The 118239-nt window shown below is 43.6% G+C and overlaps 1 protein-coding gene across 3 annotated transcripts; it reads left to right on the top strand.

The window, feature by feature from the left end:
- Positions 1–8820: 8820 nt before the first annotated feature.
- Positions 8821–114681, top strand: LOC135244693 (cGMP-dependent protein kinase 1-like). 3 transcript variants are annotated; one of them, XM_064317182.1, is made up of 18 exons: positions 8821–13710; positions 30028–30194; positions 49920–50033; positions 74760–74865; positions 79360–79423; positions 84247–84324; positions 85323–85417; positions 93203–93268; positions 96952–97026; positions 107582–107678; positions 110166–110305; positions 111153–111242; positions 111649–111790; positions 112244–112407; positions 112605–112727; positions 112821–112883; positions 113698–113764; positions 114455–114681. In XM_064317182.1, the coding sequence occupies exons 1-18, from the start codon at positions 13268–13270 to the stop codon at positions 114551–114553; spliced, it is 2193 nt and encodes a 730-aa protein (XP_064173252.1). In that variant the 5' UTR covers positions 8821–13267; the 3' UTR covers positions 114554–114681. The 3 variants fall into 3 exon arrangements, with proteins under 3 accessions (XP_064173252.1, XP_064173253.1, XP_064173254.1); XM_064317183.1 differs by lacking the exon at positions 8821–13710 and adding an exon at positions 22028–23141 and having other exon boundaries at positions 114455–114680; XM_064317184.1 differs by lacking the exons at positions 8821–13710; positions 30028–30194; positions 49920–50033; ... (2 more) ...; positions 84247–84324; positions 85323–85417 and adding an exon at positions 91397–92671 and having other exon boundaries at positions 114455–114680.
- The last annotated feature ends 3558 nt before the right edge of the window (positions 114682–118239 follow it).

Raw genomic sequence — 118239 nt, 5'->3', positions numbered from 1 at the left:
AAGACGGCAAAGTCAAAAACCTAGTCTGTGTCCAAGGTGACGGGTTTAAAATGCTACTCTTTAGCTTGGGTTACACGTAACGTTACGTGTAGCAAAGTTACACCGAACTTTGTAGTGGCCAGGAGAGAGACGATTTTGTGTGCGGTTGACCCACACTGGAGATGATTGGCACGCTTGTGTGCGGTGGACACCCACAGGTCCCTGTTCACACGCCGTCTGATCTGCCGCGGTCCGCGCTCCCACGAATCCCCACATCGCTAAACCAGCCGCGTCTGATCTGCAGCCTGCTCTGCGCTCCCGCGAATCCCCGTGTCACGACTCGAGCCGCGTTTGTTTGTACTTTCTAGCGCTTTGAACATTCCTCTGCGGGTACAATGCTCTGTTCCCTTTTGCCATTGGGGACAAAGATGTTTGTGCAGAGCGTAACCTGAAACCATGGCGAATGCAATGGATGCTTTTATCTGTGCACCACGTTTCCAGCTTTGGAAGAGTTCAGCAATAGATCCATGTTCATGCACACGCACACGCGCACGCACACACATGTTCATACTCTCTCTCAGTGTGGAGACGCTTTGTTCCGAGTGAGACCCTGACACACTGTGTTCTATGCATGCTTACAGCCCGGGGGGTGCAAAGCGTCCATCCAACTCAGTATAGTCAGTATAGTAAGGTGTTCCCTGTCTCACTGTGGAAGAACAGTTCTCTGGTTGATCTGATCCCCTCCGGACTAGCATTAGCCCACACCAGAACTGCCAAACTCGGATCCTGGCGATCTCCCATCCCGTACGTTTCCGTTTCAACCCTAATTTGGCACAACGGATTCTACTAGTCAGCAGCTGGATGAGATCCTCTAGATGCTGAATGAAGTGCTCTTTGTAAGGACTGGAACTGAAACATGCAGATAGGTAGATCTCTAGGAACAGGGCTAGGCAGCCCTGGCCCATACTATTTTTAACTGACACAGATGCTGCCACAGCAATGGGATAGGCCTGCAAATGCCAACTACACATCACAAAATGGGATACGAAAAATAAGGAACTAAAAAAAAAGTTTATAAGTGTGGGATTTTTTAAAGCATTTCAGTTTTAATCATAGCACGTATGAGAGGGAGGAGAGGATAGAAGAGATGTGAATGTTGAGTTTTGACTGCAGTGCCAACAAACAGCGGTATCGCTAGTATCTGCCTTCAGGCTTTGAAATGAAGCTTTATCCCACTGCGGCACAGGACACAAGGGGGCGCAGTGTCACGCTATTTGGCCGTATCTCGCTTTGATGTTTAACAGCATCCGGATGAAAGAGGCAGAGCTGTCAGTCACCTCGTTCTCAAGGCCCCTGGAGTTCCACCACAGCCATTAGCCACCAGCGTGCATAAAGCGCCGCCGGTGTTCCGGAACAAACCGCCCCGGATCATTACCGCCACTTCAATTAGCGCTGAAAACGCCGCTCAGAACGGTTCCTACCGGGGACCGCTACGGCTGTGCTATTTGCGGTCAGCGCTGGGCTCTGCTCCGGCTTCGTAAGTGGTTTCCATTACTGTACACAGGCCTCCGGATGAAGAATGGAAAAGCGATTCAGGCGCGCCAGAGAGGGAAAAAAATACTCGCGTTTTTGTGTAGTCACTGCCACTTAAGTCCCTCGCGAGCGCTCTGCTCCAGTTAAAACTGAGAGCCGCGCGAAGACCGGATAGAAATCGCGCAGCCTGAAAATGAGATGATGTCATAATTAAGACTGATAGAGAAGAGGCCTTTCATGTGATTGGTTTTTAATATATTGTTTGTATCAACTTGAGCGGGACCTCTGCACTCTTAACACTGCCCCTGTACTGTTCATTGAGCATAATTAATTTTTAATTGAGGATAATGCATTATACAACTATTTTGCATGATAATATATGATTAGTTCTGCTCTTAAGATGGACTATTGTGGATTGTATGCACAGCCTCTCCATAATAACTCATCAGATTTTGTATGACAGAAGAGTGTTAACAGAACTGAAAAGCATTGAAGTGTTCCTTCAGCGCAATTATCCCCCTTCGGTTCCTCTTGTCTTTACGTAATAAGCCTGAAGATGGCAGTAGATTGTTTTTGGAGCGGACTTGAAAACAGCATCGAATCATCAATAAAATAATGTTAGGTTTTTCGCCTGTTCACACTCATAATATTGATATTGACTCTTCTCATGCACGTGAAACATATAGAAAGCTGAATAAAATTCAACCTTAAAGGGACTTTAGTCGTCACTGAACACATTTTTAGAAGTAGGAGAGACAGACATTGGTTGGCACAGGTTTCACTCTTTCTCTGGCATAATTCATATTAGAATATTCTAACCAGTAGCAAATGAAAAGTTAAGGTCTCAGCTATCGATAAATTCATTTTAATGTCCACTGGTGAATTCTAAAATTTGGTGACTAATGACAAAAGTAATGTTGTGCACTTGTGCCAACCAGCCCCAACACGGGGTTGGTTGGCACACATTATGTAAATAAAGCGCTACGCCCTAATAGGGAATTTAACTGTACTGATAATCACTGGTATCCCCTCAGTTTGCTTTTGCCTTTTTCGGGTGATTTGTTAAAAGAGAGAGGATTCCAAGTGATTCTCCATCCTTGATTTCGGTATTCCTAAAGGAAACTTGACACAGGACAAGGAACGGTCACTTTTAAAACTTTATTATGAAACTGCTTTTATGAAATCTGCAAGCATATATTTAATAACGTCAGCTAATTCAAGTATTTCTGGTATTGGTAATTTTTATTTTTTATTTTGATGTGTTGGCTAATATAGTGACCCTAGTAGAAGCTGCTCAACTGGCTCTTTCGTTCAGGGATATGAAGGATAAGTTTCCCAAATGGATTTAAAATGGCCCTTTATTAGTTTTAAATTCCCCTGGGCCATGAAAAAACTGGGAGCATATGGCCAAGAATTGCACTGCTAAACCAGTTTATTTATTTATTTTATAAAATAAGCCAGTTGCCATTTCCATCGGTTATGTGTACAGCATATAACAGATGGTTGTTGGGTATACATGGACCTTTGGGCAAAACTTTCTAAAAACGCAGTTTTGAAACCTGCTCAAAAACAGCTAAAGCAGTAATACTAAAATAAATCTGCCATCATACTCCAGATGTGCAGCAGTGCCTCAGTCACAGCTGAAGAAAACAAGCTGGTCGCGACTGCCCTCAGGATTACATTCATTCCCAGAGGACGGGCTATATTCAGTTCCAATACCATACTTAGTCTGGGATGCATTTCTTGGAGCGAAAATGTCCAAGATATTCTATTTTGAGTAGGGGGGGGGGGGGGGGGTTGTGTGTGGTGTCTGAAATGGAGGGAGTCACCAATGAGACCTGGGCCTGTTTCATAAAGTGTCTTCTTGTAAGAAGTGATGATCCAGGAACAGGTTTCCCAGCCTTTTCCATTAAGAACTGAGAGGCTAAACTGATCCGAGGTCAGCACTGCTACCCTGGTGGGAGATGGGAGATTTCTACCTTGTCCCTCTCGTTATGCATTCACTCAGTAGCAGTTGGATGGGGTTGAGGGCAGGGCTCTGTGCAGACCAGTCAAGCCAGTCAAGTTCTTCCACACCGTTCTTGACAAAACCATTTCCATATGGACCTTGCAATGTGCCCAGGGGCATTGTCATGCTGAAACAGGAAGGGGCCTAGTATGTGATTGTATGGTGTAGCATTAAAATTTGCCTTCACTGGAACTAAGGGGGCCTAGTCCAAACCATGAAAAACAGCCCCAGACCAAGGGGTGTCCAGATACTTTTGGTCATATAGTGTAACAGGCATCCTTAGACTCAATCGTGGGGATTCACTGTGTATGTTGGTTTCAATTCCAACCTAGTGCAAACTCAAAATGTGAGTTTTTTTATGTTACTTGTTTATCATTAACCAATTGGTCTTTTGATGGATGATTTCCCTTTTAAAGCCACATTGTGTCACAAATAGCTGTGCATGAATACATGTCCCATATTCATATCCCATGTAATCAGTAAGATCAGTCAGGGCCGGTTCTAGGCATAGACGGTATAGCAGGTTGCCTAGGGCACTATCTGTATGGGGGGCTAATTATCTGGAAGGTGGCAGATGACAGGAGAAAAATGGGAATATGGAACGCATTGTTGATAATCATAATCACCCCCCCTCCCCTTGCCCCGACTTTGAGGTGGTTACCCAAGACTGGACCCCCAATTTTGCAGTTCACTACTGACCCCCCCCCCCCTCTTCCCCCCAAATTTGAGATGGCTACCTAAACCCCCCCCCCATCCCTTACTCTGTGACCTGGTCTATGGCGGCACAGGGGCTAGAAAGAGAGAGCCCTGCCTGATATCAGCTAATGCTTTCCTTTCTGCAATGCACTGCATGACAAATGGTTTCTTTATGGGTCACATATTCTAACTGATTACATTAGTGTTATCTGAATCGCTCACAGTATGGACCCCTGGTCACGAAATCTAAACCATCTGTGGAAAAGGTTCAGAAAAGAAATGGCAGCAAGTTATAGCTGCATTCCCTTAAAACTATTTTAAGGCAACAACAATTAAAAAATTTATATAAGAACTTAAACACATTTGATCAAGAGGGGGGATCATTTCAGGGGTCCCCAGGACTGAGCCAACAACCCCACACATTGGGAGTTCCCAGAACTGAGTTTGAGAGCCTCACTCACAAGGAGTCCCCAGAACTGAGTTTGAAAGCCCCACACATAGGGGGTCCCCAGAACTGAGTTTGAGAGCACCACACATAGGGGGTCCCCAGAACTGAGTTTGAGAGCCCCTCACATTGGGGGTCCCCAGAACTGAGTTTGAGAGCCCCTCACATAGGGGGTCCCCAGAACTGAGTTTGAGGGCCACACATAGGGGGGTCCCCAGAACTTAGTTTGAGGGCCACACACACAAGGAGTCCCCAGGACGAAGAATAAAAACCCCTCATCTGTAATACGTACGTGCCTCAGCTCATTCAGTCCTCTTGCCCTGAATGGCATCAGCGATGAACCGTTTCCAGCTAGACCTGAGGGACAGGCCTGTAATTGCGGCTGATTGGCTCTCATGCCCCGTGATGTCAGCCGGAGTGGAGGAGAGCAGCGATGGCTTCCAGGCACGCACGGATAGGGCTGTCCGTCCGAAGAGGAGATGCGTAAGCGTTAGCGTCAACTCCGCTCATATCAATCACCCGCGTCCGTCACCCGCTCGCTCGCGGAAATGTCATTTTTTTTCGCAATTGCAGGGAAGTGCCCTGTTCTGTCTCACTGGATACTGTTACTGGAATCAGCATGAAAGCTTGCGGAGAAAGGGAAATGAGTAATTGAGGGAGTCTGAATACAAGTCTGAATACTAGTATTTTTAGTCTCATTTCCATCAGAGAACTTCTGTGTGATTCTTGTTGTCAGTGGATGACACAAAAGGCAAAGTGTGATTGGCAGAGCGAGAATGTCAGCTGTGGCGGGCTCAGTCACCTCACTTCCTGTCACATGACCTCTACCGTGTAGGTTAATGGTGCTTCCTGTCACATGACCTCTACAGTGTAGCTCAATGGTGCTTTCTGTCACCTGACCTTTACAGTATAGCTTAATGGTGCTTTGTGTCACATGACCTCTACAGTGTAACTTAATGGTGCTTCCTGTAACCTGACGTCTACTGTGTAAATTAATGGTGCTTCCCGTCACATGACCTTTACAGTGTAGGTTAAGGCCTCAAATATATTTTTTAGCATTAGTACTATGGAATTCACAGTCTTGACTTAGTTTTTCCACAATTTTAAATGAGTAATCGCATGTTTTCAAAAGTTCCTATGGCTTCAATTACGTTTTAGGGCTCAACTTAGGGTTAGGGTTATGAAAACGATAAGTCTGAGGGTCGAGGCAAGTTTACGGCTGTGTTCAGCAGGTTAAAGAAAGGTTAGGACATTGGTTCTTTTTTGATTTTGGACGAGCCAAAAATTTTGTATATACTAGTATAGGTACCTATGACCATAACAAGATATGGAATATATACATATTTTTTCAGGGAAAACATTTTTTTTTTTTAAGGCCTCAAATATATTTTTTAGCATTTGTACTATGGAATTCACAGTCTTGACTTAGTTTTTCCACAATTTTAAATGAGTAATCACATGTTTTCAAAAGTTCCTATGGCTTCAATTACGTTTTAGGGCTCAACTTAGGGTTAGGGTTATGAAAACGATAAGTCTGAGGGTCGAGGCAAGTTTACGGCTGTGTTCAGCAGGTTAAAGAAAGGTTAGGACATTGGTCCTTTTTTGATTTTGGACGAGCCAAAAATTTTGTATATACTAGTATAGGTACCTATGACCATAACAAGATATGGAATATATACATATTTTTTCAGGGAAAACATTTTTTTTTTAAGGCCTCAAATATATTTTTTAGCATTTGTACTATGGAATTCACAGTCTTGACTTAGTTTTTCCACAATTTTAAATGAGTAATCACATGTTTTCAAAAGTTCCTATGGCTTCAATTACTTTTTAGGGCTCAACTTAGGGTTAGGGTTATGAAAACGATAAGTCTGAGGGTCGAGGCAAGTTTACGGCTGTGTTCAGCAGGTTAAAGAAAGGTTAGGACATTGGTTCTTTTTTGATTTTGGACGAGCCAAAAATTTTGTATATACTAGTATAGGTACCTATGACCATAACAAGATATGGAATATATACATATTCTTTCAGGGAAAATTTTTTTTTTTTAAGGCCTCAAATATATTTTTTAGCATTTGTACTATGGAATTCACAGTCTTGACTTAGTTGTTCCACAATTTTAAATGAGTAATCACATGTTTTCAAAAGTTCCTATTGCTTCAATTACGTTTTAGGGCTCAACTTAGGGTTAGGGTTATGAAAACGATAAGTCTGAGGGTCGAGGCAAGTTTACGGCTGTGTTCAGCAGGTTAAAGAAAGGTTAGGACATGGGTTCTTTTTTGATTTTGGACGAGCCAAAAATTTTGTATATACTAGTATAGGTCCCTATGACCATAACAAGATATGGAATATATACATATTTTTTCAGGGAAAATTTTTTTTTTTTAAGGCCTCAAATATATATTTTTTGCATTTGTACTATGGAATTCACAGTCTTGACTTAGTTTTTCCACAATTTTAAATGAGTAATCACATGATTTCAAAAGTTCCTATGGCTTCAATTAGGTTTTAGGGCTCAACTTAGGGTTAGGGTTATGAAAACGATAAGTCTGAGGGTCGAGGCAAGTTTACGGCTGTGTTCAGCAGGTTAAAGAAAGGTTAGGACATTTGTCCTTTTTTGATTTTGGACGAGCCAAAAATTTTGTATATACTAGTATAGGTACCTATGACCATAACAAGATATGGAATATATACATATTTTTTCAGGGAAAACATTTTTTTTTTTAAGGCCTCAAATATATTTTTTAGCATTTGTACTATGGAATTCACAGTCTTGACTTAGTTTTTCCACAATTTTAAATGAGTAATCACATGTTTTCAAAAGTTCCTATGGCTTCAATTACCTTTTAGGGCTCAACTTAATGTTAGGGTTATGAAAACGATAAGTCTGAGGGTCGAGGCAAGTTTACGGCTGTGTTCAGCAGGTTAAAGAAAGGTTAGGACATTGGTTCTTTTTTGATTTTGGACGAGCCAAAAATTTTGTATATACTAGTATAGGTACCTATGACCATAACAAGATATGGAATATATACATATTCTTTCAGGGAAAAATTTTTTTTTTAAGGCCTCAAATATATTTTTTAGCATTAGTACTATGGAATTCACAGTCTTGACTTAGTTTTTCCACAATTTTAAATGAGTAATCACATGTTTTCAAAAGTTCCTATGGCTTCAATTACGTTTTAGGGCTCAACTTAGGGTTAGGGTTATGAAAACGATAAGTCTGAGGGTCGAGGCAAGTTTACGGCTGTGTTCAGCAGGTTAAAGAAAGGTTAGGACATTGGTTCTTTTTTTATTTTGGACGAGCCAAAAATTTTGTATATACTAGTATAGGTACCTATGACCATAACAAGATATGGAATATATACATATTGGTGCTTCCTGTCACATGACCTCAACAGTGTAGCTTAATGGTTAAAGGAATGCACGTGTTGATCAAGTAGATCTGCAGGAGGGGCACTGTTATTGCTCCTTTGAACAGGGTACTTCAGTAAAGGCCCTGCTTTATAAGGGGAGTGTAGGCAGAGATGTAAGCTGTCTGTAAGCTGATGTAAGTTTCTGTGGAAGACAGAGTCTGATAGTCGAGTAAATAATGAAAAGCTCTCCCGGACATCCATTCTGCCTCTCTGGGACAGTGGGGGCCCATTTACCAGGAGCGGCTGGGTGATGTCATTGTTTCTGAGTAACACACACACACACACACTCAGACACACACAAACGCGTACACACACACACACACACACACACACTCAGACACACACAAACGCGTACACACACACACACACACACATGCACACACACGCCTCGTCGCTTTTGTAGATGAGTCCGATGAGAGGGGTGCTGCGGGGACGTGGCTCCCCTGTATTTGCTAATAGACGAGCGGCTCAGCTGCGGTGTGGAGCAGCCTCTGAGATTCACGCCTGCCTCTCAGCCGCAACCCAAAGTCGACACTTTCCACCGCGTGCAAGATTGGACTGGAGTGCCCCCCCGAAGGGTGTCACCGTGCTGACGCTCGCTGCCACTGCAGCCTGCTCTGTGGGCTCCCATAGCAACCCGCCACCCCCCCCCCCAATCCGCAGAGGCTGCCATACTCAAACACCCCCCATCCCAATCCACAGAGGCTGCCATACTCCCCCCCAAAAAAAAAACCCACCACAGACCCTGCAGCTCCAGGCTTGGCCACGCCTAAATTAGGCCGTTAAATTATCTTTTACTGTCTGTGGAAACCTTGGGACGTTTTGCACACGGCCAAATTGTCAAAGTGAGCCTGCCACTACTGATTCAACAACCTCTATAAGAAACCTAATAGTTTAATACCTGACTGCATCCTTCCTGGTTACAATAAGCAGATGTTGTCGTGAGCAGATACTGCAAAGCTCTGTGCATTTAAATGGTTTCCTGTCTTCCACTAAATAGCAGCTTACAGCAACCATTTTTCAAGAGATATCATGCAGCAGCCATTTTTCAAGAGATATCTAACCTCAGCAGCACTGACAGTATGAATTTCATTTCAGTAAATTGCATGTGAAAGCAGTATTCTAGTTTCTGAACTCATTTCAGGTATACAGTGAAGTATTGCTAGCTTAGGTAAGGGTATATTTTAGAAAGCACAGGCTGGAATTATTTAATGTCCACATTCCCCCCTTCTTTACAAGTATTAATTTCCAGTAAAGATGAATCCTTTAGTCTGTATGTTGCTGTGGCAATTGGTGCCTGTCGCTGACAAGTTGAATTTGAATATAAAGCTTCATTGACCAGTCAAAAGGAATTACTGAAAGTCAACTCCCCTGCATTCAAGGGTTGCTCTTGATTTTAATACGAAAAGCAGGAGCCCTTGTGGCTCTGCAGGAGTGGAGCTGGCAACCCCCTGCTTTGCCGCATCCGCAGCTGGTGTTCCTCAGCTCTGCCTGTGGAGAGGGTTTTCAGCACTGCGGACAGCAGCCCAGCCCACCTGTAGCACGCGTTCCTGTGAGACAGCTGCAGCCACTTACGCAATCAAAATCGGCTTCAGTACGAGCCAGAGGCCCCCTCCTCGGAAGGCTCCAGAGAGAGCGGAGGAGGCCTTTCGGCCCGGTGATGTGAACGCGCTACTTCACTTCCTCGTTTCCTACAGAGGTTTGCTTTACTGATGAACCCTTTCTTGCTGTGCCACGTTCCAAGGAGCAGCCAAAAGCCAGATTCCGGCTGGCCTGCGTGTTTAAGGATCTGCTGGTCCATTAATTGCCCCCCTTTTTAAAAATCTTCCTGTCTAATTTTATGTGAGTCCATAATTTTGGGAACATTTGCAGTGCGGGATTATTGAATGCAAAAACATTTCTGTGCGTGATGAAGTGCCTTTCTATGTTTTCCGAAGCTATATTTTTAGTGAAGTAAAATGTGAGAATATCAGGGAACATTGATTTTTCTGCAAGGTAACCCCTCTTGAATATTAAAAAGCAGTTCTAATGTGAGGGCAGTTCTGGGAGGAGAGCATGGATATGAATGTGAGTGAATCATGTTGTGATTTCTCAAGGCAAACAGTTATGTTAAGAAATGTGACTGCACATATTCTTTATTGCATGGGGACACCATGCGCTGTCTTATATGAGAGCAGTACAGAGAATACTAGCTCTCGGTATGGAGGCTATAGATTTATCTATCTCATAAAATAATGTTAAAAAATACATTTAACAGGAAAGGGAAGAAACCTACTCGGGGATGAGAAGCCACACCTCGTAACAAAAGGATTGTTTACAGTGGATAGGAAACGTGAGTAATCAAATTAGTGCGAAAAAGAAAGAAAAACTGATTTTAAAATATTAGCATACAAGGTCAGTGTGTTCCTCAGTAAGCTGTAAGCCACGTGCGCCACGGTGAGGTTTTGAGGTCTGATGAACGCGCGAAAGCGAGTTGCTATAATTATCCCTTCTCTGTGCAGCGCCGAGCCAAGCTGAGATCGCCAGACAAAGATATCATGTTTGCGGTCAGGATGCACTTAGACAGCGTCAGCTGCTGACTGACACAGGCCAGGGCCCACCACACCCACAACCCCTGCTGTGAGAAACTGCAAAGCCGTTTTGACGCCTCCAGGATTAATTTCTCACGGATTCCCTAAAGTCCCGCAGAGAGACCCAAAAGCAGCTCAACTCTTTTCCCTGGTAAGACAGGCCCAGGGTGGAGGAATCAAAGGCCACACTGAGAAACGTTTGTCTTTGAATTTGATCGATTTGTCCTCAGACAGACAGACAGGAAGAGCGACAGGAAACCTAGTACATTTCAGGGGTGGGAAAACATCTGTTAAATTTACAGGCAACATAAAGGCTTAGACACATTATTCTTTTATCAAGGCATCGATGTTTAATTTAGGCGTTTTGCATTTACGATGGCAACGAATTGCGTTGTCTTCTGGTGTGCTAAATCTACAGCCTAATGGTATGAAAAAAAATGGAATATGAAATATTTACATTTTTTAAATTCCGTCCTCAAAGTTTTGAAAAATTACACAATATTTGACCCCCACTTTTGTTCAGTGTTGCTGATTTTGTTAAGGAAATTGGAGCAGGATTGCATTCAGAAATGTCTGATTGACTAATTCCGTTAAATCCAACACTGTTGCTGTTGGAAAGCATTCCAACCGTGTCGAGCTGTGTGAGTGGAACATTTACCCTTAAATGTTCTCATAGTGTTTGACTATGCAATCTAAAACATCCACAATAATCCAGCCTGCGTTTAAATGAAATGGAAATAAAACCAGTCATAGTGCTTGTCCATATATCTGAGGTTAAACCCATCCTCTGATTGATTATTTTATGAATATACATTCATTTTGTTGGATAAATATCTCTCCAAACAGAAACTTTGAGAGGAAAGCACTAGTAACACAGAGATAGCTGCCACTAAAGTGCCATTTAAACAAAAATCACAGTCGTTAGATAAAATTAGAATGGGACTGGGTAACAGGAATGATGTGACTGGTCAGTTCTTAGCCTTTTGCCCCCTGATCACCTTGTTGCACTAATTCCTCAGCCTAAAATAGCATCCTTATCATTGTACCCAAGTCCTCACAACTTAAATGTTTAGACTGAGAAAACTGTGTTCTTAAAAGGATGCCTGTAATGTGAAACTAACTACAGATAACATATATTATTAACGTAACAACAAACAGTCTAAGTAATATAATATATATTTTTTTTCCAGAATTATTATTTTATTGTGCAAAAATGTGCCATAGGACAGAGATCCATTCTACCCTTATTCATGGCTGCTCTCACAGGAATAAACAAACACAGCAGCACCTTATCGTCTGTGACAGATTTACCTTCCTGCGTCAGAAATAGTGCGATATGTCCTGACCTTTCCAGATGCGCGTTACTCAACATAACACATGCAGGCGTGCGCACGCGCAAAAACACAAACGAAAACACGCACGCACTAACTTCGGTCAGTAAACTCTCTGTGGGAATAGGGTGCATACTCAATGGCATCCCATTGCATGGCCTCTATTCCTCTGCAGTTGCATTTTGTACAATAAGGGAAAGAGATACCCTTACATATTTCCTAAACAGGGGAATACCACCAGATCGCAGCGTGGACGGTGATATAGTGTAGGTTCAATTCTACAATTCTACGTCGGCCGTTGTCGACAACAACGTTCACCCTTCTGCACATTTTCTTCTGATGGACGATTCTCCTATAAAGCAATAAATAAATGAAACAAAATGTAAAAAATAAATAAAAATAAAACGGAAAAACAAAAAAATTACAGTATAGCATAGTGGGCGTGGCCAATGGACAACCGTGGATCTGCGTAATCATACCAGGTCTCTTCAGAAAATGTCACAGTGGTTTACACGAGTGAAGAATAACAGCAGCAGATTACAGAAATAATTCTGTATCTGTATCCCCAGCCCCCCGGGCCAGAAAACGTAATCAAGCATTTAACTTTCATTACTTTTTGTTTTAAGTACTCAACAGAGATATCTCTTATCCACTGTAGACTGTGGAATAAATGTCATTCTTTTAAGCGCACAAATTGCAAGGAAATGTAATGTCAATAGTAGTTTTACTCTTCGACCATCAATGTCAAAATGCTTTTTCGGAAGGTGAAACCTCTGTCCCAAATGAGATTTCCATGCATCAGGAGAGAGAGAGAACAAATAAATGAATGAATGAAAGTTAGATCGGATATTATCGTTTTAGGGGAGGCACTGCTGACATTGCATCCCATCAGCGCATCCAATAACAACACTTGTGGATAACAGTGTCATGGAAAAAAAAAAACAGTACAGTACAGTGTCATGAAGAACTTGATTGTACAAAGCAGTGCATCAGTCCACTATTCACAAGCGGTCGCTGCTACAGATCCGGTCTTGCCCTGAATTATTATGACAGGAGTCACGTCCTTATTTTTTTTTTTTGGCTATGCATTTGTGCTGATGCACTGCACGCGCTGCAGCGGCTCACGCGATGCCGCCCAGCTGTGAGAGCGCTCACTCTCGTATCAGCCCAAAGTGGCAGTGTTTCGGTCGAAGGCGGGCAGTTCTAATCGGTTTCTCAATGAACGATAATCACCAGCTGCACGTTGGATCCAAGGATTAGCGCTCATCGAAGCAAGTCGTTTACTGTTTTACATGCCCTTTCGGCGTTGCCCGTCCAGCGAATTCGCCAATAAGTCGGTGGGTCCAACAATTCCCACGCCGCCCACAGGAGACAGGTATTCCCTCGGAAACAAGGGGGCTTGTCCGCGAGTCGTTGGATTTTCCGCGGTAGTTCTCTTAGCAAGCTGGGGTAAAGTTTGCACAGTGTTTTTTAAAAAAATGAGCGACCTTGATGAAGACTTCGCCAAGCTTCTCACGATAAAGGAAGACAGGATAAAAGACCTGGAGAGACGTTTGGCCGAAAAGGAGGACGAGGTTCACGAACTGAAGAGAAAACTGCACAAATGTCAGTCTGTTTTGCCCAGCGCGCAGCTTATTGGACCGAGGACCAGGCGAGCCCAAGGCATTTCGGCCGAGCCCCAAACGTGCCAAGACCTGATTAGACAAGCCTTTCGGAAATACGCGAAATCTGACCGGTAGGGTCTTTGCTTTCATCTTATCATAGTATTTGCTCTTTATAACGTCTTGTGCAACGTGACCGTCATTATGCGTTTTGATGTGTGTCGCCAACTGTAAATATTTGAGTCGGGTGACCTGCTTTATTTCCTGCAAACAAGTTTGAACTTACTTCATCACAGACCGGGATAACTCGTGCAGCGCACGAGAGACTCCTGTGTAGGTAGCCTACTCCCCGGGCTGGGTTAAAAAAAACCCTCATAGACGCGCGCATCAGTCGGCTGGCAATTTCATTCTAAATCGACGTTGAAGCGGAGGCGAAAATAACGAAACATCAGTGAGTTTCATTGATCCGGTCCATTATACCAATCCCAGAGGAAATGGGGAGGAGGAAGTACAAGGCATTTATGGGTTTTAAGTAGCTGGACGCTCAGAGCAGAATGCATGCCTGATGATATTTAATACTCCATTAAGAAAGGCTTTGTACGCCCGTTGCATACGCCTTTGTTCCAGCGCAACCGGCTTCCCACCCATCCCCGATGTTCCGAGATTTTATTTGGCTCATCTGGTTAGTTTCATTGCTAAATAGAATAAGCCCAACGATTCCGGGACGATTCTTCCGAGGGCTGTTGTGAAAACAGCGGTTTTTAAATAATCTGGAACATACACAGTTACCATAGCGATAGGCAATTAGAAACTGAATATTGGTGAATGACACTTCTGAGATGAGTACCCCGTTTATTGGACACGTCACCTGCACTGAAGAACGATTGCTCGTGCATGCAAATCATCACATTAAGCAAAGCCTCCGTTGAACTAAACCAGAGCCCCGTAGATAAAGGTGCTTCTCGTTATACTGATATTGTTGTCCGGGTCGGTACATAGCAAGTATATTTTTTAAGATTTGTGCCATATTAGATTACTTTATATTCTAAACAGTGAATCAAATGTATAGGCCTATCACTTACGAAATTCTTCAATGAAAATTAGAAGTATTTTAGCTTGTCCCTCTCGGCAAATCTTTTATTTTGTTCAGTATAATTCTGGTGGGAAGGTATTTAGACAAATGGGATTGGAAGGGTGAAATTACGCCGAATGTCGTACAATGCAACACGTACGATATTCTGCTTTGCTACAGATAGATTCAGACTCTTCATTCACGGGATAGACAACCTTGAGGCCTTGAGTCCACGTCATGGGAGCGGAGTGACACATTGGCCTCCGTCGCACGGTCCTGAATAGACAGGTATCCAACAGTGTTTGGAAAATTAAAGTCTATTACCGACCAGATTTAATATTTGAATTAATATTCCGGGACATGGCGTCAGAATTATATTACGAACAGTTTTAATTATTCAAGATAGATTGCAACACATAAATTGTGCTTGGGCAGATTAAGAAATGATCAAAGGAGAAAGGTTGGATATTTTAAATTTATTTATTTATTTATTATATTTAGGGACGGAGTGTGGCACAGTGGGTAAGGAACTGCGCTCGTAACCGAAAGGTTGTAGGTTCGAATCCCGGGTAAGGACACTGCCGTTGTACCCTTGAGCAAGGTACTTAACCTGCGTTGCTTCAGTATATATCCAGCTGTATAAATGGATACAATGTAAAGTGCTATGTAAAAAGTTGTGTAAGTCGCTCTGGATAAGAGCGTCTGCTAAATGCCTATAATGTAATGTAATGTAAATACTTTTTTTTTTTTTTAAATGGAGAAATATTTTTACTTCAGTAAAATCTTCCTGTAGTATATGCATTTTATTTTTCACGTACAAATGTGTGACCTTTTGTGACAAAGTGCGTAATGTTGGAGTTCTTACAGCAAGGTGTCTAATGTCAATGGTAAAAACCAGTTTCAGCTTGAAACAGACTGTCATACAGACCCCGGTGTGTAAAGGTCTCACAAAACACATCACAACAGTTTATTCAAAGTGTCTGTTTCAGCAGTGCTTTCTTTCAGTTTTTTGTAGTGTGCCAATACATTAAAGGACAACCTTTCAGAGCCTGTTTATAATGGATGATTAACGTCCTTATGAATGAGACGATATTGCTGAGTAAGGACCCTCACTCACCTACACAAGTGGTGAATAGTTCCAGTATTCAGTTAGAGCTACTGCCATTAAGCCCCCTCCTCCTAGAATCTGGTGTGCTAAATCTTGGCTGAAAAAAAAAATTAAACTTAATTAAAAAAAAAAAATTACTAACTAGCTATCTAAATGGGTTTTCTTTCACCAAATTGTCAGTAAAGTATTTAGTAAACTATTTGCCAGGTAACTATCACAATTGCCTAAATCCTGTAGTTATGTCTTACCACTTATAAACTCAGATGAGCAGTGGCCTCCATGTTCATTGTGTCTTGCGAACATGACAGTTTGTCTGAAAAAGCAACATTTTAGTGCTACTTTAGGTGTTGCTACTTGCAATTGCATTAAAGCGGAGGCGACAGGTTCCTGATGTTCACACCTGTCTTTTCCTATAAAGAATCCATGATCCAGTCGCACATTCACTGCTAAGTGAACAACAAAGAATAGACTACAAATGAAACACTAGTTATTCGTGGCAAGAAAATGACAGGAGTGCGTAGTGCAAAGGGCGGGTTGTCTCCCTCGAGAATAATCCAGAGAGGACGCCACGCCACGAAAATCTTAGCCGTCCGTCAGCTGAATGCGATTAAGGAGATTGATCTCTCTCCTTCCCGCTACCAATAGGACTTGTCGTCTCTCGGTTCTGGGGCCGACTCCTGAATAATTGACGGCGAACAACTAGATGAGCTCTTGAGGAAACAGACGGAATTATTTTGACATTTTACAGTGACCTCTGACATCACAAAATCCAATTATTACCTTTATCCTAAGTGGATATCAATACATAAATCATCAGACTTTTACTGTCCTGTAAACAACCCCCCCCCACAATGTGAAGCAATGCCCTTTGAGGAGGCTTTTGTCAAAGGCATAAAAATTTTCACTCGAAACTGAAATTATTATGGTTTGTCAAACCGGAAATTCAATTTATAATTCCATTATAATTACAGCTACATAAAAAAAACAATTTAGCACAGTAGATATGTTGCTGCAGACCCTGAAATGCTCAAATCTATAACTCTAATGGCAAAGCAACTCTGAGCTGCCACTGCCTGTGTGTGTATATGGGAGACAGCAGGAGTCTCTCACCTGTATAACACAGTGTGTGTTAATTATTTTGTTATAATGTTGTTAAAATGTAATTACAAGCCAGCGCCGTCTACCAGTGGTTTAATCTGCGATCGACACAGAGGCATAAATCAAACTGAAAGCCGATTGTAGCCTTCACCCCTTTTTCAATTCTCCTCCTTAACAATCCTGTCAATTATGCAAATAATCCCCATCCACTGCCAGGTAATTTCCTCTTATCTGAACGCCCGGCACGCCACGTCAAAGAATCGACATGACGACAGCCAGGTCTCCATTTGCAGCATATGGCAATATCGATGTGCAACACTGACTCGTGTGCAAACTCCATGCAGGAGGAGGATGGGTGGTCTGTCAGCTGTCGCTGGGAAAGTGAACAGAAGTGCCCATCCGCACGGATTTGAATTATTTTTGAGGCAAACATTGCACAACCGGGCAATGTATTACTGCAGAATAACAAGGGATTTGCAATTGAGTGTTGCACATTAGGAGACGACTCCTTTATTGTTAATCAAGCAAAACAAATTAGAACAGAGTGAGAGATTAGGTAAACAGGGGTCGTGTGAAGCCTAGAAAAAAAGCGTGACAGCTTTGAAAATGATCTTTGGGTAAGTCCTTAATATATAAAAGAAGCTAAAAAGAAGCTTTTAATTGACTGTGGCTTGTCTGCTTCTCCATAAATTGCACCAAAGTGCCAGGGATCAGTGGCTCTGTTACAGTGCAATAAATTGCATTTGTTATAATGCAATAAAATGTACAGTAGTAGGCTACCCCTGAATGTAACAGAGCCACTGATGCCTGGTATTCAGCACAATAAAATGTAAAATGTACCAAATGTAGCATCTAACTACATAGCCCTTCAATCAGGAACTTGACTTATACTATTGCACACTTTAGGGCCGTTAAACTGGTACACAGTGAAGGCGTCATACTGTTTGTATGTACAAAGGCACGTTTTATTAAGAATAAACCAATTTTTCAACAAAATTATCCAGCACATAACCACAGGGTGGCAGCAGATCTCTGTACAATCGTTATTCCGTATGCGTAGTCATGCAGAAATAATGCTTAAAAAGGAAAGGTTCAAGGGCAATTATTTAAAAAAAAAAAAAAGAGGGTAGAGATTTGGCTTGCAGAACTACCCAGAATTCACTCAGAAACAGACATGCCGTAGGCCTGGAATTATGATGCATTTTCGAGACGGGGAATAAAAAAACAAGACTGCATTCTATTGCATTCCAGGAAAAGCTCGTGCATCTGGTGTGGTAACAGCCCAAAAACCGGTGCTGACCGACGCGCTGGATGTGGCTTTCCTCGAGGAAATTGAGGATATATGAGGAATATTTCAGAGTCTCTGTGTCCTGCCGGTCTCCCATCTCTCGCCGTGGGTTAGGCGAGGAGAAACGGCTCCATTAGCGCTGGCGCTAGGCACCCGAGCACAGAGCCGCATTCATCGGATTACCGCGCTAGTGAGCAACGGATCAGGTTTCTATCGATCCGGATAGGAAAGGGCAGGGCAGGAAGTTTATCAAAGTGAAATTTAAACCCTGCTTATGTAGGAAGGATCTTTGAAGGGCACTTTGAATAGGGGGGAAACACAGATCAAGAGAAACAGACTTTTGCTTAATGTGGAAAGCAAAGGTTGACAGTTATTACCCCCCCCCCCCCCCCCAAATAAACCTAAAGATTGTAATAGCAAGAATCACAATTATAAATGAGTTCTCAGGGGGGACATACTTTAAGTGGACAAATTGTGAGGAAGTTCTTATTTACCCTGGCTTGTCCAATGACTTTGAACTGAAATAAAAAAAATGTAAATAGAGTAGAAATGTAGGCAACTGTAGAGAAGGGAACTACAGTAGATACAAACTCCTGAGTTTGTCCATACAAATATCTTAAAAAAAAAAAAAAAAAAAAGGCTTATCAAGGTGGCAGAGATTTGAATGGATTATTCCTGACCATATGCTAATAGGCCAACATTAATTTCATTAGATGAACTGGCAATGAGCTCCGTAGGATAATTACAAGGTGATATGGCGGTGAAGCTCGACAGAACTGGTGTCTTCCAAGTGTCATCTCGAGAACTGCATCAAGATGAATTTCAGATATCATAGTTTTCTGTAACATCACAAACAGCCTGCTCTGGTTTCGGACACATTTAACAAGTGCAAATAACGTCCAGAATAGCGCGTGCCAGTTGTGGACCAGCTGCACATTGCAGAGGCGACCATCACGACACAAAACGCCCACTCGGAACCACACACATCGCACGCCTCAAGGTGCGATTTAGATTCAGCGTTGAGAAATCCTTGTTATACAGATTGAACCGCCACAGAATCGACAACAAAAGCAAACTGAGGAAGACGGAAGTTGGCTACAAAGTAGCAAAATGAAAAAACAAAAAACAAATCTAGTATACGTTCACGGAGTAACTTTCTTATATAACCCAGCTAATTGCCGGGGAGAAAAACGCAAAGACAGTAAATCAAAGTCTTCCGCGTCCCGTTTTACCTACACTTGCCATTATCAAAAGAAAACTAAAACACAGAAAACCTCGGTAATTGGGCTAAACTCCTGGCGCGCATGGGTTTCCCGTTGCCGCTCGCACTAGTGCTCTGATCAAAAAACATCTCCTGCAAGCAAGGTGCGCGTATTTATTGTTCCTGAGTCTACCGTTACAGGTGTTGGTCATTCCCCAATTAGTCTCGTAATTAGTTTCAGAGACGAAAGCAAACAAGGGCTGAAAAACGAACAAATTCGTTGAAAAAGAACGTAACGCGTGGTTAACAACATCTCAGAGGTCACTCAAAGGTTAGGAAGTTTTCTTTCTCCCAAACTGTGGAGTTATGTATACACAGACTACTTGGAGGTGGGTCCTCAAATGCATGCAATCGCTCCACAAATCCAACAGCTGCGCTTCCGCAATTACTACGGAGGACAGAGCTCGTGCAGGGAGATTATAGCTGCTAAATTTGACCACACGAGGCTGCTATTGGACACAGGCCTATAGCAAAACGGTCAGCGCAAAATGAAACTCTGGATACAGTACTTTTAATTCGATTCGAGTAAATTGACTTCCTGTTTCGTTCATACAACTGTCAGTTAATGAATTAGAAATTTGCCATTCAGGACAGAGTGTGTTCTCCAGCACCGTCTCCACAAGGCTCTGAGTCAGCGTCCTTCCCCTTAAGACACAATTCATAACAGAGGATGAGATCCCGATCGGGCGGACACTCACAAGGAGCTCGTGTGTTGTGGCAATCTCCCCTCCCTTACTGTCAAAAACGGAGACAAGGCTCATTACCGTACCTCTTTAAACAGCCACTCCTTTGCTTCCTTTGATCTAGTGTCAGCTAGAACTTATTATAGGGCCGCATTAGCACCATATCAGCGGTGCTAAAATAAAACCCGGATCTCAAGAAGTAGGCCTGCTTCTTAAATGGAATATTAATCGAGAGGTAGTTTATTTTAATAATCTCGCGCTTTGAATTATAATATTGCCGGAAATTGTATGACCCAATTCCGTTTTCTTCTGTATTTACTTTTTTTATTGGAGTATTCTTTTCTTCTGTGAAGATCCGTTTGATTTATTAGACGGTGTAGTGGGGATAAAATTGGAAACCGGCCTGCTTTTCAACCGCCACACGGTGTTTGATTATAATGGAGTTACTTTAATCACAACCACAAGGGGGCGCCTTTGACCCTTTTTAGGTCACTTAATCATCTCCTCGGGAATTTTTTTTTTTTTTGCTGTGACCACAGCAATTTTATTGTTTACATTCGTTTTCACTAGTTATTGCAACTGCTACAACATGTTTAGAATGGTCTTAAATAACAACAGTGTATATATTTTTTTACCGCTAGGTGTGATGCATTGGAAAATGTCTTGGCTCCAATCATCCAAGTCATGCATATTAGTCGATAATAAATCTCTCAGAATCTGTGGAATTTGAGTGAGTTTATCCATAAATTATACAAGTTTCACAGATGTGGACAGCAGTCTGAATATAATCCCACAATTCTCTGTGGTGTATTTTAAAATTTATATCACAAAAACTTGCCACCATAATCATCCCCAGATTTAATTGACTAAAAAATGTTTTCTCCCTCTCCACCTTCGCTAATGTGTGGTGAGCTTTCTGGTGCAAAATGGCTGCCGTGCGTCACCCAGGTGGGTGCTACACATTGGTGGTGGGTGAGGTGAGATCCCCTTCACTGTAAAGCACTCTGAGCATTTGGAAAAGTGCTATATAAATGCAAGGATGTATATATAGGGGAAGATGGCTGAACTTAAATTCGTTACACCAACTCATTGTCCAGCAACTCATTGGCAGTTCATTGTCTAATATTTGACTGCATGAAGACATCCTTGTCAGGTATTCTTTTCACTCTATCCACGCATACAGCTGGATGTACTAAGTCAGCACCTGATCCAAGGAATCAAACCTGAAACCTTCAGTTGCCCAGTTTCTTAAGTTCCACAAGATACAAAGTGCTGCTGACAGGGGTTGGGGGTGGGGGTAGAAGTGTATCACAGGAGTCACACTTTTTACCTTACAGTGGTAGGATTCCTGATTATTAACCCTCCTGTTATGTTGCGGGTCAAATTGACCCTTTTTAAAGTTTGAAAATCTAGGAAAAATACTTAAAATTATTTTTTCAGTATGAAACTTCTTCTACTGGCCTTAATTAGTGTAATCAACATTTTAAATGAAAATGGTTCATTTCATGTATTTGCAAACCCCCCCTGTATGGGGATTGACCCGGGAACATTTTTGCTGTACCTAAAAAATGAACAGAACAGGAGGGTTAAACATGCGGCAAAAAAGCAGTTTAACTGCAGTTTCTGAGCTGCAGAGATCAAGAAAAGTGTAGAATGTCCACATCAAGATTAACTTTTAAGTACAACAGCAAAAAAGTGGATTATGGAATATTAATAAAATCGAATAAACGTATTATATCAAACAAGAACTTAACAAAAACTCCAGTGTATGGTCTAGACAAAAATGTAGAATTCTAGACCATTCTGATATTTATTTATTTATTTATACTCAGTGAATCACTGTGCTGGTGATACATCGCGAACAGTTGCTACAAGTTTTCATTGGAGGAGCCGATATTTTACCACAACAGCATACGACATCACTGGAGTTTCCGCAGTCTCACGAAGCTCTGAGAAACATTTTGAGAATAACAGGGGGAAGTATAAATGGAAACACCCTGCGCGTCCCGGCACGTGTTGGGTAGCGTTTGGGGACGGTGGTAATGGTATACCACGATATTTTTACTATAATATTTAAGTTCACTGAGGTAACCGGTATGCCAATTCAAGGAAACCTAATGTAAAAGTACTGCTGGCGATTTGAGATGCCTGAGTTTTTAGACTGTGTAGGCCTGCTTGGGTTCTCTAAAATACCCGATTAAATAAACATTTTATATAATGTAATATTTCATTTTATTGGCAAAACACTTGCCAATGAAACAGAATAATCATTTCACTCGCCGCTTTGTACAGTATTGCTGGCTGGCAGCGAGGTGACTACTGCGCAAGCAGGTGCAGTTATACGGACTCGCGCTCCCGGGAAGGAACGCCCGCGTGCGCCACGGCACCCGCTGACTGGTTAGTCGCGGCGTCGAGGAGATGCTCGCTGTGCAGCCAATGCATTGTGTTTCGGCATGCTGCGGGCGACTCGCGAGCTCCCTGGACTGGAGCCGTTGACGCTTTCGACGAAGATGAATGTTGGTGTGTGACATTTAACATGTTCGCGCGGGAGTGCTGGAAGCCTTCACATTTATTCATTGGCAATTTATCTGTTATACCTGCCGCCAGGCAGCCCTAGAATATTTTCGATAATAAACAGCACCAGAGAAGGCTTATTTCAGCAGCAACTGTACTGACCGTTTTGGGAGAAGGAATCGACTACTGGGGATAAGTTTCCATTAAGTTTCCAGGCGTTTTTTTTTTTTACAACTATGGGCACGTTGCGCGACCTTCAGTACGCGCTGCAAGAGAAGATTGAGGAATTGAGACAGAGGGACGCACTTATTGACGAGCTCGAGCTGGAACTCGATCAGAAGGACGAGTTGATCCAGAGGCTGCAGAATGAATTGGATAAATATCGCTCCATCATCAAACCGGCCACCCAACACGTCCACAAGCGGAGCGTCTTGCAGGAGCACCAAAGAAGCAAAAGACAGGCTATTTCAGCCGAGCCCGCTGCTTTTGACATCCAGGAGCTCAGCCACGTTACCTTGCCTTTCTATTCCAAGAGCGCACAGTAGGTCTACAGATTTCAAAACATTTTAGCTAAAGTACGATTTATAAGCGATGATTGATTTGGTAGGTTGACTTGTTTTAATCCTTCCTCGCGCACTTACGGAACTTAATATCTTAGAAGTCCTTGAATTTTGTTGTTGCAGTTTTGTGACTAACTACCTGTAGAGTTCTCGAGTGTCATATTCGGGGATTGTGGGTTCTGGTCAAAACATTAGCACTGCTCCTTGCCTTATTGCAGATGAAAAACAGCATGGCAGGTTGTTGACAAAATGTCATTCTAACACTGCGTGAAACGGTCCAGACTTGAGCGCTATACTGTAAGGTCCTCGTGGGAACTGAACTAGTAAATGTTCGGCTAGAAATATTTGTTGAGTGGATGTACTCACTAGTAAGACGTGGTGGCAAAGCAGCCACGGGGGTGAATTTGTAGGCACGTGTTTACATACATGTAAATAATAATTTGTTTGGTGATGCGGTGCAGCGCTGTGAAGTACAATGAAATGGCATTATTATTATTATTATTATTATGCGTTGGCCAGGGGTATGTGTATTGGCAGATATGGTGATGTTTTGTTGATTCTCTGGTTGGTCATAGGCTTATTGAAAAAATTATGAATTATTACATGTATTATTTTTGCTGTCATGTTACCTGTCTGTACAGTAAATCCGTCCAAGGTTAAAATCACAGTCTGTGCTGACTTTCTGACCTCACTTTTTGTTTCAGTGACAGAATTAATATCACTGGCTGAGCAATGTCTGCACTAAAATTAATTAAGCAGGAGGACAGCAGCAGGTGGAGGACACCTGTCCTTCTCTGCACTTTATACTGTCGTTAGTTGGGCTCGGTCACGTCGCGTGCGCTACAGAGTAGTTTAATTTCCGATGTAGGAACTCTTTCAAAACTTTTCCATTAAAACGAAAAAGCTGAGCTACCAGATCTGCAGATTCAGGTGAGATCGTTATCAGCCTTTTCACACTGAGCCGAATGCTTTAACGGTTTTTATGAAATTCAACATGTGTGCTGTGCTGAGCGAAAGCGAAAAGCCGGTCACCGCTGCTCTACCTGCCGGCACGCTTTGGCCCCTTCACAGCACGCTGTTCCAGTCTGCTGGCTGGGGTCCTCTTTTCTGTCTGTACAAAGCCGTAAATGGTTTGTGTGTCTGAGTCTGCGCCTTTTAAACCGAGGATTCCAGGCCCGGGTGGGGGGGAGGGGGGTGTCTGTCTGCCAAGGCCGTTCTTCCACGCCGTTTTCATTCTAAGTCTCACATAATTGTGAGCTACCGTCGGAAAAAGGAACAAACGACTGTTGTGCTGCTGCTTTTGCTGCTGCAAACAAGAATCTCTTTCATACCATTTGATAGGGTTTATGTTGCCCTGTAATGGTGTGGTGCATTCATTTATTACAAGGAAGAATGCACAGTTCAGTAAAACAATTTACACCAAAGTACTTTTGTATTCAGTAAAAACTTATCTAAAGACATAACCGATAATGGAAATCGTGAAGCATTTAACTTTTTGTTCTCAAATCAAAAAATATGTGAATTCAGTTTCATTGTGACACAATCTATAATACAGTTAGACCCATTAACATTTCTCACCTCAATTGTATTCTATTCCAGCAATAGAATTACTTTAAATGCTTTATTTTCATTTAAAATTCAAAAGTGGATGCGTCGGTCAAGTCACTTTTATCAGCCAGAGCAGTCTGGGTTCATAGCTCAAATGCATCTGGAAAGCATCAACAAATCATCTTCCTTTCTTCTCCAGATACTGTAGATTCTGTAGATTACAGTATTATTTATCTGCTCAGTAAAGGAAATTCTTGACAGAAATCCTAATATGCTGGTCCTCCCCATAACTATCTATCTTATTGTTAATGTTCATGCGTCAGAAATAACACTTTAGCTGACAAAAAAAAAAAAAACAAGTAGAGTCCCACTCTGAACATTGACGTCACACAGTTGTGAGGAATCTCATTTCCCCTCACCGTAGAGAACTGATTCAGAACATTTAGGGGAGGCTGTAGGTCAGAAGAACCTGAAATAAGACAAAAAAAAAAAAAAAACTCAATTATGTCTTAAATATACTAATTATGACCAGAAATATGGAAAAATAGAGAACAGTAAGAGAAGAGAAAAGTTTTTTTTTTTTTTCAAATTCACTTTCGTTTTGGAAAATTTCTGAAAATTTGAGCCAGCTATACAACTTTTGCAGCATGCGAGACCAATAATTGTCTCGGCTGCCGTTTTCTTTTTCCAGCAGCTAGCCAGAATATTTGCAAATAACCTCCCTCTCACAACGAAGACGTTGAAGAAAAAAAAAAAAAAAAAAAATAAATAAACATTTAACCGGTCGGTGTGTGTCCACTTCAGCCCTCAGAAAACCATCTCACTGACCTGTTGAATGGTACAAGCGTTTTTGTCAAAGCCCCTTACAGTATAGCACTGTTTCGAAAAAGAATGCTTGTTGGAAAGCGCTGCCAGAACATGGGCCAAGGAAAAGTGTCCCTATAGCTTTGTAAACCCTTTCAAGTGCTTGTAACATAACTTTTTTTTTGTCTGGAAGATAGTATCATCATGTAAGAGGAGCTTTTTGTACTTTTTTCAATAAGAAAGAGAGTCCTGGTGGAGTAGTCTTTTACCGAGGAAGCTCTCCTTTCCCTTTCATTAAATTCTTTTAGCCTGAGGTCATGTTCCCATTTCATATTGTGATTTCCCGCCCCCCCCTTAGTTTAGATCCTCAGGCAGTATGAAGTATGACATGTGCCGGTCACGCGCCCGGTTAAAAGGTTCAAAAAAAAAGAAAAACATATTGGATCAGAGGAGGGGATAGAACCACGGCCGTTTTTAACGGTCTGTCGCGCTGCGGAACTTGTGCGTCTCGTTGGTGTCGTGCTTCGGTTGGCGGCCATATTGCCCTGCTCATTTCCTCAGAGCCTTTGGTGTTCTTTCGTCCTTCCTGCGCGGGGCCTGGTGAAGTCCTGTGGAATGTGTCCGTTAGGGTCCGTCTCTCTCTCTCCTAAAGGAGCGCGCGCTCTCCTTTTTTTTGGGGAGACGGTGCGGGTTCAGCTCCCTGGCTCGCACCGCGGCCCTGTGACGCCCTCGGGGAGGGGGCGAAGGACGGAACGTCATTGGTCTAGGGCAGCATTCCCAAAAAGCATCCGAAGCAAGGGGGTGTGCTCAACAAGGTCCGAACCTTTTCTGGATTTCGTGCCGAATTCTGCTCTTAATTTTTTTAATTAGCTCGATCGTATCTTGGTCTGACATGTGCAGCCACAGCCACAGACTGCGAAGTGCATCCTAAAAGGTAAGACTAAGGTAACTGGTTGGAGCAAAAACCAGGATGCAGAACCCTCCAACCATCCTGGACTGGAGCTGTGCACCCCTGTACTAAAGAGTAGGAGCACTGATCCAGGTTCAGTTCTGCATTTTAGCTCACAACAGATGATGTTAGGACATAGGCAGGAGAAACCTGACCCTGGAACAGTGCTTGTTCACACAGCAGCGGCCTACTTTATGAATACAGGCTCTCAGGTCCACTAATCATGAGCAGTGAACACAGCAGCTTGCCCCCAATGCTGCGTTAAGTCTACAAACACTCACTGGATTTATTTATTTAAAATTCTTTAAGTAACTTTTTATTTTATCACCTTTTGAGCTTTATTGGACAGGACAGAAAGAACAGGGAGCAAGGGAGCAGGAGAGAGAGGTAGAGGGAGGGAGGGAGAAAGAGAGAGAGAGGGAGAGGGAGAAAGATGTGACGAAGGTCGCGCGGTTGGATAAGAAACCGCCAGCATCACTGCTCGTAACGAGCATGTGGTCAGTGCTCTACAGGCTGCGCCACAAGACACCTCCACTGTATTTATTATTAACCAACCATGTATGCCATACTGCCATGCTGATGAATATAGTACTTGGGTGAGCGACTAGAAGATTGCAAGTTCAAATCCCAATCAACAAGTCACAGGGCAATGCTTTGAGCAAGGTGCTTCATTTAAGACACTCTACTCTAATTTTTAAGTTTTTGCAAATCAAATCAGTGCTCCTTAAATTAACTCCTTGAGGACCTCAAGGGCTGTTAAATCTGCTGGCTTTTCTTTTAACCTTAAAATCAGCTGCTAATTTATACCCAGGGAACCAGGTGAGGTTAGTTTTGATTGACAGTTTGAGTGATAAAGACATCCAGCATACCTGACAGCCCTCTGTGACCCAGGTTGAGGATCCCTGTTAAATCAACTAGCGCATTTCACTGCAATGAGTGCTCTACTCAGTGCGGTCTGTTGAAAAACCAAGCCACTAGCTTGACTCTGAGTAGAACCTATTGTGTAAAAAAAATAAATGGATACAACCCACAGCGAACACTTTACTATGTATCTGTTATAGTCTGCTGTAGCCCCATCCCGTTGATATTCCATCACCATAATGGGATTCCAACAGTGGGAGGTTTGTAGCTGTGAATTATAGCACTTTTTGCCTAAGAGAAAGACATGTTTTTTCTGGGCCTGAATCAGACGGGAGGATTAGGAGCTTCATTTTAAACAACAGGGCACCTTGATATTGGATTGACCTTTTGGTATTTTGGATCAGCAGAATGAGTTGTTCAAGCTGCTTTGGATTTACTTGAAGTGTATTTTCTTGCTTGAGACCACAAACCCCTGACATTCCCTATTATCTGTTCTTGTAAAAGCAGCAAGGCATCAGAAACATCTGTAAATATTTAAAATATACTTTGATGTACACAAAAACTGTCTGGGCCAATCTAAAACATACACCACAGCTGAAATAATACCAAAATCCCCAGAAAGAAACTTATTTTCCACAGATAATTTTAAATGGAGTTTGAATATTTTGGTGTGAGGAAGTGTTTTTAACAGGGTGAAATGGCAGTTTCCATATGTGATCACAGTTATGGGTGTCATTCATGTCAAAGGATGCCACATTTGCAGTTACCTTAACATTGAAGAAGTTTACCTTTGCATGGCGTGCGACTGTGTCTGTCAGAATAGATGTAAATGAAATGCAAAACAGAGAAATATAACTGTCAGATTGTATCCAGTGAAGTAGGAAAAATTCAAATAAGACTTTCCCAGCAAGCTTCCTTTACTTTTTTTTTTTTTTTACTGCAGGTACAAACAAATTATGTGGCTCTCCGTATATGGACAGAAATGTTGAGGAAGGTCTAACTCAACAGTGGTCAAGCATTCTCATTTCTTAAATGGCTTTCCGCTGACTGATCTCATTTTGATTATTTGTGTTATTGATATTTGGGGGGAACAGAAAACTACATATAGCATCCATTGTTTTCATAGTAATGATTTGTTTTCCGATTTTGTGTATTTAAAATGGCGCAGTCGGGGCATTTAGCCGGCGGATAGCATCAGCGTTCAGTTTTGGGCATGTCATTCTCCGTCGATCTCACGGGTTTGTCTTTTGTCAGTTGTTCTCCTCGACAGTTCCTCGATCGAACAACTGCCGAGTCATCACTTGCGTTATCGTAAGAATGGGGAGTACCTTCGTCTGACAAAAACAGGGCCAGGCTGTGAAGGATTTAAAAAGAAGTTCTGGCCTCCACTAAAAGATGTGGAACAATACAAGATGGTGGGTTTTCTATTCAAACTATATTTTCCAGCTAAATACGCAGACAAACACGGGAAAAAAATAAATAAAATTAATCAGACAGACTCGTCTGGGTTATAGTGTAATGACGAATGCCATTTTACACAGGCTGCAGCGTTACTTGGAGCAGAGCAATCATTTAAAATGGGGTTTTCTACTATAAAAAGGGAAGTAATAATCATTAGGGTGCTGGGTTGTCTCAGCCAGTTGCTTTTTATTACTTTCTAAGAGCTGCGGTGCACGTTGGCAGTGGACGTGCACACCTGGCTGTCACATGACCCGATGACCTTTAACGCCATTGGTTCGCTGCCACTTCTGCCCTTCGGTGACGCGCCCTCTTCAGACTGTGGACTGAAGAGATCGGCTACTACTGCTGTATGCTGCCGTCAAGCTGGCAATTAATCATTGAAATAACGCTCCTCGACGATTCCCCTTCAAACGCAGGATGCACGGTTGCCCAAATATAAACGCATTCATGCCACGCGTTTAAGTTTTTCCAAAAACAGATGTCCCTTGTTCCTATGAATAGAACACTAACGTGCATTCGTACTGAAGTGTTGCTGGGAGAGCAGCTTTGTAATTGTGTAGCCATTATAATAATTTTGAATGACATAAGTGCTGTTCGGCATCACAATTAGCGTACCGACAATACACAGCAAGAGCCCGCGGCCCTTCTGGGGATGGGTAGAATACTTCTCAGTAGTCTCTGTTAAGAAGAGATATCTCAGACTTTGGCGAGAAAATGGCTCCCTCTCTCTCTCTCTCTCAGAACTTTCACTCCAGAGAATACTAGCCTGGAAATAATGAAGATGAACTATTTGGGGTTTCTGGGTGCTCATTAGATTGTATCGAATTCATTTAATGAATGCTCTTATCCTGGCAGCCTACAAAGGCAAGGCCGTATAATTGGATTGAAAACAGGAAAAATAAGAGCACTAGTACACCAGAAAGAGGATAAAGAAACCTTTAAGTTAAAATGGCCATAGCCAAGAAGTTCTGGATTCAGGTGTACAGTTCAACAGTCAGCTAATTTGAGGGACATATTCCACTCACCTGATGAATACATTAAACTAAAACCGTTGACATTGCATGTTGTGCATTGGAACTGTGGCATGTTTTACAACCTCAGGCTGGTCTTTGAACATCAGACTAGAGAAATATATAAAAAATAAAAAAAAAACGCAATCTGACTAAGGACATGGCTGAATAGATTTCGAGATAAGTGTTTTTGTGAAATCATTATAGTTTCTTTGTATTCATCTCCATTCACAGATCCAAGGACTTAATCAAGGGGGCCATTTTGGATAACGACTTCATGAAGAATCTGGAGTTGTCTCAGATCCAGGAGATTGTGGACTGCATGTATCCGGTCGAATATGGCAAAGACAGCTGCATTATAAAAGAGGGTGACGTGGGGTCACTGGTTTACGTCATGGAAGGTATGTTGCAGTTCACTTTTTTATTTTTTTTTAAGTGAAAGAATTTACACGAAATTTCAAAATATTTTAATCTTGGAATTGTGTGCAGAAAACATGAAAATAAAACATAGTAGTAACATAATAGTAACACTACCAAAATGGAATGCGGAACAGGATTTGGAAGGAGAGGCAATATTCGCCTATCCTAAGTTGCAGTGAACAAAGAAGACTTGAGAGAAAGCAGGAGATATTCAACATTTTACAAGTTTGTTATACTGGTGGATGTTCTACCAATCTAATGCAGTGATGTTGTGAGTCAACCACAGTGTAAGACACATCACATCAAACGGTGGTGTGGTGAGCCTATCACAGTGTAAGACACATCACATCAAACGCTGGTGTGGTGAACCTATCACAGTGTAAGGCACATCACATGAAACGCTGGTGTGGTGAACCTATCACATTGTAAGGCACATCACATCAAACACTGCTGTTCAGCGTTTCTGACTGCCAGTGCTGGCTGTGGCTGGTAATTCTGTAACTGACTGCTGCGGGAAGGACACATTTCATTCACCGTGGTGTTCTGCACCTTTGGCCAATCGGACGCCTGCGATCTGCCTGTGCCATAATGGTGGACCGCAGGGCTCCTGAATAGGGGGCTGGTGCCGTACTCTTAAGGGGGTACCTGTGCCAGCCAGTCTGATTTACACAGATCGGACTGGCCCACAACTGAGGTTTAGCATTGGGGAATAATTGTAATTTGGGTACAAATCATTTAACCATTGCAGTTACTTTTATGTTTACACTTGCTGTACACCACTCTGCTATACAGATACACCAATATGCTGTAAATATATACAGTCTGCTGTACAGATACACCACACACACACCACTCTGCTATGCAGATACACCAATACGTTGTAAATATATACCGTCTGCTGTACAGATACACCAATATACAGTTAATAAATATCTTACATTTTTCTGTACATACACCACTTCTCTGTACATACACCTCTCACACACCACTATGCTGTACACACACCTCACACACACCACGCTGCTCTACACACACACACCGCTCTCATGTCCACACACACACCACACACTGGGCGCTGTGCTATTCGGCACAGCAAAATGAAGAAAGCACCAAATCAAAAAGAACAACAAATTCCAAGGTGCACACACAAGAAAAACAAACAGAAAAAAGGAGAAAAATTCGAACAAAGCAGAGGCAGAGAGAGAGAGGAAGAGAGAGAGAGAGAGAGAGAGAGCTTTCTGTTCCCGGCAATGTGAAGGGTAGAGCACGACTGTCGCGTCTGTATTTCAATGTAATAGCCTCATTATTTTCTGTTATATTAATCCTCCCGTGGATTATCACTGGAGCCCAACGAAGCTCATCATCCTCATGAAAATGGCTCTCTGATCAGCATGGATGGCGCCTATTGATCCTGTGGCGTGCGTGTCCCTGTTTGATGGGAGCTGAAGAACCTTGAGCCAGTAATGGCATATCCTTGCCCTGAAAAAAGGGGCAAGTTCGAACAGCTATCTGCACTGCAGTTCTGCCGTAGAATTCATCCGACTCCATTTGCTTCTGTGAATTAGTGTTCTTTGCTTCATGCAGGCACACCAGTATAATTATAAATTAGTACAACGAAAACTTATTTGGGGGCAAGATAAGACTTGTGCCAGCTACAGGCCATCATTTGAAAAAGGTACTCTGAAAACTCAGAAGACATCTTTAAAAACTGAGGTATTGCAGAGTTACCTTGGATTCTGTGAACATCAGATTTGACACAGAGAGGACTGACAGCTCCAAGGCTGACAACAGCACACACTGATGTGGAGGAATCCAGCTGGCACAGGAAAGATCAGCCATTTCAAATCCGGTGTGCTGGAGTGCCTGTCCAGTATTAAAGTTGTGTGTCCCTCTCATTAATAAAATTAATTTTAAAAAATAATCTTCCAGGTGAAGATTTAAAAAAAAAAGAAAAAAAAAGAAAAGAATTTCTGATAAAGGGGACTTTCAGCCACTCTCCTTGTTTGTGCTTTCTACCTGATTATCCAGATCCACCGTTCTGCACATGCTCAGATATAATACAATGCCTTTATTGTCTGTTTCCATGGAAATTCATTTTTCAACAGCAGGTCAGCGGAACATAAGCCAGCGCCACAAGGGCACGCTCAGCAGTCATTAAAAGGACATTGGAAGACATGCATCATTCATAAACAGTAAATAGGTTTATGCATGGACTTCACAGTACACGTACATAATGCTGTATATACACAGTATGCATTGCGCATTCAATTGGCATCAAACACACTGCCCTTTGTGCCTTACGCCTAGGGGAGATTAGCTTCCCCCTGATCAGGATACGTTTCCTTTTTAATCGAAAAGTTTTGTAACTAAATTTATAAAAGCATTAGATGGCTTTGGAAAACCACCCTTGGGTGATTTTTCTCCATATCATCCTAATATTACATTCAGAATAAATTCATTTAGCAGACGCCATTATCCAGACCGACACCAGTGAGCAATATGAGGAAGGTAGCCAGACTTGGCGGACGATATTTCCAGACCATCAAGTGCATTCCGCATCCATTCCGCAGTTCCTGCAAGAAGCCCAAAAAAAAAAATATAATAATGAAAACTCTTGCTTTTTAGCATGAAGACTCAGGGACCCATCAAGGCGTCAAAGATTGCCTTTTTTTAGCCTCTTGCTCAACACCGGTGTCCTGTATCCCACATCCGTAGCCTACCTGAGTTGCGTTATTCCTAAACTGCAGCTTTGAAAACCGCTGTCGTCACCAGAATTGTCGCGTGACAAATTGTTCGCGAGTGGCGCAATACAGAAACAGCGGTTTTTCGATGGCTGATTGTGATAGCTTCATAAAGCCAGTTGACTCTGCCTGAGCAGTGCCCCTCTGGTACAGTGTAAACTCATCTCTCATCCTGTAACTGGGCATTTAGCTCTGAAAGGAAAGGAATTCATCACGTATTGTTCAATCAGTACATTGCTACCTATGGTTATTATGGTAGTAATCTAACTAGTATATAGCGGGATTAATTTTCCTAAATCGTTAAATTTACATTCTTAGGCTTCTGTTGTACTCGGCAAAACTGGCCTTCGGATTTTGGCATTGTACTACAACTTCCATTAACCCTCTTGTAAATGTCCCATAGATATCAGAGACAAACACTTTGCGATGAACTATGAGAGCTATTGTCAAGGGAAGCAAAAAAAAAAAGGCTGTGTATACTCATAAGGATGACGTTTAAAAGATCGGACCATCATAATGGCATACAGATTGCTTGGCTGACAGGATAAGTACCTGGAGTTCTTCCCACTTTTGTCAGGACCAGTTTGTTTTTAGAAACGTTTTGAAAACAAGTGTTTTTTTTCCGAGCAGGTACCCCGCACATCATATTCTGGCCGTTTGTATTATATTCTGCAGGTAGTGAAATACATTTAGAAAATTATTTTGGCGAGAACAGCCACCAGAACAGGCCATTCAGCCCAACTAGGTTTGTCATTTACCTGGAGTGTAATGAGTATTCTAACTTGCACCGGAAAACCCTAAGGGGGTCATTACCATGCACTACATGACCTGATGTGTCACCCTGCATGTTAACAGCTTTCAGTGTGAAAAAACCAAGACCTCAAATGGTAAATGGAATGCATTTATATAGCGCTTTTATCCAAAGCGCTTTACAATTGATGCCTCTCATTCACCAGAGCAGTTAGGGTTTAGGTGTCTTGCTCAGGGACACTTCGACACGCCCAGAGCGGGGATCGAACCAGCAACCCTCCGACTGCCAGACAACCGCTCTTACCTCCTGAGCTATGTCGCCCCCACATCACTGAGGAATTTACCCGTAATCGACTTCCTACGCCCTGTCGTTATGCAAGTATGTGTTTACAGTTTAGACTAGTAATTGGGGGCAAGTGCCATAATATTACATGGAGCATTATGTGGAGCATAATATTACTGTGAAGCATATATTTGCAGGCAGTCGCTGCTTGAGTTCTGTAGCGGGATTACCCAGAATGCACGGCAGCCTCCCTCTGTGCGCAGTGCCTCACAGAGCACAGAGGGAGGCCCTGTCTCACCAGGTGACTGCACTCTGAGAGGCCACCGCTTTCCCTCGGGGTGTGTGTGTGTGACTGTGTGTGTGTGTGTGTGTGTGTGTGAGAGCGAGACAGACAATGTTGTTCAGCTGGCACTGCCTCCTGTATATGGATAAGGAAGACCAAATTGTACCACCCTGCCAGGCTTTTTATTATCCCATACCGTCTACCATCTCCACCCCAGCGTCCTCTACCTTCTCCACCCCAGCGTCCTCTACCATCTCCACCCCAGCGTCCTCTACCATCTCCACCACAGTGTCCTCTACCATCTCCACCCCAGCGTCCTCTACCATCTCCACCCCAGAGTCATCTACCATCTCCACCCCAGCATCCTCTACCATCTCTCTTTAATTTGCCCATAATTTTGAACCAGTGTGCTGTAGTACTCAGAGTCAACAAACACTCCGAAGACCTTGAGCCATAATAGGATTCTCCGTTTTATACCACCCATTTTTGCACAAACACACGGGGATACACACACACACACACACAAACGTGTGCTGCACAATACCAAGAAAATGCATGAGAGCTGATCATTTGGTACCTGTGTCCTCTCCCCCCTCGTCATATTTATAGTGCACAGTAAAGACACTGCGACCAGCGTTGTGTCACCAAGAAGCACTTACTCTCCGATTTCAGCTAAACAAGACAGAAATCTCAGCTCAGGGGTGTTCCGCAGAGTCCCCGGGTGGCTCGGTGGAATCTTCTCTTACACAGAGAGCCGGGGTAATTGGATCTGCTGAAGGCAGGGAAATGGATTGGCGGTGGACGTCTTTCTCCGTCCCCCATTGGCGATCACCTTGACCTCCGGATCGCTGCTTTTAGAAACTGTGCAATTCTAATGAGAAAGACGGGAACCAAGCGTGCAACCAAGCGTCTCCGTTTTACAAGACCGATGACCAGCCTTAAAAAAAAAAAAAAGTACGGTTTAGCAGGAAGAGCTTTTTTCATGCTCTTTTAACAGGAAGAGCATGAAGGCAAATTGCATTATGCACCTTTCCTTGATTTAATTTTATTTGTGGTTTTTCCAATTTTTGATTCTGAATCTGATGAACACTGCATAAATAATGCATCTGTGGTTGATATATATCTGTTGCATGAGTCAGAGATGTTCAGAGAGTGCGCATTTTCTTTTGGTTGGCTCTTCAGCATGCTCACAATTTATGGGTTGTTTTTCCAACCATCCTTAATTGTGAGAAATTATGCGGAAGCAGCATTTTTGATGTAATCGTGTAATGTATTAATTTATTCACTTTTTTTTAATAAACAGAGATATTGGAGTTATTTTACAGTTCTGAGGAAAAACAACTAAATGTGGAGTGGCTAAGCTTCAAGAAAATGCCAGGGAAGAGTTTAACATGAAAACGGTTGGCATTCCTCAGCAATGCAATTAATGTTCACATGATCTGTGGGTATATGGCTACTCAAATTGCAAGGGTTTTGGGGGGATTCATGAACACACAATTGATCGTTTCCCATTTATTGCGGCGTTAACGGCGCCTCTTTCGCCGCAGCGAATCGAGATGAAGCGAAACGGCGCGAAGCTCGGAGAGCGGCAGCAGACCGGAGAGCGGCAGCAGACCGGAGCGAGAGGCTGGTTTAATTCAGTCCTATCGCCGCGGAGCGGACCCAGTGATCCATAACGTTAGCGCCGAAAGGGAGCGCCTCGATTAAACGCAGCTTGAATTAAACTCTCCGGGGCTAAAGCGAGAACGTGATCTGGAGTGAGCGTGTGTGTGGGGGTGGGGGACCGTGAGTGACGGGGGGGGCGTTTAAGCAGTCCCAGAGCTCGCTTTGACCCCCTGTCATGCAGACGAGGCCAACGCAAGCTTCCCATTGTGGGATGTGAACTGATGTAACTGCTACACGGCGTGTCACCGATTCTCCTCTGAAGCCACGCTCTGGCAGAGCCTGAAAGCATGTCAGGGCGAAAGGTGTCTTTATGGGCGGTGCTCAGTTTTGGATAAGCCATATCAGATTTCCCATAACGCACTGCAGTGGTCACAGATAGGGGCTCCCGCCGAACAGAGAGTATGGCGGTAACGACCAGTAGAACAGCGGCTGATTGTGATTGGTGAATACTTTCTGGCTATCTTCTCACGCTCCACATGTCTATGTTAGCTAGGAAGAAGCCAGAAAGTTTCCACCAATCACCACTGACATTGGTGGGACACTAGACTCCTCCCTGCATTTCTCCAAATGGGTGTGTTTTATGGGGCCAGACTGTGTCCATGGTCGTCTTATTGCTGCATTATGCCTATGAAGTGAGGACATACAGTGTTCAGTTATTTGCACATGCTTTTAAAAGTTCCTAATTGAACCCTATTGGACATTTGCTAGTACATTTTTGAGAGAGAGAAAAAAATCCTCAGCACATACCATGCTTATGCTGTCCTTACACAAGCGTAAGCATTGCCTGATTGAAAGTGTAGCTGACAGTCAGTAGCTGCCTGTACTGAAAATAAAAAGCCACTAGAGTCACAGCTTGCTAATTTTCTCATCAGCCAGAAATACATTTTTTTAATGCATTCAAATGCGAATTGGCAAAAAACCAATACCCCCCAAAAAAATAAATTAAAATAAATAAATAAATGAGCACACAACCTTCAGAATTCAGATACTGGGGCAGTTCGCTGTCCTCAATTTGCACTCCATTAAAAAGAAATAACAGCTGAGAGAATGAGAGGAGATGGAGGAGGTTGTGGGGACTAAGGTAGCTGCTAACGCCTCATCTCCCAACCAGGGCATTCGAGGGCCACTTTCTCCACAACCCTTCCCACCAGTCTCCGTACGATGCTGGCTTTTCGATGTTGAGTTTACACGGCGGACAAAAAGCGAAGGAAATCTTGCACTAAATCGTTTGAATTGAAGAGCTACTGAACCTGTTGTTAATGTGAAGTTTCTCGCGACACTCCAGCGGGTGATAAAGCTGTGGAAACCCCTCGCACGTTGCAGGTAGCCTCACCTCACGATGAGACCACGCGATTAATCAGCAAATGCCTCCCAGGTGTGCAAAGAAAACAAATCATTTTCTCTCTTTTGTTTTTCTCTCTCTCTAGAAGAATCACACAGAGAACATCTCACCTTCATTATTATGCAAGTTCCAGGTTTGCTTAGACACTTAAGTAAATATTGATTTGTATACTGCGTTTAGGTTAAACTCGCGTAGACCTCATGATTCATTTTGTGAGATATCAGGGGAAGCGTTTTACTCTGGAAACTGTGTGGGGAAGGGAGACCCCGCGATTGTGGCGGGTTGGGGTGGGGGGGGGGGGGTGTGGGGTCTCTGAGGGACTTTGGGGTGCAGGAAGAGCCTTCTCTCCAGCTGGATAAGCTCCCTTCCCTAGCAACCGTGAGCAGCGACTGTGCGTGGGTGTCTCAGACAGAGCTGAGGTTAATCCCCCCTGATGCAGTGAGCTGAAAATCCTGAAATGAGTGTGTGTGTGTGTGTGTGTGTGTACTCACCTGAGAGGCAGTGTGGGTGGAGCTAAGGTCAGTGTCTGTGGAATTTAGCCCCGCCTCCTTTCAGGTCACTCTTTGGTTTTGTGTGTCCATTTGCATGTCACCCCACCGTACCCATTTCTGTGTACAGACCGGAGTTCTGTCCTCAGTCTGTGTGTACCTGCACACCTTAGTACTGCCCTGGCATCTGTGTTCTGTGCGATGACCTTCACTGAGGAAAGAGAGTTCAGTCAATGCACGTAAAACATTTCGAGTTTTTCTAACGACGTCCTTCAAATCTTGGCTGCCCTGCTTAGTGAAGGGATTGAATTTCCCCGAGTGAAGACACAGAGACGTGATCGAGCAGATCTCCCCGTTTGCTCGTGAATCTGCAGATCAGACTCGCAGGTTCTCCTACTGGTGCAGAGAAAATGGTGGCCACTACCGTAGGCAAGCATGGACCTCAGGATTCAAATGGACACATGCAGTCCCCTCCATAGGTGACACCAGCGTGATGTCATACAGTATAACTGTCATTTAGCCTAGCAGAGGGTGAAAGCCACTGATTGGTGGGTGGGGGGGTTTAAGTCCTTACATAAAACCTCAGATGTAATTTGAAGGAATTTGAAGGTTTACCAGGGATTACGTGGCACTTGTGCCACACATCAATTAGTAGCTCTTTTAGTGAAGGCATTGATTTTCCAGCTTGGCTTTTCTTTATTTACTACAAAGACATGCTCAAATCATGCTTAATAGAAGACTGAAAGCTAATCCCATTCAAAAGCTGGAAAAAGAAACAATTTCTGAAGACTGAAGTCTCAATTAAACTGACTAACAAATGCATACAGAAACCGCCATTTATATTAACTTCAGTTCGTATTAACATGCCTGTTCAAGTTAGTTTGAAACTGGTGTGTTATCTATGGAAATGCTGATTGTTTCGCTCTTTGTAATGATGGCTATTCCTTTCATTCAATAATGTTTTGTTTATGAATTGATTGCTGCAGTCCAATCTACTTACCGGTCATTCATTTTCTTAAGGAGATTATATAGGACTATTAATATTCCTTGTTGTGAAGGCGGCACCGATGATCGCTTGACGGGGAAACGTTCACTTCCGTCCTTCTCTTTCAATTTCACTTATCCACTTGAGCGCTGACCTGCACATGCGATGATAAACAAATTATTTTTGCTAGATAGACCCCAGTGCCTTAATTTCCTCGTGTGCAGACAGCATCTTTCTTTTTTAATGTGCAATTACCTGGCTTCACGCACCTGCTATAAAGAACTTTTTTTAATTTTTTATTTAGTGCAAAATGACTTTCTGCAGTTCTGCAGAGCCCCGTTAGATAATTAGATCTCTGAAGTATTTGCGCACACAGGGTTGGGCTGTAATGAGCTTTCACCCCTTAAACATGAGTCTTAGGCCATTTTCGGAAGTGTGTAGTCATCCTGAAACTGTATTATTGCTTTGTTCTTATTTTAGCAAATCCTAGGATGAGAATCCATATCAGTATCATATTCAGACTCTGACTCTGACGACTTTTTTTCCTTTCCTTCTCATGAGTATTTAAGAATGCATTCGTTGTGCGTTTGGTCTTGCCTAGTCCGTGTGCACGGGCATTTGTGAGAGAGATGGCGTAAAATGTTTGCTCAAATCAACCTTTGTAATGAGAATTCGCCCCGGTGCAAATGTTCCTTCACGGTGATTTTGACAAAAGATTAAAAGCAGAACATTATACCCTGCATTTGCATTTTCATTGCTATGCTGAGATGTTCCAAGAGCAGGCTAAAAGCCAAAGCAAGCACTTGTGCACTTAGTGGCTGCAGCATAGTGTAATGGGTAAGCGGCTGGTCTCGATTCCCTGGTTCGCCATTTGAGCAAGGTACTTAAGCCTGCATTGCTTCAGTACATATCCAGCTGCATAGATGGATGTAATGTAAATGCTGTGTAGAATGTTTTGGGAGTCGTTCTGGATAAGAGCGTCTGCTAAATGCCTGTAAGGTAATGCAATGCACTTTGTGGCACTTGCATCTCTTCTGTGACTATGCAACTTTGCAATTATACGTAAATAGGGATCCGATTTTGTATCATGCTAAATTCTGTGTTCATTTAAGCTTCCTGATCTTTAAATGCATTGCAACTTTCCCTTTTACTCCTTCTCCAGTTTAATCATAAATGCAATCAATCGGGAAAAATGCTTGATAACACTCACATGATCACATGAGACAGAAATGCACTGGAACCTTAAATTCATGGACAACACCCCAAATTTGACTGCAAACTAAGTATGTCAGTCATTTTCAGGTATGAGAAATTATGTTCAAATTATTAAGCTTTTGGGCTGAGTTTACTGTAAAGTTGATATAGCTGTTTTCAGGGGTCATCATCTTGGCTTGTGACGACTTTTTGGTAAAAAAGCGATTTTTAACACGGACATACAAAACTTGAAGTTTTAATTAATTAATTTATTAGTCTCAGAAAACATTAGATTGTCAATATTTTGACGAGAAAATGATTGCAATGTATATTATCATGGGAAAAAAATAAACATTTTTTCCCAATCAATTTTTTTTTTTTCCTTGGACACAGAAGTCTTGCCACGGACACGTTTGTCCGACACGTTGATTACCGCTGGCTGTTTTGGTTTTTAATTTTCTTTTTCCAGGGCCTTCCTTAAGGGGATTTCAGGCTTAATGAGGAGTAATGAAACTCTGCTTTAGTGTAGCTTTAGCTTTAGTATGGCTAATAATTCAAAATGATTGCAATGAGGAGAGATAAAGACTTTGCAGATTACAACCAAGAGGAATGTTCAAATAATGATCATAATGATCATCCTGAATTGACAACCAGTCCTGAACTGATTAGATAAGGGCTGCCCAACCCTGTTGCTGGAGCTCTACCATCCACTAGGTTTTCATTTCAATCCTAATTTAGTAGGACCAAGATCCCCAATGAGATCTTTGGCTGTTGAATACGCTGTGCTTTTTGTTAGGGCCTTCTTAAACTTACAGGATGGTATGAACTCCTTAAGTGTGATTAGCTTAGTATGCTCTATCATGATTGAATGAGAGAATAAAGACTTTAGATTACCAAGGGTAGTAAATAAGGACATAGATCTTCGAACATTGGACAGCCATGCTCTAACTGTTGATGAGGGTCTTGCAACGGTTGTGGAGCTCTACATCACAGGTTTCTTCAAACCATGTAGGACAGATCCCTGCTTTGGCTGTTGAATGAGGTGTGCTTTTGTTAGGGCTTGAGTTAAAACCTACAGGATGGTAGATCTCCTTGAACGGGATTGGGCGGCCATGCTCTAGCTGTTGAATGAAGTGAGCTTTATTAAGGGTGGAGTGAAAGCCTACAGGACAGTAGATCTTCAGGAACAGGGTTGGGCAGCCCTGGATTAGATGGTCTGTTAAATTAACTCTACCTCGTTTGTCCCCCTGAACCCGCACCCTGAGCCGCCCAGAGGAGGATCATGGGAGTCTAGTCCCTCCCAAGGTTTCTTTCTACATGTCATCCAGGGACTTTTTCCACTGGGCACTGTCACCTTTGGGTTTGCTCTGTGGGGCTTAAGTCAGGTTAGACTGTGAAGCACACGGTGACAAGTTCTTTTGTAAAATTAGTTATGCATAAAAGAAATGACTGATAAAGGGAGTGGCGATAATTAACTGGTGACTAAAGATCCATCTTTGCTATCATTCATGAGCTGTAATGGGACTATGAATATAAATCCATTTTACATAACAGCTTACACAGGACTCCAGCCCTTGTTGCAGTGTAATTAGCCAGTCATTAGAAATCTAAGGACCGTGCATTAAGGTCACAAAAAGCACTGAACAGATTTTTTTTTTTAATTAAAAAAAAAATGGTGCCTGAAGTAACAGGTCTTCAGCCAGAGAATAATCACATCATTCGCCTACGTTAGAATAACTTCCTGTTCTTTCTTTTTTCTTGTTAATTTCTTTTCATTACCGCCCCAGTGTGTGTGTGTGTGTCTTTGAATGCCGAGCATATGAATCTTTTTCATTTCAGTTGTACAGGCTGAGATGAAAAGGTGGACCTGATGCTTGAAAAGGGGCCTAAAACCCAGAAAAAAAGGCTTAATTTAAAAGGGAAGAAAAGCCATTTTTACCTTTGAAAAGATATATAAGGATATAAAGAAGCACTTGATGGACATACAGGGATGACATTAACATTTCCACCCTGTTATATGTCTCTCAATGGATTAGATCCCTGTGTGTTAGACAGGATTCTAGTGGAGTTTCTGATGAGGGAGCTGCTCATTTTGGGGGAGTTTTGCCCTGCTCTGATGTTGCATCCGATGGCTCACAAAGGCAGTTAATGGCCTGATAACTTACTTTTAATTGCTAGACTGGGAGTTAAAGGAGTTCTCTTAGTGTGAATTCATAGCTGGCTCAAACATTTAATGCAAAGAGCCACAGTAAGCAGGGCTGATGGCTGGTCTGGGCAGGGTGTTGTGGGAAGTGTAGTCCTCCAAATGATCTATTTATTAGGAAGCAAAAAGGTTACGTTTACCAGGGGGGTGAACAAGAGGAAAAGGAGTTGAAAGTCACCAGTAAGAAAACTGGAATGCTGGGGAAAAAAGCCATCATGGAAACAGCAGGCCCTTCCCTCAAATGGCCTCCATTTGCCCATGCTGTTGGTCAGTGACTCTTCCAAACAGGTGGACTGCATGTTAGCTGTAGCTGTAAACCAATGGAAACAAGCTATCCTGGGCCCTCTTTCACAAAGCAGGATTACAAAGTCAGCAGGATAACTGCACTGAGTAAAACCTGGATACCTCCCAAATCTGGAATGCGGACTAAAATGAAGAGCTGTTCTGGGTTTTACTGAGTGCAGTTATCCTGCTAACTCAATATTCCTGCTCAATAATCAGTAATCCCCCCCCCCACCCCCCCGCCCCCACAGGTCTCTGTTTCCTGAAAACCGGTTCCAGGTCCCTGTAATAGCCACGCTTAAAACGATTTTCAAAATTATATTTCTCCGCCCCGTCTGATCTTCTGCACCTGGCAGTAAAGTAAAACAGCAACGAGGGCGAGGTCTGGGCGAAGCACACGCGAAGGCCTCCGTCATTTTCATAATCGCATATCGCTACGGCGAGTCTCAGAAATGGGGTCCTGTGGCGTTGTGGCGCGAGCTGCAGATCTGCGATCGGAAGGCTGTCAGACGGTGAGCTCCTGGGTGGGAGGGGGCGTGGGGGGTGGGGGGGGGGGTGCTGCTAATACATCCCTGGAGCAGGGTATTTAACCTGATCCGCTTCAGCACATACCCCAGCCGCATGACTGGGCGATACGGCTGATGCAGGCTGAGCTAGTCACCTGGGATAAGCAGATAGAGAATAATAACCCCATTATTGCAATTAGACTCTGAACAAAATGGCTGCTATTGCTTTCAAGGTCAGTTGGGTCTAATTCACTGATAGATTGTCCAGCCATTGTCATTTACCTCTGAGGATAGCCACTACTTTTATGAGAAGTCGGGAAGGTTCTCTGCCTCAGAGAGCTCACACATTCACCCTTCACATCTTCATGCCAGGAAATGGGTGAGAAGGTAAACAGTAGCCGTGTAGTATCGTATGCAGTTTGCTCTCAAAATTAAAATGGGAGTTGTGTTTGCTGCTTGTTAGCTTTGTAAAAAAATAAATAATAACATAATAAAATTTAATAAAATCCCTCTAACTCTGTGGCAACATTTCAGGTAAAATTGAAAACCTGATGTTCTCATTAAATTACATTAGGTCACACGGTGTTTTGAATAAACTTTATTAGTCACAGAGCGCTGAACCACATACAGTGAAGCACTCGTGGCAGGTGCAGAGTGCTTCACTAGCTGGCTCAACAGGTGCGGAGACGCAGCATAACAAGCACAGGGACAGGTAACTGTTGGTGTGCTAACTCCAGTGTTTATTGTTGTAGCCTGGGCTAAGGTGCTAGCGTACATAACTGGAGATATAACCGCATACACAGCCTGAGGAGCGCTGAGATTATGGGGGCTGCTTGTGCTTGTGACCAGCTGCAGTGCTGTCCATTAAATAGAGGACTTACCCTTCACGGAAGTGCACAGACATGCCATCTCCATAATGAAAGACGCCCATCTCAAAAATATAAGCAAGCAAAGGATGATGCAAGCTTTTTATACGTCAAGCTCAAAAATGTAGATTTTATTTTAAATTTCTGTTTTATTTTTTATGATTCTGATGGATAGATGCTCGAGTGAAAACTAGGAACCCTTTTTCCCTTTAAACGGACAGACCCTCGACAGGGGAGGGAAGCGTGCTCTGATAAAGCACAAGGCTCACAGGCAGTCTGGGGCAGGAGGAGCCTCTGTGCTGTATTCCTGTCTGGGGCAGGAGGAGCCTCTGTGCTGTACTCCTGTCTGGGGCAGGAGGAGCCTCTGTGCTGTACTCCTGTCTGGGGCAGGAGGAGCCTCTGTGCTGTACTCCTGTCTGGGGCAGGAGGAGCCTCTGTGCTGTACTCCAGTCTGGGGCAGGAGGAGCCTCTGTGCTGTACTCCAGTCTGGGGCAGCAGGAGCCTCTGTGCTGTACTCCAGTCTGGGGCAGGAGGAGCCTGTGCTCTGTTGCATGTACTCCAGTCTGGGGCAGCAGGAGCCTCTGTGCTGTACTCCAGTCTGGGGCAGCAGGAGCCTCTGTGCTGTACTCCAGTCTGGGGCAGGAGGAGCCTCTGTGCTGTACTCCAGTCTGGGGCAGGAGGAGCCTCTGTGCTGTACTCCTGTCTGGGGCAGGAGGAGCCTCTGTGCTGTACTCCTGTCTGGGGCAGGAGGAGCCTCTGTGCTGTACTCCTGTCTGGGGCAGGAGGAGCCTCTGTGCTGTACTCCTGTCTGGGGCAGGAGGAGCCTCTGTGCTGTACTCCTTCTGGGGCAGGAGGAGCCCCTGTGCTGTACTCCTGTCTGGGGCAGGAGGAGCCTCTGTGCTGTACTCCAGTCTGGGGCAGGAGGAGCCTCTGTGCTGTATTCCTGTCTGGGGCACAGGGTGCCTCTGTGCTGTACTCCTGTCTGGGGCAGGAGGAGCCTCTGTGCTGTACTCCTGTCTGGGGCACAGGGTGCCTCTGTGCTGTACTCCTGTCTGGGGCAGAAGGAGCCCCTGTGCTGTACTCCTGTCTGGGGCAGGAGGAGCCTCTGTGCTGTACTCCTGTCTGGGGCAGGAGGAGCCTCTGTGCTGTACTCCTGTCTGGGGCAGGAGGAGCCTCTGTGCTGTACTCCTGTCTGGGGCAGGAGGAGCCCTGTGCTGTACTCCTGTCTGGGGCAGGAGGGCCTCTGTGCTGTACTCCTGTCTGGGGCAAGGAGCCTCTGTGCTGTATTCCTGTCTGGGGCAGGAGGTGCCCCTGTGCTGTACTCCAGTCTGGGGCAGGAGGAGCCTCTGTGCTGTACTCCTGTCTGGGGCAGGAGGAGCCCCTGTGCTGTACTCCTGTCTGGGGCAGGAGGAGCCCCTGTGCTGTACTCCTGTCTGGGGCAGGAGGGGCCTCTGTGCTGTACTCCTGTCTGGGGCACAGGGTGCCTCTGTGCTGTATTCCTGTCTGGGGCAGGAGGAGCCCCTGTGCTGTACTCCTGTCTGGGGCAGGAGGAGCCCCTGTGCTGTACTCCTGTCTGGGGCAGGAGGAGCCTCTGTGCTGTACTCCTGTCTGGGGCAGGAGGAGCCCCTGTGCTGTACTCCTGTCTGGGGCAGGAGGAGCCTCTGTGCTGTACTCCTGTCTGGGGCAGGAGGAGCCTCTGTGCTGTACTCCTGTCTGGGGCACAGGGTGCCTCTGTGCTGTATTCCAGACAGGCGCACAGTGCACCCCTAGGCCAGCTGGAGTGGAGGCGTCCAGCTGGAACAGGTGTTCTGTTTGGAGCGGCTCGTAAGCGGCCCAGCTACGCGGCACCCTGAGGTTACTTACCGCACGCAGTGCACAAAATAAACAAGGACAGGCTAGTGAGTGACCCCCAGGCCCCTGGGTCTGTGCTACTGTTGGTCACCAAATGTCAGGATCACATTCAGAAACTAAACACGCACAGGAAAAAAGAAAAAACCTCAAATTCAAGGTTACAGCAAATCAAGCGAGCGAGATGGCACAGGTCCGCATCGCAGGGGGAATAAACACAGTTGCACCCTTGCAGGGATGAGAAATTTTAAATACAGAGTTCTACATCCCACCCAGGACAGAAGTCACTCGAGGAGAAGCATAATTATATGTTTCTTTCAAGAGAAATGTTTCTGTCTGGTTGTTGGATTTTACATTTCTGGCGTTCAGCTTTCAAAACGGTTTTCCCTTTCCGAGTCTTATTCATAGACCTGTCTCATCTCTGCATAGCAGCATTCAAATTGTTGCTTTGCAATGTTCCCAGGGTTTGTACAGACGTATTTAAAGTGGCCCTTTTCTCCGTAGTGCACCACACGACTGGAGTAATAATACAGAGAGAGTTTTAACAGGTACCGTTGTATCCACAGGTGTTTTAAAGCCATTGCACAAACTACACTAGCATGCAATTGTTTTATATGTTAAGACACCATTGTTCTTATGAGTCTCTAAAACATTTTTTCCCCTCTTTTTTGTATCTGTACGTTTTATGCTGCTATAGTGGGTTTAACTGAATCTTTATGCATGTATGATTGCAATATTGGTCAGGTCTCTGACTCTTACCTCTTCTTGATGAATGAATGAATAAAATGAGCAGGCTCTGTCAGAACTTGAAATGTGACAAAAGCCATCACTGTTTCCACTTTGGAGTGTGTCAGGTAAAATGCAGGCCTGGCATGAGCAGAGGTGCTTCACACACACCTGGCACAGGTAGCCTGCCAGTCAGCCGGGGGGTCTCTCTGGCACGAAACGACAACAACATCCTTGAATTACTTGGCAACTGGCCAACTCGCACAACTTAACAGAAAAACGCATGCTTTTAAAAGCAAACCAATGTTAAGGATGATTTCTGAATGAATCTGGGTTTGGTATCATTTTAAGCACATTAACACCCCTTAAAATCCACTGAGACTTCAGGGCTTTTGGTAAGAATCCATCCTGTCTTAAATAAACCCCATTTTCTTAAACTATGCAGTAAAGACATGATTCAAAGCTTGAAATTAAGAGCACATTGGTACCAAAATGACTAAATCCCTTGACCCTACAGGAGGGTTATAGCATTATATAGAGTTATAGCACTGCATCCTGAATCAATGACAGATAAAAGCAATAATTTAAGAGTTATTCTTCGACGGCGTGTCTAATTTAATGGCCGTTGGGCTTTAAGGACTTAGTGTGTGCACACACTCACACTTCTGTGTGAGTGCGTGTCACTCATTTGTGAAGTCAGATTACACCGTTTGATTTGGAAATATGTGATCATTTGAAATAATAATCTAGGGTGCCGTTGTATCATTATGAATTATAGTCATGGACCCGTGCTGCTGTACATACCACTGTTTAATGAGAAATGCTAACAGTTCCCATGGAAGTAATTACTTACAGTATATCAGATGAATAGATCTCAACTGCAAACCACACACATGCTGTTTTTTTTTTTTTTTGCTGGTGACAGATTGATTCTTCCATTTTTACCGGCAGATGGCTCTCGCCTTGCCTACTAGTCATAGCCCCCCCCCCCCCTCACCTCCCCTCCCTCGGGGGGCGAGGGTTGGTGCCCAGCAGCTGGAGGGGCGCACTGGAGGAGGGAGTGTGTGAATGAAGTCACCCCTCCTGTGTGGCCCTAGTCATTGCCTCTGTCTCTAGTGCTCCTGGATTCCTGTGATAAACCCATCAAATATAAAAGGCGTGCGCCTTGGTGAACAAGTCCAGGCCACCCTGCCCTCTCTTTATTCAGGAGGGAAAGAGGCTGTTGCTTGGCTTTTTCTTTTTGGAACACGCGTTCTCAGACTCAGACCATGGAGAAGCCCTGTGTACGCTGACTGTAATTTTAGAGCCACAGCTTTAACCCTTTGAAGAGGAGGTTCTTTTTTCAAAGTTCTAAATCAGCGTTCTAGAACTCCGTCGCTTTCAAATCAGCAGCAGTGATTGTGACATCAGCATTAGAATGTTCTTAGCGGAACACTCTAATCACGTGTTTGTGACCTCACTCCTTAGAGGGCTGAGCCCCGCACTGTAAGAAGTTCTCAATTCTTAGACACCTTTGGTGTCTGATGAGAACACTGGGCGCTGCTTCATAATGTCTATTGATTCACCCTCTTCAGGCTAATGTGATGTCGGAAGACGCTATGCCCGGCGTGGATAAAAGTTCCTTATTCTCATCTCAGGGCTTTCAAACAGTCAGATAAACTAAATGCCCTTCATTTAATATCATGCAGGGTACATGATTCCAGAAAAAAAAGAAAACAAGTGACTGTTTTTAATTGATTAAATTACAGACTTGCAGGTTGAGGCAGTGGGGGTTCTGCTAAACTGCTAAAAGTGTTGTCACTTTGTATTTTTCTTGAATCTTAAAAACTGAGTTAAAAGCCAAAGCGGAGGAAAATGGTAATGAGCCAAACCTTGTTGTTTGTGAGTTGTATTAATTATTAAATGGTAAATGGACTGCATTTATATAGCGCTTTTATCCAAAGCGCTTTACAATTGATGCCTCTCATTCACCAGAGCAGTTAGGGGTTAGGTGTCTTGCTCAAGGACACTTCGACAGGCCCAGAGCGGGGTTTGAACCGGCAACCCTCCGACTGCCAGACAATCGGTCTTACCTCCTGAGCTATGTCGCCCCAGATTCCTTATTAAAGGAATGAATTATGCAAGAGTTTAAGCGCATGTTTTCAACCACTCCAATTTATCAGGAGACTGGCCGTCACAAAAGCCAACCTCCATAGCGGGGCCCCTGGACCGAGTGAACACGTTTTAGCCTAGCCCTGCCCAACTCTGCCCAATCCAACTAATGAGCTGTTCAGTGAGATCTCCGTTGGACAGCCCTGCTCTAGCTGTTGAATGAGGTGTGCTACGTTAGGGTTGGAGTGAAACCCTACAGGACGGTAGATCTCCAGGAACAGGGTTGGGCAGCCCCGCTTTAGGCAAAGCATGTCCCACATATTTCTCAGTCTTGGAAAAAATACCAAGCCTGAGTAATGCAACAGGTAAAGCGCTCTCCATTTAAATGAGAAAAGTAAAAAACTAACAATCCATGAAACACGACCATGTTCCACGGCAATGCACCTTGGACATAAGCATATTTTTGAGGCATGGGTTTCTGCTGACAATTACATATTTTTCTCCCATACACCAAAACCAAAGATTCATATTGGCAGTGAACGGTTTTAACGCCATTTCGAGTACGAACACCAAAATGGAACACCTTCCTTACACCATTTCTGGCTCACCAGTCTCCAAAAAAGTGGGGTAAACCAAAACATGAAAACAAAAAAGATAAACGCTTTAGAAGGATACTAATGTCCATAGGTGATTTCAGAAGGAACAGGTAAAAAAAAATAAAAAAATCACAACTGAGCAATGTGAAAAACATACAAAAAAAATGACTAAATAGAATATTATTGCAATGTTTTTAAGCAAAATGCCTGCATTTAAAAATACTTTACTTCCAGCAGTGAAGCGGCACCGTATTCTGAGTTTAGAGGGAGAAATTACTCATTGGAAGAATAATTTATCTGGTGCTCAGTGTGAGCTGTCATTTCTCACGGCAGGCAGGGAAGGGCCTTAACTTGTTTGTAAATGGTTGTCTACGGGGGCGTGAGTGTCTGTCGGGCACAGCACACCCGTCACTGGCAGCAAAGCTTGCTTTAAAAAAAAAAAATAATAATAATAATTTAACAATTTATTTATTTTTTGGATCCCCTTTCGAATTTTTTGAAAACCTGAATTTATTTATTTTTGTTGTGTCGTGACTCAGTCCCACCCGCCAGACCTCGTCTTTCTCTGTGGGTGGGGCGCATGGGGTCGGGACGCGTGCGTCTGTGGCCAGTCCTGTCCGGGCTCCTCGCTTGTGCAAATCGTCCCAAACGGGCGTCTGCTGGAGAACCGGTACACTTTACCTGGCGAGCTCGGGGCGTCTAAGTGCGCTGTGGCGTAATGACGCTGGACTTCACATCAAAGCACGTATGCGCCCGTGCTGCCTGCAGTAGCACTCCCGGACTGTGGGGGCAGAGCTCTGGGGTCAGGGCTGGCTATTAAGGAGCGGAAATGAGTTTTTGTTGTGTGTCGTTTTCAGACGGGAAAGTGGAGGTGACGAAGGAGGGCATGAAGCTGTGCACCATGGGTCCAGGGAAGGTGTTTGGGGAGCTGGCCATCCTCTACAACTGCACCAGGACCGCCACGGTCAAGAGTGAGTCTCCCAAAAAACAAGCTTCCCCCCCCCCCCAAAATCACTCAGTGTTTATTATTTTATATAATGCAGTTTGCAGACATTACGTTTAGGTGTTACATCAGAAGCTCTGATCTGATTTACACATTTTACAGTTTAGACACTGTAATCCATGTATGATGCTAGATAATTGCTCAAGCGATTCTGTTTAAATGCCTTGGCTCCCATTCCATGGAACCTGCAAGCAACCTGTAAGTTACAAGATTGTAAGTTACAAACTGCCTGCCAGATTTGAGAAATTGTATTTCACTTCAGCCAAATTAATTGGTATTCAGTTGGTGAACTGAAAAGCATTCAAAATGTTCCATTAGGATTTCTCACCTAACGAGTTGAACCATTTTTGGAAAAATATTTCCCAAACTGTGTGCATTTTCCACTTCACACATGGACATTTTACAGAGGGTGCTTTACACTACAAGGGGGTGGGGGGTGGTGTGGCCTCTTAATGGTGTGCTGTTAATGTGCCTTGCGATCGCTTCCATTTTATTTCATTCTCTTGTCTCAAAGCCAATCATTTAAAAATACTTTATAAAAAAAGAAAAGAAAATAAGTGACTTTATGACTTATTACTGAGTCACAGGAGAGGTACACAGTGATAAATTATTCATTTGGTATTACCTCGAGCTTCAGTGTCTAGGGCTCGTTATTCCTTTGCCAAGGTCATACTGTAATGCTCCAGTGCACATGTACTTCTTTACGGAGGACATTTTCCTCAGTACCACCTGTTTCATATTACATAAGACGCATTCCTACATTTGTGCTTTCATGATCTTCAGTCCAGAGGAAACAGATGCTGGCAGTGGAAATGGTGTAAAAAAATAAATAAATAAATAAAAAACCTAACAAAAACAAATCAAATTTGTGTTCAGTCCAAGCAGCCATTTTGTCTGAGAACGTCAGCAGCTGTTTCAGTGCGGGGGATGAAATTGATGAGAACAGTGCCTGTGTCCTGGGTGTTTTTATAAACCGTAATCATTCATCACTTAACCCATCATTTGATTTATTAATCAAATATTTGTAACCAAATTATCGTCCATGCTTGAGAGGATTTTTAAAATTTTATTTATTTCAAAATGCATGGGGTATACGCTTGCATGCTGTATCTTCTGTATCGGCTGACATGTTAGCACTTTTAAAATGTGTCAGTAATTAAGCGAAACTGGTAAAGTACACAATGTGCCAAAGTTTTTAAAAACGTTTTTTTTTTTTTTTTTTAAATTAAGAAATCATCCCAAACCACCTGTGGGTGAATTTGGCAGGCGTGAAAACATCCGCAAACCCGAACACTGAAAGTTACTGAACAGTATAATGTAAAAGTAATGGCTGAAAAGCTAATGCCTCCAAGATATGTTGCTTTTTTAAAAACAGTTCTTGCAGAGAAACAAATAATACAGTAATAACACCATAATGTTGTTTCACATGGCCAAGATAGCAGTCACACATCGCCTACGGACAGAAATCTGTGCGTAGGTTTCCCCAACCTTGAGTTTTTACGGATTGCTGAGACCGTGATCTAAATTCAAAATCAACATTCACTCTTAATTTGGACTTACTGTACAGATAAATGCTGTTTTCAACGTCGGTTTCTTTCTCTTCAAACACAAATCGGCGAGTTAATTTTTTTGCCGATCGCTCAAACTTGCCCAAACTAAGTTTGTGACAACCGGGGGAAGTCATGTGGGCGCAAGGTGATTCCGCAGGACGGGGCACAGGCTGCGATTGTGGGAAGGGGTTCGCAGAGGTGCGGCTTGCTGTCAGGTGGAGGGAACTTAGCATTTTATTTTACGTTGACCTGATTAGTCGCGTCTGACGTCGCCCACGAGCCGCCTTCATGATTTTTGCATTAGACGCCCTGCTGACTCCGCGCTGTGAGGGTCTCGGCAGAGAGGCGGGCCTCGGTTGCTGCGAGCCGGGCGGGCCTGCCGCCTTATCTATTCGCTGGCGCGCTCTTTTCCGAGTATCACGGTTGCCATGGAGACGGGTCCATTCCGACTGTTCGCACTGAACCTCGGGGGGGGGAAACGCGGCTTCTCCCGCCGTACGTCTCCCCCACACGCACGCAGTCGAGCACCTCGGTGAGAACAGGACACGGTTACCGGCGCGGTTACACCGGTAACACTCCGGTAAACGTGGGCTGCCAGTGACTGGGGTCAGTGTGTGTTCGCCCGGGCAGCGCGACCCGCCTTTGCTGGGGAGGAGCGCACCACCTCTGCCCTGGGAACGGGGAACGGGGACGGCGCGGACCGCCTTCGCACGCCTCGGAAAAAACGTAATGAGAAAAGCAGCGGGTTCTGGGAGAACCGTGGAGCAGGCAGCGAGCCGGCTGGCTGTCGAGTTCCCCCCGCGTGGGTGAGGGTTCGATCCCCCGCCATGGCACACACGCAGCTGGGCTCCCTCCAGAAAAAACAAAAACAAAAAACAAAAACCAAAACTGATATCTCTTGCAAAATAAATCAAAACTGCTTGTATATCAGAGTAAAATTAACTACACATTTTTTTATGTTTAATAAATTTTTATATTTTTACTTTTCTCCAACATTCCTCTCACTCTCCTCTTGTCTGAACGTTCTCAGTTTTTGTACAGTATGTCAAACTTGAGAGATGAGAATGACTGAAAATGATCAACAGGATAAGGATGAATTTAGGAACGTGTTGCTTTCACAGCTGGGGGTACGGGGGTATGGGGGCGGGTAGCACAGTCATGGCCATCGCCCGGTGCGAAGCGTGAGATTACAGAATAACAAAGACACCTGAAGTGTGTCTGTTAATCGGGTGATTACAGCAACGTTTCAGGAGCTGAGTGTCTATGAAGCCTGCAGGCAAATTGAAGCAAATTGCCGCGCTCTTAGACATCCCTGAATGCATTTATTTTTTTCCTTAGTTTGAGAAGAGTTCTCTGAGGAAACCAAGCATCTTCGCTGTCCTGAACATCGGTTCTCTGTCATGCGTACTCCTTATTGCAGTATCTGAAATGGCATTAATTAGCTTCTTTAGGCTGGGTGTGCTTAATGGGTAATTCCACCCACAAAAACCAGGTGATCAGCTGGGTAAGGAAGTGGTTCAGTCAGTTAAGGCTCCACGATAGTGACCCCTGCTGGTCGGTCGGTCAAGCGCCCGTGGACTGCAGGCGAAAGCCGCATATGACAGGTCTTACTCTGACTCCACTCTGCATGAGCCTGTCCAACAAGATTTCACTGTATCGGAGGCTTTTGGAGACTGTCTTTGGAGATTATTTAAAATCTCCCTTTCAGGGGAGTGCTGTAGGCCCTGTGTGTATACTGTACATTGTTCTGCACCAGCTGGAAATCAAGAGCTGGAACCCAGACTGCTTGTCCAGAGAACTTTTGGAACTTTTGTTATTAACTTCACAAAGAGAAGCATTGGCCTCCACTAATAGAATTGCAGCAGGTGTTCTGGCTCAAAATGGCTGCTGGCCAATGCAGAATAGGGGGATGGGGTGTGTCACCAGTAAAGAACAGCACAGTCAGTAGTTATACCAGGTAAAACAGTACAAATGATCCAATACGACTCAGTGTACAATTCAGATTATGCATATTGTTTTAAATGGAAACAGAGGATCAGTGGCCATTTAAAATGAATAGTATGTTGGAGGTTTTTTTTTCTTTTTAATGGAAATTATATGGAGAGTGCAGTGGGTTTCTAAAAATGCATGTAGTGTGTCTGATGGCTCTTCCGAAAATGGCATCCTGTCATGTCATTTGCTTTCATAATGATGATATAGGTGGAGGCCTCTAGATATGAATTATGATTTTGTTGTGCTACTGTAGAACTACTCTAGCAGAAAACAGGCTGTTGTGTAGAGAGCGAAAGAGAGACAGAAAGCAAGAGAGAGAAATACAGGGAGCGAAAGAGATTTTGTTGATCCGCTGTTCTCCAAATTCTTAGAATTCTCCAAGTTCTTTTTGTTTTGTCAGATTCTGAATTCTGATTCAGGTTTTCAGTTGTGTCTGTGTTGATTAGAGGGAGTGAGAGAGAGAGAGAGAGAGAGAGAGAGAGAGAGAAGGACAGAGTAGCCTTAAAGTGAATGCAGGTTTCATCATTACATGGCATTTCTAAAACCGTGCGATATCACTGTATCAACTAATTATACTGAGCTGACAAATGACATTTCCAGTGGGAATTTGCTTAATGTTAAAAGCTCCTTTGCACAGTCGTTTCAGAATTCTACAGTTCCGCTTTTCTGTTGGAAAGCGCTCCGTCGGAATTGACATGTAAAGGCTTTTAAAAGTGTTACAAAATGACCTCATTAGTGCAAGGCCTAGTTATGACAATAGAAGCTCCCCTATGGGTTCCACAGAAGTGGGGAGGGGGGGGGGGGCGCGGAAGAAGACAGAGGAAGAGAGAGAGAGAGGGAGAAAACTAGAGGAGAAATTTGTTGTGCTGCTCTCTCTCGTCATGCCCTCAGATTTGACTAATCGAAATGTGCTGATCGCTACTTCATCGTACTCAAATGGATGCCTTAGCCATGATAGCATGGGGGAGGAATTCATTCTTCAGTTTATGGAAAACGTGACCAAGAATTCGCTTCATTCTCTTTGCTCCCCTCCATCAGAGTTGGGCATGCGAGATGGAGTGGGGAAGGTAATTCCATCATTAAAGGCTGCCGCGGTCATCCTCTCGTACAATTAAAGTGGATTGGAAGGACAGATTCATCCTGAGAGCTACTCCCCTCTATCTATGATAAGAGGATATGTGTGTGTCCGTTTTCACAAATGAGGCGTCAAATGAAGTAATGGGGACTGCATGGGGGTTTTTCTTTAGCATGTTCTCTTACGCAGTCGCTGTGCTCATCCTTCGTCTCTGATGCACTTGCACGTTGTCTTCCTCAGACGTGCGTGTTTTCAGTTATGAATGTGCTCATCTGCGAGCAGATTATAAAAATGAGGTCCATCATTAGCCTCATACCCAATTTGCAAAAGTCTATATCACAGTGAGCGCTTAAAGATGTCTGATCTTAAGGCACGGGAGTAAAATCATGGCTGTTTTTAGGAGAAATCCGCCACTATTTAAAAACTCTGAACCCTTGATAAGTGCAGTGAAACGCTGTACTTTGAAAGGGTTTTTCCCTGCTGTACTTTCATTGCAAATTAAAATATGTATCTAAAGCTTTTTTTCTCCCATCTTCATTTCAAGGCTTTTCCCATTTTTGTAGATGCACCACATCAAGGCGAGAGGAGAGAGGATTTGAGAGCGCGTGCGTTCATATTCCAGTTAACTGCTGTTCAGCTGCTTTGCAGTTTTCTTTCAGTTATCCAACAGCAGTGCAACAGCTACTGTGAGTGTTATGGGCTATGCATTGTATCATGCATTGTGCATCTTGTGACCCATGTCATATGACCTAATGTCCAGTGCAAGTTCAGCATGAAAATAGTTCCTTGTGTAAATTTAGTTTACAGGCATTTAGCAGACGCTCTTATCCAGAGCGACTTACATTGTATCCAATTATACAGCTGGATATATACTGGAGCAATGCAGGTTAAGTACCTTGCTCAAGGGTGCAATGGCAGTGTCCTACCAGGGAATCGAACCTGCGACCTTTAGGCTACAAGACCAACTCCTTAGCCATTATACTACACTGCTGCCAGGAGCAGGAGGCGGTACAGTAAGCCAACAAGGTCTTGTTTTTAAGCCTTTGAGAAGACCTCAGTTAAGAATCCATGCATGATTATGGCCACTAGATCTGTACAGATCTAAATGTACATATTAGCTTTGGCTACTTCAAATGTGTGGCAGTGTGTGTGTGTGCGCGCGCGTGCACGTGTGCTGCTCATATACAGTATATTTTATTTATTACATTAATTTTCCAGTAATGCAGTGAGCTGTTCAAAGTTCAAACCCTAACAGAATTCAGAGAACAAATGCACAGTGTGTTTTACAGAGGAGTATAGATAAACTGCTCCCTAGCAATCAGTTTATGACCTCTCTCTGACCACTTGTTTGTTTGACTGACAGAAAGAGGGAAGCACAGAAACTGCCATACAGCAACCTTTTTTTCCAAGGGGGGGGGGGGGGGGGTAATCTAGAATGGAAATGAGAAAAATGTAATTTTAAAGAGCAATGCCATAAGCATGCTCTTTATTAGATTTCACTTGGTTAATGATATTAACCGTAACTCATAAAAATGGACTTTTGTCTGGAAAAGCCTTTACTCAAGGCCAGCTATGGCCTGTGCAAAATAAGGTGGACTACGAATGGTGTATGGATAAGACCATTTGCCAGAACCCAAAAGCATATAAATGAAAAATTGCTGCTCTTTGTTGAAATGAGCTAATACATGTTTATAAAGGCTGTATAATATGATTATTACAACTGCAGAGAAGGAAGAAATCTTTATAACCAAATGGGATTTGCTCATGAAGATAATCTTTTTAAATACATATGATGCCTGCCTCTTTGTCCAAAATGATGCAAATGCTAATTTGCATGCTTTTTCTTCCAAATTATTTATTTCAATTAATTTATTTCCATTATTGAGTTCAATGAAACCTCTGCAGAGTAGGGGTGCCAATTTGCAAATTATTTTAAAACCTGACATACATCTTAAAAAAAACGATATAAAATTCTCCAGGCCAAATAGCTAGATAAATACCTAGAATGTATTAAAGTTGTTTTTTTAAAAAGGATTTCCATTTAAAGGGTGACTGAGTGGTGTCTGGCTTTGGAGCGGCATGTGATGCAGTGGGCCGTGTTAAATACACACTGCAGATGTTTCCAGTGATAAGCAAGTCCTAAAATTTGGCAGCTTTTCACAGTTTGAGGTTTTTTGAAACTGCTTTTGCTTGCATTTTAAAATGAAATGCTGGAACCTTGTCTTCCCTTGGATGAAAATTCTGATAGGAAATAATACATCATATTGGCATATTCTTATTCATGTGGGCTATCAGCAATACGATCATGACCCATCGCTAGCAAACTGTCAGAAACTTATAGATTGCGATATGAAAACAAGCAGTTAAAACTTCTCTAACCACAGCCGAGGAAATGCTCTCTGTTCAGTGGTGATATTATCTTGATCTGCAATGCCCTTTTCCTGAATGAGATTTTATGACCCAGTAGCGAGTAAAAACAAGCCATCATAAAATGTACTCTGTGTGCAAAGGCTGGAATGACAACATTTGTTTACTTTTAATATTCCCAACTTCTTTTCAGAACAACAAATACACATCCGATGCATGTTTTAAGGCTTTTCCAATTTTGCTCCGAGGCGGAATTCTCCCAGCAGCCGACAGCCGTTTATCAATAGCTACTTAGCCACGTGTTGATGGACTTGTGGATCACCTCCCTTCCTGTCCGGAGCATGTGGGACTACACGTCCGTTGCATTTGAGCGACTCCGCTTTGCTCGCTTGTGACGTCGGCGGACGTAGTTTGAAGCGGCTGGCGCTCAGAGAGAAGCTGCGATGAGAGAACGGCGACAAAAAAACAAGACCAGGACCAGGTCACAACCTAGTATATGGCTGGACCGATCCGGCCGACCAATGGCGTAACTTCATCACTCACTCAGTCACACTGAGAATCAGGGCCTGGTTTCACAAAGCAGGATTACAGAGTTAGCTGGATAACTGCACCGATTAAAACCCGAGACACTCTCAGATCTGGAACACTCAAGAGGTGTCAAATGAAATAAGGTGGTACAGTGGGCAGAAGCGGTGCCTGAGAAGGGCCCACAGCCTAATTAAAGACTATACACACCCCTGTTGGTACCATGGACTACAAAAGACACTCCACAAAACTACAAAACCCACATGTCCACCTCAAAGAATGACACATTTTTACCACACCTCCGACCACAACTTCTGAAATTTACAGTAAGCCAGTAAGCCGTCACTGTTTCGCTCTCTCATGCTCTTCTCCCTTTCTCAAGTTGCTTGGCCCTTCCTCTTCAGTCTTCCTCGTGTGCAGCTTGCATGCCAGGAAGAGTTCGCAAGGCCTGCAACCGAGCAGGGCTCTCCTGCGGATGCCCTCGGCTGAATCAGCAGCAACTACGAGATTAGAGGCGGTTCACGAAGAGCCACGCCCAGTGGACGGGTCCTGCAGAACAGCTCCTGTCAGTCACACGAGGCAAGCGGCCCACGACAAGGACCAAGCTGCGGGTCTTAGACCTGAAGAAAAGGGCGAACGGCTTCTTCTCCACACACCAAACTCCCACAGATTTCACACTGGAAACCAGAAAACATTCGGACAACGGAACCGATTCGAAGGACTCAAATAAGGCTGTAACTCTGGGCATGTAGCATAATTTGGCAACAGACTGAATGTACGTAACATGACAATGACAAGAACAGGCCATTCAGCCCAACAATGCTCGCCATTTTCCTGACTAAATTAGTGCCCTGATTACCTACAGACTAGATAGTATCTAACACTGTATCAAGCCTAGTCTTGAAAATCCCCGGAGTTTCTGCCTCTACTACATGACCTGGCAAGCTATTCCACACATTGACTACTCTCTGCATGAAATGGTTATTAGCCATAAATGTTCCGTTTGGTTTGCTTTAAGCCATTCACCGTGCTGCGTTAGTTTAACATGCATCACGCACAGAAAGGATCTAGCATGCTAACCGGTCATAACAGGACTTCCTGATCTTGGCGTACACAGATAACCGCAGTTATCCTGTATCAGTTTTGCATGCTTCATGCGCCATTGTTTTAGCACTAGCTCCACTAGTTTCAAACCTCCCTCCATTTTGTTTCTTTGTTCTCCTTGAACACGTGCTCACGACGTGCACTCACCATGTCGCGCAACCCCACACGCAGGAGAACATACAACACTCCTCACACGTGTGTTGTATGTGGCAGTGTGTGTGTGTGTGTGTGTGTGTGCCAACACGCCAACACACGCAAATTACGCCACTGCTTGTCCTCTACATTAAATGGTGGCATGCGTGAGTTGTGGAGGTATGTTCCCGTCCCACGCCCTGACCACCCTGGTAGGAACAGAAGAGCTGGACACAGGGACATGTGGGAATTCCGGATTGTTCTGGGTTTTATTTTATAAGATGAGAGAGAGAGCATATTCTGCCCCATGAAAATAAACACAAAAACCTTTGCCTGTCAACCTCACAGGATCTGGCAAAAAACTACAACAATAAAGAAAATAAATTAAATCAGAAACTGCTTTTTCAGCCGACCTGTGCCACGACATGCTCTCTCTCTTCCTGTGGAAAGAAGCACACTTTTAAATCCTGAACTGGTTGGTATCATAATCCAGGTGTGTGCCTACTTAACCAGTAGGCGTGGTCCTCTTATTGCCCTGTATCCCTCCCGCAAACCGAGCCCTGCCACAGTCCCCTACACCCCTGTGATGGACTGCCTTCTGCACTACCATCGCTGAAACAGTACTGAAGCATTAGAACAAGAGCCTGCAGGTTCAAGAGCACTTTCCACCCACATACCATTAGACTCCTGAATTCACAAGCAGCCAGTCACACGATCGCCATCACAAGCATATTAACAACGATACTTTTTACACAAGGCCTTTTCTGCACTTTACATCAAGCTACTGCATCATGTCATTTCATCAGTTTATGACCATGTCAGTTGTTCCTGTTTTTTTCTTTCTTCTTTTATGTCCATTCTTGTTTTCACTCTCGTTTTTATTCATTGTGTGAAATGCCTTCTATTCCTGGACGACCCAGCAAACCACCCCATCTACCTTTCGTATTCTGAGTATATGACAAATAAAGTACCTGCCTAACCACCCACCCACCCACCTGAGGTCATACACACCCCTCCTCTTCTCCCCGGGCCCTGTGGCAGTCTGTGTGTTTGAGCTCGCACGCTCAGGCCTTTCAAACGTGCAGAAACCCGGGGGTGTATCAGCTCAGGAGGAATCGGGCGTTTAAAGTGCTAAAAGCCCGGTTTGTGAACCCGGAAGGTTCTGTGACCTCCCTGCAGGACGTGAGCCGTCTGTGCGCTTGTTTGGGCCCAGCAGACTCCGCCCCCTCTTTCAGTCTGCCGCGGGGTGGACCGCCGTCTTCAGAGGCGACGCCGCTGAGGTGACGCGGTTTTCGGAGTGGGCTTCGGGCGGTCCGCGGGAGCGCAGGCGACCTGTCGCTCCTCTCCTCAGCAGCAGGGGAAGAGAGGAGAAGAAAAGGCTGACGGCGTGGTGGGGGAGGAGGAGGAGGAGGGGGGAAAAGAGCGGGAAAGAATGCAAATGCGGGCTGCTTGCCACATGCGACCCACGCTCGAGGGGGATTCTGGGATTTTTTCCAACTGTCGAGGGGGGGGTGCCCAGGGAGGATCAAGAACCAGCCAGAGGTGGCCCATGAGAAATCAGAGAATTCTATCAGAAATAAATAAACCGGTGAAGATTGGCTTACCAGGCATTGTGCTGAATAACTGTTTTGCATGGATAGGCCAACACATTAATTAGATTTGCTAAGCAAAGCTTTACAATTATAATTCATAATTTCTGTGAGAGCTTTTTGTAAATATGCTACAGCCCTCTGACAGCGATCTGATCCAATGGAGTTGAACATTGTCAGATTGGCAGTGTTGTGGCCCAATAGTGTTGGGGGGGGGCACCAGGTGTGGCCAATCGTATTGCATAGGGGGGCGGGGAGACTGTGCAGGGGGAAATGGACACAGCATTTCATGAGCGTGTGTGCCAACAGGGAGCGGGGACAAGCTCCCTTTTTATGCAAATGTTTTATGGAAATATTTGAGGTGTGAAGCAGCAAGCAAAAAAAAAAAAAAAAAACGCTCATGAGCTTCTTTTCCAGAATCCACGTTCCAGTGTCATGTGGAAACCAATCAAATGCGCTGAACGCACGACAGTTCTGAAAGCTTTCTGTGACTAACTTATTTGGGTAGAATGAGTTGTGTTTATGCTACGGGCACAAACAGGTTTGAGTTTTATTAGAACAGATTACTTTTCCACGGAACAGAAGCCTAAAGGATTAGGTTGCGATTCTGTGAAAGGGAGATAATTGTAAAGTGCTGTGGCTTGTTCTTACAAATTGTTCTTTTTTCCCCCCTCCCTGTGTCAATTCATTGTGTGTGCCGTGATATTGGACCTGAGGACTTTACTCTGTACCAGAATACTGTAGAGGAATAGCAGGAAGAGCATTTGAGCTCAGGCCTGCTCAGATCTCAATCAATATTCCACATGGAAGCCAGCGTATTATTGGTTTAATATTCATGTTTTTCAGATCAAGACAGTGATGTCTACAGAAATTCCAGGGCCCAGCCTGGAATAAATTGTCAAATTGTTTGCAAATGCCTTTTGGATTTCAGATTTCTGACCAAACAACATTTTGACAATGACAAGTTAGCTAGCTAGGTGCTGGCCTAAACAAATGCATTTTGAACTTGGTGGTATGTTTAGAATATATTTTGAATAATGGCAATTGAGGAAATTTTTATTTTTTTATTTTTTATTTTTATTTTTTAATCAAAAGATGGGGACTGTACAGTTTGGCTAATAGAATAGAACTTAAAAAGGAAGAATGAGTGGGGAAAAAAATTTATCACAAACTTATTACAAAAATATGGGAAGAAATGATTGGGAATTAATTAAGCCTACCCCATATTCAGTCTTAATTTAGCCTACCATAATGCCCCGCCCCCCTTGGCCTAGCTCAGGCCTGGAACAACATTCCTGGTTGTGCCCAGCCCCCCCACCCCCCGACACCCCCACCCAACCCCCACCCACAAGGTTGGTTTGGAGGAGCAAGCAGATAACAGATGGCAAAAAAACTAAAAATAAAAACAAAAAAACTGCCATTGAGAGATCATTAGGTACACGTTATCGTTCCACAGTTCTGTGCCTTTTCAGTCTTCTCTTCAGAGCCTTATGGGTAATTTCAGCCTTCCTGCGGTGAAGCAAAGCTCCTTAGTCAGAGTAATGGCTTCTGTACAGAAAGAGAAGACATTTGCCCACCTAGACAGATCATTGTCTCCCACGTATAAGTAATCTGTCACGCTGCCATGTGGGGCTTGTGGGCGTTGTGTATGTGTTTTTGAGGCTTTGATTTTCTTCCTTGCGATAAGGCTGCATCGTGATAGAACTGTCGACACCCAAGACAAAAGAAACTCATCTGTGCATGCTACCTTAAAATAGCAAGACAGACTGAAGACTGCCTTTCCTTCTCAACAAAAATTTCTCAGGTGCTACAAAAAACCCCCCTCGCAAAAAAACAAAAAATAATACGTTGAACCTCAGTTGAAATTTATGGATAGAGAGGAAACGTATTAAAAGATGTCAGACTCCCGTTATCTCTAGCAGCAGTATGAACCAGGAATAATAAAGTAATGAATGACAGTCATCACCTCAGTTGAAAATGGAAGAGAGCTCCTCCAATCAGAGTACAGCCACAACAACCAATAGAACAGAGTCGATGGTGATTGGTGGATGCTTTCTGGCAATACTGCCCAGCTCCCTGTGGGCATTGGCAGGTACCCAAGAATGAGTGCTGGCATTGTGCTCTTGGTTTTTTACCAATGTACTCCACCACTGGTGGAGGCCTCAGGTGTCTACCTGTTAGGTGACATCACGTCACATGTACCTGTAGAGCTCAGACGAGTGCCAATGAGCTGTGAGCACCTGTGGAGTCTCGGAGGCGGGGGATTGGTCCGGAGAACAGCTGTGGCTCAGTGCGCAGGGTGAACGGCTCATCCTCCGGGTCTCTGAGCATTCTGGGAGGGGGTACGTGAGCCTCTCTGGGGTCCGAACAAACAGGAACTCACACCGTATTAAGTATTACCCAAAGGACCACAGAGCTTTCAGTGAACTGTAAATGATGGCCATTGTTGTGCCAACAAAATAACTTTGGCACATGCATGTCTCACAATTTTGGAAAAGCCATTTTATTCCCCCTCCCCCCCCCATACTGCCTTAGCAGTGCCAGTCACAGAGAGAGATTGCAGCAGGAGCACAGCTCTATATGACTGGACATTCCAAATTGGAGAGAAAACGGTGGGGGGGGGCATTTGAAAATAGAAAATTGGTCCACCCTTCTTTCTTGTGTTTTGTGAAGTTATTTTATTTTTTTTACTAATAAATAAAGCCCATCTTCCTTACCATTAAATAACCGTTACCATTTCCATCCTTACGAGTAATTACTTACCCTAATTAAATAAACTTTTTTTCTGGAGAATCGCATGAGCTACGCACTAACCCATTGATGAATTATACACGTTCCGCTCTCCCTGGACTGGGGTCACGTCATTTCACCGCTGGCATCGTTTGTAGGCAAATGAGTTACGGCTGAATCGGTGTAGGGACACCAAGAAAATGGCTTACAAGGAGAACAAGTGGCACAGTGGTAATGAATTCTGTTCCAGATCAATGAATTTTCAGATCATTAACGTGGAAAACACTTTCGGAGAAGATGAGGGAAATGCTTTTTTTCTTCCCTTCTTCGTGTCTCCCCTCACCTACAGTCATTAACTCCTCGTTCTCCACTTTTTTCTCCATCTGAGTTGTGTTGTATGACCAGTACATTTCTGTGCCCCCCCCGCCCACCGGCCCCTGGCCCCCGAACCATCCGCTGTTCGCACGTTCAGCCATGCTCACAGATGAACCCATTTGGGTTCAGTACAAGCCGACGAGGAAGCCGGCGAGAAACAGTTTCGTCACTGAATGGTGTGAACGGAGTATTGTGCTCATGATGTGTTTGTGCAAGCGCCATGGTAACAGATTGGATGAGAAAGGAGAGCTCAGGTCTTCAAGGACAGCCTCACCGATTGTGTGGGTTTCTGAATCATAGAATTATGGTTCAAGGTACCCCCCCCCACCTTAGTTTTATAACCTTGGCTCACAGGAAGCAGCAAAGGAAGGGAAAGCAGGATGTTAAAATGAAGGTTTATTTACAGAAAGAATAAATCATCAAAAAGAGTCCAGGTGTGAAACATCCGTAGAGTAAGTAGTAAGTGGATGAGTTGTAAACTGTGCTGTGGGGGGTTTTGTACAACTCGAACCCGAACTTAACAGCGAAGGCCCGTGCCAGTGTTGCACACACATTGGGCTGCAGGCGTAAACACTGGCACAAAGCAGTCATTTAGGGCCAGAGCTATCCCTGGGCAACACGATTCAGGTTATAATTTTAATGTTTTTTTTTTTTGTGGAAGGTGGGGGGGGGGCATTTTGGATGCTGTTCTTGTGCAGTTTGTTATTTATAGTGCCTGCAGCATCCGGTTGCCAGGTCTGCGATTGCTTCTGCCACAAACACCTCCCCCCCATCCTGCCCCCCAACCACCAGTCCGTGACTCGTTCCGACAACCCCACCCTCGTTCTCCTCAGGATATTTGTCCCCAAGCAATCTCATTTCACGCCACCGAAATCCTAGAGCCAGTTCCGGGCGCACAACTCTGGTCCTGGAGGGCCCGTGTTCGTGCTGGTTTTTCTTCCAACCAATTACCTTAGTCTTAGCTTTCAGACTGCCCTATAAACTACGCTGTTCGCTTCTGTACTTTAGCACAATAAAATCTTCCAGATACACTGGCAGTCTGCGGCTGTAGCTGGTGCCTATACAAATGTCAGCTCAAGATAGCGATTGAGCCAATTAAACAATAACCATTCTACTGGAGACCTACTGTACAGTCCTTTAGGTTCACTCCAGCCCTAACAAAGTACACCTCATTCGACAGCTAGAGCTGGGCTACCCAACCCTGTTCCTGTACCCAAATGTGATGACAACAATGGTGAACTGTACTGGAGATCTTATCCTGCTGCACACATAATTGGCGGTGCATGGGATTTTTCATTTTTCACAATCTACCAGCCAGATCTTACCCATCCAAATGTCCCAGGCCTTGGCTGGTCATGTTGCACTTAGTCAGTCCAACATTAGTGAATTTTTATTTTATTTATTTGATGTCCACTGGCCTCTCCATTTAAACTGAGAAGATATGACATTGAGGAAGTATGCAGTTGATGGCGTTAATAAAAGTGTGTTTGTGAGAAATGTTGTGTGGAACCTAAAGCGGTGTGGTTTGGGGCTTGCGGAGAAGCCACCCCTGGAAGGCCACGCTTACATTCATGTGGAAATGTCACACAGCACCGCTCTATTGGTGGACACATCCTGTGATGTCACCAAGGAAACAGAGTGCTCCGTTGGCTGTCACAGGGAGGACTTGCAGACAAGACACAAAGAAAAGAAAAAAATTGAATTCTGAGATATACAATTGTCAGTGTTGTGATTAAGTGACCACATTTCCACCCCCACCTCACTTGAACAAAAAAGATGAATTCATGTGCAATTTCCCAGGCCTGCAGATAGGCAATGATGTCGAATGGAACATGTTTGTTGAAGGTACAGTCCTGTTTCACTGGCATTTTTCAAAAAGTAGTTTCTGAGATGAGATGCTCTGTTGAATAGATGCAGTTTCTGACTCTGTCTCCTCTGATCCAGGGAAGTTCATTTTGCATGTGAAACAGACAAGATTATTTAAAAAAAAAATCACTGTAAGACAGCCATAAAGAAAATAAAAATGAATTCAGTAAATATAAAAACAGTCAGCCAGATGATCGAGACACAGACTGACCAGTGTAAGTTGAACGTCCACAAGTTTGAGAATTGCAGGTAGAACTCATACCGGTCCAGCAAGGGTCGCTAGTGAGCACTGAAATTCAGTCATCCTTGCTGACTGAATCCCTCTCTCCCTGGGCTAATCTGTGGACTGTTATTAACTGCCCTGTAGAACTGGCGGCCCCTGTCAGCACTGGCACCAGGGGCAACCCATCGTGGACTGGGGAGGGGCCGGGTGACTGAAGCAATGATGATCATGGACTGGGGGGGGAATCCACCACTGGAACAATACCATTGAAAAAGCTATTCATGCGTCCTTACTGCAATTCAAATGTCTTTTAGAAAAATAAGAAACATTTAAAACCTAAATTGGATAGCCCCTGTCCATGGTTGTGCCCATTAGTGGGTGTGTAGACCGTTTAGGCTGCCATCCGGCTCAGTCTGGCTTCAGTATCAGGCATCGAATGCAGACAGGAAATAAAAGGTGATGAAAGCATGGAATAATATTTCAGCCTCTGCAAAGGAGAGGTAGGACTGGTCTGGTGTGGTGTGGTGTGTGAAATTGGGTACTGTAAAGTGGAAAAAATAAATTGTGAATCATCATTTATGTGGGCTTGTAAAAAGATGAGCTTTGAAAGTCTGATAAAGTAAAAATAGAAAGGCTCTGACTAAGTGGTGACTTTTTGGTTAAAAGGGACAGCACCTACACTTAAAACAGCGACAGTAGTGTCACAATTTAGTTTCAGGAGTCATTTTTGCATCCAGAGTCCAATATTCAATATTCAGGATGCAGTTTTGTGATAAGGTAGTCATGTCAACTTTACTTACAGAACCATGCTGAGTGTCAGACTCAGTATTTAAAGTCTGACTATACATTTTGCAGAGGGGAAGTGTACCTAAAGAAAACAGTTGAGGACCCAGAACTGACCCTTGGGGGACAACGTCTTATGGCAATAATGAAGCCCTCCTTGAGCCCCGGGAAGATGTAGATCCCAGAAGTGAAAATTTATGTAGGGTTAATTACACAATCCTTGGCTTGATTGTATGACAGTGTCTACGAGGCTGCAGGAAGGTCCAGTAAACTCCAGATGACTAGCGTCTGCTAATTATTCAGAACTTAATTCCTGTTGGCCAGTTGTGTTCCAAACACATCAGATCATTAATTTGCCCATGACAGTGGTGGTGGGGTGGGGATACCATGACAAGGACACCTTGACAACACTATGACAACCAAAACAAACAAGTCAGAGAAAGCATGTATACATAGTAGCCAATAAAAAGCCAAAAGCTCTAGAAAGCTACAAAACCAAACAAACAAAAAACATTCAAAGCACTAAATGAAACCATTCCAATGGCTAATCTTATATTAGGCCTTCCTAGAAGCCTCATTCCTGCTCTGCGATAAGATGTTTCAGTTGATTGCTTTTTTTCAGCATTCCGTTTTGTTTTTCATATATACATGAACAATGGCCAAAGGGTCTGTACAAGCCTTTAATTATCATGAAGCATGTTTTGTGGCCAAACTTACCACTCATGTACATCCACACCACCAATTAACAACACCCTAAAAGGAGAATAAGGTTGGGGAATGCTAATTCTCCAACACACTTTTAAAGTTGTAATGCCGGAAAGTTTATATTATTTTTTATTTCAAATAAATATAAAATGTGTTTTTTTTATTCTATGAAGCTTGTCGTTCTCTCCTGAGGCAGTACGGTGGGCACTAGGGGTCAGAGAACCGAACACAGAACTTGAGGAAGTTTGCTCATTTTTATAATGGAAATTCAAGCCTGAAGAAAGATATTGATGTGAATCTACCATTCCAAACACGCTTCTGTGCTTTTACAGATTGTTATTGTTCCGGTGATAGGACATAAACAAGTGGAACAGCCTTATTGCAAGTTTCTAGGAAGCAGAAATGAAGATATGCCATTTCATGTCAACCTTTGAACAGGTACAGATTGCAAGTTTCCAGGAAACAAATGAAGATGTATGCCATTTCGTGTCATAACCTTTGAACGGGTACCGTTATATTCCACTATTTCCAAATGAATAAATGGCTCACCCAATAATGCGTACCATTTATTGAAGTAACTGCCATCCATCCATTATTACCCCACTTATTCCTGGTTGGGGTTGGGGCGGAGGGGGCGGAGGGGGCTAGAGCCTATCCCAGCATGCATTGGGCAGCTAGCAGGAATACATCCTGGACAGATCACCAATCCATTGCAAGGCACACGCACACATGCACACCGTGTACCTGTGGCCGATTTAGAGCCTCAGTTAGCTTAACCTGCATGTCTTTGGACTGTGGGCGGAAGCCCATCTGCTAATAAATGTCTTCAGCAAGGCGAGGAGTGAATAAAGCATTATCAGAAGCCAAATGGCCCTCAGCAAAGATGGCTTCTAAAAATCTGAGCAAACAGCCCGTTTGCGCCCAAAATAAAATGGGTTCAAAATGGACAGGAGTGCAGTCCTGACATGGTGATAGGTCTCTTCTCTCCAATAACAAGTCCTTTAATTCAGAGCGACTGCCATTCCCAGTTCAATGGATGCAACCACAAACAGTGGTTCTTGTTAATGCTGATTTATGAATAAGATCAAGTACCCATCCCCCCCCCGCCCCCCGTAACACGGGCTCAACATTAGCTCAATATATTCACAGGATCTGTCATTTTTGCTAAATTTACTGATAAACCCATGATCCCTGATCACTCTTCTTGCATCCGGACACAAATTGTTTACCGCACGTGTACTCTGAGTTCAGTTCAGTTCACTGTATTTGTCCCAAGCAGGAAAATTAGGTTTGCAGACAGGACTTAAAGAATAGAGGGAAACCAGCGTTGGCATACAGGGCTAATTAACCGAGCCAGGGTAATTTCTGGAAGCAAAAACCTGTATACATATTGACTCGCCAGTAATGGAATTGTCCACCGCTATGCTAAGCGCTAGTCTGTCTGCCTGAACCTGTGGTAAAGTACATTTTTTTCAGTCAATATGTTCATTTTAGAGAGCACTCGTTTTCCTTCTGTTTTGTTTTTATGAAGTGCAGCTGTGCATCATATAAATGGGATATTGTCAACAGACCCTGGAGCAAAAGAAAGTTAATTTCTGTGATACAAATTAACTGGTCGCAAAATCTCCTTTGGAAGCAAACTAATATTCAGGAGTCATCTTGATGCCCTTTATTTAATTAGTGCATCTATGTTTCTGCAGGATCAGATTAAGACACAAACAATATCAGCATTATGAAAAAAACAAAGCTAAGATTGAGAAAGTTTGATGCATTTCAGAAAAGATTAATGGAAGCAAACTCTTCGGAAGCTGATTTGACAGATCCTTAGAATGTGTTATTTGAAGGCAATTTATTCTTGAGATTGAGTTTGATCTTAAAACGCTGAAGCAAGGGAAACTGCATTCATACTGGTGATCTGTGCCAGTCCGTCAGCTTTGACTTGTGATCACTGTTCATCTTCCCAGTTTGCAGTTTGTTTGTCTTTGGTATGTATAAATGTGGCAGTGGGTACAGGGTTAGGGTTAGCGGTTTTTGTAACTGATGCACTTTTTTTATGCACCAACCATTCGGCCTTTTTGGAACCCTAATACTAGTCTCCTGTTGTTTTGGAAATACATACAAAACTACTGATTGTCGGACCTCGTTTATGGCCTGCACACACTGCTAATTGGCATTCTGCTTAATGTGACTCACCATTTTAGCTAGCTTTCAAAGTAAAAGCAATTTTTTTGTATGCTGCTTCTTGTTATTTGTCCAAACGCTGTAGTTGTACATATTAAAAATTAAGATATCCATTGCTGACTAAATGAAGGCGGCAGATAATTTATTTTAAAAGTTATTTAAAAGGAACTTTCTGAACCGAAGAAGTTTGTAAGAAATGAGGCTGGAATCGAAGCAGTGATGCCATGCAGTGATATTGGGTGTGTTGAGCTAAGCATCATTTGCTATAAGTGAAATGATGGATTTATAGAGTGAAATGATGCGTTTTTTTAAACCCTACAAAAATCCCCCCCTGAAGTGGATTCATTTTCATCTTGGCAATGAGTTTCCGTATAACTGCCCCCACATTGATCCCTGGTCTAGGTATCATGAATCTCATTTCAGAGAATATTGGTACTTTATTATAATATATAACTTATTTTAACCGTGGCGTTGTCCTCAGGGTCAAAATTGACCCGAGTTTAACAGCAGAAAAAAAAATCGCCTAAATTAATTTTTTTCTCCAGCATAAGTTTTGATTACTTTTCCTGGATTAACCCTACAATTAGGAAAAGTTTTATAAAGTATTTTTATAAAAGCAGTGCACCATCAAGGTACAAAGATTTTATTATTATTAATATTATTTTAACCCTGCATTTATGAAATCAGGAGTTATACTCAAAGTTAAGCACCACACCTATTACAGAAAAAAAAGATTTTTAGTAAAAATGAGTGGTGTAGACTGAAGAATCAGTCTCTGGACTAAGTAGGAAAACAGTTCACCGATTTATTGATGAATGACAGATTGTTTATGCATGTAATATTCAGTGAGGTGGGAGGTCATGTTTCACCCTGTCGGCACATGGTGCAGGGATAATATGAAGACAACTCAGGGGTTAAACTAGTAATTTTCCATTTGCTGTTTTCGGTTTGGGCTCAGAAGTTAGATGTAGCAACAGCGGGAGAGTAATGAAGTGTGGCAGTTGGTAAGGTAATGACTTCTGCCAAAAAAAAACTTCATTTAAAAAAAAAAAAAAAGAAAGAAAAAGAAAGTGTATAAATGAAATTACTTTGGTGTTGGTGTCAGTATTGCATAGCCCAAAAAGCAACTGTGTCCACAAGTTATGAATAATCCATTTTCCTCTGTCGTGAATAAAAGGAACAAACACAGACAAGATGAGACCTGACTGAGGACAATTAATGGACTTGTGTTAATGGAAAATAAAGACAAATTTCACCATAGTACTTATAAAAAAAATAATCATTTAAAAAAATATGGATTTTTTTAAATGTATGAAATTAGTTTACTGTTATTAAAAGTATAGATCTCAAAAGGATAAGTCTGAACTTGTAGCAAAATGGCGTTGTTACAGTTTGAATGGGTCCTGTTCTGCATGTGTGAGGGTGAAGGCCAATTAAAATCAGCACATAGCAACTGGCTTCCAGTGTGCGCTGGGTATGAGTACATATTCCAGCTTGATCGCTAAAGCCAAAAGCAAATAACAAAATAAAAATACAATCAGAGGCCAAAGCCAAGTTCAGTAAGTGGGTGGAATGGAGAATATGTATTGTGCAAGATGCACCTCAACAGCTGTGGTGTCAGTGCCTGCTGGTGAATATTGATTATTATTCCATGCCCTATATATTCAGATGGCTCCATGAACCTGCTGAAATGAGCCTGTTTCATAGTCTAGGGTCCATCCGTGTCTGTGGGGGGGGCACAACCTGAACCCATGACGATTGAATAGAATGACTTTTAGATTTCTTTTAATGAGATTTGGTGATCCAAGTGCAATAGAATACATCCTATATCCCTGAACACATGCTATGACTGCATTTGAATTTGGATCAAGGATAGCATGCATCCATTAGACTTAGTTTCACTGTAGTCAGCTATAAATGGTAGGTATGCCTGAGACCATAATGCATACATGGAAACAGATAAAATTGTTAAAACAATACAGTTCAAATTAAGGGCCTGTAAAACTCATCCTTCTGCACTTTGCTCAGTAACCAGTGTTTAACTAATTTTATACTAAAGTAATGAGAAAAGTATTTGCCCAAGGCTACAGTCTTGTGAAAGTAAACAAACTTGCTGAACTGTTCACACCTGTATTATAGATATTGGACACTTTTGGCAGCAAATCATATTCAGTATGACATACAATTGGAGAAATGTCTGGATATGAGAGACTTTTAAAAATGTTACTTAAAAGAAGATTGCTTCCACTGATGGGAGAGCTGTATTGGGACTCTATAACAGTGCCAGAGTGAATTCTGTAAATATATAGAGGTGTGATGATCAAGTATGTAGTTATTTGAATATTTCACCGTGAGTTTGCGGGTTAGGGGTCAGGATTTGACTGCTTGTCAAATTGCTTTTCATCCGTGAAAAAAAAAATCCAGTAATGAACAGGAGTTTCAGGAGTGCAGAGAGTGGTGGAGCATATTTTGGGAGACTTGGTTTGGTTAAGCCCCATGGTCTCTGTGGACCACAGGCTTTGGTAGTACATCTTTAAATGACAATGTTTACTCTTTGCTTTTAGGTTAAACATTATAACAATTTGTATATTATAATAATAGCGAAAGGATATTCAAATATAAAATTCAAAAACACTAAAAGGTACACATTCTTTATTAGAAAGATATTTTTGTGGTTCAGGCACTAGTGGCTTATGCGTTCTGGCATGAAGAAATCTCTTCACACAAAGTTGGAAGCCTTTCAGCCTGCTACCCAGCTGGGTTTGTTTGCATTCCGGTTCTAGAGTACTCATGCTAATTCTGAGGGTTTTATCAGTGTGGCACATCATTCCTCTGTATACCTTTTTCAGGAAAAATCCATTAAAGCAGCAGATATTAACTGCTGGGGACGTGGGATTAAGCCTGCCGTCTTCCACTTGATATTTCCAAAGAATCGCCAAAATCCTCTCAGGTGTGTAAAAAAGTGGAGCCTATTGTGGGCCAGCCAATTTGGGACCTGGGCCAAAAAAAAAAAAAAAAGAAAAATGAAATACACTTCTGCCTGCCTCCACTTGTGAAAAAACAAATCTCAATTAATATTTTGCTGCATTTTGAATAATGTTTGTCTATAAAGTGAATTGAAAATAATGGTGGGGGGTGGCATAAAAAGATAGTGATCACTAAAGTTTACCATATGAAAGTGGATGAATTTGAACCTGAAGTTTTATAAAAAGGTGAAATACTGTTCAGCCCATCTAGCCTGATCATTCACCTGGACCCTTATCACTTTTTATTTTTCCAAGACTCTGTAATATGCTTTGGATTGGCCTGGCCAGGCACGGGCAGTTCAGAAGAGTGACTGCTCTGTAATTATCCTCTGCATCAGGTTAAAAATATGGATAGAAGAGGTCAAAGTGTCAAAAGAAACTTTTTTAAAAGTGAGAGTTAACAAGGTTCAAAAACATCAAAAAACAATAACAAAACATAATTGAAATGCTCAGAGCATACGATTCAAATCACAGCATTTCTGCATTGGCACTTTCTGATTGCCAAGCTTTGTGGCTAATTTTGTATTTTGAGAGTTCAATGTACTGTACATAATATATTTTACCCATGTTGAGCAGGATAAGATGAAGTATATTATGGTATTTTTCTTGCGATCCACCCGGAGAGTGCAGGTGCAAAATGGGTATGAAGCCAGCTTTGGCACTGCCAAGAATATATGCACCCTCTGCCTGCCAAATAAATAAACAAAGGGACATAAATAAAAGCTCTTTCGTCTATTCACAGTAATAGGCTGGGTATGCAGAAGCACTAGAGTGTGTCGTCTATGAGGCTGTGTGTTTTGTGTGCTCTTTATTTATTTATTTTCTTTTTTAGAAAGGGGAGCTGTGATAATTTTTGGCCACTTAGCCCTAAACTGGTTGATGCGTTTAAATCAGCAGTGAAAGCAGGCATTCTAATTTTGAAAGGGCTGAGTATTGCCGAGTAAAATGTGGCTTGTTTGTTTTTGTTTTTGTCTGCTTCACATTGTTAAAGTGGTTTAACTTGGGTAATCCCACCGATATGTAAAAGGCATTTTCCGAAGCCAAAGTTTATCTGGTAAATGTCTCTTCAGCGGGAAAATAAATGGCAGTGCGTTATTTTTAGAGTCGCTTTGTCCTCAGGCAGAAGGGTTCTCTTCTGCTGAAGGGCAGGTCTTCACTGGCACCATCGCTTGAGTCAGAAGTCATTTACTCGTATTCATGTTTTGTGTTCATGTCACATGTTTTGTTTTATTTTATTTGTGTGTGTGCGCGCGCGCCATTTTTGTAAGGCACAGTGTGTTAGTCATGTATGAACGGTGTTAGGTAAATGCACAAATTCTTCTTGTAGCTTTTTGGGGTTTCTGTATGGTCTCAATAGATTTTCTGTATTTGTGCTCTTATATATTTGTGCTCTTGTGCAGGCACTATAGCATACTTACTGCCCAAGAGACACAAGACAAATGGGCCTCATTCACAAAACTTTAACTAAACTTATTCTAACCTACAAAAAACCAATATGGGATTCTAGAGGTTATGGGAATGACGTATGGGTGGGTTGGTAAATGAGAGCCTCTATGTATGTTGTATGTGATTGCGTCTGTTGTATTGATTTGATGTTTTGTGTTGGACCCCCTCGAAAACGAGATTAACCATCTCAAGGGGCTATCCGTTAATAAACTTTATTGAAGAGGTTGAATGGAATAAGCAAGCAACATGTGCTGTCTGTTTTGAGTTGACAAAATGGTGGCAGAAAATTTCTCAGGCCGATGCAATTCACAATGTTGGATGGGCAGCCAAATGCCAGTTTTTATTTTGCGCCCTTCACCAATCACAGTCCATTAAACCACCTTTTTATCTTTACCTTCTGCGGGCAATATTTTAACTTATGAATCATGAAAAGGATGCAAATGTGATGACTTTACTCCTCGGTCAAATCAATTTTAAATCTAATTACGGAAGTACGAGAGATTTGGGGAAGTGCCAAGAAATGGTCAAGACAGTGTCAGAAGTAACTTTGAAAGGCCATCATACGGCCAAATAATATTGGCGAGTGAATTTGATCATTTCTGGCTGAAAACTGCTATATAAATACAGCATAGGCCTTCTAACTTAATTTGAATTTTTTTGGAAACATTTATTTGTATGCTGAAAATAATCATTAAAAAAACAAATTCCATGTTTTTCCTTCATAATGTAACAGACCACAGATCAGGCATTATCCAGTACATCCTGAAAATTCAAAATTTCTCTTCCTAATCTCTTAAGATAGTATTTACAATTTCATTTCACTGTCTGCAGTACTCATTAAGAGAAGTGCTTAATTCTGGGAGCTTTTGTCTATTTTTGAGAGAACATTATATCAAAAACCTAATAGCAAATACTATTATGGTAGTGATGAGACCCCCTTTGTGCGCGACTCCCAGCTGAATCTGGTCTTTGTTTTTCTGTGGATCGTGGTTTAACCGCTGATTCTGACCGTGTTCCTTTCCCAGCCCTGACCAACGTGAAGCTGTGGGCCATCGACCGGCAGTGCTTCCAGACCATCATGATGCGGACAGGACTGATCAAGCACTCCGAGTACATGGAGTTTCTAAAGAGGTGGGGACTGCTCTCCCGCACATCTGGCCTACTGTTACTGTGTGTGTGTGTGTGTGTGTGTGCTTATGCAAATCTGGCCTACTGTTAGTGTGTGCGTGTGTGCGTGTGTGTGTGTTTATGCAAATCTGACCTACTGTTACTGTGTGCGTGTGTGCACACGTGCGTGTTTCTGCACATCTGGCCTACTGTTAGTGTGTGTGTGTTTATGCAAATCTGGCCTACTGTTACTGTGTGCGTGCTTATGCAAATCTGGCCTACTGTGTGTACGTGTGTGCACGCGTGCGTGTTTCTGCACATCTGGCCTACTGTTAGTGTGTGTGTGTGTGTGCGTGCGCGCGCATGTGTGCATGTTTTTCTGGACATCTGGCACTGGTCTACTGTCACTGTGTGTATGTGTTGGCATATGAGCATGTGTGTAGGTGTGCGAGTGTGTGTGTAGGTGTGCGAGCGTGTGTGTAGGTGTGCGAGCGTGTGTGTAGGTGTGTGCGCGCGCGCGTTTGTGTTCGTTGCCATGCGAGTGCACACGTGTCTGTGTGTATTCCCTCAGCATCATCTTCATCATCTTCATCATTGATATGCATAATGCATGGTGAGATGCACTCCTACAGTCCCCATAATCCATTTTAAATATTGAAGGTTAGATGCCCAGCTTGCTATGCTGAACCACTGGGAGCAAGCAAATCTTCATCAAAGATGCATGAAATATTACTGCATAATGTATGTATTTCTAGGAGGTCTATAATGGTCTATAACAAGAACGAAATGAGTCTGGTGGGCCACTATGCATGCGTATGATTAAAATTTATAACTATATCGTAATGAATTTTCTGAAGTACATCAGAAGGACTGTGGCCCTTAATCCCCAAACCTACCTTGTATTCATTTTAATCAGCCATTTTTGTTAATTAGTTCCCTGACTCCCCTTGTTAAATGTGTAGAGCTTAATCTTTCTGAGGTTGTGTATTCATTTTAAAAAATGTAGATTTACTCGCTAAAGAAGCTTCTCAACCACATGTCTCAGGGCCCACTGCGGGACTGAGCTCTTTATTAATTCGCTTTAATGGAGGATTTTCTCATTATGAGGTATGATTGTGCGAACAGAGCCCCAGCGTATAATAAGGTCCTTGTGACCTTTGTCCCAGTGAGCCAAAGGCTCTGCGGGCTTTCATGTTCTCCTCAGTGTCAGAAACGGACTCGGACACGTGGGGGCCGGTGTGGTGAGCTCACCGTATAATGACCTGCTTTAACTGATCACTGAACTGCATTGGTTACTATTCACCACCCAGGACAATGTTGTACACCCCCCCCCCGCGATATAAGAGTTGGTACATTCCCGTATATTTATAAGCCCTTAAAATTAGTTAATACAATGCACACCCTAAGCCTGATTGCAAAAAGACTCATTAACGGCAATGCACGATAACATTTAATCACTTTGATTATTAGCCGTATCATGTGCGGAGATATGCATGCATTAAAGACAGGTGCATATTTACACTCGACCCCTGTGCAGCATGGATCTCTGCAGCACACAAACTGCTCTATGCTTCTGTGTACATGTAATGGCATTAGTCTAGATTCACTCATTAGTGCACTGTAAACAAGTTATTAAACCAATTTATATTCAAATGAATGTACTTTGATTAGATACTTCATTAACAGTGTTTAAGGCTCAAGACCATTAGCTGAATGACAAATTAAGCTCCACAGAAACAGCTGCCCCAGATTTTGTTTGATGGGCAGATGGTCCTAAACATACTGGAGAAAACCCTGTTAACAGTATTTTATCATTAGCACAAAACATACCTCTGACAGTCTCCTTTGCTCAGTTCACTTTGCCCATCAAGAGACTTTATTGTAAAAACCAAATTGTATTGCGTTAGCTTGGCTCGCTAAAACCTGAAGTTACAATTTTAAAAAGTGTGTCGTACAAAACTACCACACAGTGCATCACACCCAAGTCGAATTTGGAGAAGTTACCATGACACCAGTAACAGCAAATTATAGCATTTCAAAATGTCAGTGCAGAAAACAAACCAGGAGAGGAATTTCTTTATTATTTTCTTTTAAAGGAGGTGAGCAAATTCTCACCCCCGAATATACCGATGAGTAGGGTCATAAACATCTGAAGGAGAAATAATGACCACGAGAAATCTGACATTCTATTCTGTCCTTTTCCATAAAAATAAAAAAAAAATCAATCTTTTGACATTTGCTCAAGAAAAGCTGCTCAATAGTGGAACTTCTTTTTATCGTTTTTGTGGACAAAATATTGATAACAGCCTACTAAAGGTTGATACATTTTTACCTTTATGGTGTTTGCTTGAGATGAATGCATGGTCATTTTGTTTTTCAAATTCTTAGGTTTTTTGAGAGAGTTAAATCAGAGTCAGTAAAATAACAGTAAAAGCACACTTGTGTTTTTTCGTGTATTTCTCAAACTGCTTCTATCCCAGAAGGCCTGTTTGGCTTGTATGTCAGGGCAGTGTAATATAATGTGTTCTCAGGGCAGCAATAATTTGTTCTTGTGAAGTGTTGCAATATTTTGATGCACTTAAACCAACGTCTTTTCAATGTACATTCGATATCTATGAAGAAATCAGTGCCAAAGTAGTATCTCCATTTTTTAAATTTATTATCAAGGCACATCAAGAGGTTTTATAGGCTTCTTACATCTGCGTATCAAACTGATCAAGCTCGTTTTGCTGTAAAATGTGAGAGTCCGGCAAGTGAGGCAGACATTGGACTGCCAGTGCCTGAGGTCTCGCATGGAAATCCGCGTTTTGCTAGAATGCATTAACTTTAACACATCCTAGCAAAGGCTGCAATTCCTACACGGAGTTACATCCAATATGGATGCAAGTACCCTCAAATTAGAGCTGACAGTCTACACTGTGGCCTCATGTTCATCGTTTAATTTCGAATCCAATGCGCTGGAGAACGGAGCCAAAACAAAAAAATGTGTCACTGTCCAAAGATTTACGGACCGCACTGTATGTCCCGTGCTGCACATTTATAAATGTGTGTTTGTAGCCTGAGATATCAGAAAACGATGTATGAATTCAAAGTTACCTTTAAAAGATAAAATCTTTAAAAGGATCAAGGATGTCACTGCGGGACGTGTGGATTGTAGAATGCCTTTTTATCAGACTGAGTGAATGTGTCCTGTAGTTCCTGTAGTTATGGAAACCATGTTGATTCTGAGGGTCCATTCCAACGGCAACAAAAGCCGCGTGGCAGATGGCGCCTCAGATAAGTTCTTTTTGGCGGGAAATGCCGCACAGCCCCTCTATTAGCCGAGAATCAGCCGTAATCTCCGCACTTCTGAGAAAAAGGCTTTTTTTACACCGAGGAGATCACATGGCAGGAGAAGACTCTTTCAGGCTGTTCCAGCTTTAGTTTTCCGGAAGGGAAACGTCTGATCTGGCGGTGCCATTTGCGCTTAGAGTTACCGGAGATGGTCTTCCTCCCCTCCCCCCCCCCCTTCCTCCAATAGCCAATCAGAACATGGACACAGCAGCACAGGTTCTTATAAAAGCGGGGTCCTAGAGCTGCATAAATCAGGGTCCTAGAGCTGCATAAATCATATTTATATTGCATTTAGGCCTTTAGCAGATGCTCTTTTCCACACCGAAGCTGCTTGCAGTTTTAAAAAAATAAATAAATTTTAACGTTCTGTCCATTTGCGCTGCTGGATGTTTTAGCGAAGCGAGTGAGGTTAAGTGCCTTGCTCAAGGGTACCACGGCAACACCCCACCTGGGAACCGAATTTACAACTTTACTGTTACAGGCCCACTTCCGAGTCATTATACTGCACTGGCAGCCTAATATCACTCGTACAACAGGAGAGACTACCCTTGAAATGGAATGCGCTGCAAATATGTTGTGGAAATATTGCAACACTTCACAGAGAGAGAATATAGAAACAGACCGTCTGGTGTTTTGAATGATTTTGTCTGTCTTTCAGTTTTTCTGGCTGGTATTGAATAGGTGATCTCAATTGTTTAAAATTAAAAGTTAACTGGAAAAAGAAAATGTTAACTTAAATTGATTATTGGTCTGACTCATTGCTTTGATTATTATAAAAGATAAATGCATGCTGATAACGTGATAAAGCTTGTTAAATTTCCAAAAAAAATGTATATACACATTCACTAAATTCCTCTTTTATACAATTGATGGTTTTTGAAAGGAAGATATTTCATTAAAGATCTGCAGAGTGTTTTACAACATACATGGGCATCTAAAGAGTTGCACCATTTCAAATTCATTTTTACCACAGGTCTGCAACATTGTCTTCTGTGTCTTTGTGGTTTGTAATTGCCCTGCAATTTAACTGTTAATACATACTGTATGAATATTCGCACACTGGTTACCACCATCAGGATCAGAATTTGACAGGTCAGAAATAAGGAGCAAAACTGATACAAATCTTTCTCTCCACTCCTCCTCCCTTCTCCCTCTTCTCCTCCTCTCTCATCCACCCTTTCACAGTGTTCCAACGTTCCAGGGCCTTCCGGAGGAAACAGTCAGCAAGCTGGCGGACGTCCTTGAGGAGGTGAGGGGAGGTTGACGGAGTGTAGCACAGTGGGTAAGGAACTGAACTTGTAACCAAGGTCGAGGTTGATTCCCGGTAGACACTCCGTTGTACCTTGAGCAAGGTACTTAACCTGCATTGCTTCAGTATATATCCAGCTGTATAAATGGATACAATGTGAAATTTATGTAAAAAAAGGTGTGTAAGTCGCTCTGGATAAGAGCGTCTGCTAAATGCCTGTAATGAGATTATGATGTCCTTGAGGTGGTGAGGGGTGGGGATGATGTTTTTCAGAACTTCATATTCAGTATGTTCCTTACATAACGAAGTTCAGTGGACTGGTGAAGAAAGAGAGAGATAGGAGAGACGGAGAGGCAGTGGTTTGGTGCCGTTATAAGATAGGGCACCGTTCTGATTATGCAAGAGACGCACATACTGTAGGATTGAGAGAACAGACGTGTCTTTTCAATAGGCAGTAGGCCAGAAAAACAGCATGGTGGAAAATAGGGTGTAGTAAGCTGGGTGGGGTGAGGGACACATTTGGCCTGGTCCAGCCAGGTTTAGGCTGGGCGGGACACGTGTGGCTGGGTTTGAAGTGTTTGTGCTGGGCAGGATTCCTCAGGTGGAGCTCATACTGGCCACCAGCAGCGGCAGCTCTTCTCCAGCCGGCTCTGAGTCTGTGGGGTGGGGAAATGGTCCCCAGCTCACGAGTATGGGGCTCTGAAGAGGCCCCGTGTGACTCAGCTGCTGGGGTGCTTTCTGTGAATGACACAGCCCAAATGTAATCGCTCAATGGATATTGGTGGTGGGGGAGGGTTAGGGGGGAGATCCAAAACTGGAGGAAATTTAAAAGCCCCAATGGACAGCGTAGAACACTTTTCGGGAATTAAAAAAAAAAAAAAAAAAAAAAAAAAATAAAATGTTAGTTACGCATGTTGGTTTGTGCGTATCACATATGAAAGACGGGACCAGACTGATAAGGGTTGGTGATCCTTATGAAAAACATGCCACTCCAGGAGAGAATTCAGTTCTCTTCTTGCATTCTTGAGGACACAAATTCAATTTCCTCTCTAATGTTTAGCATACGGTTTGATGCCTACAGAAACCGAAGGTTGACGTAGAAGGTAAATGACGTCGGCTGCAAGTTTCAGTGTGTTCTTTTTGGTGCTTTGGACGTTGCAGCTGACGTCAGAAGGAAGTTCCTTTTTCTCTATTCACAAGTTGCTCAAAAAAAGGAAAATCTATATCAAAACAAAATTTGATGAGATTAAAGAATGAGAGATCAGCCCGTAGGCAACATGGGATCACACCTTCCAGGGAGGAAGCACGTCATAATTGTAATTAGCCATTAGAGCTGGGGTGTTAAACTCAAGCGCCGGAGGGCCACAGCGTCCGCAGATTTTTTGGGGGGCTCCCCTTCAATCAGCAGCTGTGTCAGGCATTTGGACTCTGTCCAGGACTGAGCAGTCGGTTCACGTGCCCTTTACATGAAGACATCGATCAAACTTGGTCATTTTTCCCCCCCCCATTGTTGGGTGGAGACGCGGGCGGCCATCTTGCCTGTGAGCGCCGGGGTCGTCTCTCCGATCCCGACAGACGTCAGCGCCGAGCTGTGCGTATTATTTAAGACCAGAACGAGGAACAGCTGGTGGCGAAGATACTGCACACCAAAAGCACGATGTGATGGGGGAAATGGGTCCGGAGGAAAGAAGGTATTTTCACTGCAAGAGTGGCAGAGACATATGCATACGCCATTACTGAAAATCCCACACCATTTATGATAAAACAAAGAGCTTTCAGCGATGGTGATTATTACGTAAATTGCAAATGGCCGATTGAGATTTCATTATTGGCATGTCGGTGTTGTTCGTCCTCATCGCGCAGAAGTCTCTCTGATTGCCAGAAGCTGTGTGGCATTTAAAACAAGAAAGCAACCCCTGCTGTTTAATATGACCCTGACGTGGGAGGTGCTCATGTTGTTCGGCTCTGCATATATGCACGTTTGGTGCATTTGTGCATTGTCATTCTGCAAGTCCAAGATTTAATAACACTGATTCTTTTTCCATTAGCTTTTATGGTTATTGTCTAGGAATTATGATCTGCCATATATCTTTCCTTGGATTAGCTCATTACTTCTCGTCGTGGGACCCGTCTGAGCCTTTGCAATATACTGTAGAAAAATATGGAGAAAAGAGGTCACTGTGACGTCACCCATTGACTCTCCATGGGCTTGGTGAAAAGGCAAGCTGATGACCAGACTGGTGGAGCAGCGGGCTGTAGGCAGGGTCAGCTGGTGAACAACCAGTCAACCAGGGAAAACCAGCTAGAAATGTTGAAAACACAGCTTAAACCAGCTTGACCAGCTTAGGTTGGTTTGAGATGGAATTTTAAAGCAGTGTCAGAGTTTTCCAGCTTGAACTTTTAGTTTTTGTTACATTTATTTTACAGCCTATAAACAGGTGCTGGAGTTGACACCAAGTCACCACGAGCTGCCTGTTTCCATGGCAGTTGACCTTCTGTTATTGCCTCTATCCACATCAGCTTATGATTAGCATTCATGATAAATCAGCATCTGCAGATTTTTATTGTATTTTTTTGGTCAGTGTTGTTAATAGAGACCGTCACAGGGACAGGTCTAGCCTGGTAAATGTCAATAAGATCTCAGGGGGGGGTTTAGCTCGTCTCAGTGACGTCATCGATTTTGTGTCCATCAACAGGCGAGGGTTCCTATTATTGGCAGAATCTCATTAGCAACTGAAAAGAGGGGGTAATGGAAAACAGCAGTAGCCGTGCCGCACACTTAGTGTTGGTGTCAGGGTTGGTGTTTTGCGCCAATTACTACTGCGTTTGTATGTGATCGAGGAATATTCCGTCTAATTGATCCTGTTAGCACTGAATTTGAATGTATTTTAATGCTCGGGTTGTAATAGAGCTACATGGAAATGGACTGATGTATAGATCTAGGGTTTATCCGCACTTGAGCACATTGGTGTCCATTCACAGACGAGGGCATTAGGCGTCTTGCACTAAGGGGGAACTGCGGCATGCCCAGGGGTGGGTTTGTAACGCAAACTCCTGATGACGAGAATATCCCCTCTACCTCCATGAGTATGTGCTCGGTGTGGATCTGAATGAGTATTAATGCTCTAAATGAATGAGTATTAATGCTGAGTGAATATTAATGTGGCTCTACATGAGTATTAATAGGACCCTGAATAAGCAGTAATATAGTCCCAAGTGAATATTATCAGCAGTTACTGTACGTCCGCCCCATTAGTGTATCCTATCCGACGATCACTGATCAACAGTATGTGTGATTCTTGCAGTAGCCAGTAATTGATATTTATATGCAAGGTTCTGTTAGACTGCCCGCCCACCCCCAACCAACCCCACCACCACAAGACTCTCCATTGTCCTTTTTCAGTTGGCCTCCACCACCACCTAAAACATATTATATTTGCTAAATGTGTTTTATATGCAATAGGTTGCTGCCTTTTATCCATTCCCTCATCTTTGCAATAAATGTGTGCGGTGGTTTTTAATACCATTGTCATTTCAGTCAGGGAAGGGATCTGTATTTTGAATAATTTGATTTCTGAATAGACTGAACGGTAAGCTAGAATGCTGGTTATTAATACCTCAATAATCTTCTCATCTCAACTTCTGCCAGAACCATTTTCACAGAAAAAAACACAACGCAAAGCTTGCCTGTTTGAAATAATGTCTTGCTACAGGCAAAACACCAAACATTTTATCTTATTTTACCTTTCAACATGGACAATTCTTAGAGATTAAACAAAATTTCCCTGAATTTACTATCTACATTGTTATCAGTAATTGAATGTACCGTCATGAATACATCTCAGTGATCCAATATTCTGACTAACAGTGAATTTTCAATGGGAAGATTTGTGGACCTGTGTATCCCCGTGTTCCCTGTGTAATTGAAAGGTAGTATTTGCTAATGATTAATGTACTGTAATCACTTAATTCTCACGGTCTTTCAAATATTCATTTTAAAATATTTTGTAGTATATTTGATCTATAATATTTTGATACATGTAAAAATTTGATTTTCTTTCTTCTTTGCCTGAGGTTTGAGGGTGATTTCCATAGACTCTCCAGGATAAGCTACCACATTTGTATGGTTTTCCATAATACTCATAATGCGATAATACAGAGTGATTATTTCTGTTGTATGACACATTACCAGTAATCTGCATAGTATTCTCAATGTTGTGCAGCATGAACAATACAGTGGCTTTTCATCAACCAAATAATTAACCGATAGCTCAGCGGTCATAAGATAAATACACCATCTGTGACATCCCATCCACCCGAACGATAATTTAAAGACATTTATTTTAAAGGCACTTTTAGGGTGTGGGCCATTATTCTCCTCGGGTTGGGTTGTGTGGCAAAATGGCGGCTGAAACCTTTCCGCCACCCCTGTTGCCGTGGCGGCATTGTCGTTTCTGAAAACCTCACGGCAGGGTAGGGAGAAGCTGCGGCGCCCTTCCGCGCTAGCCTGTGGGCAGGTGTTACGGGGGGGGAAGATGGGGGCGGAGGATGGTGGGGTTTGAGTTTGTGTGTGTGCGCGCATGGGTGAGAGTTTAAGTTGGGGGGGGGGGGGGGGTTTAGAGTGAAGTGCACCCGCTTTTTTCCTGAGGTGAAACGAGAATAGCTCAGCGCACGGTGGGGGGAGGCGTTGGCCTTTTTCGTAACGCCTCAGAGACAGAGACCCCCGGTGTGGGACCCCTTGGTTAGGGGTTTGATGCCCCCAGGTAGAAGCATGCGGTGACACGGTTGGTTCTCTCTCTCTCTCTCCCCCCCACCCTCCGCAGACCCACTATGAGAACGGGGAGTACATCATACGGCAGGGAGCCAGAGGAGACACCTTCTTCATTATCAGCAAGGGGAAGGTGAGTCTCCAGCTGGCCCAAGCGGGGACCTTATTAAAGGCCAGGCAGACAACCCGGGCCAGACAGAGCTGCCACCTCCCCAACGAGCCCCAGGAGCCGGGGGTTAATGCGTTTCATATATCTGTGTGGGCGTGGGAGGAACATCCTGTCTCTCTCTCTCTCTCTCTCTTTGACACCGTCTTTCCATCTTGTTTGTATTTCTCAGTCTTGTTTTATGCTTCTCGCTGAGCCCCTTCTGTATATATCTGAGCCTCTCTCGCTTTCCCATTCTCGCTCTCTCTGCTTTAATTGCTGAGAGAAGATTACTTTTGTTCCCGAGACCATAAATACATTTATGAGGGAGTTTCTCTTCCCCACCCCCCACTGCACATCCCACCTTTAAGAAACAATTTAAACCAACACAATTAGCATCTTCTCTAGCATCATCTCTCTCTCTCTGTCTCTCTCCTATTCCGTCTCCTCACCATCTGAATTCCTTTTTGCCTACTTTCTGCTGGTCAGATCACAGATGAGAATCACTTAGGCCGAGTAGATATAAGAGTGTACACGTGTAGTTTTACCCTGTGCAGAGACAGGTCTTTTGTCATCCAAGTCCCTGCACGAAAAAATCCTGCATTCCTAATGCCTAATTATTTCTCAGGTGAATTGCCACGCTTGTAATCAATTATTAACGTCTACAGCTAATAAAGGATGACATTGTTTCCTTTCCATGACAGTTTTACGGGCGAGCTGCACAGCTGAGGATCTTTTTCCCCGTAAAGTGTAAAAAGACAGGAGACAGAACAGCCAGGAATTTTTATCAGTTTGAAAAACACGGATTAGACAAAGGCAGCCCTTAAAAAGAGGAAACATACAGCCTCATGACACAGTTTCATCACCTTAGAATCCCTGGGCAGCTTGTATAGCCTGCGCGTCTGCGTTAGCGCCTGGCTGCCACAGGTCCATTAAGGCACCAGGCAGGAGTTAGCGACCCGGCGGTGTTGTCCGTCTCCCGACAGGTGAATGTTACGAGGGAGGACTGGCCCAGCGAGGAACCGGCCTACCTGCGCGTCCTGGGCAAGGGGGAGTGGTTTGGAGAGAAGGCCCTGCAGGGGTAAGACCGTCCGGCCCTCACCCGTCATCCTCCCAACCTGACCAGGCTGCTCATAGCCTTGTGGTTCTATGAGCCTGACCAGACTGTACAATAAGGTTATGAACAGTGTGCCTGTACAGACCTGCTCATAACCATATCTATGGATCTAGGAGCCTGACAAGGTTGCTCACAACCTTATAGCTCTCCTTGCCTGATCAGGTTCTAAATATTACTTAATCTAACTTTGTAGCACTGAGACTGTTGCATGCTTATGAGCAACCTGGTCAGACGTGGAAAATTCAGGTTCGGAAAGTAAGTCTTTTAAGCAGGTAAAAGACAGTTCTGTTCCAATCACCTGGATTTGCCGATTAAGCACAAATCTTCAGCCACGAAGTAGAACTAGTTAATAAAATCAGCTTGGCTGAGGTTCACGGGTGGAAGAAACACATGACAGGACTTTTACTTTCTAGCCTCTTGGACTCTCCAGCTCTGCCATACGGTACACTCACTCATTCTGAATGGGTTAACATGGCGATGAGTCTGCTAATTAGCCACTAGCCAGGTAGTCCAGTTGGCCCTTTCAGTCTGCTCTCCTCCCCTTGCTTTCATAGGCATTTGTTATTTTGGGCACTGGCTTCCAACATTTATTTACAGGCTTCTCCCCCCCCTAGAGTGATCTGCTTTAGTGGAAACCATAATCCACAAGTTATTTCAGCAGATCTATAGTGAAGTATTTCAAAAGGCTCACTTTAAAACGGGGAATCTGACAGATGAACTGGAACAAGGGACGTGGCGACCTCTTGTGGACGTATGAAGAATGGTTATTGCATGACATTACATTACGGAGCAAAGTAGGACAAGAAATGAGTCAAAACCTGCAGTACATTTGATTTTTGTGAAATTCTTTAACGATTTTGCACATCAAACAGCCAGCGACTCCCCGTTCACCCTGGCTCTCTGTTTCTGACCAGGGCTCTAATATCACTGACACGGCCCGTTAGGGACGGAGACAGACCGTTATTGTTGTCTGAAGGTGACCACCGAAGATTCCCCGAAGGAATTGTCTGGGGCCAGTTACTGTGGAAACGGAGATGTGTAGGGGTCGCTTTTTGCACATTTTTAAAAATCACTGAAAGAAATGAAACTTCCCCGTTACTGATGTCCTGGACGTGAGGGGGGGGGGCCAGGAAGCTTCCCACTTCCTGCCGCAGACACCGGGGCAAACGGACGGAAGTGGTGGGTCATTTTCTCTCATTACCTCCCATTGGACTCCTACAGAAAGCAAAAAAAGAAAAAAAAAAAAGTGCCTATCGCCATAGACAATGTGACTGGAGGCCAGGGCATGCCGTAGATGATGTCATTGACTTGTGCGTAAGCTCAAACTGCATGCAGGATGTGCACAATTTCTGGTTTATCCAGAGTCAGCCATAGTGATGGGAGAGAGTGGGTTTCATGATCTATGAGCTGTCAATCACTGACTGTTTAAGCCAATCAACAGCTTTGACAAAAACCACCCCATGGGTCAAATCAGTGAGTGACTGATGGCATGTGTCCCTCCACCCATTTTGGGTTTAGTGACACCTTGTTCTCCCATTGGAAGTCAGCTGGCTTTCTGTGCGTTAGCTAATAAACAAACCATCAGTTACCTCCCCTGACCAATCACAACCTCCCATAGGATGGGCACCAGTTGGAGGTGGCTGTTCAGACCAACTCAAACGATGACCTATTAACATATGGGCTTGGCTAAAATGTGCCAGGGCCAGTAAGGTTGCAGGAAACCGCTCAAAACTGCATCTTCCCATTCCACATGCCGTAAAGAACCCAACAGAGTGGAAACTGTAAAGCAGCCCCAACTGAACCTACAGAGCCGAAATTTCATCTGCTTGTTTCCTTGTTGGATCGGCCCCACGGAGAGATTGAGGCAGCACAACAAGTCGTGTTCATATCCGAGGGAGAGAGGGGGCAGATTTTCAAATCACTGGTGTAATTCAACCTAGCATTCCAAAATGGACTCCTTAAATCAGCATTTCTGTCAGCAGTCTAATTGTAACTGACAGTTCTCAGACTGTATAAAGAAAAAAAAAAAGATACACTCTACAGCAGGCATGTCAAACTCAGTTTGGCTCTGGGGCCGGATCCAGACTTTCTGTTCTCGGGTGGGCCGGATCAGTAAAAGAATGTCAACTCCAAATATTTAGCTTTGTTTTTCAGTACTATGCTTTATCATTCAGCCTACATTTGTAGCCTACCCTACATATTATAATCACGGATGACAAGGGATCTTTTCTAAGCACAACACATTTATTCACCAACAATGGAAAAAAAAAATGATTTCATGTTAGGCGGTGAATGTGTTAACAACTGGTTTATTTTAACAGTTAAGTGAATGCAGTTTTACACCTGAACCAACTCACCACACTAAACAAACTCAAGTGGGAGCTATGAAAAAAATATTTTCGCCTTAATTGTCATACTGCTTTGAAATAAATAAAAAAAGAAATACAAAATAAAAGTTATAGCCGTGCATGGGCAATAAGATTAGACTACATCAGATCAAACTACTAGGCTGGGCCTACTGAAGCTGAGAATATACTGCACAATATTAATTGTCTTTAATATGAAACCAGATTAATCTTATTTTTAATGATCTGTATTCATGAGTGCAAACAAATTTCGTGTCATCACACTTTTTTTCTCTCTTACTGCACTCCTGCAGTCTACTTGCTGCTGCTGGCTCCTGAAACTTGGGATCTTTTTGCCTTCACAAGTGTATCGATATTAGGTGTCAAATCCTGAGTAGCAGCACATTTAACAATGTCATTCAAGTGTTTATTTGTTAACCTTGAGCGCTGCTTTGTTTTATTATTGTTCATTACGGAGAACACCTGTTCACAAAGATAAGTAGTCCCAAACATGGATAGAACCTTTGCAGCCATGGCTGTTATTTTGGGGTAACCTGGCACGAGATATTGATAAAACGTATCCAATCCCACGGACCCAAATTTATCCTTCATAGCGGAATCGCACTGCAAGTCAATAAGCTCGAGTTGAATGTCAGCTGGCATATCAGAAGGCTTCACTGTAAATGGCGAGCGAAAAAAGCCAAATTTGTTCTCAAGTTCACTGAATACCTGAAACCTCTGCTCAAACTCTCGCAGCAAATCTGTTATGTTGTCTTTATATTTTTCCAAATCATTATCGGGACGGTCTGGTGCCTCCGGACGCACAGCTGTGAGACAAGAGAAATGCGCGGTGTCACCGTTGGATAGCTGCGTCTCCCACAGTGACAGTTTCATCTTGAACGCACTTATGCTGTCGTAATATTGAGTGACAACTCTGTTACGGCCCTGCAATGTAGTGTTAAGTGTATTCAAGTGTTGTGTAATATCAACCATAAACGCAAGATCCTGCACCCATTCCTTGCATTTAAGTTCCTTTACTGGGCGTCCTTCTTCTCCATGAACTGTCTAATTTCCCCTCGTAGCTCAAAGAAGCACTCCGTGTCCACTTTTCTTTTTTTTGACAGTGCCATTTTGGGAAGGGTGTGTTGACCGATAACTTGTTTAGTAGTGGTGAATTGTGAAGCAAGATTGCCGGTTTATTTTTAGTACTAACTCGTGTCAATGCCGCATGCTGGACGTGAGCTCTTTTACACATTTACTGCCCTCCCGCGGCCGGAGGGAGCATTTGGTTTGTATTTATTTTAAAAAATCATAACTTTTGATAGAAATAAGCTAGAGACTCGCTTCTTTTTTTGACATACTCAGAAATTTATGCCGGGCCGGATTAAATCATCCAACGGGCCGGGTCCGGCCCGCGGGCCGTATGTTTGACATGCCTGCTCTACAGTGTTTTTTGATGGGATTACAAAGTGCCAAAGCTCTTTAATTGATAACATAGTCCACCAAGAGCCCATTTTTTATATCCACACAGATACAAGAGACTGACTGTAATAGGCCAATGCACATGTACAAGGCCTTCTAGTCTTTACAGAAGCCTGTGGTGGTGTCCTGTTAGACTCTAAAATACTGCTGATCTGACACAAAGCTTTGATGGCCACCTCTGTGCAGGGAGAAGGAAGGCTGCATTTGGTGTGTGATACACAATGTCTTTCAGCTCAGAAGGTGCTTTTGTGATTGAAGTCCTTATGATCTCTCATCTCCACCCTGCGTTTAAGTTTGTTAAACGGAAGAATATTCAGTTTGTTCCGTCACAAAGGCTACCTGTGGAACTCGGAATGTTGGTGGCTTTGATATATCACAGTATTTAAAAAAATAAAATTAAAAAATAAATCAAAGGCGGTCTGTTTTCGTAGCAATTATAGCCTGTCTGGGGCCTTCTGGTAGACGTGCTGATAAGTACCCCGCCTGATTTGATCTCCATATTAATTTTGCCTGGGAATGAGGTCATCGCTAATAGATAGCGACCCGTGCGTGCAGCAGCCGTTTCCAACGAGCTGCTTTGATACGACACCATGTCCACGGTAATTAAGTCCAGTTATCTGTAATTAAGTTAGTTCCCCATCATATTATTTGCACATTATGAAGCCCGGAAGGGGGGGGAGGGGGGGGTTTCACTGTGTGAGTAGGAGAGATAGTGTCTGAAGTAGATACTAAGTCTTGCTGTTTGTGTTTCTGTGTGTGTGTACACACATCTACAATAAGCTTTACATGTCTTTATTTCATTGCAATTTTTCCAATTCATTTCAAGTCATGTCTGTTTCATGGTACACACAGCATACGTGGGTGTATACAGCTTGGGGGGGGGGGGTGTCTATAGGACACCAAGTTCCAGGGTTTGTGGCAGAGGAGTGAACTTTTGAGAGCAGGGGGAGCAGGTGGGGGTCAGAAGGGGTCGCAAATGAAAGGTGGAAGACCCCTGTTGCCCCCTCTCGCGCTGTCGGACACCAGGTGTCGTCGAAACGTGAGCGTAATATTCACGCCCCGCTCTGAAAGCACACACCGGGTCCCCCAGGCGCAGCGCTGCAGTCGGGCTGGGGTTCGACAGGGGCGGCCTCTACACGGGACGGGTCCCCCAGGCGCAGCGCTGCAGTTGGGCTGGGGTTCGACAGCGGCGGCCTCTGCACGGGACAGGTCCCCCCAGGCGCAGGGCTGCAGTCGAGATGGGGTTCGACAGAGGCAGCCTCTACACGGGACGGGCGTCCCAGGCGCAGAGTCGTTAGATAGCCTCAGCGCTCCAGGAGCCCGGGCCTCGTTAGACAGCTGTGATCCGATGCGCTTTGTGCTTAATGTGCTCACTGATGTATACGGGGGTGATGGATTTGCACAAACACGGGCTGCATGTGGAGCACGCGACACAATGCGAAGAGTGAAAATCATTAAGGTGCAGATATTCTGAGGTTTCTAGGTAGGCTTGCGTCTGTGTGTGGACCGTATCATCTGCATAAAGCAGTCAATCAGCAGGTGCTGGTAAGACTGCTTGTCCCAATGTGGCTGATTAATTGAAGCGATACTTTAAATTCTTCATAAACACAGTTTGGAGAGTGAATTCCCAGTGAGCCAAAGCAGGAATTTAGACATCGAGAGGAGGAAATATAGGCCGAGACATTTTGAAAGTGGATGAAGTTAACCCCAACATAGCTTTCAACTACTCTTCAACAGTTGACTGGGTTTATGGGATTTTTGCACCCACACAAGAAATAGTACTCATCGCCTGTCAATCATCTCCACTGCCCTATAAATTGAATGTTTGGAGAGATGACAGACTTTCAAATAAGTCACAACATACCGAATGCTCTGATTTTACAGGCTAGATTTTAACAGCCATTCCCACAGTTTCTAAAATGTAAATAGTTTGAGTTATAAGCGTATTTGAAACTTTTGCAATGATGTCATGGATATTGCATTTACACACTGGAATTTCCGTGTTTTTTATTTTTGTTTGTTTGTTGTTTTATGGCCCATATCCTACCTGGGACGTAACCTGGCTATACTTCTAAGCTTCTACAACCATAGGGCCATTTTGTTGTTCTGAAAACAGTTGGGACAGATGACTTCTCATTTCAACAACAAAATAAAATGAAATTGAAAAATACTCTGACATTTTGGTACACACTCTTGAAGAAGTAAAGCAGGATAGTAGAAAGGTTCACACAATTGGCAGTCTGAAGGATCGGGGCTGTCGACATGTATTGAGGGGACAAGTGGAGAACAGGTGAAAGTGGCTTCTCTTAGCAACGCTACAAATAAATCCACCACACTCCCCAAACTGCTTTATTTTCTGTGGTTGCGTAACAGCTACAACTATTTATACTCCACATGATTCCAAGACCAGTAGCTACTCTAGAAGTCAAGGCTTGTAAAAAAAGATGAGACCATATAGCTGTATAACATTTTTCTTTAGTGTCATGACTAAGAAACAGGTGCAAGAGCAGTTGCCAATAGTACAGTAAATATACCATGTCTATATTGCCACACCTTTCCAATTAGTGTTTTAAATAACACTAAAATGATTAAATAACTAATAACTGTAGTGCTCAATAAAATGAGAAATTGAAGGCATGTAGTTTTTAAAATATATATTTAAAATATGAAATTTACCATAAATTTTACTTTACTGAAAGGAAAAGCGTCCTATTTAATTACTAACAAAAATAAACTTTCACATCTATGACCATAAGTCTGCCCTTGGAACTGGACCAAGAACAAACCAAAATACCTAATGAGACAAAAAAAAAAAAAAAAAGTACATTGAAACAAGAACACGTGCGATAACGATGTAGAAACGATAACTTCGCGGGGGGATATTGATACACCTCACTGGTGCCCCATGGAAAAACGTGTGCTGCAGCCAAAGCAGCGGGGAGAGGAACGGACCAGTCTGTTTTGGCAGGCAGTCAGAATTCGCACCTCACCAGCCGGCCGGCCGTGGCGTGTCATATTTTTTTTCCGCATGCGATGACATACGCTAGGGTCCTTCACTCAGGAAGCAGCGTCTGGTCCTCCAAATGACATGAACACCGACCCACGAGGGACCGCGCGCACTGCTCAAACAGTGTCCAGACCGAGCTCGCTCTGCCGAGTGGTCGGACTCGGTTTACTGGTTTGTGCGATCCCGCGGATTCCCGGGCGCCGCGAAACAACCGTGATTTTTTCCGGAGAACGAGGCGCGAATGGCACGCGACTGACCCTGTGGCCGAGCGCTCAGATCTAAGAGGATGGACTCAGAATCAGACTCGGATCTCTGCGATTGGGGGGAGTCCTCCTCGGAATTAACAGGGAACGATTCCGACGAGGACGCAGCGAACTGCACAGAGTAATGGCACCTGCGCTCTTTCATTCGGAAGCAAAGGCTCCAATAAAAACTCACATCTAAAGGCAATCAAAGGATATTGACTTAGCTACTGCATGCGTAAAAAGTAAATGAAATAACTGAACAGTTCACGAAACAGAATAAATGAATGAAATGTTTTCAATAATCTAGCATTTATTTTGCATGTTGTAATAGGCCCTTGTCTCAAGGCTCTATGATGTTGCACGAGCACTTTCAACATTTTTTTAAACATTGTTTTTATTAGGTTTGATAATTTTGAAGTATGACAAACCATACTGTTTGATTCGTCACCAATAGACGTGAACACTGCAGACTGCACATGCATAGGCTATTGTGCAATTCTACAATTGTATTCTTTTGTTAATATATATCAGTCACTCATCTTATTTTAAAGTTTTAGTTACATTGGCATCTTTTAAAAAGGTTTGGTCCGCCAGTCACGAACTTGGCTGACACGTAAAGCGCTGAAATCTTGTCCTGACTAACTGAAGGTCTCATTGCTTGTGTACACAGGGAGGACATCCGGACCGCAAACGTGATTGCAGCCGAAGCTGTCACCTGTCTGGTAATTGACCGAGAGTAAGTACACCGCGCCAATACGCGAACAACCCGCTTATCAACCCTGTTTTTAAGAGGAAAAATCCCAATATCTAACCAATCTTCTCCATTTCAGACCGTTTTATACGGTTTGTTCACGTTTGACAGCTAAATTGCTCGTTCACACCACTTATTTCCATTGGTGATTAATTGAATTAGAGCTAATTTCAAACATGTGGCAATCAAATAACAGAACCTTAAATACCATGAAAATAGCAAGGTGAATTCTTATGTAATGAAGTCGATGTTGCATGTTTGAAAAGGAGTAAGTAGTAAAACTCTTGATTTAAATGCCAGAATTCATCATTAAGATTAAATTTAGGCCAAAGTTAGACATAACACCTGCCAGCTGCATGTTATGGCTGTGTTTCTCATACCAGTCTTCAGAATAAAGAAAATTAAAATAAATAAATAAAAAAGTTACAACCAAATGAAAATCAGAGGTGCAGAGACTTGAGTGAAGTGTGCCGAGTAAACCACTGTGTGCTGTGGTTTGAGTGACAGCTGATCGGATGTACCATTGAGCATATAAACATCATATACCATGTCAGTGTACAGATCTGCTGTCATCACACTCAGCAGACATCAGGAACATAGTGTGCCGGTGGTCTCAGGGTTTCTTTGAGCCTGAGAACAGTTTTCCCCAAACCCCAGCTGAGGAGGGAGTGCCAGTTCCAGTCCCAAATATATAATATAGAAAAGAGGAATAGATTGTTTTTTTGCAGGAAAACTGAAGTTAAGACTACATTAAAGAACAAATGTCTCTTCAATAGGTCTCATCAGTTTAGTGAGAAAATGATTTCCAAGTCTTTTACTTGAGTCATTTGTCTCCTCCACTCAACAGATAACAAAAGGAATAGAGTAGATGAGGATTTGAGTTTATAATAAAATAAAAATAAAGCTGAACAAAGCCCACAGGGCTAGAAATCATTTTGGCAAACCATATGGACTTACAATGGATAGCCACCCTCCGACAGCTTACCCAGCTTAAGCATACATGTGTGCGTTCCCTTTCTAAAGGAAAGGAAACAAAAATAACTAGGCTTCTGAATACGCCTGCTAGTACTCCTTCACAAGTTTGTCAACCAAAGAAACTCAAATAAAAACTAAGAGCAGCTGCTGCCAGAGAGCATTGCACGCAATAATGGGATCAGAAACAGAAACAAGCACTTTCCTGCCTCTTTTAAGGCCAACAGGAAGGGTGTGGTCGCACCCTGATTGGTTAAGAGAAGAATGCACAACAGCTGCTCTCAATGACCAATTAACAGCCAGTCTGCAAGACACTGATCAGCAGCTGATCCTCATAGCCCTGCAATCAACCACTGAGCCACAGGAATCTCGAACTGAGTGAATACGAGATCGAGAAAAAAATATCGAACACAGTGAAAACGGAAGAACACACACTGAAAGAAACTTAGCAAGCGCCATACATTGCTAAATGGATTAATGCTACATTTTCTTTTTGAGCATCCAAGGGAAAATCTGACATATTTCTTTGTTTTATCCAGCCTCTGAACATTAAGTTTTTAAGAGTCTCTCCCTTGCAGCAGTATATTTTATTTCATGTACCTTTACTCTACCCGTTGTGAGTTTAAAGAGATTTAAAGAGATAAGGAATATTACTGGCAATACTTCTAAAATTACTCTTCAAAGTTTTTTTCTTTTGCTTATGTGTAACATTTCTTTTTTGTTTTGTTTTTGGCAACACTCCAACCTTTGAATGTAAATTACGACTAGGACATACTTTGAGTAAATACTTTTTTTATTTTCTTGTTTTATGTTATCTTATTAGTTCACACAAAATTAGCACAATGTGACTCTTTGTTGTTGCTTTTTAATGCAAATCACTGAATAAAATGTGGGGGAGGTCCCATCTGTGTGCTCATATTTTAGGAATGTCCTCTTATAAGTATTAATGTCGCTTTGAAAATCTGTTGCATGAGCACATTCCTGATTGTTATATTTTGATGTACTTCCATGCCCGCAGACTCTCTAATACAGTTTTAAACGTTAGCTATCTTTATTTTGCAGGCTTGAGAATTCAATTCCGCAGAGCAGACCGTTATTGCAAAATTGGCTTGTATTCCCCTTTGCACATTATTATTATTATTTGTTTAATACCAGAAAGGTCATCGTCGGATCAGCGTCCTGGTTCTACCACACATTGGAGCAGGGGGGTTCAGGGAATTGGGGGATGGAGACTGGCCGAAAGTTCTGGAGGTGTGCCAGGGGTGTGCGATTCGGGAATGAGCAGGGAAAACGACCTCTCGTGTTCTCCATACTTGGCAAGCCCAGGACGGTTTTAAACACAAATAAAGGGGCCCATTCTGGGGGCCTGCCAATTATACTTTACATTAAAGCTCGGGACAACCTATTAAAAAAAAATAATAATAATACAGTCATACACAAATCACTGTGACATCGTTTGTACCTCGTTTCGAGGGTGGACATCGTGCTAGAAGTCATTCATATTATTCATTATTAGTTATACACATTAAACTGACAGGAACATAAATTAAGTAATTAACGCTGCAAATACCAAGGTCAAAATTCATAGCCAGATTCTGGGGCTTATAAAGGGAATTTGTGTGCCTAAAATAGTCTGTTGTGTCATTAGCATACATGTAAGTTGTTTTTAAAAGTTTCGAAACTAACTTAAATATACGACATACGGTCTTAAGGTTTTAATATATTTTTTTTGTTGACCCAGACCCACCAGCAGATATTTCACTTGAGCTGAAAGTGTAATAAGTCTTATATTTCAAAAAAGAGCAAACTGTATTTATCCACATTCCAGGGAGCTTTGAAATATGTTTGAAGAGGGCCCGTCTTCTTGCTGGATTTATTTCTGGATTCTGAAATTGGGGCATCGATGTTGTGAAAAGAGTTTATGCTTCGAGCCTGCATGCAGCCTCCTTTTTGCTAGGATTTGGATTTTCTGCTGTTTTGCAATATAATATTTTTCTTTTAAGATAATTGCTTATGGTTTCTATTGTGTATCTAATTATGTTGAATGTCTGTATGGATATTCTCTTGCGCTTCCAGAAAGTTTTATACCAGTCTCGACTAGAATTGAATCTAGTCTAGTCTTGAATCTAAAGTGATAGTGTGCAGTCTGTACAAAATGACCAGGAAATTATGGTTTTCAAATAAATGAACAAAAAATTTAGTTTGTCAGTACGCAGCACATGCACTGTTTTTGTGTGATTATATTTTATTTATTTGTTTATTTAAGTCATTCGAATAAAAAAAATAAAAAAATTACTTTATCTTAAGTTGAGTGAAGTTACCTTAACCTTTTTGATGACACTTGAAGACAAAAAAACACCATCATTTATGTGACATTAGACTGTGGCTTCACAATTTTGTGCCACTCACATAAAATAAACATGTATTGTGAGCATTTAAACGAAAACGTATTTGGTATTAAGGTCAAATAAAGCTGATCAGACAGTTTCGATGTGCTATGCTTGAAAATTACAGCATTAAAAAGTATGCCATTCTTTCATATGAATGAAACATGTACGTAAGAACGTTTCCATGAACACTTTTTTTTTTTGTTTTTGCTTCTTCTGTGGTAATTTCGGTAAATTCTTGTAATAGCTAAATGTATACAAAAGCCAGCAGTTGACTGCTAACGTCTTGCTTGCTGTAATGTTTTCCAGCTCCTTCAAGCACCTGATTGGAGGTCTGGACGACGTCTCCAACAAAGGTTACGAAGACGCCGAGGCCAAAGCCAAGTGAGTCGTGGACACTGCACACCTGCCCGTTTACCGGTTTTCTGTGAATCTCAACACTCTGTTTATACCACTATCACATTAAGGGTTACGGTGACTTAAGACAGATGTTGCGAAGCGAATTTTGAGGAGCCTTACGAGAAAAAAAATCACGATTTCACATGTGAATTAAAATATGTGAACCGGACATTTTCACAAATGATTGATTTTTCCACACGTGAATGAAAGTGTCCACATGTGAAAACAAAACGTGGGATTTCACTTGATTTCATGTCACGTTTTCACGTGTGACTGACTATATCAAATACGAACTACAGTTTTCTCACGTGAAAACGAAACGTGACTTCGCCTAGCACGTGTTGCCTTTGCCCACTCTCATCTTATAAGTGTGGGTTATATTTATACTTCGCATGTGCACCCTTCACATGTTGGGTGTTCACATGTGGTTTGTGGACATGTGGTTTTTTAACATGTGTTTTTTTTTCGTAAGGGGAAGTGCAGACAGAGATATATTCTTGAACGACAGGTAGTGAAATATTAATGAACTACAGGTAGTGAGGAAGGGAAACTCCAGGTAAGCTGGCAGAATGGGGGCATGGGGCCCTCTCCGATGGGCCAGTACGTCCCGCATGTTCTCCGGCCTGGTCTGCACCGTCCGGAATTCCACCGGAGGAAACGCGACACCACTCTTCCCAGAGCCAGTCACTTGCGCTTAGCGCCGTTAGTAGTGGGAACTGCTAGCTCAAGCAGAGTTCCAGGATAATATCCCATTAATGTTTGATTGGGTTGAGGATTCAGTGACCGAGGAGGCCCCAGCATATAAGATAACACTGCCGTCAGGCCCTGCAAGCCCTCAGGGGGGCCACTTGCTTGGTGATCTTGCGGACGGAGGCGCTGTCATCGCGAAAGAAGTGAGTCTGTGCAGGACAGTAATGCTTCTAATTCGGTAAAGGTGATTGCTCGGTGCCATTAAGTAAATTTACAGTTGCATAACGCCTGGCGGTGATGAACTTTTGCCCCTTCTTGTAAGGGGGGGCGGGTATTTAGGAATTACATAACGCTAAGCTTTAGATTTATATTTGAGCTCCTTTCATACGGGATGAAGTAGAAGGTGGGAATTGGAGGGTGTTCTGTGACACCGTGTTGCCACATTGTGCTGGCACGGCCGGCCCAGTAAAGTGCTTCTGGAGCGTCTGAGCCGCTCAGAGGAGGACTGAAGGTCATTAGCAGCCCTTCCTCTGCCACTCCTCCCCGAGGAAGCAGCCCAACGTCAGCCGCCACCACCGCCATTTGAGCTGGCCGGCGGAATCCCCACACCTCCGCTAGGATATCAGCCTGTGTGTGTGTGTGTGTGTGTGGAGGGGGGCTTGCGTGTGTGCGTGCATGTGTGTGTGTGCTTGTGAGTGTGTGTGTGTGTGAGTGTGTGAGTGTGTGTGTGTGTTTGTGAGTGTGTGTATGAGTGTGTGTGTGTGTGTGTGTGGGTGTGTGTGTGTGGAGGGGGGTGTGTGTGTGAGTGTGTGAGTGTGGAGGAGGGCTTGTGTGTGTGCGCGCATGTGTGTGTGTGCGCTTGTGAGTGTGTGTGTGTGTGAGTGTGTGAGTGTTTGGGTGCTGTGTGTGTGTGAGAGTGTGAGTGTGTGTGAGTGTGTGAGTGTTTGGGGGGGTGCTGTGTGTGTGTGAGAGTGTGAGTGTGTGTGTGTGTGTGTGATGTGTGAGGTTTGGGGGGGTGCGTGTGTGTGTGTGTGTGGTGTTTGGGGGTGCGTGTGTGTGTGTGTGAGTGTTTGGGGGTGCTGTGTGTGTGTGTGAGTGTGTGTGCGCAGCGGGTGCTTTGTGGGTGTGAGATTAGTGGCTGTGGTATATGTAGAAAATGACTGCAGAGCTTTGGGTAAATTGAGACAGACGGCCGTCTTGCATGGCCCCCCCGTCACTCAGCTCTCAAGACACCGTCTGGGAATTAAAGGGATCTGGACTGGGACCCCCGCAGGCCCTCTTTCTCAAACTCCCCCTCAGCCTGCCGTCCCCAGCCCCCAGCCCCCAGCCCCCACCCCCCTCCCCTGGCACTGTGAGAGCCAGCCTCCGTTAAGCTGACTGCAAACACGCATGCATCCATGGAGTTATGCACACAAATGCACATGCATGCACACACATGTGCGCACATGGACGCGCATAACAGTGTGCACACAAGCAGCACATGGGTGTGGAGCGCATGCATGCATGCACATGCGCACGCAGATGCATGTTTTTTTGTGCAGCTCACCCTCTGGCGTTCCCTGGTTGGGTGCTGCATGCAGTCCTGCTCTCTCTGAGCTCTGATAATCCCCCACACATCCATCAGAAGGCTGGGAAAAACACAGCGTGCTCTCGCCCTCTTTCCCCACACTAATAACTTACAGTAATGAAAAGCTGTTTCCCATCTCTCTCTCACTCACACACACACACACACACACACACGCTGTTTACGAGTGTACGTGTGTAAGCATGAAGTGGCACATTTGTATCAGTAAATGTAAGTCCTGGTCTTTGCTTGTTAGGGTATGATTATAATGAAATCTTTTCAGCACGTCACTGGGTATGAGAGAGATCTCCAGCAGCAGCTCAGTGGGCCTGTGTGTTTATATTTGCTTGCCGGGGCCACTGTTGTCTGGCAAAATTACATCCCGGCTGCTTAATCAGGATGCCAGGTTCCATTACCGTCCGCTGTCCTGTTCGAAAGCCTCTCCCGCGTTTCTCCCATCGTACGTTATCAAACGGTACAGGCTTGTGGCCGCTCCGTCTGTCCTCTGTGTTACACACTTACCCTCAGGCTCGTAAGAAAGGCTTTTGCTCCTCGTGACAGGCTGCCTGAAAAGCAGGAAGGCTATACTCTCTTCTAGCCAAAAAAGACCTGAAATTGGGAAGCCATGTTTGCTTGTCTTGAAGTACAGAAAATGGAGGGACATCCCCTGCTGTTTGGAGATACAAGGGTCTGGTTAATGTGTTTGTATTGAGGTAAACTGTGTTAATGTTAATGTATAGAATCTGTAAGTCTAGCTGCGTCTGGGTCATTATGTTCCTTGTGGTCCTGGTACTCTTCTGTTGCCCTGGAAACACACCGTTTGATCCCAGTACAGCTTGGTCAAGATCTTTTGCTGTATTTGCATGTGTAACAGAGTGAGAATCAAACTCAGTAGTCCAAACTGCGTAGTTTCAGTTTCACACGAGTAGAAAGCAACAGTTATATGGACCTAAAATTCACATTACAAACAGCTACATTTTGAACAGTCCCCTCACATGCATGATTTCACACACATCTGGGATTTCAAATAGATGATGCACCGATTTTTCAAGATTATACATACACTACAGATAATCTATACACCACAAGTTTGGACTCAGAATAGCCCTAGGTCCCAAGCCTGTTTGGTGCCTAGTGAGCAAATACTAAATATACTAAACCTGATACTAAAACCTAATCTTTTTTATATTAACTAAATTACATTATTTTTGTAATTTACAGTGCTGTCTAATTAACACCCACTATTCCTGCTGAAGACAGGAGACAAAATTGAACAGTTTGTTCAAATTAGCAGCTCCATTATTTGGACGTTTTGTCCCGTGTTTGAATGCACTCATTTGTGACCCAACATTGTCTTTTTTCCCCCTTCTGTGAGCACAATACCATTTAATCATTGTCATTGTCATTGCAGTCATGGTGCAGTTGCAACTCCACAAAACTCTGACAGGAATACAAAGTCTCAAGCATCCTCCTCCTCAAAAAGTTATCAAAGAAATGCGATAATTCATGATAAAGAAACGTATTGACAGCCCTGAAGTTCACAGATGTGCTTCTTCCAGAAACTCGTTCCCCTTTCCACTTCTCCGAGTCGCGTTAAATCACTTTAGTCGTGAACGCAGACGTGATTAAGTCTCCTCAGCTGTCACTTCAAAGCGGTTTTTTGTTCTTGGCGGTTATTGCGATGGCCCAGCCGCTACGGGCTGTTTCCAGGCGGAACGCGTCGCCGGGGAGCCGGTCGCCACCGGAAACCGGTCTCACAGCGCGAAGTGGCGGCAGATGCTGGAGCGGATTTTAATTGGTTACAGCGGAGTGAGCGTGAGTGAGTCTGTGAGTCTTCGGCTAAACGCGTCCGCGGCTACGTCTTCTTACTGCCGCCGCCGCCGCCGTGTTTACAGGCTCTGCTCAGCTGGCAGCTGTTGACACGCTCCGTGCACTCTGATTGGCTGTCAGGTGGGATGTGCCCCCCCCCCCCCCCTCACACACGATGACAGGTCTGCACTCTGGACAACAAGCTGAATGCTTTGAATCCAACTCCACTCTCTCTGCAAACTTTGTTTGGTAGTATTTCTTGTACTACATGCAGTGTGCACTGTTGTTTTTTTTTTTTTGTGAATGTGAGGTAAGTCTGCCCAAATTCCAGAGAACTGCTTTGCTATTAAAACATTGTTCAGTTACTACTTCACACAAATCATAATCTTGTATAGGTAGGGCTTCCAACTGGTGGTGACTCAGTTCGACTCAGTCCTGGTGAAAATAGCTGCTCCGCCCCGGGCCTGTGTTTTTTAGGCTGCCCCACTTTGGGCCTGTGTTGTTTCGGCTGCCCCGCCCTGGGCCTGTGTTGTTTCGGCTGCCCCGCCCTGGGCCTGTGTTTTTTTTTGGCTGCCCCACCGCTCCAAGCCTGTGTTCTCCCCGCTGAGAGTGCGAGTGCTCTTAAAATCAGGGACGCCGTCGCAGATCCCTTTCTGGAGCCCTGCGGAGGGGAGGCATCCCTCTCAATCAGCCCCATGTAGAGGAATAAAATAGGCTCTGATTGCATGGTGTCCTCTCCATCATGTTTCTCTTTCTCTTTCTTACTGAAGTAGATTAACAAAGGGAGCCTTATTACTGCCTGTGTTCTGCCTGGAATTCATAATATCCTCTTATACCTGTGGGACTGTGGGGCTTTGAAAGCTCATCCTCGTCTGGGGTCTTGAAGTGTCGCCTGACATACGCAATATGATTTTTATGTCCCTTGCAGGACGGCTTCACAGCCGTAGTCGTGTTGCTGGGCCTTTGGCGTCTTTTGTGCAGCATCAAAGTCTCCTCTGTAAATAGATTCATCATTATTATTTTTTCCCATTATTTTAAATGCTGTTCAGTTTCTTGAAAACCATGTTTATTGGCAGAAGTTGTCATTTTTCAAAATGTGGTACAAGATCGCCCTCTGGTGGTGACAGTGACAGTCTGTTTTGTGGTTTACCACAGAGAGACCCGGTAAGGCTGTAGGCTATGGATATGGATAATTCATTTACACTTCAAATTTATAAAATTATTAATATACATTTATCCCTAGTTATCTTTTAATAATCACTAAATGTGTCATCTTCTGGTGGGGAAAATAGCATACAAAAGTAACTTCTGAAGCGAGATATATATAAAATATATGTAATTAATGTCGTACTATTGACACTAGTTACTCTTGATTGGAGTCTACCCGTGATATAGGCACGAATTATGTGATATGTAATTAATTATTTTGTTAATCAGACCCCAGCTTTTTTAATGCTGTCTGCAACGAGACTGCAGGCTGTGTGAATACTCATGAGAACAGAGGTTATAGCTGATTAAACAGGTGAGAGAACTACAGGAGAGCACACACACACACACACACACACGCGCTCACGCACACCCACACACACACACACACACACGCACACACACACACACACACGCACACACACACACACACACCGCACCACACCACACACACCACACCACCCCCACAGCACACGCACACGCACACGCACACCACAACGCTCGCACCCCACGCGCAGTGCCCCAGCGTACGGCCGCCACGTCCCCCGACGCAATGAGCACGCAGCCACACGCTCTCGCACTTACAGAATACAACACACACACACACACACTGCTCACACCACCGCACACACACGCTCACGCACACAACACATCCCCACACACACACACGCCACAACACACAAGGCAGTAAGTTGTGTTCTCATGTCAGTGCATGGTCCACTTCCTCAGAAGTGAGACGTGTACAGCCCATTGTCGTCTGATAAACTTTGCAATCGACAGTTGATTTCTCCTGCGTGCCCCTGACCGCCAGAAGAGTCCGTCGCCGCCACGTTCCCATGGCAAATTTGTATAGGAACAGAGACCAGAGGAAACAGAGCACCACAGTCTGCTGGATACTCATTGCAGACAGACTGTGCAGTCAGAGTCTGCTGGGTACTCATTGCAGACAGACTGCACAGTCGGAATCTGCTGAGTACTCACTGCAGACAGACTGCGCAGTCAGAATCTTCTGGGTACTCATTGCAAACAGACTGTGCAGTCAGAGTCTGCTGGGTACTCATTGCAGACAGATTGCACAGTCAGAGTCTGCTGGTTTTCCAACAGATTAGGGAGATAGAGAGATAGATAAGAGGCCAAGTTTGTGAGTTTCCTCCTCTGTCCACCTATCATGAGAGTGAGAATGTCCTTCTCCGTGGACCTCTGAGCAAGCTCCATGGTTATAAGCTAGCACCATTTATTACAGAGACTACTGACGTTTAAGTGCGCAATGACACAAATACAAACTGAGGGGAAGCTGTTTACGTTTTTTTGCCAGCAAACTTGATGTCTGATTTTTTTGAGTTGCGGCAGAACACAGGGGAAGGTTAATCGGTGTTAAACTGCCTCAAGAGGAGGTTGGGGAAAAAAAATATCTTTGCTGTTCCTTTCTCAAGCATGATAGTTTACTTAGACTGTCAGACTTGTAGGGTAAAATAATGTCTTAAGTTGGCTCTTGTAGTATGTATGCAGCAGTGAGGTTTCCAGACTGGGTAAAGGGTAAAGGGTAATGACGTGAGCCAGAGCAGACCAGGGTAGAATACGCATTTCAAATACCTTATAAATAACTGTTTATGTGCTGGTCAAAAAATGCTCCTGCAGATCCCTGAGAATTTTCAAGGAAACATGTTAATTGCCAAAAAACATACAGTACAATCATCAGAAAAATGCTTCTTTCGGAATATAGGTCAAAGGTAGATTTATTTTATTTTTTCAGATAAAATTTGTCAGGAGTCTGCTGGGGTTTTTATGGCATCTAAAGGGTTAAAGCGTTTTGATGAATAATTTGGCCCACGTCCGCTGCAGTCCTCTGTCCCACGGTCATGTTCACAGAACGGCAGGGCTTTTGGCCAGAGGCTCAGGGCTCCAAACTCGAGGACCTCCCATGCGTCGGCAGGGGTAAATGGTAAATGGTAAATGGGCTGCATTTATATAGCGCTTTTATCCAAAGCGCTTTACAATTGATGCCTCTCATTCACCCATTCACACACACACTCACACACACACACACCAACGGTCAAAGGCTGCCATGCAAGGTACCAATCAGCTCGTCGGGAGCAGTTAGGGGTTTAGGTGTCTTTCTCAGGGACACTTTGACACACCCAGGGCGAACTCTGAACTGACTGTCTGCACCAATCATGCTGCAGCGCAAGCTTCTTCCAAAGACGGTGGAGGAAACTAACAAGATACACACGTTGCAGTGCATGTCATTGGAGAACTGCGGAGAATTTTAACGTGTTATTATGTGTGCTAAGGGAAATCTCTCTTGAGTATCATGAAGAGTATACTTATACTAATAAAATGTTGTTATTATTATTATCATTATTCCTATGCGTACGGAAAGCCATTGCTCCCCATATTAGTCAGAGAGAAAGAACATTAAATGTCTTAGGCTGTGTGATATTTATATTCTTGGCATTTTCAGAGGGTTGAAAATACAGACATTGTGTTGGGCTAACCTTTATGGCGCACTGACAAGATCAGTTTAGTTCTGGAATAGTGTCACAGGGGCTGTGGATTCTTCGCAAGCATCAGAATATAATTTGATTACGACCCTCATCTGATATCCGTGCCTCAATGTCAAATGGCGGACCGGGGGAACACGACACCTGTACCCCCGGCCCTGGGACAGGGCGCGGGTCTGGCCAAAACAATCAGCCTCCTGCAGCTTGCGCTTTTTCGTTGCTCTGGATGCGCCCATTTACAGAATGACGGGTCCCTGTGGAGGCTTTGCGTCTTTACATTACGTCACGTTGATGCCATTGAACAGACACTCCTATCCAGAGCACCTTACACGTTTTTATTTATTAATTAATTTATTTAACATCCACATACAGCTGGATATATATTAAAGTAGTTCAGGTTACCTTGCTCAAGGGTGCAACGACAGTGTCCTTCCTACCTGGGAATCAAACCTGCAACCCCTGCGAATCAACCCTGCAACCCCTGGTTCCTTAAATCCTTAAATCCCCCCCTCTCTATAAACATGCCACTGTATCAGGAGTCCAGGGAAACGCCATTGTGTGGTGCTAAGTAGAACTGCACCTGTGTGGGATTAAGGGTGTTGTTTTCCAATGGCTCTCGACCAGAGTGTTGCCCAGCTGGCCCGTCGCTGAATGTTTCGAGCAGTGAACATACCGGCGTTTCCCGGACGATTTAAAAATCTTCGGCCAAAGAAATGTAATCTGTCCACCAGTGTGAAGCCAAGGCTATGATGTCCCTCGAAACTAAATTTAAGCCAATGCCTGCAACGCCATCCATTCTGGAGAAACTGAACTGCCAGCTTGCCTCTTATACAACTACTCAGGAAGGCAGCACAGATGTGGCCTTTTGAGTCTATAATCTTATTTTGTTTTTTTTTATTTTTAACTTTTAGAATTTTTTTTGGGAAAAAGCCAAAATGGCAGTTTGATTTTGCACCTACTTCTGGGATTCAAAAACAGTCACAATTCATCCAGTTAGGCTGACAGAGCCGAAGCTGGCAAAACTGATAGCTCTGTTGTTATTGTACTTTGTTAATTTTTTAAAGTTGTGTAGAGGTTTTAGTAAAAAAAGAAAAAAGTATTTGTGTTCATGTACAGTATGTACACCACAATAACTGCGGAATATTTTGCCTCATTTTCAAGGGTTAAAACAGCAGTGATTTTGTTGTTTAAACAGGAAGTTGTTGTTAGAATGGGACAGAAGTTCTTTCCTCGGTATCCCTGTGTGCTGTGAGCAGTTTGGCAGTTATGTTACCGGGGGAGCAGCTGCAGGGGGAGCAGAAACGGTTGGTCAGAGCTGCAGGAGCAGAGCAGCTGTAATACTGAGCTGCTGCAGGAATCACATTTTCACCGTCGCCTCTCTCAAGCTGAGCTCGCCGTGCCCCCTGGGGAACTCGAACCCGGGGTCACTCAAACCCCTCCGAGAGGTTACGGATCGAACGCGCTGAACGAACACTCATTTTCGGATTCTCTCACTTGTTTCTGAGGTCCTTGGTCCGCCTGTATGTGTTGCCATTCGTTCAATAACTGAATTGTAGCCAGCTGTTCCTCGTCCTTAATTCAATACTTCTGATGTCAGTTGAGATTGTGATTTCCCCCCCTGAGGCCACGTGATGTCATAAATGGCAACGCGTGCCCTTGAAGAGCAGAATTAGAGGTCAAAATAGAGCCAGGAAACTGCATGGCGCCCTCTACAGGAGATCTTTTGTCACAGAGGTGATAATCATACAACACCGTTTATCTCCCCCTGCCCTTAGCCCTTCTGCCCACTGGAGCCGTCGCACTGACAGACAGGAAATAGCATTCACCTGCCAGGGGTTCGAGCGCAGATTAGTTACCACGGCGAGAGCAAACAAACAGATTCGCCATCTCCTCGGCTAGCACTGCTGCATAGATGCTCGTCTGACAGAGTTAATATTTCTCTTCACTCCGTCTTGCTTCTAAAAAGCCTTGTAATGCGTTCAGCTGTTGAGCTACGACCAGCTGTTGCTGGTGTTGATGGAGGTATGTTCTAAGTGGGGCTAAGCTGTGAACCAATTTGATTATACTGCAGACTGTAGCCTATTCATGAGCCTAATTCAATCATTTGTGTATATAATTTGGTACTTCATTGTTTGGAGTCATTGTATATTTAGAACGTGTAACAGAGGCAGTGTTAAGTGTCTTAAGTGTCAGTGCTTGGTGTGTTAAGTGTTTTAAGTGAATGTGACACACATGTTGATCAACCAGATGAGTCCACCTGTGCTTGTCCTTCATTCTGAGGGTGACACCTGACCCAACGTCTCACTTTCAGTCCTCATAGTACCTCAGTGATACTAATACAGCACAGAGGCTCTACCACCTCCCCACCCAACGCCCCTCTGCCCTGACAAAATACATCAGTGAGCCAGGTACTCCAATGGCAGGTTTGAACCTTGTTTAGGACATCAGGTGTTTGCCCTTGAGCAAGCTCCTCTGCTTGAACTGCAGCAGTAGAACTTTTGACTGTTTGTCATGTCTTTGAGATTCTGTGGAGCTTCTCCACTCCGGCTCCCCAGCGGTGGAACAAACTCCCCGTTCCTCCACGAAACACTCCGTCAGTCAGTCAGTCACCAACCCTTTTTTGCCGTGGATAAAATAAGTGAGTGAAATGAACACCGAGGGGGAGAGAGACAGAAAGGTGCAGTGTTCTATTCCCTCACCTGTCCCACCCTCCGGCCACCTCTCCCCTCCACGCCTCTAACAGGTGCCCCTGTCCCCCTCTCAAACGCAGGTACGAGGCGGAGAACGCCTTCTTCTCCAGCCTGACCCTGGTGGACTTCAACATCATCGACACTCTGGGCGTGGGGGGGTTCGGCCGCGTGGAGCTGGTAGGAACGCACTCGTCTCTGTCTTTTCATTCAGAACAATGATTTGGTACGTTCTGTCTTACGCTCAGAAACACTGTGTGACCTGTATTTCCTGTGTTGGAACCCAGTGTTGCAAGACCTTTCAAAATGAGGTCATTGGGGTACAACTCCCCCATATCTGAAAATGTTTGTGAATGGAAGGTTAGGGGATACTCTGAAATGGCAAAAAAAAAAAAGTATTGTTTCAGAGGACAGGGTGGATGGGCTTTACGAACATAAAACTGGGCAGTTTGTGCATATATGGTCTATGGAAAGTGTCAAAGCTAACTTGACATTTTTAGGAATTTAGAAATCCCACATGGACTGATAATAAAAAGAGGGTGTCAGATCAGCCTATGCAAACTTCACCTGCAGTAGCACCAGACCTGGATCAAACAAGGATGTACTTTCACACTTTAGACACCAGTAAAGCTCTTGCACATTATTGACAATTTTTAGAAGAAATGTCTATTTTTCTTTTTAAACCAGTATTCATGTTTTGTTGAGAATGATCGAGGACATGAGAGTGTTTTCACATTCGTTTCCGGAATCTTGCTGGGGTACACATATTGGTCCCAAGCTTGATTGGCACACGTGATTCGCACAGAAGTTCTGTTTATCCCTCCAAGTGCAGGTGGTGCATTTTCTATGTCCCATCTGCCTCTGACTAGTTTCTTCTCCATCTGTACTCTCTCTCTCTCTCTCTCTTTCTCTCTCTCTCTCTGTCTCTCTCTCTCTCTCTCTCTCTGTCTCTCTCTCTCTCTCTCTCTCTCTCTCTCTCTCTCTGTCTCTCATCCATTGCGACTGTGCTGTTAATTTTATGCACAGCAGATTTGAGATTTGCATGCGTGCCAGTGTTCCCCTGGAGAGAGCGATATCTACACTTCTCAGTCCCCCAGCTTTCACAGACGTTAGTGAAGTCCTCACCGGGGGGGGTGGGGTCTCTCTCAAACGGCTCCTGCGATAACCGAAGGTTAATTGGGCTGATTGCCGTAGGCCTACCGCGATGCCTTGATTGCATGTTAACGAGCTCCAGAAAGTTTCGTGACAACTCCTGGTGCTGGAGGGCAGAACTACGGGTTTAAAGTGGCAGAAGCTCATGGCTTTATTTATTACATTACATTATGTTTATTTAGCGGACGCTTTTATCCAAAGCGACGTACAACAGTGCATGTCATGGTCAATGGACAACTACAAAACACAGGTTCAATAAGGTACAATACTCATTTCGTACAGCTATTTATGAATACGGGCCTCTATGTTCAGTTTGTGAGAGGGAGGCCGTAAGTAAGAAAGACGCGAGAGTGAAAAGGAGCAGTACTCACTGCTGTACAAAATGAGACACATTAAATCCTTTCACATCTCCCAGCTGAAATTACAGTTGGAGTCTGCTGCTGCCTCAGAGTGTCGAGACCCGCTAGCTGGGTTTAGCACCTTTCAGAGGGGTCAACTGACCTGAAACATGTTCCCGTGGAATATGAAATTTCCCCTTGAGCATGGGTGGAGGTCCTTTGCATTTTTTTTCCTGTTTGTTCAATGGTCTGTTTAGATCAGGGCTGCACAACCGTGTTCCTGGAGATCTACCATTCCTGTACGTTTTCGTTTCAACCATAATTTGGCACACCAGACTCATCCGCAGCTCAGTGAGATCTCTGGCTGTTGAATGAGGTGTGGCTTTGTTAGTGTTGGAGTGAAAAACCTACAGGACTGTAGATCTCCAGGAACAGGGTTTTAGCAGCCGTGCTCTAGCCGCTGAATGAGGTGTGCTTTGTTTCGGTTGGAGGGGAAACCGACAGGACGGTAGATTTCCAGGAACAGGATCGAGCTGCCCTGATTTAGATACTCTGGAGGGCTTAAACGAGCTCTGCAGACAGCTCTTACTCACTGTGGGCAAACAAGCAGACCGAATCCGTGATAAGACTGGATAGTAGCTCTGTGTCCCCATAACCTCTCTCAGGTGCCATCAAAAATAGATCTTCAGGAGGTTTTAAATAGACTAGAAAAGAATAGAGAAAGAGTGGAATAGTGATATATTTAAAGACTGACACATGCACACCATTAACGGATTCCCCAAACCTATTCTGATAGGCTGTTCAGGGTCTGTTTTGAGCACCACTGTGCAGACAATTTAAAAAAAGAAAATACACACATCCTTTTCACAGAGTACAGGTTCTCACCATACAGCAGTGTGGACCACATGACCTCTGATACATGATATGCGGAGCCAAGCTTCCCACAAACCATTTTCAGATTAAGTTTCACGTATAGATCATAACTCTTAAAAGAATGGCAGACGCAGACAGATACACACACACAGAAACACACACATATACACACACACGAAGACACACACACACACACACCCAGATGCGCACACACACACACACAGCGTATGCTCAGTGGACTCGCCGTCGTTCTCCCGAGGAGGGGCGTGCGAGTGAGAGCCTCCATCTTGCCGTTTTGGGGCAGGTGCAGCTGAAGAGCGACGAGTCCCGGACGTTCGCCATGAAGATCCTGAAGAAGCGGCACATCGTAGACACGCGGCAGCAGGAGCACATCCGCTCGGAGAAGCAGATCATGCAGGAGGCCCACTCCGACTTCATCGTCAGGTACGCAGCATGGAGGACAACAAATGCATTTTCTTTAAAGAAGCGATAGAAGTATTATAATTTTTGGTATGGGAGTGTGAGTGAGTGGGAGTGTGTTTGTCATTTTTATTGTCATTTTAGCTGTTGTCCCAAGTCAACATTTGGCCTTTACTTTGAGTAACACTTGAAAGCAAGAATTCACATGCAGAGTTTAACCAATTCATTGTGAAACTTCATTCTTAAACCTCCCCAAGTTTGGAAGTTTTCTCTGTGTGGAAGTTAGCCGCTCATTACAGAGTGCCTGGAGTGCAGCGTACCGACAAAAAGCACCTCAAAGGGACCCTGGATGAGGAAGTGGGTCTCGAACAAAGACTTATTTAAAGGAGAGAGACGAGGTCCCCTAACTCAAACAGAAACAAGTCTTCCACATTCTGACCGTCCCGCATAACTGTTCTAAAACCGTCTCAGAATCCGTTTTAAAAGAAGGCCGACAAAGAGGTTTGGTCGCAATTTAGTCCAAGGACACTCAAATGATCAGCAAACAAACTGCAGACAAACCAGTCTGGCTTCAGTGGAAGCGTATATACTGTAGGGCCAGAGGCAGGAGGGAAAAATAAAATAAATTGAAAAAATAATATAAGAACTCCTTTGTCACCTGGGAGAAGGAAGAGAAGAGCACAGGATCACCAGCAGGGGGCAGTAAATTCACTACGATTAAAACTCCCCTGACCGAGTTCGTGAAGAAAAAAAGTGCAGCTTCTCTTTTGGTTTTAACTTTATACTTTGATTGAATCCAAGCCTTTGTGTCTGACACAGGATGTCAAAAAACATTTTTTGGGGTTTTTTTTTCTCAATGTTTTGTATATAGACTCTACAGGACATTCAAGGACAGCAAGTATCTGTACATGCTAATGGAGGCTTGCCTTGGAGGAGAGCTGTGGACTATACTGAGGGACAGGTGAGAAGCAGACAGTTAGCCTTATAATCAGCTGATTTCATTTCACATTTAAGTGCTGAGTAACACCAAAAACCAGCATAAAATATAATGCAAGATCTGAGAGCAGCAATAATTTGTATATTTCCCATATATTGTGAAGCTTCCCCATATATTGACAAATATATTTCACTTGAATAATCTTCAGTATGTTCCATTTCATGTAAGGGTGGTCATAGTGGGCCACTCAGAGGCTCTCTCCCCTAAATATATGGCCAGCCTGTACTCCTGGGAGCCCACCTGGGATCCCTCTGATGTTTCTGTGTGCTGATTGGTCCTCGCTCCTGTGCTGATTGGTCCTCGCTCCTGTGCTGATTGGTCCTCGCTCCTGTGCTGATTGGTCCTCGCCCGTGTGCTGGTTTTTCCCCAGAGGCTCATTTGAAGACGCGACCACGCGCTTCTACACGGCGTGTGTGGTGGAGGCCTTCTCCTACCTGCACTCCAAAGGGATCATCTACAGGGACCTCAAGCCCGAGAACCTCATCCTGGATCACAGAGGCTACGCCAAGCTGGTGAGGGAGAGGGGGGCTGGGGTCTGCAGGGGTGCGGAGTGGAACTCTGGGCCCATGTGCCTACGCAGTCTGTGTGGGCCCCCGTCCCAAAGCAAACGTTTTAGTCCAGGTCTTCTGAGCCCCCCCCCAATAGTCCCGCCTGTCCGGACTCTGTAGGCCGGTGGTGTTGACTCTCGCCCCTGGAGAACAGCCAGGGGGGGTTAGTTTTCCCCCTTATATTTCAGCGGCCTGTTCAAACTGCTCACCCTGCTCAGCCCTTCAAGAAAAACTAAAATAATGAACTCCACTGCAGTGGGCCCACCATCACACCACTGTATGAATTCTGTTTGATTGATGTGGATCTGAGCTCTGTGGCTCTCTCTCTCTCTTTCTCTCTCTCTCTCTCTCTCTCTCTCTCTCTCTCTCTCTCTCTCTGTCTCTCTCTCTCTGTCTCTCTCTCTCTCTCTCTCGAAGGTGGACTTTGGCTTCGCCAAAAAGATCGGGTTCGGAAAGAAGACGTGGACGTTCTGCGGAACGCCGGAGTACGTGGCTCCTGAGATCATCCTGAACAAAGGCCACGACATCTCCGCGGACTACTGGTCCCTGGGGATCCTCATGTACGAGCTCCTGACCGGCAGGTAAACGCACAGACATACTCCTGTGAATGTGCAGCACGAACCAGCCGCCTGCCAGCTCTCCAACGGCAAGAGGGAGTGGCACAGCTCACATCCACTGATCTCACCAAAAAGGACTCTACACAGAGGAGTCTATGTGTGACATATTCTGGGTGTGACATGTTTTGGGATGAATAATTCTCCCCCCATGTCTCTCTCAGCCCTCCGTTTTCTGGCCCCGATCCGATGAAGACGTACAACATCATCCTGAGGGGCATCGACATGATCGAATTTCCAAAGAAGATCGCCAAAAACGCCGGCAATCTAATCAAGAAACTCTGCAGGTGAATTCGGACGAGACGACCTTGGGGAAAGGTCAGGCTGTTTCGCTGCGTCCTCACTGCGCCCCTAACTGTGGTGCGTGTTTCCGTTTCCAGGGACAATCCCTCCGAAAGACTGGGGAACTTGAAAAACGGTGTCAAAGACATCCAAAAGCACAAGTAAGTGAGAAATTCATTAAGACAGGGGGGCCAGACTCCAGTCATGGAGGGCCGTAGTGTCTGCTGGTATTTGTAGTTTCCTTTCGATCAGCGAACAGCCTTGAGAACAAGATGTCTGGACTCTTTAGCCAATCAGTGACTTAAATTCATCACACACGCTAAAACACACAGAAAATCCACAGACACTACCGCCCTCCAAGACTGGAGCTGAACCTGCAGACGCAAATCGTCCTTGGTCATAAATTTTATTTTTTTTCCATAAAAGAAAAGTACCTTTTTTGTATTTTATGGGCATGTACACTTCATTCCAGTTAATATACATTAATGCATTTTGTACATTTTGATAAGGTACAGTAAATCCGTCCACTCAATTATTTTTTATCAAGATCGTAAATTCTTAATTTGAGATATATCATTCATTACTTTAACTGACCTTAACTGAACTGTATAAAACCCCCAGTCCAGTATACTGCAGAACAGCTGCTTTCAGAGCTGCAGGGATCTGAAACACCACTAGGTGGCAGCCTGTCACTAGAGCTCATAAAATGGCAGGCGGATTTTGGACAGGTTTTTGAAAGTACGCATTACTCCGTTTGGAATAATGATCCACAGGAACTCTCGAGGCCTCGCTGATGATGCTTGTAAGTTTGTTCAGATGAATAAATTCGTGCAGAGGAACTTAATGGAGGATTTTCTTGGATTTTATTTTGATATTTGCAACATGTCCTTTATGATTTTGCTAACTCAGGCATTTTAGCAGTTTGTTGTAGACAGTGATAGAGTGGGCTTTCTCTTCTGTTGGTTTGCTCTTTAGGTGGTTTGAAGGCTTTAACTGGGACGGGTTACATAAGGGAACAATGACCCCTCCCATCATCCCGAATGTAAGTACAGACTCTGCCTAACGACCTTCATCCTCTAACGACCTTCACTCACAAACGACCTTCACTCCCTAATGACCTTCACACTCTAACGACCTTCACTCACAAACAACCTTCACTCCCTAATGACCTTCACACTCTAACGACCTTCACTCACAAACAACCTTCACTCCCTAATGACCTTCACCCTCTAACGACCTTCACTCACAAACAACCTTCACTCCCTAATGACCTTCACCCTCTAACGAATGGCATTTCAGACAGAGTGAATAACTATGAATAAAAAATAGAACACAAGTGCTTAATTTTACACTGTGAACCTATTATTGAATATATCATTGCATTTATGAGTCACATTTTCATTTACTGATAGGAGTAAACAAATTTAATTTAATTTAATTAATGAATATTTCTCCTAAATCCAAGGATTTAGGAGAAATATCCTCACAGTATGTTTGTTGGTATTAAGAGTATTACCAAAATTACATCATGTTCTATTTCCACATCATTAATATATCAATTAGGTTTTAGTCTCAGTGTTTTATTTCTGTGTTTTATTTCTACTATATGTGCTATTATATGGTTTTTATGTTGTGTTCTGTAACTAGTAAAATGAGTTTCTCCCTGGGTATAACAGACTTGTCGGTTGATGAATTAATCAGCTGACGCGTTCTTGGTGAACTCCTGGCACAGGTCACCTCGTCGACGGACACGAGCAACTTCGACAGCTTCCCTGAGGACAGCGAGGACCCTCCTCCCGACGACAACTCGGGATGGGACGCCGATTTCTAGACCCCGCCTCCGGCCTCCCGCCCCCCCCCCCCCCCACCCCGCAGCGGCTTCTGAGCAGCATGCTGCCTGATCTACAGGACCAAGCGCCGGTTCAGAGAGACTGCACAGAGAGGAGGGGAGGGGAGGGGAGGGGAGAGGAGGGAGGAGAGAAGAGAAGAGGAGAGGAGAGGAGAGAGGAGAGGAAGGAAGAGGAGAGAGAGAGGGAGGGAGAGGAGGAGGGAGAAGAGAAGAGGAGAGGAGAGAGGGAGAGGGGAGGAGAGGGTGAGAGAGAAGAACAGAGGAAGGAGGGGAAGAAAAGGAAAGGGGGGGAGGAGAGACAGTGGTGCTCGGGGACACCAAGGTGCCTTCACCGTTGCTGGTCCGCTCACAGATGTCACGATGTTACGGACTGTCTCCGGAAAGTTCCGGCAGCAGCAGGGCTCCTGCAGTGTTGGAACCTGGCCTTTATTCCCCTGTGTTACAGTCAGTCCTGTGCGCAATGCTTTTTTTTTTTTTTTACCTTGTCCTTAAGCAAGAGAGTCACTTTTTTTACCGATCGCTCGCGTTTTCTCTTCTTGCGTTTCCAGTTGAAGCGACTGCCCACGCGCGCGCTGTGTTGAGCTGTTCTTAGTGGATCACGCTGGCTGTGTGTTCAGTTCCTGCTCCCTCAGTACAGACACGGGAATGTTCAGTGTGTTCAGAGATACCCTGTGTGTTCAGCTGCAGCCGCAATGACGCAGGGACACGGTGTGTTCAGCTCTTGCAGTACCAAGACGGGGATACTCAACGTGTTCAGCTTCCTCAGTACTGACCCAGGGGCTGCCTGTCTGTTCAGCTCTCTCAGTACAGACACAGGGACCCTCAGTGTGTATTCAGCTACGGCAGTACTGACAGAGACCCTCAGTGTGTATTCAGCTACGGCAGCACGGACACAGGGATCCTAAGTGTGTATTCAGCTATGGCAGTTCTGACACAGGGACCCTCAGTGTGTATTCAGCTACGGCAGTACTGACCCAGGGGCTATCTGTCTGTTCAGCTCTCTCAGTACTGACACAGGGACCCCTAGTGTGTATTCAGCTATGGCAGTACTGACACAGGGACTCTCAGTGTGTATTCAGCTATGGCAGTACTGACACAGGGACCCTCAGTGTGTATTCAGCTATGGCAGTACTGACACATAATTCATGTCTGTGCATATGATTACATACACCCATACTCCTGTGTGTTCAGTTCTTATCTACCAAAGCACAATTATATGATTGATTACTCTATAATTCTAGGATCAAATCCCTCAGAAGTGCATTTTAGAGCCCTGTATTTTTTGCTGATATGTGACGTTCAGTTTGTGTTATTCTACATACATTTAAGTAAGATATGGCACACCCACAACACACAATTCATAACTAAAATAAACAAGGTTGAATTTAACTTGACTTTAAATTAGGATTATCGTAAACCCGCAGTGGCCTTCAGTTTACTCTGCAAACTTTACCATCTCCCCACTCACTATGATGGCAGTGTGTCTTGCAGCCTGAAAGACTGCATTTGGTTGAATTCAAAGTGGCTTTCTCCTTTAAAGTGGGCACTTCTCATCTTTTGTGAGCCATTGTTACCTAATGAGAAATGGGTCTTGACATTAAATTAACCTTAGAAAGGGGGAAAAACATTTCTAGAAATATAAAGAGAGCTATTTAACTCAGCCTGGCCTTTCCATAACTCTTCGGCTGTGTTGACATCGCTTTTGTTACAGTCGCTGGTCTAAGAGCCTTGCCAAACAAAAGCTTTTAGCAAAAGATTTCTTTTTAGCCATCTTCAGCTTCTTAGAAATGGGACATACTTAATGTGCAATACCATTTTTGGAAATTTCACATGGACGGGGACTTGAAATATGAATGTGAATGGTAAAGACAAGACTACATTTCATTACAGGAATTTAGCAGATGCTCTCATTCACAGCAACGTACATGGCTTTTTAAGCATTTTATTTTATTTATTTATTTTTTTTTTTTTACATCATATCCATTAAAACAGCTAGATGTACACTGAAGCAATGCAAGTTAAGTACCTTGCTGCAGCATTTAGGTTACATGGCCAGTTCCTTAACCATACTACACTGGCAATATTACCAATGTTCAATGTTATCTTCAGGAAAAGGAATTACACCCAAGGCAGAAGTTATCCTCCCATGTCTGTATTGAGTATCATTGTATGTTCTCCAGTGGAGGTAAGAAGGAGGTGTTGCACTGCACACAGAAACCTGATAACATCCACTTTGATTAAGTAATTCCTTACCTGAATAGAAGGTTTAGTGAAAGATTATGGCTGGCCAATCAAATATTAGACACTCACGTTTGTCTGTTTAAATTGTTGGCAACGTATTGAAAGATTGCAGCAGAGTAGCAGTGCATTCTGAATGTGCCAGTGATTCATTTAATCACAGTTATCCTCAGCGGGGTGAGGTAGACCCACCTCTAAAACACTGCTACGCAATCAGAGGTTCACCACTTCACCACTAGAGAGCAGGCCATCACAAGAACTCAGTAAATCGAAGGCCATTCGGCAAAAAAAGCCTGGGAATACATGCAGCTTATTACTGTTAGAGTCATGCTTCACAGGTACTGATGCATCAATAAGAGTGATCACAGATTTGTCCAGAAGAGCTAAATGGAAAATTATACAGAACATATTTTTTTTTGTTTGTGTGTTTTATTTATTATTTTATGTGTTTTTACACTATATTCTGTGTGTTCTGCGTGCTCAGTGCTGACCGAAATTTAGTGGATGTCCTTGTGTTTATCATACATATATATGACACACACACACACACACACACACCTTTTACAGAGCTGGCCATTCACATATTTAACTAGATATATATTCATTGAGTAACAACAACAAAACAAGCCTCAGACCACAGGCAAAACCCTGTTTAAATAGTTTTTTTTTAACTTCATTTTTATATTATGTTTTATTTTATTTTTTTACTGAGCATAATATTACTGTGTCATTTAATATGCGGGACATTGTGCACTGTGTCTTCGGGTTTTATTTATTGAGTCAAACTTGAATGATGATTTCATAAAAGATTATTTATTTTAAATAGTGTGCTCTCTCTCTCTCTCTCTCTCTCTCTGTCTCTCTCTCCCTCTCCCTCTCCCTCTCCATGGCTATTTGGCATTATTGCAAAGTGCCTTAAATCAGTTGCATCCCAAAAATAAAACGAGGCGCGGATATGCTGGAATACTCCGGGAGGGGCACGTCCTGTCCTCGTCCTTCTGTGCTCGCAGCTCGTCAGCTCGTTCCAGCTCTTTCCACACAAAGCCCTGTCCTTGCAGTACGCACCCCTGCCGGAAGAGACAATGAATGGGGCCCTTTATTTAAACTGAAATCCTCTTCATTAGAGACTAGACAGGTTAGGTATTAAGTCAAATTTTTGTGAAATTGTTAGTGAAGAATTTTTTCTCGATTAATTTGAAACAAAGAAAGCAGGAAATGGCAGGATGATGCTATATTGTGCGATTTTGTGCAATTTTGTGTGATTTAATGCAAGTATGCCTACATTGAGGTGCTCCTACTGAGCAGCGAGGTACTTAATGGAGGTTCATATTCGCACTTGCATATGTGGCTGGCTTGTCATAATTTCCTAAAGGTGGCCCTAGCAAGTCCATGGCGACTCCCTCATTGAACTTGATAAAAAAACAATAATA

This window comes from Anguilla rostrata, chromosome 18 (genome assembly GCF_018555375.3).
Source record: "Anguilla rostrata isolate EN2019 chromosome 18, ASM1855537v3, whole genome shotgun sequence".
In the NCBI taxonomy this organism is placed as follows: Eukaryota; Metazoa; Chordata; class Actinopteri; order Anguilliformes; family Anguillidae; genus Anguilla; species Anguilla rostrata.
The sequence above is the reverse complement of the archived record's forward strand: the minus strand, read 5'-3'. Positions and strand labels throughout refer to the sequence as shown.

Bases quoted from the DNA above. Each gene is read 5' to 3' on its own strand.
- LOC135244693 (XM_064317182.1), top strand. From the start codon at position 13,268: ATGCCCTTTCGGCGTTGCCCGTCCAGCGAATTCGCCAATAAGTCGGTG. The intron at 30,195-49,919 runs GTATGTTGCAGT...TGTCGTTTTCAG, and splicing joins ACTGGTTTACGTCATGGAAG to ACGGGAAAGTGGAGGTGACG. The intron at 50,034-74,759 runs GTGAGTCTCCCA...TTCCTTTCCCAG, and splicing joins CAGGACCGCCACGGTCAAGA to CCCTGACCAACGTGAAGCTG.